This window comes from Rosa chinensis, chromosome 2, assembly GCF_002994745.2.
Source record: "Rosa chinensis cultivar Old Blush chromosome 2, RchiOBHm-V2, whole genome shotgun sequence".
Classification (NCBI taxonomy): domain Eukaryota; kingdom Viridiplantae; phylum Streptophyta; class Magnoliopsida; order Rosales; family Rosaceae; genus Rosa; species Rosa chinensis.
In genome coordinates, this window is record NC_037089.1 from 87,176,576 (window position 1) to 87,315,283 (window position 138,708).

General features: G+C 38.3%; 14 protein-coding genes and 2 long non-coding RNA genes across 23 annotated transcripts; 7 read left to right on the forward strand and 9 right to left on the reverse strand.

The window, feature by feature from the left end:
• Positions 1 to 6,699: 6,699 nt before the first annotated feature.
• Positions 6,700 to 8,597, reverse strand: LOC121051277. The gene is made up of 2 exons (XR_005805442.1): positions 8,424 to 8,597; positions 6,700 to 6,888 (listed from the first exon to the last, which is right to left on the reverse strand). It is a non-coding gene; the product is annotated as an uncharacterized LOC121051277 (long non-coding RNA).
• A 2,172-nt stretch (positions 8,598 to 10,769) lies between these two features.
• Positions 10,770 to 12,066, forward strand: LOC112185324 (DEAD-box ATP-dependent RNA helicase 40-like). The gene is given in 3 exon segments (XM_024323562.1): positions 10,770 to 11,314; positions 11,560 to 11,726; positions 11,729 to 12,066. Coding segments are annotated over 3 exon segments (1,050 nt in total).
• A 10,071-nt stretch (positions 12,067 to 22,137) lies between these two features.
• On the reverse strand, positions 22,138 to 29,121 carry LOC112186947. 3 transcript variants are annotated; one of them, XM_024325525.2, is made up of 2 exons: positions 27,943 to 29,121; positions 22,138 to 22,719 (listed from the first exon to the last, which is right to left on the reverse strand). In XM_024325525.2, exon 1 carries the CDS (start codon positions 28,864 to 28,866, stop codon positions 27,976 to 27,978), a length of 891 nt encoding a protein of 296 aa, XP_024181293.1. In that variant the 5' UTR covers positions 28,867 to 29,121; the 3' UTR covers positions 22,138 to 22,719; positions 27,943 to 27,975. The 3 variants fall into 3 exon arrangements, with proteins under 3 accessions (XP_024181293.1, XP_024181292.1, XP_040370227.1); XM_024325524.2 differs by lacking the exon at positions 27,943 to 29,121 and adding an exon at positions 25,003 to 26,100; XM_040514293.1 differs by lacking the exons at positions 22,138 to 22,719; positions 27,943 to 29,121 and adding exons at positions 24,039 to 24,735; positions 25,003 to 26,102.
• A 3,109-nt stretch (positions 29,122 to 32,230) lies between these two features.
• On the reverse strand, positions 32,231 to 35,165 carry LOC112190128 (cytochrome c1-2, heme protein, mitochondrial). Its single transcript, XM_024329548.2, has 8 exons — positions 35,012 to 35,165; positions 34,496 to 34,566; positions 34,004 to 34,209; positions 33,480 to 33,759; positions 33,325 to 33,396; positions 32,828 to 32,944; positions 32,680 to 32,745; positions 32,231 to 32,596 (listed from the first exon to the last, which is right to left on the reverse strand). The coding sequence occupies exons 2-8, from the start codon at positions 34,550 to 34,552 to the stop codon at positions 32,480 to 32,482; spliced, it is 915 nt and encodes a 304-aa protein (XP_024185316.1). The 5' UTR covers positions 34,553 to 34,566; positions 35,012 to 35,165; the 3' UTR covers positions 32,231 to 32,479.
• An 818-nt stretch (positions 35,166 to 35,983) lies between these two features.
• Positions 35,984 to 39,263, forward strand: LOC112190708 (kelch repeat-containing protein At3g27220). 2 transcript variants are annotated; one of them, XM_024330177.2, is made up of 7 exons: positions 35,988 to 36,345; positions 36,929 to 37,117; positions 37,306 to 37,535; positions 38,001 to 38,171; positions 38,276 to 38,381; positions 38,572 to 38,778; positions 38,927 to 39,263. In XM_024330177.2, exons 1-7 carry the CDS (start codon positions 36,115 to 36,117, stop codon positions 39,089 to 39,091), a joined length of 1,299 nt encoding a protein of 432 aa, XP_024185945.2. In that variant the 5' UTR covers positions 35,988 to 36,114; the 3' UTR covers positions 39,092 to 39,263. The 2 variants fall into 2 exon arrangements, with proteins under 2 accessions (XP_040369831.1, XP_024185945.2); XM_040513897.1 differs by lacking the exon at positions 38,927 to 39,263 and having other exon boundaries at positions 35,984 to 36,345; positions 38,489 to 38,630.
• A 268-nt stretch (positions 39,264 to 39,531) lies between these two features.
• On the forward strand, positions 39,532 to 40,755 carry LOC121051370 (F-box protein At5g07610-like). The gene is made up of 2 exons (XM_040513655.1): positions 39,532 to 39,859; positions 40,232 to 40,755. Exons 1-2 carry the CDS (start codon positions 39,532 to 39,534, stop codon positions 40,753 to 40,755), a joined length of 852 nt encoding a protein of 283 aa, XP_040369589.1.
• A 6,843-nt stretch (positions 40,756 to 47,598) lies between these two features.
• Positions 47,599 to 51,372, forward strand: LOC112187120 (actin-histidine N-methyltransferase). The gene is made up of 12 exons (XM_024325779.2): positions 47,599 to 48,061; positions 48,157 to 48,232; positions 48,369 to 48,574; positions 48,700 to 48,786; positions 48,872 to 48,964; positions 49,116 to 49,270; positions 49,417 to 49,501; positions 49,590 to 49,676; positions 49,751 to 49,870; positions 49,984 to 50,085; positions 50,168 to 50,338; positions 50,890 to 51,372. Exons 1-11 carry the CDS (start codon positions 47,726 to 47,728, stop codon positions 50,333 to 50,335), a joined length of 1,515 nt encoding a protein of 504 aa, XP_024181547.1. The 5' UTR covers positions 47,599 to 47,725; the 3' UTR covers positions 50,336 to 50,338; positions 50,890 to 51,372.
• A 180-nt stretch (positions 51,373 to 51,552) lies between these two features.
• On the reverse strand, positions 51,553 to 56,273 carry LOC112187121 (COP9 signalosome complex subunit 3). 2 transcript variants are annotated; one of them, XM_024325780.2, is made up of 11 exons: positions 55,984 to 56,273; positions 55,427 to 55,542; positions 55,077 to 55,323; positions 54,213 to 54,270; positions 54,035 to 54,124; positions 53,687 to 53,752; positions 53,007 to 53,096; positions 52,701 to 52,859; positions 52,483 to 52,604; positions 52,016 to 52,088; positions 51,553 to 51,939 (listed from the first exon to the last, which is right to left on the reverse strand). In XM_024325780.2, the coding sequence occupies exons 1-11, from the start codon at positions 56,157 to 56,159 to the stop codon at positions 51,871 to 51,873; spliced, it is 1,266 nt and encodes a 421-aa protein (XP_024181548.1). In that variant the 5' UTR covers positions 56,160 to 56,273; the 3' UTR covers positions 51,553 to 51,870. The 2 variants fall into 2 exon arrangements, with proteins under 2 accessions (XP_024181548.1, XP_040370561.1); XM_040514627.1 differs by having other exon boundaries at positions 52,013 to 52,088.
• A 624-nt stretch (positions 56,274 to 56,897) lies between these two features.
• Positions 56,898 to 59,240, forward strand: LOC112186264 (phosducin-like protein 3). Its single transcript, XM_024324617.1, is given in 7 exon segments — positions 56,898 to 57,067; positions 57,069 to 57,159; positions 57,574 to 57,792; positions 57,795 to 57,921; positions 58,312 to 58,337; position 58,670; positions 59,107 to 59,240. Coding segments are annotated over 7 exon segments (768 nt in total).
• A 4,349-nt stretch (positions 59,241 to 63,589) lies between these two features.
• On the forward strand, positions 63,590 to 69,797 carry LOC112187826 (beta-glucosidase 13). The gene is made up of 14 exons (XM_024326776.2): positions 63,590 to 63,914; positions 65,231 to 65,258; positions 65,440 to 65,591; positions 65,695 to 65,805; positions 65,899 to 65,974; positions 66,054 to 66,131; positions 66,301 to 66,388; positions 66,484 to 66,697; positions 66,932 to 67,047; positions 67,630 to 67,850; positions 67,949 to 67,983; positions 68,120 to 68,222; positions 68,962 to 69,070; positions 69,187 to 69,797. The coding sequence occupies exons 1-14, from the start codon at positions 63,696 to 63,698 to the stop codon at positions 69,356 to 69,358; spliced, it is 1,722 nt and encodes a 573-aa protein (XP_024182544.1). The 5' UTR covers positions 63,590 to 63,695; the 3' UTR covers positions 69,359 to 69,797.
• A 391-nt stretch (positions 69,798 to 70,188) lies between these two features.
• LOC112187827 (50S ribosomal protein L13) lies at positions 70,189 to 72,356 on the reverse strand. Its single transcript, XM_024326779.2, has 6 exons — positions 72,198 to 72,356; positions 72,022 to 72,117; positions 71,651 to 71,722; positions 71,224 to 71,390; positions 70,793 to 70,904; positions 70,189 to 70,695 (listed from the first exon to the last, which is right to left on the reverse strand). Exons 2-6 carry the CDS (start codon positions 72,061 to 72,063, stop codon positions 70,477 to 70,479), a joined length of 612 nt encoding a protein of 203 aa, XP_024182547.1. The 5' UTR covers positions 72,064 to 72,117; positions 72,198 to 72,356; the 3' UTR covers positions 70,189 to 70,476.
• Positions 72,357 to 91,121: 18,765 nt separating this feature from the next.
• LOC121051643 lies at positions 91,122 to 92,287 on the reverse strand. Its single transcript, XR_005806325.1, has 2 exons — positions 91,768 to 92,287; positions 91,122 to 91,299 (listed from the first exon to the last, which is right to left on the reverse strand). It is a non-coding gene; the product is annotated as an uncharacterized LOC121051643 (long non-coding RNA).
• Positions 92,288 to 102,529: 10,242 nt separating this feature from the next.
• Positions 102,530 to 122,664, forward strand: LOC112187043 (beta-glucosidase 24). Of its 2 annotated transcripts, XM_024325669.2 has the most exons (13): positions 102,530 to 102,930; positions 103,050 to 103,163; positions 103,250 to 103,325; positions 103,431 to 103,508; positions 103,598 to 103,685; positions 103,764 to 103,977; positions 104,200 to 104,315; positions 104,570 to 104,790; positions 105,323 to 105,357; positions 105,452 to 105,554; positions 105,647 to 105,755; positions 105,875 to 105,929; positions 122,320 to 122,664. In XM_024325669.2, exons 1-13 carry the CDS (start codon positions 102,616 to 102,618, stop codon positions 122,461 to 122,463), a joined length of 1,668 nt encoding a protein of 555 aa, XP_024181437.1. In that variant the 5' UTR covers positions 102,530 to 102,615; the 3' UTR covers positions 122,464 to 122,664. The 2 variants fall into 2 exon arrangements, with proteins under 2 accessions (XP_024181437.1, XP_024181433.1); XM_024325665.2 differs by lacking the exons at positions 102,530 to 102,930; positions 103,050 to 103,163; positions 103,250 to 103,325; ... (7 more) ...; positions 105,647 to 105,755; positions 105,875 to 105,929 and adding exons at positions 119,377 to 119,831; positions 119,958 to 120,071; positions 120,158 to 120,233; ... (6 more) ...; positions 121,821 to 121,926; positions 122,036 to 122,144 and having other exon boundaries at positions 122,265 to 122,664.
• A 43-nt stretch (positions 122,665 to 122,707) lies between these two features.
• LOC112187041 (sister chromatid cohesion 1 protein 2) lies at positions 122,708 to 127,847 on the reverse strand. Of its 3 annotated transcripts, none has more exons than XM_040514368.1 (13): positions 127,556 to 127,847; positions 126,419 to 126,683; positions 126,294 to 126,331; positions 126,170 to 126,210; positions 125,836 to 125,927; positions 125,047 to 125,753; positions 124,711 to 124,831; positions 124,361 to 124,497; positions 123,878 to 124,293; positions 123,673 to 123,709; positions 123,550 to 123,571; positions 123,326 to 123,455; positions 122,708 to 123,084 (listed from the first exon to the last, which is right to left on the reverse strand). In XM_040514368.1, the coding sequence occupies exons 1-13, from the start codon at positions 127,596 to 127,598 to the stop codon at positions 122,938 to 122,940; spliced, it is 2,196 nt and encodes a 731-aa protein (XP_040370302.1). In that variant the 5' UTR covers positions 127,599 to 127,847; the 3' UTR covers positions 122,708 to 122,937. The 3 variants fall into 3 exon arrangements, with proteins under 3 accessions (XP_040370302.1, XP_024181431.1, XP_024181430.1); XM_024325663.2 differs by having other exon boundaries at positions 125,863 to 125,927; positions 127,525 to 127,845; XM_024325662.2 differs by having other exon boundaries at positions 127,525 to 127,845.
• Positions 127,848 to 128,694: 847 nt separating this feature from the next.
• On the reverse strand, positions 128,695 to 133,795 carry LOC112188203 (sister chromatid cohesion 1 protein 2). The gene is made up of 13 exons (XM_024327278.2): positions 133,499 to 133,795; positions 132,426 to 132,690; positions 132,303 to 132,340; positions 132,176 to 132,219; positions 131,870 to 131,934; positions 131,072 to 131,757; positions 130,829 to 130,940; positions 130,515 to 130,651; positions 129,999 to 130,435; positions 129,771 to 129,807; positions 129,648 to 129,669; positions 129,426 to 129,546; positions 128,695 to 129,110 (listed from the first exon to the last, which is right to left on the reverse strand). Exons 1-13 carry the CDS (start codon positions 133,620 to 133,622, stop codon positions 128,964 to 128,966), a joined length of 2,235 nt encoding a protein of 744 aa, XP_024183046.1. The 5' UTR covers positions 133,623 to 133,795; the 3' UTR covers positions 128,695 to 128,963.
• A 1,911-nt stretch (positions 133,796 to 135,706) lies between these two features.
• LOC112190277 (transcription termination factor MTERF5, chloroplastic) lies at positions 135,707 to 138,635 on the reverse strand. Its single transcript, XM_024329705.2, has 5 exons — positions 138,456 to 138,635; positions 138,298 to 138,360; positions 137,790 to 137,839; positions 137,454 to 137,669; positions 135,707 to 137,363 (listed from the first exon to the last, which is right to left on the reverse strand). The coding sequence occupies exons 1-5, from the start codon at positions 138,524 to 138,526 to the stop codon at positions 136,249 to 136,251; spliced, it is 1,515 nt and encodes a 504-aa protein (XP_024185473.1). The 5' UTR covers positions 138,527 to 138,635; the 3' UTR covers positions 135,707 to 136,248.
• Between the last annotated feature and the right edge of the window lie 73 nt (positions 138,636 to 138,708).

Here is a 138,708-nt window from a genome sequence, read left to right on the forward strand (position 1 = left end):
TTGTAATTTTCGTTTGTTTATGTATTTTTCATTTATTTTGTAACACTTATGTTTGACATTTTTTACAGGAAGTTACCCCAATCCCCGCTTAAAATGATCCCTACTTATTCTAACTATATTTTGATGCAGGGTTAATTTTAAAGCACTCACTTTGAGCGTATCAGGCTTCTCAATTCTTCTTTCTACATGAAAGAACATATCATGTACAAACGGGTGTCTACTGCAACAGCACAATTCAATGGGTAGACATATATTGTGAGATGTCATACTATCACATTGATATAGAATGTGTTAAGTTTTTTTAGAGTCATCAGTCAGAAAGAACAAGGGTGAGAGAATAAATTTCAGATAGATTTTATCACACCCATTCTGTGGTGTATATAAACATATTACAATCGTACTACAATCGTACTACACAACATATACAAGGTAAGTAATTACAACAATATATTCTCTTATAGACTATTCCTAATAGAGAACGATGACTCACACTAACACTCCCCCTCAAGTTGGCGCATATACATCAACCATGCCCAACTTGCTAAGTGAGTCATAAAACGCCTTCCTGGAAACTCCTTTGGTAAGTACGTCTGCAAGTTGCTCTTCAGTTGGAACAAAAGGAAAGCTAATAATTTTGGCATCTAGCTTCTCCTTTATAAAGTGACGATCAACCTCCACATGTTTAGTACGATCATGCTGTACTGGATTCTGTGATATGTCAATAGCTGCCTTGTTATCACAATACAATTGCATGGAATTTTTGAGTTTGAAACCCAGATCACGTAACAGATTTCTCAGCCACAACAATTCACACACTCCGTGAGCCATACCTCTATACTCGGCCTCAGCACTAGAACGTGCCACAACTTTCTGTTTCTTACTCTTCCATGTAACCAGATTACCTCCCACAAAGGTAAAGTAACCTGATGTCGACCTCCTATCTGTGATATTTCCAGCCCAATCTGCATCTGTGAAGCCACAAACCTCAAGAATGTTGTTATGTTTAGAAAAAAATACTCCCCTTCCTGGAGCTGACTTCAAGTACTTCAGAATCCGCATAACCGCATCCATGTGACTCTCACTCGGATTATGCATGAACTGACTCACCACACTCACTGCATATGCAACGTCTGGTCTAGTATGAGCCAAATAAATCAAGCGCCCAACTAACCTCTGATAGCGAGCTCGATCAGTAGGTACCTGATCTGGATACTCAGCTAAACAATGGTTCTGCTCAATAGGAGTGTCAATAGGTCTGCAATCCAACAAACCTGTCTCTGTCAGCAAATCAAGAACATACTTCCTCTGACACAGATAGATTCCTTCTCTCCCCCTGGCTACCTCAATTCCTAAGAAGTACTTAAGTTCACCCAAGTCCTTCATCTCAAACTCAGAGGCTAGCTGTCTCTGCAGTCTATCCATCTCAACAGTATCATTACCAGTGATTACCATATCATCCACATAAATAATTAGAGCTGTTACCTTCCCTTGTTGATGCTTGAGAAACAAGGTATGGTCTGAGTTGCTCTGCCTGTAACCAACCTTCCGCATAAACTGTGAAAATCTTCCAAACCAAGCACGTGGTGACTGTTTGAGACCATACAAATATTTTCTCAATCTACAGACAAAATCACCAGGAGAAGCAACTACATACCCAGGTGGAAGGCTCATGTACACTTCCTCGGCTAACTCTCCATGAAGAAATGCATTCTTGACATCAAACTGTCGGAGTGGCCAGTTTAAACTAGCAGCAAATGAGAGCAGAACCCGAATAGTGTTCATCTTGGCGACAGGGGCAAATGTTTCATCATAGTCTATACCATATGTCTGAGTAAACCCCTTTGCTACAAGGCGTGCTTTGTACCGATTCACTGATCCATCTGCATTATGTTTCACAGTAAACACCCAACGACAACCTACAGCCTTCTTGCCTTGTGGTGGAGGCACAAGTTGCCAAGTATTGTTCTTCTGCAACACCTCCATCTCTTCCTCCATTGCCTTCCTCCACTTTGGATCCCCCAACGCATCCTGCACTTTGTTAGGTACTGATACAGCAAATATTTGATTCACAAATGATTCATATGACTTAGACAATCTCCTAGTGGACATATAATTAGCTATTGGGTATTTTGATTTGGCAGTAAGAGTAGGTTCATATCTTTTGACTGATTGACCCCGAGTGGTCCTATTTGGTAACACATATTGCTCAACACTAGACTCACTACTACTAGTACTAGTGGGTGGACATACCTCAAATGAGTGATCTTCCGGACCAGGAAGCTGTGGGTCAGGGGTAGAAGCGGTGGCAGGAGGGGCAGTCGTGTCTTCAACTTCATTTTCAGCCATAGGAACTGGTGCCTGGATGCTTGGAGCTACTGCTTCAAGAGGTGGCGGGCTGATGGTCTCAACTGGATCCGTCAAAATACCTCCTGCCTGTGTGACTTCTTCCTCTCCTCCTTCTGTTTCCTCCCCCTCTCCATGATACAGCTCTTCAAAATATGAATTCTCCCCCTGAAGAGCTGTATCTGAAGTGGAAAAATAACTCATGTCTTCAAAGAAGGTAACGTCCATAGTGACATAGTACTTCCTGGTAGGTGGATGATAGCACTTGTAGCCCTTCTGATTCCCTCCATAACCAACAAAGACACACTTCAACGCCCGGGCATCCAACTTAGACCTCTGGTTTTTAGGAACATGGACAAAGGCAACACAACCAAAGACACGAGCTGGAAGATTATGAAAGGAAGGTAAGGAGACATGAGATGCAAGAACCTCAAATGATATTTTTCCCTGAAGGACGCTAGATGGAAGACGATTAATAAGATGGCAGGAAGCCTGTACAGCATCTCCCCAAAGATACTTAGGCATATGAGCACTAAAGAGAATGGCACGAGCCATATCAAGTAAATGACGGTTTTTCCTTTCAGACACTCCATTTTGTTCTGGTGTTTGTGGACATGTAGTTTGCTGAACAATCCCATTGGTTGTAAAAAACTTTTGGAAAACATGATTAACATATTCCCCCCCCCATTGTCAGAACGAAGGACTTTAATGGTGCTATGGTATTGTGTTTGAACAAGAGTACGAAAAGTTTGAAAAGCTGGAAAGACTTCATCTTTGGTTTTTAGCAGAGCAACCCACGACAATCTTGTACAATCATCAATAAACAACACAAAGTATCTCATACCCGACACAGTGGGTTCTCTAGATGGCCCCCAAACATCAGAATGAATCAACTCAAAAGGAGCAACACTTTTATTAGAAATACTAGGAGAATAAGTAGTACGATGACTCTTGGCCAAAACACATGTTTCACAATGTAAACTAGACTCATCCACACCAATAAACAAAGTAGGCATGGTTTTTCTCATAAGACTAAAAGAGGGATGCCCTAAGCGGCGATGCCACAACCAAATTTCACTTAGCTTATCAGAACTCGAAGTCAAAGCGGCACGGGACTGTGCTCCTGGTTTCTCTCCTGCGTATGTCTGATCCAGATGGAACAACTTGCCCCTCAGATACCCCCGACCAATCATCTCCCTGGTAAGAAGATCCTGAAAAATCACATACATAGGAAAAAAGGTTACGGAGCATTTAGACTCAGTATTCAACTGGGGAACAGATATCAAATGGTGGGACAAGTCAGACACAAATAACACATTATGAAGTTCTAAGGGAGGAGTAATACGAACTGATCCTGACCCTAACACAGGAAATGCCTCACCATTAGCATTGGTTACATAGGACACTGGTGGGGAAGACAATTCAGTAAAATATGATTTGTCATAAGTCATATGATCGGAGGCACCAGAATCAATAATCCATGGATCAGAACCAACAAAATTAGAAACCTTTAACGCCATACCAATTTTACCTCGACCAGCTATAGAGGCTGTAGGAGTAACTCCACCTGCTGTATGATGATCTTGGCCAACTACTCCATAGAAATCCGATTCTTGGACCAATTGAACAGCAGCTGCTTTCGCCTTAGGACGATAACCTTGCTTTTTAGGTTTAAGATGTGGGTTCAACTTCCAACAAGTCTCCCGAACATGCCCAAGGTCATTGCAATAAGAACATTGAGGACGAGGGCGGTTGGTGAAGCCTTGTGGGAAACCTTGCTGATGAAGTGGGGCTGAACTCTGCTGCTGGAGAAAAGGTGCCGGTGACTTGGCCTGAATGGCTAGGCTAGATACTTCAACCTGTGCATGTTTGACACTTTCCTGTTGGGACTCATCCTTGCGGATGTATGTAAAGGCTGTGGTCAAACTAGGAGGGTCTGTCATTCTGAGCAATTCTCCCTTGGCACTGCTATGCTTCTCATCAAGCCCTCTCAGGAATACATGAACCCTTTCTAGCTCCTTCTCCTTCTGGTACCACACCAGATCTTCTTGATTCTTGATCTTGCAAGGACGCTTCTGATCAATTTCAGCCCATACATTCTTCAGCTTGGTGAAATACACAGCTATTGGTTGCCCATTCTGTTGCATACTAGCAGCTTTACACATCAATTCATGAACCTGTATAAAATCAGACTCGTTGGTATACAAATCCCCCAATGTCTTCCATAACGCCTCAGCAGTTTCACATTCCTCCACCATCTGTAGTACATCATCAGTCATGGCTCGAAATAGAATTGACATTACCAGCCCATCATCATCTGCCCATTTAGCATAGGCATCCACATCATCTTCACTGGGAGCCTTGATTGTTCCAGTCACATACCCCATTTTGTGTATTCCACGGAGATAAACTGACATAATCTTTTTCCATGTTCGGAAATTAGTACCAGTGAGTTTGGTACCCCCAAAAGAACCACCTTCTGAGCTCTTGACATAGACCTCAACCTTCTGTACCTCATTGGCTTTAGAACCCTGACTTTCACTGTCATCACCACCCATTGCAGTAATACAATAGAAAATATACGAATCCCAAAGTACGCAGCGGAAATAAACAAATAGTAACAGTTTAGATTTTTTTTTTTTTTTTTTTTTTTTGGAACCTGGTTGACTGTGGAACGAGTTGGGACGAGGGGACTCACTGATGTAGGTGGGTTGACTCACTGAAGGATGCGGGTTAACTCACTGAAGGAGGCGGGTTGAGACAGATGCTGGAGAGATCGAGAGCGATCGATCTGGAGGTGAGGATCGATCGTCGGTTTGGGCTGGAGGGCCAAGTCGGTTTGGGCTGGAGGGCCGAACCGGCTGGATGACGCACCGGGAAAGGACGAACCTCGAAGGAGATCGGAGTCGTCTGAATCGAACCGGAACGGAGTCGTCTGGATCTGTCGGAGTGCTGCCGTGAACTGGGCAGCGACGCCGGAACGAAGAACCTGATGTGATGCAGCCGTGAACTGGGCAGCGACGCCGGATCTGGAAAAACAACAGGTCTGATTCGAAAAACGATCTGGGAACCAGCGGGTCTTTGTCTGGTGTAGACGATCTGGTGTAGACGATGGGGCCGGTCTGGTGCAGACGATCTGGTGCAGACGATGGGGCCCAAACTGGAGGAGAGGGTGTCGCCGAAGTCAAAGAAGAAGAAACCGGTCGTTCTTTGACGGGCGCCTAGGGTGCAGACAAACGATGATGATAGTCTGAAATTTAAGACAAAGAGCCAAAGTCCTCTCGGATCTTTGCTCTGATACCAAGTCAGAAAGAACAAGGGTGAGAGAATAAATTTCAGATAGATTTTATCACACCCATTCTGTGGTGTATATAAACAGATTACAATCGTACTACAATCGTACTACACAACATATACAAGGTAAGTAATTACAACAATATATTCTCTTATAGACTATTCCTAATAGAGAACGACGACTCACACTAACATCATCCTCACTGTCAATAGAAGAAATGGCATGAAAGGGAGTAAAGATATTTTAAAGAGTCCAGTGGCGGTCATTTACATTTATTGGCTTTTCAGCAACCTTGTCTTGGTTTTTCAAAGAAAGTGGCATATGAGTTTAGCCACACAGCCACCGGCTTCTTCAAAATTGTCTGATTTCCGTTTCTCTCACTGAAAATTCCAGAAAGTGATGTTGAGAATTGCCTCCCCTACGTTGATCTATACCATAGCTGAACCCACACATGGTACCATGTGGAATATCCATTAGAGTCCCTCCATGATCCATTGGCAAAGCTTGCTTTTCTTTCCCCAACACGTGCCATGCTCTTCTAGAAAGTCAGTGTTATCAGTAAAACTCTTCTTCTAGACTATAATCTAAACACTGATAGACTGTCCACTATTGTTAGCACCACCGATTTTATGGATACCGCAATGATTCCTAGCCAAGATGATGATTTCATCTGGCACTACAGCAAAATTAGTCTTTTACGACACACAATGTGCGCCGTAAAAAACAACTTTAAGGCACAAATAAGCGTGTCGTAAAAGACCATGTCGTAAAAGATAAATTTATCTTGTGACACAAAAAATGTGAGCCGTAAAAAATATTTTTGCGTGTCATAAAACACTCTTTTGCGCGCCTTGAAAGATATTTTACGACTTTAATTGTGTGCCGTAAAACACTATTTTGCTTGTCGTAAAAGACCATCTTGTGTGTCTTAAAAGACCATTTTGTGTGTCGTAAAAGACCCTTGTGCGTGTCGTAAAAGATGTCTTCATTTACTCTTCTAATAGACAATACTTTCAATTAAACCCTTTTATTCAAGCATATAGTAAACAAAAGCCTTGATGTAGTAAATTATATCAATTAAGTAACTTCATATTACAAAATCATAATATAATTAAACTGGTTTTCAAATATAGAAAATGCTAGCTAGATTAAAATTATCTTCCGATTGATTACATGAGTACTTGAAGGGGCTGATGATAGCTTGATATGATGACATGTGCCAACAATTTCCCATAAAGAAGTCATAGAGCCTACAAAGATAAGCAACGACAAACATTAGTGAAGTTGGCTCTTCAATCAGTCCGTCTCTATGCTAAAATTAATGAAAGCACATCAACGTAAAGCCTCATCAAACCAAATTCATTTATTAGATTCTCCATCTATGTCACATTTGGCAATTGACCAGAACATGCCATCAAAAGTAACACAAAATTCCACCAACAATCCCTCATGAAAAGACATCAAACAACACCAAAAGACTCACACAATTCAGCACAAACTGCTTAGCTTGGCCTACTTTTTTCAGTGAAAAGCTTATGCATGCATAGCCATTTATTCACAGAGAAGATGAAAGGCATGCAAAAACCAGGTAAAGCACAAAACAAAAACTTCAAAGCTTCAAGTAGCTACCATTGTTTCCGCAGATTGGAAGCATGCATTTTCCTTACTCTTAAGTTAGTAATTTGTGCATTGCACTTGTGTGAATAGCCAAGTTTCTCAGATTTTTTTTCAAATAATAAGAATGATCAATCAAATGTTGCAGTTTAAAAACTTTATATTCTTTGTATGTCAATGGAGATTTCAGATAACTCTCTATTAGAAAATAATGTGTGCATTCAATGTAGCTTTTTCACATTTTGAGTCAGATTTAGCAGTCTCTTGTTTAGTTTGATTGTTGTTTACTCTCTACTACTTGTTGAGCTATGGATCACTTTCTCAAGTTGGGCACCAGATAGTTATCAGCTATGCAGATTGCATGGGAGTGCCATTGTTCAGAAGGCGAATACAAGGATCCACAAGGCAAGCCTTCTGAGAAGGGTATTTCGGTATATCTTATGTTGGCGAAATTGAAATCTCTTTTCTTGTTGGTCACTGATTCTTAACTGCAAAATTTTTTTATACCTGGTTTATCCACTTGATTACTTGTTCATGTTTAATTTTCCAATGGCTTGTGTATATTGTATTATTGTATAGGCATCAAAAGCTTAGCTATAGAATGACTCCTGGTGATGAAGTCGAAGATATGTTTAAATGAAGTGAAACGATAGATTCCTTCTGTCACTGTTGTATCTTCTGGTGCTATTGCATCAGACTACCAAAGGCTGGGGTGGAAAGTGTCTGTTCAAGGTTAGGTCTTGTTTCTCTAGCATCCTTGTGGAAACAAGGTCAGTCATTGCTCCTTCAAGAAATGGTACGTAATTTGTTTTAGCAAATTAGCAATATACGTATATTTGTTTTAGCAAATTAGCAATATATGTTTGTTTTAGCAAATTAGCAAATTAGCAATTAATCATATGTCTGTTTTAACTTCGTAACCTTTCTGCCATCCAGATAACTAGTGGGATTGTGGCGATAACAGTGAAGGTAAAGTATTCTATTTAACTTTCCATAACGCATCCCTTTTATAGCTTCTCATTTCTCTCAATCTCCTAGTTTTGTGTATGATTTGTTAATGATCACTATTAAGTTTTAACATACATACATACATACAGAACTTAACTCTTTTGCTTTTGAAAGAAGAAACATTCAAATAAGGTGAAATATAGAAAAGAGGAAGGAGACTTACAGTTTGATACATGTAACTATCAAGCTCGTCCACCGAATCATTAGCTGGCGTCAAATTTGCCACAGCAACAATCTGCGTAATATCACACACGTCAATCTTCAAGCGTTGATATATAAATTACAAAGAGTTCCTTTTCATCTTCTGCAGAAAAAAAAATGAAGAAACAAACGCAGAAAAGGAACAAACTTTATGCTCATTTCCTTCAAGTCTCCTAAATTTCCCAGGAACCAAATAAACCACACAGAATGACAGTAACTCCCAACAAAGAAAAACATAGCCCCATTCCTCAAATTCCAATGCCATCATCAGACTTAATTAGCTCAAATTGAGTTGGGCTTCGTGATTATGATACCATCAATTCGCCAGAAATACCACCTTAATTTTGAACTGATTAGTAATCAAATCTTCAAGAAAACAACTAGTAGAAGTGATAACATGGCAGTCATGATTGAGAAATCAAGCTCTGTAACTATGGCTTCAATGAATAAGAACAGAGACTTTGAGAGGAAATTTTAGCAGGGTTTCGCTATTGTTATTACCAGCCTTAGTAAAGCATTACAACCTGATGCTATTTATAGCAAAACCAAATCCTTTATCACTAAGCAAACTCTAACAAACTATTACAGCCTGTCATTGTAACAACCAGGCCACATCACCTTGAACACCTGGAAGGCTAGAAGCAGCATACTCGTTAACATCTCCCCTCAATATCAGTGGGGGTTAGCACACTAAGATTGCTGCAATGCTCAATAGTTGCCTGAGCATTCATGGCAGTAAATGTAGGTGGACGGCTAGCACAGTGAAAAGAGTTATTGAATCTCTGATGACAATCAGAAGCAATGTGCCCTCTTTTCCCACAAATTTGACAATCAACTATAGAGGGTGAAGCATTATTGTCAAACCTCCAGTAGCAAATGACTGCCGTATGCCCTCTCTTGCGACAAATCTGGCACTCTGGTATAACCTTGTTTCCAATCCTGTAACCACTAGAAACATTGTTGCCATAGTTCCTTCCTCTTTCTTCATTATCTCTCCTCTTACTATCACCAAAGCTCCTGTTGCCTTTGTTACCAAAGTTCCTGCCTTGAGAGAACGAAGTATTTGGTGCCTGTGAGAAAGAACCTTGTTGCATTGGTGCATTACTGTATGTGCCACTGTTATTAGAGAATCCTTGCTTTTGAGAATAATTGTGCTGAGGAACATAACCATAGCCACCATTTTGAGCCATGAACCCACCATTTTTAATCATATAATTACCACTCTGTGTTGCATAACCATAAGGTGGAACAGATTCTGAAAATAAATTTCCATTTCCAACATTATTGCTCAACAAATATCCAGAATTAGGTGCAGATTGTGGAACACCAATATTTTGGGTGAATGGAACCATTTCTGGACAGTTTGGGGCAGCAGTAGGAACATTAAGAATTGAACTTGAAATCATGTTGTTCTGTGGTGTCCCAAAATGTGTAGTGGAAACAGGTGATGGCGCATAATAATGACGAACATTGGAATCAGAAGATGATACGGTGATATGATTATAAGTAGGTATACCCGATAGCACACTAGTATTGGCAACATTAGGCAAGGAACCAGCATTTGATGTAGCATTGTGTAAAATAGGTGTTATAGAACAATTTCCAGTATACTGAGATGACAAGATTGCAGCAGTACTTGACATTCCATATTGCACACTTTGAGAGAAATTGTTACTGTAATTGCCAGCATTGAAAGAGCACTTATTTAACCTTTGAGTAGACTGCACAGTATGAGCAACCATAGCAAAAATGGTATTTTGAGTTTGAAGCACTATTGTTTTCTCAAAATCTCTCTCAACAGCCAACAATTGAGAACGAAACTCTTCCATAGAGATAAATCTGTCCATGGCTTTAATAACTACTTTGATGTTGTTATACTCGGGAGGCAAACCTTTGAGAGCTAAGATGATAATGTCTTCATCAGCAAAGTGCACACCTACAAAAGCCAACTCGTCTCTAGTATATTTGACATGTTGAAATGCCACAAGCACAAGTGCATCAATATTCACACCAGCAACAACTGCAGTATATGGCTTATCAGCAAAGCAGTCTTCCCCAGGGCCAGCAAAGTTCCCAACAATAGACTCCTCATAGTTCGCATAGGCGGGCAAATCAACAATATGCATACCCACCAAGAGAGGAACATGATTTTCAACACATAAATCAAAGGGGTTCTTCTCCATCTCAGTTTCAACAAGTGGGTGCATCATCTGTGCAGAATCTCCCTACCGGGACTTCTTCAGTACAAATGCCATCGAGAGCTGTTCATCCTTCCCAACCCTAACAATTTGGCGGCTCTTTGGGAAATATGCAACAACCTTCTTCTTTTGGCCACCATCAACAATCAGGAACTGACTTGGTGTACCATCAATACGGTTCTAGGTTTCAAAATCAAATGGACCCAGCAATCATTCATAGCCAGCAGCCTAATATGCCTCCTATTGGTTTAAGGAGGAGTCATGAAAATAATTTCCAGGGTAGAGTTGGAAATGAATATTACTTAAATGGTAACAATGAAGGGCCAACAGCTACTCAGCAGCCTAAGCTTGCAGCTATCCCAATGACAATCGCAAGAAGTCAGCAGGAGATGGGAATCAGTGGTGTCCCATTTCAAAATGCTGCACCTAGTCAGAGCATGCATAACATGTACAGTCATGCAATAGGTGGTCCACCATTCTCAAACAATGCTCTGGTGAAGCCTTCATACGTAGGACCAACAAGTGTTCCTAGCCTCTCACCAGTTCAAGCTTATCTTCAACAACATGAAGTTACTGCAACGGGTGGTAATGTTCCTGCACCGTTCATGACATTTGAAGATACTGGATTTCCGCCAGAGATATTGAGAGACGTGCGATATCTGCTCCGGAGGTGGAGCATATGTCGTACGCTGCACTGCTATTGGCACACTTACACATGCAACAACTATTCTCATTTTTGGAGGCTGCAAAATGAACTGTTGGAGCCTTTCTTGTGCATCTTCTAAAGGGTGGTTGGCCCTTCATCCAAATCACACCTGATATGACTGGGATTTCTTGATTAATGGCTCCACCTCTTATGTCTTTATGCCCTCTTTTGTTGCCACAAGTTGCTTCTATATATTCTGCTGGCTTTGCATCTCCTACACCAATTCAAGCACAAACATGGCCTATTGCTCTTCAGAGTAGAGATATAGTAGCTATTGTGAAAACCGGATCTGGAAAAATATTGGGTTATTTGATGCCTGCCTTCATTCTTCTTAGACAGTGCCGTAATAATTCTCAGAATGGGCAACATTGTTGGTTCTAGCTTCAACAATGGAGCTTGCAACACAAATACAAGAGGAGGTTTTGAAATTTGGCAGAGCTTCCAGGGTATCCTACACGTGCTTGTATGGTGGAGCTCCAAAGGGTCCTCAGCTAAAAGAACTAGATCGTGGAGCATATATAGTTGTTGCAACTCCTGGTCGGCTCAATGACATACTGGAAATGAAGAAAATTAATTTTGGCCAAGTATCCCTTCTTATACTTAATGAGGCAGATCGAATGCTTGACATGGGGTTTGAACCTCAAAAAATTGTGAACGAAATACCCCCACGCAGACAAACTCTTATGTACACAGCAACCTGACTCTGATACCATGATAACATGGCAGTCATGACTGAGAAATCAAGCTCTGTAGCTATGGCTTCAATGAATAAGAACAGAGAATTTGAGAGGAAATTTTAGCAAGGTTTCGCTATTGTTATTACCAGCCTTATTAAAGCATTACAACCTGATGCTATTTATAGCAAAATCAAATCCTTTATCACTAAGCAAACTCTAACAAACTATTACACCCTGTCATTGTAACAACCATGCCACATCACCTTGAACACCTGAAAGGCTAGAAGCAGCATACTCGTTAACAAGAAGAACATTGCGGCCTTACTTTCTAGTCTATAGTTCCAATTCAGTTTCAACACAATTAACATGCCAATGTAATAACAATTCCTTGCATTAATATTCTTTGTACAAAACCAAGAACTGCATTTAGTCTGATTCCATTTTGTTAGTTTCATTTCACTGAAAGCTGATGTGCTCATATTATTCTATATTTCTATGTCTCTTAATCTTGGTTTTTATGTTTAGTTCTCCGAGACAAGCTATGGTACTTGTGGGTATCTCATACATGTTAGATTCATAAGTGTGTTACTTGTCAGCTCAGTAATTAGGGTTAATTAGTTAATTTAGCAATTAGCTGTGTTGCTAATTAGTCACATTCTCTGTTGTCTGTTTGCATGAGTTGTCCTAATGAGAGCGCTAGATAATGTACACGTGTCTCTCATCTGTGCTTTCTCTGCTACTATATAAGGATGTACTGTACCTACTTTTTGAGTTAGTTGAAATGAAATCTTCTTCTTCGTCTCAAATTCTCTCTAGCTTTCAATACACTCATTGACAACTATTTGAACAAAGAATTACAATTATTTGAACCAAAATTACAACATTGAGAACAAAAGTTATCATATTCATTTACACTATTTACATATAGTTAAACAAAAATTACAACATTGACAACGAATTTGTTCAAAAGCTTGTAACAATGTCGTAAGAGGTGTAATTACCATTATTAGAACTAAGATTACACAAAATAAGGCTCAACATTACAACTCTGACAACAAATTTGTTGTCACTTTTGTAAATGTGGGTATGAGATACCCACAAGTACACTAGAATTTTCCTTAGTTCTCCTTATTTATGATTCATTTGTAAAATATTATTTGGACCTAATATTATCTACATTAAGTAAATAAAAAACTGATTAAACTTGTTACAATAAATAGGAAATATATGAATTATCTATCTAGTTACAAATGAGTTTAGGTATGTCACTCTTTGGTTAATAATCCATTTTGATAAAGATAAACATCTATTGTTTATGATATGATAACTATAGCATCTCTACAGATAACTCATTGGCTTGAATAGGATTCTTTTATGGGAAGACCTATCTAGCTTTTATATATATATATATATATATATATATATATATATAGGTGCTTGAAGTCACTATTCACTGTGTGACAAATACATTCAGTATGCCCACTACAAAAAAGAGAGTTTTTTGCGACATAAGGAAAACGTCGTAAAAAGAACAAAAAGCGTCGTAAATAACCTTTTGCGACGGTTTTGCGACGCTTGGTGAACCGTCGCCATAAATCGCGTAGCAAATACTTTTTCTCTTTTTACGACACATAAAGAGGCGTCGCAAAAGCCTTTTGTGACAGTCTTGCGACGTTTTTTCAAGTGTCGCAAGTACTTATGTCATAAATAATTATCATTAAATGCGACGCTTAATCAAACGTCGCAAAAACTTTTGCGACAAGGTTACGACGTTTTTTATCCGTCGCAAATACATTGTGAGGTAAATAAAAAAAAAATCGCAACAACCAAGATGACTGTCGCAGTGAGAGGTAAATTGAAAATATACACTATTTGCATTTGAATTATAAATACCTTTCACTTATAACAAGTTTATATATCATATATATCATATAGATCATGAACATATATGATCTAATTGTTTATACAAAAAATATTCTAATGTCATATACAAATGTTACTATTAAAAATACTCATATGGGGATGTAAGGTCTGGTATGTAATCTCGATTGAAACCCTGCACATATACAATTAGATTTAATTAGCATGGTCATGAAAAAAAATAGTGTGTCACTTACTGTAAACAAAATTCCAGACCTCCCATTTTCATTCACTTACTGTAATTTATATGCACTCTTACGATCTACCAAGTTATTTTATAATGATATTTATATGGACTTATCAATCTATAATTGTGCTTCAACAAGAGAATCAAAGCAAAGATGTAAATGTTTGAAAAAGAAAAAACAGAAAAAAAAAAAAAAAAGAGGCAAAGCTGTAACAAAACTCATCTCTCCAATCCCCACGGTGATTTGTATTAACTGGAACTCCAGAAATCAACATCCTAAGACAGAACAATATGCAGCAGCAAGATTAACAAATAATCAAACCACCCAAGTAAAGAAAAAAGTCAAAACTCCCAGAACTATGAATAGTAGCCAAAATAAAAATTATATAATCATAACTAAGTTAAGGTCAAGTATTTGTCATAAGTTAATCATACATTCCAAAAACTAAATCCTTATCTCAAGAGAGAGTATGTGCTTGTCATAAATAGAAGTTTAAAACCCTGCAAAAATAAAAGAAAAACCTAAAAATTAGACAACTATCCAAATCAGAGGAGGAAACATAGATAAAAAATAGGGTCAAGAGATTTCGCTAAATAAAGCAAAACTACCCAACTAAATGATTTAAACAATCTTGCAAAGGAAAACACCAAACCAGTTATTAATAAGTTTGATTAGATGCAGACTTACAGAGCTACTTATAGAGACATGGGTTAGTATTTGGATGAACTAAATAGAGAAATCAAGTGGACGCACACATATAATATATATAATTAATCAAATTCAAGAAACAAAATTCCAATCTATAAAAGCTTCACTCAATAAGTAGCTAGACTCATGATCTGTATATAGGCATCCAAGGTCAGGAAACATCACACTTCTCAAACTTTATACTTCTCATCTTTTAAAATCTACGTTTCTGCTAAAACTCTTAAAAATCAATATACGTACCTAAAATTCATCATGAATAGAAAAGATCAAGAAATCTATAGAGAGATATACCTTTGCTTTTTAGATCAAATTAGGGTAGACTCAACAAATAAGAATTAGGGTTTTTGCCTGTTGACATTCAAATATTAGACTTTGATAACTAATATACAAATATCACATGAAAGAAACTATATACTTTACCCGTCAATCACATGAAGAACAAGGACGCCCAAGCTAGAAGGCCTTGATTTGTTTTGGGTTTCTCCTGCACTATAAGAAGAAAACAAAACTTGATCACATCAATTAAATGTATGCACAATTTGAAAAGTAAGGCAAACCAAAGATTGATGGGAGGAACCCTAAGACGACTTCAAAGGTGAAGGACGGACAACATTCTTCGACTTAAAACTGCAATAACCACCAACAATCAGATATGAATCTAATTAAGGATAAGAAGATGTGGCCGTAGTGACTTACAGGAACTTCGTGATGGGTATCGATTTGAGGCTTCAATCACTAATTCTAGGTGAGAGTGAAAGAGGGGAAACTAAGAGCAGTTAACTCTTGGCAGAGGCGCTATCAATAACCTACAAAGAAAAAAAGTTATCTAAAAAAGATCTCAAATACGAGATGTGTATGTGTAGCGAATAGCAGATACCATTGAACCTATTTGCTACAGCTTTTGCGACATTACTTAAATCAGTGTGGCAAATAGTTTGGCTCCGAGCAAAAAAAAAAAAATTGGTCAATTATCTATCCCATTAATGAGTAATTACGACGGCTGCGCTTATGTGTCGCAAAAAATATGTCGCAAAAGGCTTGGTTTTTTGTAGTGTATAGAGAGGAGTAAAACACATAGTTGAGTAGAAGATTTCTTGCGTGTGGCTGCTTGAAGTTTTGAAGCTCGGATTACTCGTGTTAAATAGCTGTGTTGCTACTTCTTCTTTTGAAGAAATGGCTGTTGTGCATGAAGCAGATGATGCATCTCCTCTTGTTGTGTTCTAGTTCATATTGTATTGATCATTTGGTTGTGTTTATAAATTTTGTGAAACGATCTTGGTTTGCTCATTAAGTTAACATCATTTACATGTTTTAGTGTTTTTGTAGGTTTGTTTTGTAGAAAGAAGAAAAGAAGCTAGAATGAGCTAAGTAGGATTGAAAGGCGGTTGCAATATCACGTTCCAAAATCTGTCTGTGCAGAACACCCAACTTCGCCGAATTACAGGGAAATGCACGGATCTAATCAGACAATGATCCTTATATGCATGGAAATCTACGGATGTCTACTTTCTGTAGAATTTTACGGATCTTGATTTCGATACTTTTGGAGAAAGTTATGATTATTTGAGTGAAGATAGGTCGGACAGGAAATCTGCTCGGGAATTTACAACCATTCGTGTATATTCACAATAGATTTGCCAGCTTTGCTGTAATATCGTATCAATATAAAGCACATAGAGGGGGGTGGAGAGAGAGAGAGAGAGAGAGAGAGGAAAATTTGTGATCCTTCAAATGCTTTTGAGCTTGTAGCAATGAGATCCAAGGAGCATAACTGCGTTGCCTCTATTTCTTTTGCATTCTGGCATGTTGTGTTAGTCCAACAACAAATTGTTAGCTAGCTAGAGATTCAACAACAAATTGTTAGCTAGAGATATTTTAGTCTCCCTTGTGGTCCAGCTATCTATTTTGTTTGCTAGCTATTCCAAATAGCTTATTTACTGAAACGAGGCCATTATCCAGGCATCAAACAAATGAAGTTAATTTTCCCCAATGTTGGATTTCATTCTTTTGGGAATGGTCTGGAGAAGATGATGGGAGAGTTGGGAGGAAGAAGAAGACGAAGAGAGCGTGAGGAAGAAGAAGAGATTGAGTGATGGGACGATAATACCCCTCAAAGTTTACCACATGGCAAACGCCGTAAAGGCCAACAGTGTTTTAAGTACTAATGTTGGGTCGTGGTCCGAACTTGAGGTATCAAAGTAATATTTTTTTTTGTCAGGTACTGAAGTTACTAATTGGACAAATGTCAGGTACTGTTTGCATTTTTTTCCCATTAAAAAATGAAACATAGAATGTGGATTGTAAAATAGAGAGTGTGAATTTTACTTCCCTTTTTTTACTGTTGCTATTTAAAATGTTAAATCATTTCTATCTTCCATGTACTCAACAATTCAGGTATTTGAACGAAAGCAGTTAAGTCTCATTTAGGATGTGCCTTTACTGTTTATGACTCCCTCTCCCTCTATATATGTAAATTGTTCTGCCCTTAGCCTTGTAATAACTTTTTTTCCTACTTATCATCCAATTCACCCGGGAATTATAGTACTCCAAGATCGCGAATACCAAATTCATCTGACCTATCATTCTATTAAAGTTATGAAATTCATTTATCTATGTGACTATGTTTACTCTTATAATTTTTGCTGCCATTTTATCGATTTATAGCAATTAGGATGATATTAATTCTGAGTTTTTAATTTTAATTTATAACATTTAACGTACATTAAAAATTTCAACCATCAAAACTTGACAATCTAAATACTAGTGATCTATTTATTTTTGTTACTGTACTTAAATTGTTAAATTACATCTAGCTCTTCATTTAATCGGAAGGGTAAAAATTCTAAATAGTCCCTGTGATTTGGGGAGATGCTCAAAGTTAACATTCAAAATATTTAATTTACCCCTTGTGATTTGCGAAATTGATCAAAGTTGGTCCAAAAATTAATTTAGACAAAAACGTTATCATGCGTAAGTCATGTGTAAGGATAAATTTGTCATCTCAACCAAAAAATAAAAGGAATAAAATTAATTTAAAATTTTTATAGGAAATGAAATCAAGAAAAAATAAAAACCGGAATTCTGCAACGGGATAATGACCATTTACACAATTTTGGCCTAAAATTGCCCACTTACTCCACTAAGAGTTTTTTACTCTCATTTACCTAATCTAACATCTATTGACAGTATTGCCATCATTTTAATTAATAAATTACACTCCTCTCTCTCTCTCTCTCTCTCTCTCTCTCTCTCTCTCTCTCTCTCTCTCTCTCTCTCTCTCTCTCTCTCATCCTCCTCCTCACCCAGACCATCGTCGTCTAGCGACTTCTCGGCCATCACCGCCGGCTACTCCATCGTCGAGCCCAGGCAGCCATCCCTGCCCCCATCAGAAGCAGCACCGCACCACCGTGTCAACGCCAAGTCCAACCACAAATCTGGAGATCAACGTCGACCTCAAACACGAAAGCTCGACCTTGACCCGATTCCAAATCTGATTAGACAGCCCGAGACGCCGACACCACCTTAAAGGGGAGCCAATCCAAGGTCCACCAAGCATATCCTCGATCACTGGTTGACCGATGAGAACGCCGATCACCCCCTTACTTCGGGATAGAAACAAACCTGTGCTTGAAAACCACAACTTTTCTCACTGATCTCCATGCCTAGGAAGAAACTGAGGAGAGAAACTGACAGCCTGGCTGAGACAACGCTGGAAAAAGGTTTCCCGCCGTCTGCTTGAACACGGTCAGGGACTATGCCGCCGTCTGCGCTCGAACCCTAGGACTTGGGTCATTTTGGTATATTAATTGTCTTAGTTTCGAATAACCCAAGGCCTGCAATCCATTGATGATGAAGATCGAAAAGATCAAATCAGATATTGTTGAAGATCATATCCAATTTTCCTTTTTACTCTTTGCTACCCACGGCATTTTCTGGGTGGTTATATTTTATTTTATTTTATTTTTTGTGGTAAATTGTGAACTCTGAGAATGGAAGGGAATTTTGCCAGTAGTGATTGTTTTTTTTTTATTATGATTTGGTTAGGCAATAATAAGATTATTGGGAGGCAATAATAAGATTATAGGTGTTTGATTGTGTTAGATTTTTGATGATTAATACGGGAATTGAAGGAACTTATTTCAGGGAAGCTGAGGCTGGAGCAGGAGGAGCATAAGCTGTTGTTCAGGGGCAATAATAATATTAATGGGAGGTAATAATAATATTATTGAGGGGCAATAATGTTTCTACTAGGGGCAATAATGATATTATTGTAGGGCAATAATGATATTATTGTAGGGCAATAATGTTTTTCTTAGAGGGCAATAATGTTTTTATTGGGGGCAATAATAATACTATTGGAGAGCTATAATTTTTTTGTTAGGGGCTATTGGGGGGTAATAATAATATTATTGATTCTCCCGTGATGTATGAGATCTCCGACGAGCGTTTTGAAGAATTCCGGTGACCGGATTCCGGCGATCGGTGATGGACTTCGGCAAGGTCTCTGATGGCTTCTCTCTCTAAGTGACAATGGGAGGGAGGGCAAAATTGTCCTAAAAATAAATAAAAAGTAATAAAAAAATACTTAATTGGGTATTAGGGCAAAATATATATAAAATATTGTGTAAGTGGGCAATCTTTTAGAGTGTTTCGGTAAGTGGGGTTAATTAACCTCAAAATTGTGTAAATGGTTATTATCCCTTCTACAACATCCTATTTTTTTTAGTAGGAATTTTTTTTTTAAGTTTCATTTTTTAGATGCTATTTAATTAAATTTCTTTTACTTTTTGAAATTGAAATGATAAATTTATCCTTGCACATGAGGGAGTTTTTGCCAAAAATAACATTTGAACCAATATTGATTAGTTTCGCGAATCACATGAGTAAAATAAAATATTTTTACCTATAAGGATTATTTATAACTTTTACTCTTATAATGTTGTAGTATATGAGTTGAAAGCTGTTTTCTCTAAGTTGTATACTTTTGCAACATCAAGAAGACCATATTCTTCATCAGGACTGATCTTCAAATCCATTTGTGAATTAAATCTAATTTTCTTCAAATTCGGGGAAATCTCGAGTGGATATTGACATTGTTGATTGTTTATGACCCAAACACACAGATAGATCATGCAAGCTTTCCACCTTCTCCCACTTTTTATGAGTGATGGTCCACTGATCCACTTATAAAACTTCACCGAATCACTCTATCAACAATGCGCCAATGAGAGTTTACACTTCCGTCGTAGTTGAGTACCTCATTTGAAGGTTGAAATTCCTTTGTTTAATTTGATGGGATAGGTATCCCCAAAGTTCCGAGCTTCCATTTTAATTACCAGACAATGCTAATACAAATAAATGGAATACGATATCACGATACAATTTATGTTGCGAGCCTATGTGAATCCATGTGTGCTGTCTCGATGCATGCTTACAAAATGCTAGACTGCTAGTCTTTCAGTCTTTCTTCTTGTACATCTGAAATTAATTGGTACATCATCACAGTGAAAAATTTATTGTTGTGACACGGGTTAGCTGAGATATGATGAGACCTTTAACAAACAGACGTCTCTGGAAATAATACATATAAAACGAACCTAGAAACCAATCGTCGGTGATCTGCCGGGGTTCAGAAACCTAAGATCGTGTTCTTGTTGCAAATCACCAGCCACCCACGTGACGAACCTAGAAACCAACAGGGGTTCGATCAGAAACCCCCCCTCCCTCCCTCAATCAACCAGATTTAGGTAATTAATGGATACTTTGTGTAAAACTATCTGTAAATTACAGACTCTCAGCTAATTACACCCCCACCCCCCAAGATTGCGCAGTAACTAATGCAGTCTTAAATAATGTATTTAATATATAAAAATTCAAAAGTTTGATAAAGAAAAAAATCAAAATTAATAAAAACAAACCAAGACTAAGTCGTAGAAAATAGTAATTAACTCTCATGGTTATGTACTCACCTAAGAAACCTATCATTAAGTATTTACTCAAATTGAAAAGAATTTATTTAATGAAATTCAATAATATATAGAAAATCGGAGATGTATGGAATTGGCGTTACATTATGTTTATGTTTAGTATTGGCCAAAAAATTCCTATATCACTCATTGGTAAGAGCTTTAAAGTATTCCATCTTTTGAGCTTCATCAACTCATGATAAACGTTGAAAAATAACTTAACAAAATGAGTTGCCAATCGTTGTTCTAAAAAAAAAAAAGTTGTACATTGGTAGTAAGCCTATATATTTCTCGACCCCCCAAGTTACAGATTTTGATTCCGCACCTGCCAATGGTCATGATCAAAATCTTTAAACACGCCCTTAATTATGTAAACCTTTTTCTCTGCAGGGTGATGGAAGCAGGGAGCTATCATCATCATCATTTAATTGCTCATGCACAAGGGAGTTCAGCCGTGGATGCAACGATGTGCGGTAGGGATACAAGATTTTTCCGTGTAATTCCAAGAAGGAGATCGAAAAGGCTTTAAAGCGAAAAATGTCAACAAACTTAGGAAGCTTTTGCAAGATCAACTCTAACAGTTCGGGGTGGAGCTCAGACCAGTTTGGTGTTGTTGGGCACTGGTTGCCTGAATGGCTGAATCCCTCCACCTTTTGGTGCAACAATTTGAAGTTCTTTATCAGCCATTTCAGACTTCAGACAATGCACAAAGCCAACTGGGACTTCCAAGTATTTATATAAAGATGCTAGCAGTAGTAAGGATCCTATTAGAATTAGGGAGAGTAGCTTTATAGAATATGAACTTGCATGCATACTCTCTGGAGAGTACGTTATCGCCACTATAATAAAACTTACTCTCAAATCTTATAAATACAGATGTATGTGCATTCACGCACTGTCTAGATTTGGGTCGGGGATTTTATTCTACTACACCATCTCAACAACATACAGATCAGATATTTAATACAGCAATAAAGCAAACTAAATCCTAATTTACAGCATACAATAAATGGAAACTTATATAATATATAATATATAATATATAATATATAATATATAATATATATGCAATCTTTAATTACACAAGAATTCATAGCTGAAATCAACTTAACGCCAATTTCGCTAGGAGTGATGTCTGATATTAATCCTAATCGATTCTGCTATATTTAACAGTTTATATTCGACTGGTACCATCAGTCCTAGACCGAACCAGGCCCATTACCTTTAGCTAGAGGAGCAAAGGTCATAGAATTGCAAGTGAACTGACGATGACTCATGCAATCTATAGAACTACCCACGTACCAAATAGGCCATGAAGTGAATAAAAGGACAATTTAATTAGAGAAACTACTTCTTAATTACATCTTAGAGAGACAAACAAATGAATTAATAATCAAGATGCTCATACTGCATAAGAAAACCAAGAACGTACTTGATTACATACCAGACTCGAAATAGTACATGCATGGTGTTCAAAACGTTGCCGATCACCGGGTTATATATATATATATATTGCTTAATCTTTGCATATTCCTGATCCCTCGCGTTAATTGATCACCACGCACTGGAATGAAGTTCAACACACAGTAGCACCACTCTCAAACCCTAGTTAACTTGGTCTACGTACATGTCCACCCTTGCAGCCAATGTGCTTAATCTGTTCTGTACATCTCCAGCTAGCAGAAACTTGGGTACTACTTCAGCACTCCACTTCTAGCTAATATGTATCTTGATCAGTTTCATTGCTTGCTTGCCTTAGAAACTTTTCAATATATTGATACTTACCATGCATTCATACATATATACACTTAAACTCCATCCATCATTACTCATCAACTGTTCAATTATCTCTTCAAATCCTCAGAAGCCGCCTCTTCCGTCCAAATGAAATTAACCTGTTACATATATCAATATTGGATATCGTTAATTGAGGAAACAACATTGCAAAGGACAATTGTTAATATGTAATGAAGAAAAAAAATTAAATGTCTAGTTTATGTAGAACTCTGGAAAATAGTAGAGATAACTATCCATGAAATATATAAGAGGCACTAATTAAAACTCTAATACAATATTAACCCATGGCAGGGTAACTGTAGTGGTTAATCCTCCCTCAATCCAATCAAAAGTAAAATAAAAAATAAAAAACAAAAAAACGAAGCAGATGATTTTGCTAGGAGAGTGATTTGTTAAACTATTCCTATCATCAGATTGCAAACGCCATTTAATTACCTAGGCCAGGAACAAATGATTTTAATCAAACTTAGATGATAAGCACGGCGGCTGAGCTGAATCTTATTGGCTATATATTGATCAACACTATTCAATATGTATATGTATGTGATTGAGATAACGTGTCTGCATACTCTATTATTCCAGCTGAGCTGGAACCATGAACACAGGAGTATGTATGCATGAATTAAATATAATTAGAACGAGATGGAAGATTATCATGATCATGACGTGACCTGTATTGATAAAACTGAAAACAGCAGGAAAAGAGAGGCACGTACAAATAAGTGACACAACAGTGTCGAATAATGCAACTTAAATGAAGGACCAAGTTGCTAGGTTGGAGGATTCGAAATTAATCCACATTATCGTATCCTTAGTAAAGCCATTTATATATAGGCTGGGCAACCAATACTAATTTGGGATCAGGAACCTGAAGCTAAATGAAAGGCAGCATATATAATTATATATATATATATATATATTACTTTAGTCCCGTTTTGGTAGTCATTAATGTTGTACTCAATTAGTTGTGTTAAACTATTATTGGATCAAATCCAAATGTGGAAAATAATAAAGCAAACAAACTTACTACCTCATTGTATACCATTATTGTATTTAAGTTAAACTGTTTAATTCTCAAAAAAAAAAAAAAGTTAAACAACAATTTAGCACAACTTAGTGAGTACCTACTTGAACATTCATGAATGTATGTTAATCAGTTAATTGGAGTTTAAGTACGTAAATTGTTACTTTATTGTATCTTAACAAAAAACAAGTATCAACAATTGTTCTAGTGGCATATGTCTTAACGAATTATTTTTATAATAATAATAATAGAATATGATGGTTATGAAAGGATCACATTGCAAATTTTCTTCTACTATTTATTTACTATTTTTATCAAGGATAAAGGTGGGCTAAGGGTTCTTTTTTTAAAAAAAAATTATAGATGATAAAAAACTTACACCCATTTTTGTTATATATTCATCCTATATATTTCTCATCAATGTGACACCTTACAACTATCTCCCTTATAATTCTACTAGTGCTCCTTAAATTACATAGTACATTTTCATTTTAGAGCTCAATCACCACCAATTACCGAGTCTGTACACAATTATCCTGCCGTACATATAACTACTGCTGTTCTAGGTAGGCATTATATGTTACCCTCCCATAAGTAATGAAACATATAATGCAATCTTTATCCTCCCATAAGTAATGAAACATTCTAGAAGAGCATTATATGTTACCCTCCCATAAGTAATGAAACATAGTATGCAATCTCACTTTTGTACTCTAAAACATATTTTACTATAAGAGTATAGTTTAACTATGTGTACCTACTTTGACCTTCCATCTTGGAATTACTCCCACATCTACAAGACTACAAGTCTTATATATGAACCATTTCCATATAATTTTTTGTTCCGTATATTTGGAATGAAGCTAGCAGCTAGGATCAGTTTAATTTTCTCTGTATGTGATACTTCAGTTTGCTCAGTTACCCTCGGCCAGGCTTTAAATCAGTTCATGATGGTGATGGACCCAAATTAAAAGAGGCCAGGCAAGGGAGCACAGTAAAAATAATAATGGGGTCACATTACTGACAAGATTAATGACTAGACTCAAACCAATAGGCCAGTCGGATTTCGTCTTTTATCATTTTACCTTACCTGTCAACAACATCACAAAAGGAAGAGGGTATTAGATCTATTGCTTAATTATCTCATATGCAACGAGAGGCATCAAATTTAGAGCATTCTTAATATAGCTAGATTCATAATTCTACCTACCTAAGACCTTATCGTATATGTTTGAGCTAGCTTAATGCTCGTTTAATTTGCCTTAATCCATAGTGTTTATCCAAAATCCAAAAAGCAAGATTTGATTAAAGTTTCTTGTTAGTGTAAGCCTTTGTGATTAGAAGAAGCATTATATACCTTATCATCTCGACCTATAATTCCTGGCTCAGTCTTTAACCTCTTAGATATGTAGTGGAGCTGCATCAACGGCCAGAGTGAGCGCAGCTTTAACGTCGAGCCTCCATGCAAATCCTCCTCCGTCCATTCTCCACAAATCACAAGGCACCATTTGCGAGTGGTAGTACTTCTCCTTCTCCTTGTTGCCCACAGTGTATCTCAGCTTCACCTGGCACGTAAACGCCGAGTGGGTATACGGCAGCTCCTCGTTCATCGCTAACCACACGGCTATCTCCGGCAACTGTTGCTGCCACGCCATCATCACCATCCTCCTGAACGCTCCGTTCAGCCACCAAACCCTGTTCCAACCGTCGGAGACGAACCCCGGACACGTGTCAACATCCAGACTCCTCATTCTCTCCTCGTCCGTAGTGATGATTCCCAACCCTTGAGGAGGTGGAGCCTTCATGCATGTGCCTGTCACGCACTCCACTGTCACCCACGACTCCACTCCTCCCATCTGGTCCATCAACGCCGCCGGATCCGCCGCCGAATCCGCTCTCATGTAATTCTCTCTTCCGATCTTACTAAGACTCAACCACTGATGATTTGTGCCGATACTAGAATCAAACTCACAACTAGATCCGCCGTCCGTCGATTGGTCACTGCTGTAGTCGCCGCTCTTCTCGATCTCCGGCAACAGCTGCAGTGTCACCACTCGTTTACTGTCCACCCTCTCTCTCCCACTCTCCTCCTCGCCGTTAACATTCTTACGAACCCTAACGTACTTCCTCTTGGTTCTCCCCCTGGAAGCGAGCGCGTTACTCCTACCCGTCGGCGGCTCACCCGAATCTGACCCTCCGGTGACTGGCTTCGGCGCAATCGGCCGGAATCTCAGCATTATCTGATTCAACACATACTTATCCTCCGCACCGCTTATCATACGGCGCCACCCTTCTCCACCTCCTTCCATTGATGGCTTGGCTTGGCTTGGCTACGCCTCCTCAACTAACATCCATATCTCCTTTCACTTGAATTTTCAATCCACAATTTATTTTTCCAATTATGGGCCAAGTCCCAGTGAAGAAACAAACATGTACAATTCCCACCTGGCTAGGGCTACAACTACGCATTCTTATTGGTCAGCTTCCTGGGGAGTGGGGTCCGCAGTGAAAGTTGCATATCCGGGGCGTAATTGAGTAGATGGTCCCACACGAGATACCAATCAGAGGGAAGCAGGTGTCAGCACTGGCCGAAAGGAAAGGGACACGTGGGACTGCCTCGGGCTTAGCGTTCAGTGATGCTGGCCCCGTTGGGTAGGTTCGAGAAGGCACAATACGTGGTCGTTTTTTATTAGGAAAGAACATCAAAATTCTTGTTTTAAAAACGACCCCGAAAAAGTTTCCACGCGACAAGGGCCGCGTGAGTCACACTGCGTGATAGAAGGGTAGCCGGGGAGGGAGGCACGTGAGGGGCGTGAGAGTGGAGCAGGGTTGGGTTTGGTTGTGATTGGTCACTTTTTGACCAGGACGCGTGGTTGGTCCGATGGGCTTGTGAATCTTTTGGGTTTGATTTTTTACGTCATCCGGGAAACCCGACAAAATTTTTGTTTAATTTATTTTTCCAGAAAAGGAAGGGAAATTTTTCCATTAGTAGGCCGTACCTTTCATCTCTAATCTCTAAGAATCAAGTTCCACGTGGTTTATACTTGCTGGTTACGACCACGAAAGACGAATATATATAATCTGCGTCACTTACCCCACTAGCCTCGGAATTTTATATCACAACATTAACAGTTAACACTTAACAAGGAAAGTTTGTTAGTATTTACCGTACTCTGTGAGTAACTTTTATATGAATAGTAATATTTATTACAAAAGTTTTATGAAAAAAAGAAGAAAGAATATAGCATTATGTGTGGGACATATCCCTTCATACTATATATGGACATTATTCACATGTTACAGGTATAGGAACTTTCCACTTCCAAAGATATTTCAAATCCTTTCGAATTAGTAATTGGTGTAAACAAACATTAGCAAAATGAGTGGTTATATACTAGAATTAATAAAAGCCTTGCTTGATGTTGTCAGCTGTTATTCTAGAAGTTCAGGCATACTCAAAATTCTGTTGGAAGATAATGATATTCTGTCCGACAAACTGATGCGCTGTGAATGTAAGGAGGTGTATCGCTCATTTAGTTTTAAATTAATCTTAATAAGATAAAATCCGTACACTTCGTTGAATTATATATTTCGTTGTTTTCAACAAACTGAGTATCTTTTAAAAAAAAAAAATTAACAACATGCATTTTCCTATAAAAGAAAAATAAACAAACTAGAAATTTATATCATAAACTGAAAGAGAAATATCACTGAACTGAATGCTTACTGATCTATATGAAAAGTTAAGATGTTTATCTAAATAACGTCGATGCCCTTCTTGACTTTTCAAAATTTATACCCATATACAAGTTCTAGGGACAATGTCTCACCATAATATATAAAAATGCACGAGATATAGGGATGATCTTTCACCCAAAAGATATTAAAAAAAAAAAACAGAATAATGCCAGTAATTTCCCCAGGGTCTCTATATATATAAAAGGCTATAGGTAGCTAAATGGGCACCGGTATTTGTGTTTTGCTTCTCATACACTATCAACCTTTTGTGGTTTAGCTAGTGCTAGATAGCTGGAATGATGCTGTTCTTTTCTGGGTTTACTACTATCGTTTCAAAATTACTACCAAATCCAATAAGAAAAGCCAATAAAGGTCACCAGCTCCCTTACGTAATTCTGGTTCAATCTTAAATACTTGGGTATATCTACTGATTCTACTCCCTATATATACCACTATACCTTTTGCTTGATTGACCTTTCTTCTCTGTGTTTGGTTTTGTTTACTACTGATCGATCAAAGCTTAGATTGTAGAAGCAAGAATAATATGCATATATTATACCTGATAATAGCAAGCACCAGCTGGTCTTTAATTTTAAAGACCCAAACTGAGCGCAGCCTTCATGTCCAGCCTCCAAGCCAACCCAGCACCCTCCTGCATCCTCCACACATCACAGGGGACCATTTTCGAACACTTCTCCTTCTGCCACATGTACTGCAGCCTCACCCTACAACTGAACGCCGAGTGCCCATTTGCCGGCAACTCCGCCTTCGTGACCAGCGAAACCCTCACCTCCGGTGACTGCCCGTCACAGTAGTAATTCCCCCCTTGCCTCACCATGTCCTTATAGGCGTCGTTCACCCACTGAACTCTGTTAAAACCGTCTGATATAAACCCAGGACACGTGTCCTTCTCCAAACTACCTGCTTTCTCCCTGTCCGTACAACCTAAGCCTCGAACATCCATGCACGTGTCTGTCACGCTTTCCACCGTCACCCACGACTCCACAGCCAGCACCGGAGCCGCTGCCACCAACCTCCGGTCAGATCCAGCCACCGCATCCGTTATCTCCGGCCAGCTATTCAAAGTTCGCGTGTTCACCCATAGGTGGTCCTGAATATGCGGGTTTTTCTCAGCCGCCTGGTCAATACTCAACCAAGATCTACCACCTGAAGTATCTCCGGAGCCTCTTTCTCCGGGCAACAGCTGAAGCGTGATGGTGGTCGAGTCCATGACACCGCCTTGTAGATCTCCAGTTGAAGATCTGCTACCTTTCTTGGTCCGAATGTACTTCCTCTTAACTCTCTTACTCGGAGAATACAAGCTTTTGTTCTTCCCCTCCGGGACAATCTGACCTGAACAGGATGCTCCGAGGACCGGTCTGGGTGCGATTGGACGGAATCTGAGCATTATCCGGTTAATAACCGTTTTTTCTTTTCCACCTCCACCGCCAGCTGCCGCGTGCCATCCATCTCCGCCGTCCATCACTCTCTTTAGAGGATCTAGCTACCTGATCTCTGGCTCTTTCACTCCCTCTCTCTCTCTCTCTCTCTCTCTGGCTCTCTCTAGTTTCCGGTAGCTGAAGCGAAAATCATAGAAGGCCAGCGTGGTGGCTGGAAGAGGAAGCACCACCTGTCCTGTCTAGGGCACCCCCCTCTCTCCAACAGTGCTCGCACGCCATTGGCTGATTCGTTTAAGGAGCGGGTCCCACTCTAAATTGAGTTCTGTGTTTGGGGGCCCCACGTACTGGCCAATGAGGTGTGGGAGGGTGTGAAGCACTCTGGATAAAGGAGGGACACGTGGGCTTTGGTTTAGGCAGAGCATCATTTTCCAATTGAAATGGAAACGGGTTTCTATTTTTTTTTTTTTTTTTTAACCAGAAATGTTCGAGAATCGGCACACGTGGTTTGACGAGATTAGCCAAAGTAAGTAAAATCTCCTCGTACCAAAACAATTGAGGCGCGTGGGCGCGTGGCTCTAACAGTTCTGATTGATTGGACCACTTTCCTTTTACTTGGTTCAATGAAAACGGTGACGCGTGGCTGGCCCCCCCACTCTTCCAGCTCAAACTTACCGAATAAAGTTACCTTTTTTTTTTTAATTATTAATTTTTTTTAAGGAGAGAAGCACCAACAAAACTGAATTAGGGTTTTAAATATCTGCGATATTTCTTATATCTTTTTTTTTTTTCGATAGATTGATATATCTAAAAGGATAAATATCTTATCTTTTACCGTTTCTGTGAAATTTCTCTGACATCATCAAATATCCCTGATATATTAGATATTTGCGATATATCCCCGATAAAGTGAAGAAATATCCGTAAAATTTGAGGTAAAAATTAAAAAAAAAACTCAGTAATTCTCTAAATGAAAATCTGTGTGAATAGTGATTTCCTAAAGACAAATCTGAGTGAGGAGAAATCCCCTCAAGGTGAATCTAGGTGAGCAAAAAATCCTCTCAAGGCGAATCTAGGTAAGGAGAAATACCTTCAAGGCTATTTTAGGTGAGAAGTAATTCTGTAAAAGTCCAAATACAAATCTGTGTGAAGAGAGATTTGGGACTGTGTAGTCTGTGACTATGTCTGTAACTCTGTATGTAGTTTGTAACTCTGTAGTTGAATAATAGAAAGAATATAAAGCCATAAAAGTTCAATTATTCAAATGAGGCCAAATGACATTGCAGAAGGAAGTCAAGAAACAATATATGGATGACATGATGAGAAGAGTGTGTAGAGTATGGATTATTAATTTTTGGCTATACATCTTGAAAAAGTGAGGAATTCAGATAGTGATGATGTGTAGAGTGGTACAACAACTCCAGATAGTTCTGATGATGGTGGAGAGGGTGGAAGCGGAACAGGTGGTGGAGGTGAAAGATATGAATATGGACAATCTTCTGTGGATGGAGGATTCCAATTTACATGTGAAGGTAATTTTGATCATACCACCCAAGATGAAGACCACAGAGTGAGAACAGTTGGTCATGGTGCTCAAGATAAGACCCGATATGGGAGGAGGACTAGAGGTGCAACTGATGATCAAAGTACCCCATATGATGTTTCTTCAATTGCCTTAAGTTTTAACTCTATCAGTTTATGCACAGAGCGTAGTGGGATCTCAAATGAATCTCATGAAGACAACAATCAATTTGGTTATGATGCTTATGGATATAATCAATATGGAGAAGTATATGATCAATCATCCAGTTGAGTTCATCCTTATTATCCCCTTATAGGGGAAACAGTTGGTAACTCTAAAGAGATCTATAACTATCATGTTCATCACTACAATTCGCACTGTATGAGTCATATGTCTTGGTCTGATTATTGCACTTTCATAGACCAGCGAGCGGCTTTCAATCGCCTAGAGTCTCTTTTTGGATGTAGATGAAGTTGACATTTATATGTATTTATATGTAGTTCTAAATTTCTAATAAATTGACTTTTTTCAAAAATGACATTTGTTACCCTGTATCCCCGATATTTCTGATATCTCCCTTTTTTTAAGTACTGATACATATGAAGATACCGATATTTAAAACCTTGAACTGGAGACCAGATAACATAAAGCATATTTTTTTATTAGTAAAAAACATATTGTTTGTAAACATTAACGGTTGAGGTCCGTTGATTTGCTGATTCACTTACATTACCGGTGCACAGAAGAATTCTTCGAGAATAAGTACACATGGTTTGACTAGATTACCCAAAATGAGTAAAATCTCGTTCAGAAAACAGTTGAGGTTAGTGGATGCGTGGCGGAAATAGTTCGGATTGATTGGACCACTTACCTTTTTCTTAGATCAATGAAAATGGGGATGCGTGGTCGGGCCTCTCAAACGTACCTTTTTCTCAAACAAATAAAATAAAGTTAACTTTTTTTCTTTCTAAAAGACAATATTTAGTGCACTGACAAACACTTGCACTAACAAATATGAATAATTAGATAACATAAGTTTTTTTTTTCTTACTAAAAAACAAATTGTCTATAAATATCAACGGTTGAGATCCGCGTATTTGCTGATTCACTTGTACTGGCGGTGCATAGTAACATTTTTTTTTCTAGGGCTGCATAATAAGCTCGATGGAGTACTACTACGACTCGTGTTCAATTTGTTTTTAACTCGTTTGAGTTGAGTTCGTAAGAGAAACGAGTTGGTCCTAAATTCAGTGTTAAATTTAATTACAACATAACAAGGTTAAATTTTGTTATATTTAATATATTGTAACCGCATAATTACTTTAATTTGTTTCGTTTCTTAATGGCACGATGTGACGTTTAATACATTCAAGGACCATCCTGGGAGAGCGATTTGTTGGTCGGGAAAAGGAAATCGAAACATGATTTCCATAGTTTGGATTGGTCGATATTTTAAGGTGCATGATCGCTGAACTACTGTTACCTTTCTCAACATCTAACGTTTACTGATGAAGCCACCAAATTCGATTCCCTCTAAGCGAAAGTCATAGATTGCACTTAATAGTAACAACAAGCCGGCGGAACCAATCTCTGTTAAATTGGACTCTAGACTTTCGGGCCCTTTCATCTTCAGGTAACTAGACAATTACACAAGCACCGTACGCTGCTTTGTATAATAGTACAGCACTTGATCTAACTCGAACTAGGACTCCGTCCATGATATAGATATAGATTCTGCTTGTTCGCTCGTACTCCCCAACCACCAAAAGGATCCTAAACACCCACACACGTAGAATCCTTTTCTTGAATTTCATACTGAAATAGAATTATCTTCAAGGAAAATTGGAAAAGGCTTGCGGTATGTACTCTTATTTTTCAACTGCCATTACATAACCTAATGTAAGTACAAAGATAGTAATCCAATCATGAGAATCTGGCACTTTGAAATTTAACCAAAACTCACATGCCCAAGAAAAAATATATATAAATATTCCATGTGTGTGTATGGAGTAGCTTATTCCATCTCTTAAAATGACACTCCTATGGTCACTCCATTACGAATTACTGTTTCGAGCCAATTTGACATGGAAACAAAACTTTGATTACAATGTGAAAAAAAAAATTATTTCCAGACTGTCTTCTCAGAAGCAAAACATTGAATGAAACCAGAGTGGCGGCTAGTTCACAACATCCAGAACCAGCTTGCGAGACTTCAGAACTGACCACTTCAATCGTCGGTAATAAGCAGCTTGAAGTAGTGCCAATGAGAGAACAAAAATCCATTTGAATCCCATCTGCATTTTAGGATACCTAATGTCAGAATCTACATAGTGAGATGATGTGTCAATCTGCAAAAATGGCTAAAATGCAAACATACCAGTTTCCTCTCTTCCATTTCTGGTTCTGCAGCCCACGACAAGAATGACACTATATCTTTTCCCATCTGCAACATATTAACAACTAGTTTCAGCTACCCTCTAGATATAACAAACCTGCACATAGTATATGCATAGAGATATACAAACCTGAGCCTCAGTAGCAGGAGTACCATCTTCATACTCAACAGCACCATCATTAAGCATTTTAGGCATGGCAATTGCTCCCCCAGGAAAGTAAGGATTGTAGTGCAGACCATCTCTGATCTACAATAGCAGTTAATTAATTACAGCACACTCATAGGGTCATAAGCAATGTGAAAACGAGAGCCAATTCTAAGTTTTGCGTTTCCATTTATTGATGCCCAGAGACTATTTGGAATTAAATTGTCTGTGTTTCCCTATTAAAAAGGATTGGATTAACTCAACACTTCACAAAGCACAACTATGCGGCAGAATAGATCAGAGGTTGTTGCAGTGTTTGACCAATCACAATTCACAAAATTTCATAAAAGGATAACTATATATTTTGTGGAAGGCTGCCTCGTGTGAAATCATGAAGTGCAATTTTGTATAACATGCAAGCTTCTTCTACATTTTTTTTTATCTTTCTGATCAGTCTTTCATATTAAATTATGAATGGATACCTGAACACCAGCTGGAGGATCACGGTAACCTGTGAGAAGGGCAAATACATAATTCTGACCATTGTGACGAGCCTGAAAAGGACATGGGTGAGATAATGCCAGGGGTATTCATAATGTGAATCATTAAAAATTCATTAGCTGAAGACTGGAAGTACCTTTGTGATAAGACTTAGATCGGGAGGATATGCCCCACCATTGGCAAACCTAGCTGCCTGCTCATTTGCATACGGCTCAGGGAATCGATCACTGAGTTTACCGGGGCGAGTGAACATCTCACCCTCATCATTAGGGCCATCAGTTACCTCAATCTCAGCGGCCATAGCCTTTGTCTCCTCTTCGGTATATGCAACGCCCACCAAGTCACGGTAAGATACTAAAGACATGGAATGGCAGGATGCACAGACTTGTGTGTAAACCTGATGACCACGGCGAATCCTGCTCAAGTAAAATAGAACTTATATCAGCAACCAATTGTATCATGATATAGCATTTCAGTCACAAAATGTAATTGGAAATCTCGTTTGGGGGCCACCATGGGGAGAAAACGAAAAAGTAAAGAGATGAAAATGTAACCCAAACCATTTGAAAAGAATAAATTGAAAGAGTAAAAAGTTATTTATTTATTTATTTTACCAGAAACTAACTTTTTAGTAAATGAATAGGTTCAGTTTGAACTCACGAAGCATGATCATATGAGCTAAGGATTCCCTGGTGAGGCCATGGGTAGTTTGGGCACTCTAATCCATGCTCAGCCTCATCAGCAGATGCTACAGTTGCAAAACCTAATAGTCCTGAAACACCTGCTCCAAGCAGTGCAAATGCTCTGAGGGACTTTGTCCCAGCATCATCTTTCTTAGATGCTAGGGAAGACAAAAAGGACGGGGCCTGCAATTTAATTCGGAACAATAGTTATTAAGATACAAAGCAGTATAAAAACTAGCACAGTACTAGAAAAGAAAAAGGTAAAGGGAGTGGTGCTAGTATGAAATCAAACTTCTAATTTCTTATAATAGAGTATCAATGCTGGTTCCCATTCTCATTCATGAATCAAATCACACTTACTCCAAGAAGCAAACACATACTAAACCAAACTCTCCATTATTTAATCAGTTCCAACAAGGAAAAAGAAAAGGGGGGGGGGGGGGGGGATAGAGGATTCTTAGTTTCTTACGGTAGATTGAAACCGAAGTTTCCTCCTCAATAACTGGTGGATCGCTCCTCCAGCCATTTCAGTCAATACTCCTGTCAATTCATCAAAAGCATATATCAGTAATCAAAATTTAACTAAAACACCTCAAAATCATCAATTTTCTCCTATCATTCTGCTTAACATCCCCAAAATTTACATTCCTTGTGCTGCTAATGCTCAAAAATAGAAAAGCAATAACAGAGTATACTTGCAAACACACACACACGCATATATATATTGAAAGGCATCACTGTAATGATTACAGTACTGCAAACCACAATACATCAAAGACTCACTAACAATCACACTTTCAATTAAACTATAAGCTCGGTGTTATTGAGATTGGAACAGATGAAATTTTAACTAACGCAATTGATTGGCAGAGCCAAAATTAGATGCAGATATCAAACCCTAAGCCAAAAGGAGAGCCTCAGATCTGTGAGGGTCGAGCGGATTAAGAAAATGAGAGTGAAAAAGAGAGGGAGAGAATGGACTCACAGTCGGACGGCGACGAGCCTCTGGTGTCGGAGAATCAAAGGAGCTGCCGGAGCTCGGAGATCCAAATGAAGACGAAGGAGGAGGAGGTCTGAGGACCAAAACAGTTCGTTGTATGCGAGAGAAAATGGGGTGCTCTACGCCTTTAATCTATTGGTACAGGTTTTGGGCTGATTAGTGGGCTTTGATTTGGGCTAGGCTTTCTCAGTTTCGACTGGGTTAGTGTGAGGTTAGTACTAAGCCACGCTTTTATTTTTGAGACATATGTGGTCCTTTTCGAATGGTTGATGAGGTCGTGTGGAAGATAAGTAGGGCTTCTAGCAAATTAAAAGAATTTTATTGCCATTACTTGTTACATTTTCGTGCGACATTGGCATGGTTGAAAAACAAAGACTCGGTGCATTTGGTTTTGTGATTTGGCTAGAAACTAGCAACCAAACTAACGATTTTGTTTCTCTCTGGACGAAAGACCAACTTAAGTCTAAGAATCTAAACTTTGTCTGGCTTTAATTCATACTAACTCGGTACAAATTCGGCCGCATTTGGAAAAATTCGCGTTGGAAAAGAACGAGATATGGTGAAGTATCTTTATATTAGTTACATAGACACCATCACACATAATTATCGACTTAACCAAATTAAAACTGATTGTGCGGTTCCTAATTTAGGTTCTCTAATATCGAAAAGTCCCCGTGTGACCTCATTTGAAATTATGGTAAAATATTTGCTTATAATATTATTGACTTAGCTAGTTAGCTTTATGCTCATTTATTTTGAGCAATCTATAAATGCTGATTAATGGAGTCCATTAGCCCAACGCGGGTTCACCAAAACCACCAAATCACCAATACGGCTGCCGTCGGTATGCCAAGAAAAACGACTGCCGCAGATTTATAAAATCATACTTACATTGGAAAGAAATAAGCAAACGAAATAGTTTTGTAAATTTAATTTGGAAAAGGCAAAGGCACATGTAAAAGCAGCGAATAATTAAAACCGTTGGCGCCCAACTCTTTTTTGGCTCTGCTCAACAATCTTTCTTCTCTTACAATGTCTCTCTTTTATCTATTTATGGGTGTTTCTGGTTATGGGTTTTGGGATGAAAGATGGCCAGGCTTACCCAAAATCACACCACTTCTTCTTCTTCTTCTTCAAAATTGAAATGGGTGTTTCTGACATGTTGCATGGCTCTGCTTGGAGCGGCTCTAATTGTAGATTTCTTCTGGGCTTCATCTTCTTATTCTTCCTCTGCGTATTCGATTATTGGTTCTGGTTTGGAGCTCCAGAAAACTCCGACCCTTGTGGTACCAAATGCCACAGTCAGCAATGCTGGCCAGGTGAGACACCTTTGCGTCAAATCCCATTTTGCATTTTATCTATTTTATCTATCTTGCTGCAATTTTAGAGGAAAAGGTAGAAACTTTACTGTTAATATGGATTTTAAACTTTAGGCTGTGATACCCATTTGCACTCATCTGTTGTATTTCTTTGTAATCTGAAATGAGGTAGAAATTTGGAGGAAAAGGTAGAAACTTTACTGTTCTTTGGGGTTTTAGGACTTTAAGGATCTTAAATATGGAGATTCTTTGTTTCTGACCTAAAGTGTTGGAAATGAGGATTCATATGCACTTGGACTTTGTCATTTACCATATTAATGGGAGTTTCTTGTTCTGCATTCTGATTTTTCTGGTTGGTTATAAGGGGTCTTCTTAAATATGTTTGTGATTTGATTTGAGGTATTTCGCCGGAAATTTAGTGTGGAAAAGAAAGAAACTTTACAGTTATTTGGACTTCTTTCTTGTTTCTCAGCCCAAAGTGTTTGAAATAGATGCATTTGAACTTTGTTGTTTGCCATATTAATGGGATTTTGGCATTTGGATGATTTATGGTTGGTTATGAGATTTGTTTTTATACATGTAGAAAGAAGTTTTGGGAGACAAAAATGAACGTGTTCCTGAGAGATTACTGTCTGGGACGTTTGCTGATATAGCTGCACCTGAGCTACCATGGGAGGAGATGCCACAAGCACCTGTACCTCGTCTCGATGGAGCTGCAATACAGATCAAGAATCTATTTTATGTGTTTGCAGGATATGGCACTCTTGACTATGTGAGTATCTTATCTATCTCTGAGTTTTTTGCTTGTATGATATTTATCTTTGACACTAGATTGCATTGATCTATTTTGCCAAATTTGTTACCATAGGTCTTAAGATGTTGGATGCTAATGGAATTAAACCAAATCATTAGTTGATGGTTCTTGACGTTCATTGGTTTATGCAAATATTGGTGTTACAGGTGCATTCTCATGTTGATGTATTCAATTTCTCCGACAATACCTGGGGAGGAAGGTTTGATATGCCAAAAGAGATGGGACATTCACATTTAGGAGTGGCCTCTGATGGGAGATACATATATGTGATATCAGGACAGTATGGTCCCCAATGCAGAGGGCCTACAGCTCGTTCATTTGTGTTGGACACCGAGACAAAGAAATGGAGTAGTATACCGCCATTACCTTCTCCTAGGTTTGTAATCTGATCAGGCTTTACATCGATGCTGTGCATGGATTTTTAGAAGTACAATTTGGATGTTGCTTCATGTTCTTTTGATTTAATCTGCTGTGATAGTCACATGCTAGTCCTTAACTTAGTCTTCTGAATAAGATGATATCTTCTTTTACGTGTTATCCATAATCAAAAAACTTTTTATATCATTAAGCTCCAGATTTTGGGAAACTTATTGATGCGCTTTCTTAGTGTTTAGTGCTCTACTGTTCTTAGTAGAAACAGTTGGAAAGGAAAATTTTGTTCCTTTACATGGGCTTGCAACAGTTAGAGCAGATGCAGTGCTCTAACAAAAGATGCTGTTTCTCATTTGAGACTTAAGACTGCTGATCCAATGAAGCTTTATTGCCATTAGATTTCTATGAATAGATAGACCTTTTGTAGCATAAATCATCTAGTTGACACCAAAATGATAACTTTTGGCAGGTATGCTCCAGCAACTCAATTATGGAGAGGCAGGCTCCATGTGATGGGTGGTAGCAAAGAAAACCGCCATACGCCTGGTGTGGAGCACTGGAGTATTGCTGTGAAAGGTGGTAAAGCATTGGAGGAAAAGTGGCGGGAAGAAGTACCTATTCCACGTGGAGGGCCACATAGGTTTGTGAACTATCATTACAACCATCAATTTTATTAATTAAAAAATTTTCCTTACTTGAAGTTTCTGTAACATTTTCTGATTGAGGGTGTCACTGTTCTAACAGGGCTTGTGTTGTAATCAATGATCGCCTCTTTGTTATTGGCGGTCAAGAGGGTGATTTTATGGCCAAGCCTGGTTCTCCAATTTTCAAATGCTCGCGCAGGCATGAGGTACTGTTTTGTTCTAATTAGATATTGTCCTTGGATTGGTTTCAGTTGGCTGCATTGTTCTGACTTATGCTACTTCCTTATTTTACTTTATCTAATGGTTAGCACAGTTATGTTGACATGGTGAACTGAAGAGTCAGCATTTACTCGGTTGATGTCTTGAGCACTCAAACATCTTCACTCACTGTTTCAGGTGGTCTATGCTGATGTTTATATGCTTGATGATGAAATGAAATGGAAAGTGTTACCTCCTATGCCGAAACCAAACTCTCACGTAGAGTGTGCTTGGGTAGTTCTCAACAATTCAATTATCATCACTGGCGGTACAACAGAAAAGAACCCAATCACCAAAAGGATGATCCTCGTCGGGGAGATCTTCCAATTTCATTTGGACTCGATGGTATTAATCTTCTCCTATCATCATTAAGACCAAAAACCAGCATATATGCATCACGTTGATAATGAATCATTCCTATGCTATCACTTGCACCACTTTAGTCTTACTTGTGGTACAAATTTGAAAGTTTATGCTTGCTCTTTTGTTACAGACATGGTCAGTGATTGGGAGGCTTCCATACCGAGTAAAAACCACATTAACTGCTTTTTGGGATGGCTACTTGTATTTTACATCCGGGCAGCGAGACAGAGGACCAGATAATCCACAGCCAAGACAGGTGGTTAAAGATATGTTTAGGACCAAATTGAGCTTGTAGAGTTGTAGTCCAATTGCTTTCTAACAGTATTTGTGATCTTCTTTTTCACCTTCTTAGTTAAGAAGGGGCAATTTTATCGATTCTTTTTACCTTTACCTATATAGTTATTTAATGATTTTACATGTACATCGTGTAAAGCAATCAAATTCGCTAATCAGTTTAGTTTCTGTTAGAACCTTGGCAACTGTACTGATACATATGTTTGGTATTCCAAGCTATTTCTCACGGAAATCTCTTGGCCAGTAGCTGTAACTATTATACTTTACAATTTCTTTACTCAGATTGTTCACTTTTCCAGTTTCATTTTGGTTTTGGTTTCCTATTTGGGTTGGGATCGTTTTCCAAATAATTCAAGGTTTGATGCTGAAGCCTAAGTCCGCCCACTTGGAGAAGGCAAGTTCGAATAAGTCAAGCAAGACCATTAGTGAAGAGAAAGCAATATGGAGCAGAGACTTGACCTAAAACGCTGCAGCTACAGCAGCAGCTTACCACAAACCATAGCCAACACGGAAGATATCCTTACAGAAATCCTTGTGCGTTTGCCTGATCGACCTCTGGTTCGATTCAAATGCGTCTCCAAGCATTGGCTCTCTCTTATCTCTGACCCTAACTTCTGTCATCGCCACACCCTTAGGAACCCCCACTCCATCTCCGCCGTCTTTACTAAATCATCCACTGGCTTGTATTTCGTCCCTCTTGATCTTGATCATGATGTTAGTAGTACTAGTAACCACGGAAACCAAAAGCTATCTGGTTCTGCAGGGTCTGGTAAACCCACCTGCAATCCTCTTAACTTCGTTCCAACCCTATATGACACCGTGATTATCCAGTCCTGCAATGGCCTTTTCTTGTGCTGTCCCAATCCTCCAATAATTAACAGTCCATATTATGTTCTCAATCCCACAACCAACTAGTTCTCCACACTTATTCCTCCAGCTGCTGCTGCCGCTACTACACATCAACGCCGTGTCTTCGGTTAGGCTTTGGCTTTTGACCCTTCCAAATCACCTCATTACAATGTGGTATTGCTTTGGAGCGTTAATGAACCAGAAGATGACTATTGCCCTTATTTTCACATAGAGATATATTCTTTTGAGACTCAAAGTTGGAGACTTCTAGATTCCTCTTTCATTAGGGCAGGTAATGTCAGCTATGATGAAGGGGTATACTGCAATGGCGCTGTTCATTGGGTAGGCATGGATAGTGAGATGTCGTACTATCACCTAGATGAAGAGCGTGTTGGATTTGTTAATGGTTCTCCTACGCCTTCGGAGAAGAATTTATTTTGGAGGTATTTTTGGGAGTCTCATGGTGGTGGCCATTTGCATCTTATTGATATGTATCGGCCTAATCTTACTGCATTTGAAGTGTTGGAGATGGGGAGAGACTACTCTGGTTGGTTTGTCAAGTACCGTGTTGATCTGGATCCCATATTCTCTACTTACCCGCAGCTTCCATGGTATTTTATTGTTGCTCTCTTTATTGCTCGAGAGGAAACTGAAGGAGAGGAAAGTTCATCTTTGTTGCTGCATATTCCTGGTAAAGTCATCTCTTATAATCTTAGGAGCAATACTTTCAAATCTTTTGAGTTACCTCCTGAGGCCGGCGGTAATGATCCTTGTAACAGAGTTGGCCATCAAAATTTTTGGCTTGTGTTTGATTGAAGCTTGTGTGTGGTGGAAGTTGTTTATTTGCTTTTGGTCGTAACATTAAGAATTGTTAATTTGGGTTAATTTGGTGTCAGAAAAATTATATTTACTCATGTGAAGCACAGTTGTCATCATTCTAATAACTATGAATTTAGTTTCATTTCCATTGCTTATTTCAGTATGGATCAATTGCTACTTTTGTTCTACCTACCTAGGCTATTGTCGATGTCATGCAATAGAATGATGTAAATAAATACAAATTTGAACACCAAAGGACTGCACATATATCTATTAAAGTTCAGCATATCTGTCAAAGTTAACTGTGGGGAAATTGCACTTCGTTTGAAGCTTTTAGCTAATCTGTTCACCTATCAAATCCAAACCTACAACAAGCTAGATATGACAGCCTTGGAAAAGCAAGAAATATAAGTAAACTCCTTGTGCTGAGAGGAATCTTCTTGCTGATGCAGTGAGTAGGAGCAAAGCAAGAGCAAGCTCCTTCCTGTAGATCCCATTTTTCTTCTTGTTCTTCTTCTTGGGAGGTGCTGCAACTTCTTTTGGCATGGTGAACTGAAGAGTTGTCATTTACTTATTTAGTTGATGTCTTAAGCACTCGCACATCTTATAGCCTCAGTTCTCTCACTGTTTCAGGTGGTTTATGCTCTGATATTACTTGTAATGTATGCATGCTCCGCGCAATCAAATTTGATAAACAGTTTAGTCTCTGGTGGCATGTTGGTAACTACTAATTATACATATATCCGTATAGTTCTTTCTCATGGAAGTCCTCTTGGCCAGTAGCTGTATCTTTTTATTTACAATATTGTTAATCAGATTGTTCACTTTTCCAGTTTCAGTTATAAACAGGACTCACCTGAACTCTCGGTCCTCTTCGTCTAATTGCTCTGCCTATTAATAACCTTGACCGACTAATGAACTATCAAGAAATGTCGTCTGGAGTTTTTATTTAAAATTGAAAATTCAATTTTACAGATAGTCTTATTCCTAAGGTCGTATGAGTTATATTCATACGTCTTTTATCAACTGATTGTAACAGTACTTGAGATCTTCATTTTCACCTTCTCAGTTAAGGGTCAATTCTGTCGATTGATCTTTTACCTTTACCTAGATAGTTCAGTGGTTTTACATGTACATAGTGTATCAATACTGCGAGCAATCAAATTCACTAATCGGTTTAGTTTCTGATAGCAAGTTCGTAACTGTACTGATACACATGTTTGGTGTTCAAAGCTATTTCTCACATCTCTTGGCCAGTAGCTGTAACTATTGTACTTTACAATATCGTTACTCAGATTGTTCACTTTTCCAATTTCAGTTGTAAACAGTACTCACCCAAACATGGGTTGTGAACTATTGATGTTTTTGTGAATTCCTTTTTGGATATCAGGTTTTAGAGCAAGCACCAACAGACACCAGCAAACTAGGTTTGTGGTAATTTCCTGTCTTTAATTTGGATTTGGTTTTTGTTTTCAGTTTGGGTTGGGATTGTTCTCCTTTGTTAATTAGGAGTCGAGGTTTGATGGCATTATATAAAGCCTAGTCCGCCCCGCCCTCTTGAAGAAGCTAAGTTTGAAGCAAAAAGAACAAGAGAGCAAATAAGTCCTTAAAGAGAACTGAGAGAAATCAAAAGTTGCTTCTGGCTGACTAGGCGCAAAAAGAACAAGAGAGCAAATAAGTCCTTAAAGAGAACGGAGAGAAATCAAAAGTTGCTTCTGGCTGCCCAGAGCCGTCTCAAACTTTTCTGAGGCCCTGTGCGAAAGTTTAAAATGCGGCCCTCCAAGCTTCAGTCTTATATGAAATTTATACTGGAATAAACTCAAAAAATAAAATCAAATAACCAACATGTATCATCAATATCATTAGATGAGCCTACAAAAAATGCTAAATATTCAATACAAACATAAAGTTTGCAACAAAAGATAATTACAAAAATATGCTTGATCTGGAACCCTCAAAATAACACATTCTAGCAGTGTTGATTGATATTCATTTCAAAATCCATCTCCTTGCCTTCTTACCTGCAAACTGATCAATTAGCTGATCACAATTGATTTTTCCAAGATATTCGTTCTCAATCGAAATCAAAGCAAGTCCATTTAGTCTTTCTTGTAACATAGTTGATCGCAAATAAGACTTCAATAACTTTAACTTGGAAAAACTCGTCTCAGCTGAAGCAATAGTAACAGGCACAGTTAACAATATTCGCTATGCAAGTCTAACAACTGGGCAAGTATTCCTTTCCTGTAAGAAATTCAATATATCACTAGCTGTCTCTTAGCAAATCAAGGTGAATGAGAGAACCTGATTCCCTGAACTCAAAGTATAGTCTGAGACTCTGAGTTTGTTCACTGCTCAACTTCTCCAATTTTCTCAATTCCAGAATCCCACAAAATTGCTAGACGGCCTACTGGCCTAGACCTTTGCAATATGGAAATCAAATCAAACCATTAGAAATAACACATCAAATAATCATTATGGGGCAGAGTAAATAACACAGTAAATATTGGTTCAATCATACCTGAGTGGTTGAGTAGAGAGGTACTGAGGTCAATGAGAATTGAGGAGAGGAGTCGAGGAAAGACAGAATGCAGAAAAAAGAGGAGGATAAGGTTTGGTTGTGTAGCTCCTAATTTCATATGATCATCAGTTTTTAATATTTATTTATATAAATATAAAACCATTAAAAGGAAAAATGGGCCCTCTAAATTAAAGGACCTCTCAAAGTCAAAGTATGCGGAGTTGTGAACGCAACAAAGTGGATTCGGGGGCCTTTTTTATATTTTTTTACACTTTTTAATATATACATAAAACTCAAAAAAAAAAAAAATTGAGGCCCTCTTAAATGAGGGGCCCTGTGCTGTCGCACTCGTTGCACATGCTGAGAGCCGGCCCTGAGTCAGCCAAGACTAGGCAGTCCTGGCTGACTCCTAATTAACAAAGACATACAATTCCCTAGGTAAAAAAGGAAAAAGATTCCCAAGCCAAAGTGGAAAACAAAGAAACTGAACAGTGTGTTCTCATAATGAAAAAAAAAAAAACAAGAACAAAGTATTAGATTTTCCATCTAGAACCTCAGGCCTCTATTCTTCGAACCTTTGCATGTATGCTTCATTTTTCTTCTTCTTCCTTTGCTCCTCATCCTCCAGCTGTCTCCTGTGTCTATTCCCCATCGGCACAGAGTTAGTTATCTTTGCATACGTATAAGCCTCGGATCCTATAGTGGATGGAAGGAATGGGGGTGGATCAGAAAAATGCCCGGTAAACATAGAATGTGTCATGTAACCTCCTCCTCCAGGTGGTTCTGTGCTGCTCGTGACAACAATCTCATCCCCATCCTTAGCAAAGACCAACTTCAGTAATCTATCATCCCTCTCCTGAAAGAAAAACAATGGGACTAGAGGCTGCATCCTTCTTGGTATAGTGTTCGGTCAGAGGACTCGAATCGGCTTCCACACTCCTCCTTAGAGTAACCATAGTCGCATCTGCCCATTTGGATTTCAGCACTAGCATGAGCATACAAACATGTAGACAACTCTCTTACCCAACCATGGCCCAGAGCTAAGTCACCAAGATACTGCATTTCCTCTTCGTCCACCACAGTCAGTGATTAAGCAAATCTTGGTTTTCGTTTTCCTTGTGATGGACCTAGAGGGGGGTGGGGGGGGACATGCCAAGTATCTGCTTGGGATCATGTCTTCTTAGGGCTATTCTGGATGTATAATGCAATTTCGGTATGTAGTAATATTTCATTTCAGTTGGAAAATGCAATCAAATGTTTGGGGTAGTATAAGTGATCAAGGAGTGGTAACTCGTATCACCGAAGGAAACTTTGCGCAGAGTTCCATTACTATTAGTGAGTGGCTCCGCAATTTCTTATGGGCACAGGCATCCCAAGTAATTCAGTCATACGGTTCTTCATTATCTGCATATGGCCTTTTTTTTTCCTAGGCGCTCATTTTGTATGGGCTTTTAGTTTAATGTTTCTTACGTTGTAATCCCTCATAACTACATTTTTGGAACATTTACCCTTCCAGTAAAGGTGACCACCTACAAATCGGGCTAATTCTCCAGTGGCCAAAATAAAAGGCATCACAGTATCACTCTCCTTGCGCCCAGTTCACCCATTACCATGAAAAGTGGAAGAAATTTTCTTGAACTGCCCTCCTCCTTCTCCTCTGGGAGTAAGCCTTGGACACCATATCCGTACTATCTTGACCTCCCCGTCCCTGCTTCGAGTGAATCCAAATGAGCACGCCAGGTCATTTTCTACATAAACAATCTTCTGAATGGTTCTCTTGCGGCTCACGCTCCAGACATAGAGTTGGTGATGCTTGGAATCCCTGAAATAGACCTTATCGTCCTTAAAGATATGACCAATCAGTTCAAGCTTTACGCTTGAAGTTGGCCCAAATGGACAAGTGGTACTCTATTGCCGTATGGTGCCATCGTCCCTTAAGAAAAGGATGACGAGCTCGAAGCCATCGGCGTTCTGGTACATGTAGATGCTGCGCTCCATCGCCATCACAAAGTGTGTATCTTGGGGGATTCGAAGATAGAAAGAAAGGGAAAGAACTGGGTTTTGGGACGATCAGGTAAAGATTGAAATGGGGTCTTGGCAATTGCAAAGAGAATTGGGGTTTTAGACGATTACAGAGAGAAATCGGGGTTTCAGTTTCAAGAAATTTAGGGTTCTGTGGAGATTTGGGGCTTGGTCGGAGAGAGATGTGGCGAAGATGATCTGTGTTTGCGAAACTGGGATTTCGAGAAGTTGAGCGCACAAAGAGGAATTGGGGTTTGGTTTCAAGAATTAGACTTTTTCACTTTTCAGATTGTAGAGAAATGTGGCGCAGACAAATCGAGAATTGGGGTTTCGGTTTTTAAAAAAATTATGGTTTTGTGGAGATTTTTGGGCTGGTAGAAGAGAGTTGTGGCGGAGATGATTTGGGTTTGTGAAACAGGGTTTTCGAGAATTTGAACACACAGAGAGGAATTGGAGTTTGGTTGTAAGAATTAGGGGTTTTTCACTTTTCAGTCTCAAAGAAACGTGGCGGAGAAAAACGGATTTTGAGAATTTGAATTTGAGGGATGGGATGAGAAGCTTAATTGTTTACGTAACAAGGAAGAGACCATTATTGCAACGGGTCGGATGAGTCAAAATCAAGTCTTCCTGGTTTGACCAGGAGAGTTTCAGCATATTATAGTTTTTGTGAAATTTTCTACATAATAAATTCCAAGGAAACATTCTCAAAAAAAAAAATTCTAAAGGAATGACAATATTTGTTACTTTTTCTTTTTTCTCTCTGAAAATTCATTTTTGAGTCTGTTGACTCCCAAAATTTCACGAGTTCAAATTTTATGAGTGACATGTGAAAAAGGCGAGTCATCAACCTCGTAACCTAGTTGGGATCCCCTAGGGTAGCAAGAAAAAAATAAATCAAAGTGTCAAATCATCCTTAGGGTAAACATGGCAATTTGTTAGGATCCTCTAGGATCCAATCCCATAAATGACATCGTAAGGGGAAGGAAATAAGTGAAAGCTAAAAGGAACTAAATAAGAAAAGTAAACTTCAATATTCTTCGATGGTCTCTTACAGCGACGGATATCTACTGTTTAAGTAAATGGATGATGAAACTATCTAGAACTCTCCATCTGGGCCACTGCCCAAAATAATAAACAGGTAACACGGCCCAATAGAGCCCACAACACAAAATAGCCCATAACAATGATAAGAATCCTAACACAGTTCAAGATTACAAAATCGCAAACTGTAAAAAGCCCATAGAATAGAATTCCCAAATTTCTTCTTCTTCTACTTGTAGCAACTATCCTCCACACCCTTCTCGACTGCGATAACTCAACTGCACCCTAAAGCCCAGGTAAGCCAAATTTCTTGGTGTCACATGTCGTTTAGTTTTGAAACAACATATCTATTTATTCAGGTCACCCAAGTATCCGATCTGATTGAAGAACACCCAAACCCCGACGTAGATTATACAACTCACTCCAGAAGGTAAGTAATTTAGTTCTTCCGGATTAGATAGATGATTAATTCCATCTTCATCACGTATTCTAGTGTAGTCGGTATGGAAATGTATCGTGTCTTATTTAGCTGACTTTTTTATTTTTCATTTTTATAGAGGATTAGCCGAAAATTGAACATTCAGTGGTGGCACTCTACGATCTGATGTGTTGATGAATATAAGAAACCCAGGACTTAAGATGTGTCCCAGCTAGTCCTCCTTAAATTTGGATTTGTTTTGGTTTCGGTTTCCAATTTGGGTTGGGATCGTTTTCCTAAGAGTAAGTTCACCCGTTAGGATTATTTTGGGCTTCAAAACTGCATTTTACTATTTTTCTGATTTGGTGGACAAATTCTGAGATACCTACATTTACTGACAATTTTTATTGAAATAAGTGAAGCAACCATTGACAATTTTTTTTAAAATATTGAAATAACCACCGACAACTTTGACCGAACTAGATCATTTGCATACTATTCAATCTAACGATTATTGTCGATGTAATAGATAAGATTTTGGCAGAAAAAATTAATAAAGTCTGAAACGCTAATTAAATGTAAAAAACCAAAATTAAGATGAATATAAAATCAAGTTCGTTTCAGTTTGATTTCGTGAAATATCATAACTGGACTCTCACCCCTGTAATCACAAGTGAGGTGTACGACACACATGATCTAACGGCACACATTACATCTGACTCCTCATGAGAGAAAATCTGGTGACAGCGAATCAATTTCAAAGTTCAGTCTCTAAAACCAGGGACAGATATTATTTGCAAAAAACGACAAGTCGCATTCTGAGAAAAACAATAGCGACAATTCCCTTTGGCGCGCCTCATCCAAATCTCAACCTAACACTCTCCTCTCTCTCTCTCTCTCTCTCTCTCTCTTCATTCTTCAACCTCAAGCAAAATCTCAGAGGGCGAAACCCTAACTCCACTGCCATGGAGGTCATTCCTCTACACCACAGCTGCACCTGGCTCCCGATTCTCTCCCGCGGCTCATCGATTTCGCGGCGGAGGAGTTATCCCAGGGTTTCGCCTGGATCCATTCGCCGGAGAAATGTGTGCCTGGCCTCCGGCTCCGAGACCTTGATCGGGTCACGTAAGGAGGAAGGAAAGCGTCGCAAGGCCGTGAACGAGAGAGACGAGGCCGAGGACTTGAAATCGTGGATGCACAAGAATGGGCTGCCGCCGTGCAAGGTTGTGCTCAAGGAACGACCGTCGTATGATGAGAAGCACAGCGCTATTCACTACGTAGCTGCTAGTGAAGATCTTGAGGTGAAATTTTTGGAGCTTTGTGGCTGTTTGATTCGGTGGTTTTGAGTTGATTGGCTCTGATTTTGTTTGTGTTTTTTTTTTTTTTGAATTTCAAGGTTGGTGATGTTGCATTTGCGGTGCCGAATTCGCTAGTTGTGACTCTGAAGAGAGTGTTGGGGAACGAAACTATAGGTGAGGTGCTTATTGTTTCTTTTGCTTTTGCTCTTGAAATGTGTGTATTGATGGTGTATTCTATGGCTCTATTAATGTTAATGAGCATGTAGGACTAGCCGAGTAACTGCTATTTGGTGCTTGATTCTTTGTGTAGCGGAATTGTTAACTACAAACAAGTTATCCGAATTGGCATGCTTGGCACTCTATTTGATGTATGAGAAGAAACAAGGGAAGAAGTCATTTTGGTATCCGTACATCAGAGAACTTGATCGTCAGCGAGGGAGAGGTCAGTTAGCGGTGGAGTCTCCCCTCTTATGGTCGGAGACCGAGCTGGCTTATCTTACCGGCAGCCCCACAAAGGTATCATTTGCTAGTTTATCCTTAACATTTGCAAAATGCCTTCTTACTCTTTTTCTGTCAAGTAAGTTTGTGGAATACTTGAGAATTCAATATATTAACCCAACATTATGGTTGTGATGAATCAGGCTGAAGTTCAAGAAAGGGCTGAAGGAATTAAAAGGGAATATAATGAGCTTGACACTGTCTGGTTTATGGCTGGGTCCCTATTTCAGGTCAATCTCGAGTATATTTGGAGTTGAATTAGAATTGTTGCCAATAATATGACTTAACATTGTTTTATTTATTCGCACTTTGCAGCAATACCCATACGATATTCCTACTGAAGCCTTCCCGTTTGAGATATTCAAACAAGCTTTTGTTGCAGTTCAGTCTTGTGTAGTGCATCTGCAGGCAAGTTTTCTTTCAATCTCGTGATGTACTTTCTCGTTACATATATTGTCTGTGAGATAGGGAAGAACGTAAATAGTGCTGTAAGGCCTCAGCTCTCATGCACCTTTCTTTCTAGACAACGTTATCCAACTTTTTCTTCCTTTGAATGCAGAAAGTTAGTCTGGCTCAGAGGTTTGCTTTGGTACCTCTTGGACCCCCATTGTTAGCTTACAAAAGCAACTGCAAGGCAATGTTGACAGCTACTGATGATGCGGTTCAACTAGTGGTTGATCGGCCATATAAGGCAGGGGAATCTATTGCTGTTTGGTATGTTGTTTACATTATATTAAGATTATGTAGCTAACTAATTACAAACTGATCTTTTAAATTCTGCTTGTTAGTGTTACCTTATCATGTGATAGCCCAGAAATAATACTTCTCATCATAAAATTACAATTTGTTATATTCTACAGGTGTGGGCCACAGCCTAATTCAAAATTGCTTATAAATTACGGTTTTGTTGACGAAGATAATTCTTATGACCGTTTGATGGTTGAGGTAAAATCTGGATGTTTTCTCTTACAAGCTTGCACTTTTCTGGTTATGTCAAGTGCGTTTAATATGCCACATTTTCTATGTGTTCCAGGCAGCTTTGAATACTGAGGATCCACAATATCAAGATAAAAGAATGGTTGCTCAGAGAAATGGAAAATTATCAGTACAAGCTTTTCAGGTGTGCACTATTTCAGTGTTGAAAGTTATTGCATGATGGTTTGCATTAGTTCTTTACATCCTCCCCTGCTTCAGGTATATGTCGGCAAGGAAAAGGAAACTCTCTCGGATATGCTTCCCTATCTGCGACTAGGCTATGTTTCAGATCCTTCGGAGATGCAGTCTGTTATCTCTTCTCAAGGTCCAATTTGTCCAGTAAGTTCAACTTTTAGGATAAGAACACATGCTTATTATTAAACGAAGTTGATGACACTACTCTAGAAGATTATAAGCCTGAATATCTATGCCGACTATACTGGATGTTGTAGGTTAGTCCCTGCATGGAAAGTGCAGTTTTGGACCAACTTGCTCAATATTTTAGAAGTCGGCTGGCTGGCTATCCAACTACTCTGAGTGAAGATGAGTCTATGGTAAGTCTGGTAATTTTCACTTTTTCCAATTAGGATTGATTCTGTTTTCCTGCTGACTGAGTTTCAATTAATTTCTACGTAGTTGGCGGATCCTAATTTGAATCCAAAGAAGCGAGTTGCTACACAGCTTGTTAGGTCAGAAAAGAAAATACTACATGCATGCCTGCAGGTGACTCTTGATTTTATAAATCAGTTACCCGATCTCAGTGTAACTCCATGCCCTGCCCCTTACGCCCCTTCGTTGAGATAAAAGGTATCTCCTCTCTCCCTCGTATTTGTGATCTCCTTTCATGTGCATGTTACTTTAGTACATTTGAAATCATGCTGGACACCTGCTTTTTTTTTTTTGAGGAATTACTAAAAATGACATCCAAACACATTACGAAATGGCTGTTAACACAAGCATAACAGAAAGAGTTATGAAAGTATCCTATTTGATGATGGAAGTGGACTATTTATTTACAAAAAAAGTGCTATTTCTAGAAATTTTGAAGAAAGTTCATTTTTGGTCTTGGAAAATTTTAGGGCCCCAGCTATTTATAGAACTGGTTAACTGCTGGCAAAGGCTATCTACTTGATTTCATTATGTTTTGTTTCAAACAAAAAATGCAATTCTATTTTAATATTTTCATGACTGGCTTTATATATTTGCACTTTGGAACAATAACCAGTTTGGTTTAAAAGGATAAAATCTGTGTGTTGAAGTACAATCGTGATCATTCAGAAAAGAGTTTATAGTTGATCAGATGCAGGTAGATAAATATGTCCCATATTCGAATGATCTTCAAATATTTATCCTCGCAGGTAGATCTGAGAAATGGAAAATGCATAGGCAATTGAGGATTACGGAAAGATTTGTCACTGGCTCTAGTTGCATCAGAGAGAGGACAATAAGGCATTTTCAGTTCAATAACCTATGAATCCCTTTCTACTGGGTTATCAGCGTGTGATATGACCCCTCACTCCCCTATTTTCCCCCATTTTTTTTCCCTTTCTACTGGGTGCGGCTCTGTTCCATGGGGGGCCAATGGTAGTTATGGCGTTATGCTTTGTAAAGTTCAAAAGAAAAAAAAAATGAAGAATCAGTATGAAGGAAGAATGTTGTGCAATTTTGGTAGCGGATGGAATTGTGGTCTTTCTTTGTAAATGAAAATTAGATTGGCCATTCTAGGTTCTAGATCAAATTGTTCACTGTTGAATTTACTCTACTTAGCTAGTGGGTTCCTGCTCTTTTTGTTGGGTACTGATTTTTAAAATTATAATATCATTATACGAAGATAACCATCATACACCGCCACTTTACCAGCAAATCGGTGTATGGAAAGCGTATCACATTACAAACTCATACCAGGGATTTCAAAAATTCTAAAATCTGTTTGTTTATTATTTTTTTTTATTGAAGGTAAAATCAGTTTGCTTCGATTTGGAAGGTAGTTTTGTTGCCTGCACCTTGAAGAGAAAGAAGTCTTCATTTAAACGCATGGACCCTGACTTCTAAAAGTTGAGCCTAAAAGCATAACTGATAACCTTGAGTAACACATTTTGTTTCATTTTTCTCATCGGCTGCTGGAATTGTGGTCTTCCTATCATAACAAAAAAAAAAAAGGAAAACTGTCGAGAACAGTAAATACAAACTAGTTTCATAACTGGACAGGATTTGGGAGAAAATGACAGAATGTTGACCATCTCTTTGCACGGTAAGAAGCTGGAAAACAGATTCAAATGATCCACCATCTTTGTCCTAACCACTCGTCAATGCCGATAGAATGGGTGAAAATGATTGAATCATATATTAAACCTCTGTGGAACAGGATCAAAATCATCAAAGTCAAATCGTTGCCGCTCTCTCCCAACCTGAAAATGAGCAGTGAGTTGTGTAAGACTGTACGCAAAATTACAACTTGTTCAGCCAGTAATGGAAGTATACTACCTTTGCTAGGAACATAGGATCACAAGAGATGTTCTCGTTCATAGTAGTCAGCTTCCTCGAAAGCGCCATTATCCTGAGACAGAAAAGTAGGAAAAAGAATAAATATTTGTTCTTCAACTGTAATCATCTCAATGACCAAAATGCAGACATTTACATTCAACAAGAGAAAATGATATGGCTGCAGCCACATCATTACTAATAAGACAGTAAATTGTACAACATCTGTGAAAGAACTCCAATATTTACTGATATTGTTCATCAACTGTAATTACCATACTGATGATGTATCTCAATGAAGAAATGCAGACATTAACATTCAACGAACAACACCATCATTCGATCATCTATCTCACAGAGAAAATGATATGGCAGCAGCAGCTGAAGCCACATCATTACTAATAAGATGGTGTATTGTACAACTGCATATGTGAAAGAACTCCAATATTCACTGATATCCAACAATTTACCTTTGTATTGATGAGTCAATATGTTCAATCATCTGACAGGTTTTATACTGTTCAGGATCCTCAAGAAAGCTAACCATTCCATCCTTCTGGTTAATTGTTGCAAATATCTCACCATCTTGGATCTATAGGTCAACAGAAACAAAACCAATATTAAATTAGGGTGCACTATTAAAAATTTGTAGCAACAATAATCCCCATCACAAGCAATATCAATTTACCATTTGTAGCACATGCATTTCAGCTTCCTTAGCACTGTTTAACTGAACACTGTTGGCTATATCTTGGAGGGAGAGAGTCAAGTATGTCTGAGTCAGTCTCTGAATGTTGCGCTTATACATGGAAGATATAGCCTGCTTCACCAGTCCAAGATTGTTGTCCTAGGGAAAAAGCACAATTCAAAAGCCTCATTAAGATGATACACAGGAAATCCATTTGTTTGCGCAAACATCCAAAGCTTTGATTTGGAGAACACAATATAAGAAGTCTTAGAAGTTAAAAAGAACAGGATGATACATACGACTCACATTATCAAATTTCTCCCTGTGTTTCTGGGCCACTGTCTCAAACTCAGCAATTTTACCAGTGCTATAGCTGGTTGCCAATTCTATGTAGGGCTGCTCAAAAAATAAAGTTCACAACAAATTAGAAGTACCAAAACTAGTAGCGCAGCACCAGATAAAAACACCAACAAGTATTGGCAGAAATTACAGAGGAAAGTCTAAAAAAAAAAAAGGTAAAAAACAAGTTTTAAAAGCAATATGAGAAGTTTCCAAATATTTGTGCGGCCTTTCAAGTCATGGAAACAAAGAATTACTAAAACAAGTAAGCAAACAGAGGCATTACTTTCAATTAGTGTTCCTAGATGTAGGTTTTAGTTTTTAAAAATCAACCCAGGCCACTGGGTAACCAAGAAACAAAGAAAAAATAAAAAAAATCAGGTAAACAGTCCACTTGGAAGTGTACGCCCTTCAGCCGATCACCTCGCCTGGAGGAGAGCCTCAGTAACACCTCCTTAAACACTACTTTCACTAGCTTAACTTTTACTAAAGGTTCAACCAAACAGATTTCAATAGTTAAAGTTCAGTCAAAGGTTCAACCAAACAGCAACTAGTGGAGCAGAATCAACAACGTAAGACTTCTAAACACAGATTTATCATAATATAATATACTTGTATAAAAGACACATTGTGAAATTTGGTTCTACCTGACAAAAGTTCTTCAGATTCCTCTGAGCTACAGATGAGGTGTATTTAGGGAGACTGGTAGAGAACTACAAGAAGAATAAAACAATGATCAGATTCAGAGTATCAATGAAATTGATAGCATAAACTGATAAAATTATCAAGTCAAAACCATTTCTATGCACATTATTTACACATACACTAAATTTCACAATTTAATTAATCATACCAGTTCAGGTACCAAGTGGGTTTTAACATATAAAGATTATGTATATTAAGTAACCTAATCCCTGTTATTATATAGCTTCTCCTGTCTTTCATTGTTGAATTAAATTTCGCAGTAGATGAATATATCAGAAGATGATGCATACCTGTCCATTGTGAATTAGTGAAACCAATATATACTTTTTGTATGCTTCAACAGCTATTGCATTAATGACTGACATTGGAGCTGTTACAACCTGGAAAATATGAAGTAAGACTACAATCAACAGATATAGTAGATAACTTGGTAAGGATGAGGATGTTAGCTGAATAGAGATAACGTACATTGTGTAAAAGCTCCAACGCTTTGCGAAAACTCTTTTGTCCTATACATATCATGCCCCTACAATCATGTCAAAAATTAAATTCGTCAGCACATTTCCTTTCAAGCCCTCTATCAAACAATGAATGATCAATTTATTAAGAGGATTCTACCTCCCAGCAAACAATGATTAGAACCAATTTCCTTTACGAGATGAATTGAAGTAGTTATCAAGTTAAGTATAGGGCACCAAAAGATTTATATAAATTTGCACATGTTCAAATAGCAGCATATACTAGGCCCTCTTTCCACGAGATGTGGTGTCCACAGAAAATAATAAATAAAATTTATGGTAATGCAAGAATCAGTTCCAATTCCAACTTGTGATTGATATCATAAAATTAAAATTAATGCACTACAGTCAAATTGCCATGTTTGACACAACCAAAAATTGCAGAGATGTCACATTTTCACACTCTTAACATATATACCTATCATTTGCCTCTCACTAAAAGCTCGATAGCAAATAAACTATAACTTATGCCTAAAAAACCAGACAGTGATGAAACATTGAAACCTTAATCTAATATCTTCCATATCAGTTAGGTAGAACCAGAGAAAAAATCTAAATAATACTAAACACTGCTATTGCATATAGCATTATTAAGAACAATAAAAGGGAGTTTCTCAGATGCAATAGCATACAACCGTAGTAAAAGTAAGAAATGTCAAAGGAAGCAAGGAACACAGCCTAGAAGCAAAAGCCTACATACTAACAAAGTAACAGTGAGAAAGTATCCCAATAATGAGCAGCTAACTAAAAGTATGTCAAACTGTAACAAAAATCAAATAACAATGAAGTAGTGTTACTGCCATGAACAACTCACCCGTAATAGCAATAGAGAAAAAGATCTTTTGGCTGATCAACCTCAAAAATGTCTTCATCCAAAATTGACAATCCAGCTTTATAGCTTTTTGACAACAAACAGAGAACAAGAAACTCTGGATGCAAGGAAGTCAAATGTTCCGAGGAGCTCTGAATTTTCCGAATTGCTGTCAACATTGGTGCCACTCCTCTCAATGGGGCTTCAAGCTGCATAACAAAATCTTTGAACCTCCTGCAAACACTTACGACTGCATATCGACCAAATCAACAAAAAAAGGAATGAGAAAACTCCATTCAGCAATGTTATTGTCCAAATGCAAAAATTAACCAAAAAAGAGGAAAAACTAATACATTTCTCAGGTGCCAATTGAATTTGCTCCTTATCACATGAATTGATAAATCTGGCAGTGGGCAACAGCACCGCACTAGCTTGCTCCTTTGACAATGCAGCAGAAGTGCATGCTTCCCTGTCAACATGTACATACACACCCCTTGTAAGTAGTCAATTTCAACCGATTTTCCAAAGGCAGCAACTAGGTTAAGTCTTAAACCAATGAACCAGACACAACAAACATTATTCACAATCATTACTCAATTTCCATGCATTCCGAGAATTCTTACATCACAAGTTGATCAAAAAAGTGCTCAAAACTATCATCATATGCCTCGTTTTGGTGTCAAAACAAATGAAACAAAACGCAATTCAACTGTTAATTCCATTCAAAAACTACATAACCATTTGAACAAAGCGCAATCGAAACACAATTTCTGTTACCACAGCACTCACGCCTGATAATCAAACCCTAACACATTGTTTACAGTGCCATCAAACTTAACCCTAGCACATCAAACACCGAAACCATACATAAAACAAATCGTAAAGCTAGCAGAGTGAACAAGAGCCTCACAGGATGTAGAGGTATCCAAGCGAATGCAGGGAGGGATCGAGCTGGTCCAAAAGAGGAAGCAACCGAATCGACTCCGCTTGGAGCGACTCATGCGCCTGCTTCAGAATGATGTGAAGGTTCGAGAGGTCTGCGGCATTCGTCGACAGCCCCTGGATGTTCACCACCAGAGCTTCCATGGCGATTTAGGGTTTGATTTTTCCGATTCTGAAGCACAGAGAAAGAGAGAGAGAGAGAGACGAGAAGCCTCAAGGGTCTCTGAGCTTGGTTTTTTGGGTCCGAGTGACTGTGTACCCGCGTCGCTTAATAAACTGTGCGGACTCGTCGCTTTAACTCGGTTTTTGGGCTATTAGGTGGGCTTATAAATTAATAACGTCGTGGTCAGCTCAATATACGGTTGGCCCAAAGTGAATCTGAGGAGAAATTTGAATGACATGCACTGATCTCGGTTTGGGCTGTTTAATGGGCTTATGAATAGAGACGCTGTGCAACGAGGGTTGACAGGGATGGCAATTGGCAAGGCGCTCGCTTGAGTGAAACTCGCACACAAGTTTGAGCCCCAACATTAACAAGTCCCTTGGTCGTAGCCTGGTAGGTTACTGAGTATCAGCGTCCTGCAGGTTTTATGTAACGTTGGTGAATGTGTCAGCTTCTGGAGAGTTTGGGTCATCACGAGACCCTAAATGTTGAATTTTTGCGGGTTTTTAAGGTGGAACGCCTTGGGCCTGCAGGGCCTCACTGCTCTCATCAGACATCAGACGTGAGTTGGGTTCCTACGAGTCACAATAGTTCATTCCTCGTCTAAATAAAATGGGCTGATGAATAAGTGGGTTCAGATTAGCGGTGGGCCCAAAACGGAGAAGTACTGGAGTACTAGAGTTACTACGTCGTCTTCACCAAATTCTGAAACAGCCAAAATGATGGAACATCACTTTGTGTACAAAGACTTGGACGGAGCGTCGACGCAGTGGGACGATATACAGGCAAAGCTAGAGAATATTCGGAAGAAGCCACCGGTGTTCTATCAGCCAGCTTTCACTCCTTCGGAGGACGAAGCCTCTCTTCCTGAAGACAAGAAGTGGATCGAGCGAGCAGGACCTCGAAGATCTCGAAGACGATCCCGATCTCGACGACGATCGATTCCTCGAGGAATACAGGTAAGGAACGTAGAAAGTTCGAGTTTTCTTCATGCATTTTCTACGTAATTCTGAAGTTGAAAAATTAGAATAGTTATTCAGTGAATTTCAATCACTGGCTATAAATCTATCACTCCTATAAATCATAACTAAATCTCTTTGGTTTAAGCATGGATCTCATCAAGTTTAAAGTAATGCACTTATGTATTGATGTAGTAGTTCATAGAACCACATTGGCGATCAGTACGTTGTTGATAGTTGGCTCTACGAAGTCATTAATCAAAACCCTAGGTTCTCGCACCATCAACCCTAGGCTCTAAGAGGTCATTAGGTTCTTTGTTCAGGGCAGAACAAAATTGAGATATTATTACAAATTCCCAAAGTTCTGCTTTATTTATCTCAAATTCTATATGGAAGAGTAAAAATTGGTGTGGTTTGGATAGGAGGAAGAGGCTAGCTCTCTGAATTGAGAGAAGCAGCTAAGGTTGCGAGGTTTGGATCGGTGGTTCGTATTTCACGATCAGATTTTGTGCGTGAGGTTTCGCAGGCTCCGCCTGAAGTTTGGGTGGTTGTGATTCTCTACAAAGAAGGAATTGCAGAGTGCGGGTTGTTGAAGCAGTGTTTGGAAGATCTGGCAACCAAGTACCCCGCAACAAAATTTGTCAAAATAATATCCACAGAGGCACAGACTGCATTCCTAACTACCTGGATTGTAACCTTCCCAGTCTTATAGTGTACAACAGTGGCGCTGTGAAAGCCAATCACGTTGGGTTGCGCAGCTTTGGTCGGAAATGCACTTCTGAAGGTATCTATCTACTTGTGAACGTCCATTGGCATGGATGCACTGAATTTCATTTTTCATTTGCTTCTTCATCACACACACACAGATATTTTATGCACCATCAAATTGAAAGTGAAAGAATGTTGTCGTAGGTGGCCGGTGGCAAGTCTTTTCTGATGAAGAAAAAATTAAAGAAAATAGTGCGGAGTTGTTGTAGTATATGGCTTTCCTGCAAGTCTGCAACTCATCATCTATTGTTTATTAGTGTCTGATTCCTGAAGCTGGCAAGCTGGCAAGCGTGATTAGCATTATCGATCTTTGGACTTGACTTTTTTTTATTGTGAGCAAGTGTTCTATCGAAATTATTGAACATATATAATGGATTTTCTGTGTTCTCTTGAAATTCCATTCCAGGTGTTGCATTACTTCTCTGCCAATCAGTGTAAGACCTTATCGAACTAGACATCAGCATTTTCACTTAAGCTAACATTGTGAGGATTATTAGAGTTTAATTTGTAACATCAGAGTATTAAATAAAACTTGTATTTGAAAATAGTTTTATTAATGCAATCTGTTTTGAATTTGAATTCAAATAGTATGGTTATTTTGAGTAATCCATCAGACAAAGATAAAGAAGTTATAAAACATTTTCTTGATGGAAGTAACTGCCTGAACTGCTTTTCTGATATAAAGTGGATTACAACGCCTTCGTTGATCCCTGCTAGAGCACCACACCTCAATCAAATTGTCTCATTAACAATCTGAGGTTAAGGGTGAATCTAGGAGAAGAACAATGGATTGAGTCAATCGATTTTGTCAGTTTCATAAACCCCTTTTAATCTGGTTTCAGACTCGATCACATTGTTTCACTCAGTATCTCTACAATCCATTTATCTTTTATTTCAATTCATATTGCTTGCTGCGATATATATATCTGTGTGTGCGCGCACGCGCGCGCGCATGTTATAAGATTGCAACATCATACGCATCCTAACTCAGGATCAAAATAACATATCAATCCTATATTTGTCATAGTTGATCTTCTGTTCATGTAAATATGCAGATATTATGATAGACATACTGTTGCAATCCTAAAATAGGATGCGACTACTACAACACTCCTAATATGCAAATTACAGTATATGTGTTTACATATGCTTATTCTGAGATAGTTTATAGTACTCATTTTGTGTAAACTCTAACAATCAGATCCCGTACTTGGTAATAGGCAAAGTAGTCATGGTCGATCAAGGGAAGCTGTGATCGAATGAGTTCGCAAGAGATTCATGGAGAAAGTTGTGATACAACACGAAGATCACGATGATGGCTACTCAAGTGATTAGGACTTTAGTAACGTTGTTTTGGCTTTTGTAGGAGCTACTGTATGTTTTCATATCAGAGTTTGTGAATCATACTTGCTGCTTGTAAAACATTTTTAGTTTTCTTATCGTTTATGAAATATTATGATTCAATTTTGTTGCCGGAGTGGCTGAATGTGGAGAACGCCTCATTAACCCCTGATACACTTCACCCTAAAAATGTTTAAAGTCTCCCTCGAATCCATTTGGATCTAGGTTTGGTACTGAAATGTACTATCCAACCAACTCCAGCTAAAGTACTGCTCAGTTGCTTGAAGTACGTGAACGTAAGCAAAGAAAATTCTGGTCTTTTGCGGGAACCAGTGATGAAAGCTAGGTTGGACTTTACGAACGGTGGTTACAAAAACCTAAAACCTAAACAGCAAAAAAAAAAAAAAAAAAAGGAAAATAATTGAAACGTTTGGACCTAAACCCTAGGTTCTCTATTAATAAAAAACCAGCGATGATAATGCGAGGGCCGTCGACGGCGATAGGCTCGTATGGATGGCGGCGAAGGGCGTCAACTGCAGCTACTTTGACTTGGTCGGAGATGACATCATCCAACATCTTTCGTTGGACTCGGGAAAGGCTACGTAGGCGGCCTTTCCCGGTATGACGTCAGCCACCCGGAACTATCATGGAAGAGTTAAACTGTGTTGTTGTAAACTGTTTCGGTGATCTAGGCAATGTGCTCTAGTACTACAACCGCGAGTTTTCTTTTCTTTGATTTATTTCCCTGAAATTTATTGATGTTTATATTTTATATACCATATATGTACATATTCATCACCTGATATTTGAATACATGATGCTCTCTGCTTAATGCTACTGTATTTCAAATTCCCATATCACACCATTCACGGCTCCCTCTAATTGTAGTTGGAAGAATCAAATGCTTAGTGTCCAAAAGGCAGGAAAATGTGGCACCGCATATCGGGGCGTGTAGTTTGTATGAAAGAATTATGAATCTATTAATGTGCTGACCTCCACCCCGGCCTAAAACACTTTACTCTTCGGATGTTTAAGTCTCTCTAACTCTCTTGAATCAATTTGCATCAAGTTCACCCGTCGGATTTTGAAGCTGTGAGAGGTTTATATGCAAGAGTTATGCTGTTTTTATATCAGGGCTTCTGTAAGAACTTGAGTCCATAAAAATCCAATATTCAATGGTGTTGAACTAAGAGGGTGACTGTGCATTAACCCCTGAAGCACTTCACCCTTCGGATGTTTGAAATCTCCCTTGAATCAATCGATGTGCATCTAGTTTGGTACTGAAACAAACTACTTAATTAGTTGCTTGAAGTGGTTGGACGTCGAAAAAGTGTTTTTTTTTTTTTTTTTTGTCGTTAGTAGCTCTAAATTACTATTCCTGGTTACTTGAACAATACTCTTGATGTCATTGTGCATTTATAATGGTGTTTGTAATTTTGATTGCAGCACGGGAACAAATTAACGTGAAGGCTCACCTGATGTGGGCAGTGCTGGACTGCCTGGAGATGGGGATTGGATTACCAATTTCGATTTGGTCTAAGTTGACGGATTACCTTAACAACTTGAACCGAACTGCCAATAAGGCCGCCGGCTGGCTCAAAACTTTCTTGGCTGAAGCTCTATCTGAGCCTTCTTTTCCTGGAAGGCCGGAAAGAGGGACTTGAGCATCTGTAAATTCAATATCTGGGTACAATATAAAATGGGTACGATGTTTCTTGTACGTAAGCCCATCATATTATATGAATTACACAAGCACAAGGTGTCGTATAAAGCATATCCATATTCAGCTCAGTCATAGATGCATCCGATATCTCCCGTTGTTTTTTTTCTTTCCTAGACGTCTTTTTTGACGTTTTATTCTTTCCTAGACGTCTTTTTGGACATTTTATAATTTTTCCTAGACGTCTTTTTGGACGACCATACTTTTAACGAAGGGTAATCACTAATCTTTTTTTTTTTTAGAGAGGGTAATTAGTAATCTTAGGGGGTGTATTGTATATAGAATTAGTGGAACTTTTAAAGAAATCTATGGAATTTAAAAATCTGGGTGTATTCAATATAGACTTTTAATTGTCCATGAAAGTCTTGAGGTATTCAATTAGGATTTTTAAAGACTTCATGAATTCCACCAAAATCTAGGGGCATTCAATTAGGACTTTTAAAAATGAATAAAAGTACATAGGTATTCAAAATATCATTCATACTTATGGAATTAGAAAATCATGGATAATCATGGACTTTGTAGTGTTAACTATGCATATCAAACTCCAATAATTTTCCAGCCTCAAGACCAAAGATTTCAAAAAGTCTATCAAAGTTTCCTCTTCAAAAAAAAAAAAACAGGTCTATCAAAGTTCTTCTCTCTACGCATGAAGAAGTTTGTCCTTCATCATCTCTCTTTCTTTTAATTTTTTGTCTTTTATCTAATCTTTTATGATATCAACCTTTTTTGATACCTAACATGTTCATTGTAGTTGTTGAATGTGATTTTTTTTTTCAATTGTGATACTTCGAACCCTAATAGCAATAAAAATGATTTATGAAATCCTAAAACTCAAATATTGTGGTCTAACCCTAAAACCTTGAACCATACTAAATTTTATCTTATTAATTAATTATTCTCATTAATTTGAATTTATATTATGGTTCAAAAAAGGTTGAACAATTGAATTTCAATTGATTGATTATAGATCAAGACATTGACCAATATTGCTACAATATATGTTAATCGGCGAAAACAAAATTGATGAGAATAATTAACCATAAACATCAAGTGATCTATATTGTATATGTTGTTGGGAGATTAGGAATGAGAATAAACTCACTAGACAGACTAACAATCATTTATCTGAGTCAATTTCTATTAGAAGATACTGGAGCATTAAAAAGACAACAAGTTATTATTTTGTTTTGTATTTGGGATGCATTTGTTTTATTTTATTTTTATTTTTTTATATTTTGTACATCTTAGGAAATCTGTAGAAGTCATTCATAATAAAGTATATAGATTTTCGTGAATCAATAAAAGTCTGTTGCTAAAATCAATGGTTTTAAGAAATCCATAACAGTCTATCAACTTTTTAAAGAGTCTGTGGACTTTTAAAAAAGTATGTCATTTAAAAAAAGTCTGCACAAATCCAAATACAATACACCCCCCTTAACTGATAACACTTTTGTCTTTTGGAATATAAGAGCAAGTCCACCGGTTACTCTTTAACTGGGCAAAGAATGGATTTGCTGAGGTGGTGACCGGGCAAGAAAAAAAACCAGCTTCCACCAACAGAAGCTTGACCAGGCAAAGTCAGAAATTTCTTGACTTCAGTCAAGAAAAAAGGCAAGAGGATGACATTTTCCTTGCCCAGCCAAGGCTTGTGCCAGCTCGGCCCACACCCAAACGTGGGTGACGTCTGCGGAGAGAGAAGAGGTGAGGCGAGGGGAGGCGACCTCGGGGGCAGCAACATCGTGGAACTGAAGCAGCAACAGCAACAAGCAGACCCGCCTGGGTTGCTTCGATCTTGGCCTGGGGCAGCATCTAGGCGGGCTGACGCCACGGAGCAGCCGGCCGAGGTGAGGCGACTTCGGGGGGGGGTCAGGTCCTTGGCCGGAGGACGCCGGAGGACGGAGAAAAATCCGGGTCGGGTCGGACGAAACCCGACAGCTCTGGTGCAGCTGCGAGAGAGAGAACCGGAGGGGGGAAAATGCAATAAAGAAAAAATTTCGTCCTTTGAAACAAAATATAATTTTTTTTTTTGCTATTTATAGAAAATTTTCAGATTTCAAAAATTCATAATAAATTCATACGAACTCCGAATATTGCGTTTCATATATGTACGAGATCGTATCGACGAGCTCTACAACTTTTATGAAGGAAGGTTTCCCAAATTCCTAACATATAAAAAGTCATTTTTCACGACCCCCAAAATAACGTAAAATGGATGAACAGTAAAAGTGGATGAACAGTTTTGACCGGTCAAGAAAAAAACGGGTGCAAACTCATGTCCAGTGGCAGTGAACAGTATCTTGACCGGTCAAATTCTTGACTTATCGACCATGACATTTCTTGACTACGGGTGAACTTGCTCTAACGGGCCAATGCGTCAAACCATACTTTCGGGGGTTTCAGAAATGATAAAGTCATAGCCACCGCTATTATGATTATTAAAAAATATTATATATGTTGGACCAATCTGCACATTCTATTGGACCATAAGATACATATTAAAGTAGACCATGTAGGAGTCAAAAGTGTAGGTAAATGGATTTGGATCAAATCTGTTATATGTCGATCTCTTGGCTTAAAGTATATTAATTGGGTTGGAGTTCGTGGTTTGGTCTTCCCACTGTTTGGGACTCTGGGTTGAGCTCTCTAGCCTTCATTAACTCTTTATATATAGCCTTCATTAACTCTTTATATATATCTTTCCTCTTTCTGGTTAAATTCGAGGAAGCATGAGGCCGTCGATTTGCTCAATGGAACAGTACTGTTGGTTCTGTGTTCTTCTTGGTTTAGAAACCAGTGACTACTTACCCTTATCTCATACTCTCAGAGATTTCAAAGATTCCAGCAAAACCCAGGTTTCTGTGCAGTTCGGTAGGGGGTGCTGGTTCTGCAGATTTTATATGATGATGTCCTGTTTGACAGCAAGAACAATGGAGGCTTGTTTCCGGGTGAGCACTACTCAGCCTCGCTGTTTTTGCTTCTTTTTTTTTTTTTTCCATTACAATTGTTTCCTTCCATTTTATCCCCCTTTACTTTTTACACAACTCTGCATTAGCTTAATTGTTAATGTTACTAGTTTAATTGTATACCCAAGTAATGTTCTTTTTTTTCTTCGATTGAACAAAGACTACATTCAAAAAGAAACTACGAGCACAACCACCCCCAAAATTGATCATATTGTATACACAACTAGTTGGAATCTTTTGTTTGGAAAATTGGCATGGTAAAGGAAGACTTAAGTTTTCTTATTAAATTAATTATGACGTTTCTAATTTTTTTTTTTTCGTTTGGCCAAGAAAGTATGAGGTTGGAGGGATCGATGGGCCGTCAGCATTGAGTTGTTTACGTATATTTTTGCAGCATGGTATTATCATGCATGGATGCCCGGGATTTACTATTAACCGATAATTACGTAAAATTTCTAATGTTACTAGCTAATTTAATTACATTACACAAGTCAGCATTAGCTTAATTTTTAATGTTACTAGCTAGTTTAATTGTATACGCAAGTAACTGGCTAGTTGAAATATTCAGTTTGGAAAAATTGGCATGATCATGGAACACTCAACTTTAAGTTTGTGCATGGCTGCTATTTTTTTTTATTGGTCAAGAACTGCTTGCGTATACGGTTAAAACTAGCTAATAACATTAAAAATTAATTGAGGTGAAGAGCCTTTGGCCTAATAAACAATTCAGAGTTAGTTTAGGTATTTGCAGCATGATATTATTATGGATGGCCTGGGATTCAGGCCATTTACTATTAACATATAATTACAGTAAAATTTTTATATAAGAGTATCATATAATCATTAAAAAATGTCGGTCAACTCAGATCTTTACTACTATAAATGGAGGCCCTCTTTTGGTGTCAAAGGGTTTTACCAAATTTTGAAATACCTATAATACCATTTAATAACATAATTATCAAATTAAGTTAATAAAATATAAATAGATAAAAGTGTAAATTGAAAAAATAGTCAAACCACCACTTTTTTATGTCCAAAAAATAAATAACCACTATTATTTTTAGTCGATCTATTTTCCATTATATCACCCGCGAGAAACGTGGCACACCTTCATCATTGTAATTATTAGTTATATATATATATATATATATATATTTTATGTCTCATCTTAATAACCTTGTTTTTACATAGTATTTTAATTGACAATAAGACCAATAATATACATTGTCATAATAAATATTCATAATGAAATAAAATATTTTCCTAAAGTTGTCTTAACAATTTTTTTTTTTTTTCAGGGATGCAGCCACGTCTTTGAGCTTGTGGGTACGTAATAACTTGTCAACATGGACAGTTTCTTGTTAAAGCCAGAATGTTTCTAATTTATTAAGCATGTTTACAACTTTTTGGCATTGACTTTTTGGTATATCCATACTATTAATTCTCAACTTTAATAATGTAGAGAAGTTCTAGTACGTACTATAATCTAAAATTAGGACTAAATTAGGTCAATTTTCACCAGCGGGTACAGGTGCTCTCGATGACGCAAAACTTCCTAACCTCAATAAGGCTCAGTCGACTAGTACTGGAAGCGAAACTATTAGCAGGAAAGACTTCCCCGCTGATTTCAAATTTGGTTGCGCCACTTCTGCTTTGCAGGTTGAGATATATATCGATCATCATTATATCTTGTACTGTCTTTTTGACTTCTAACTTGTTTCGTTGCTGATATGATGCAAAAGTTTTGTTTAACGTATTGTAGACGGAAGGATCCGGAACTGAAGGAGGGAGAGGACCAGCGATATGGGATAAATACATACAAGATGGCACTCCAGGCATAAAAATTGCCGTTGATTCCTACCACCGGTATAAGGTATATATGCGTGTGCCAAGAAACTAGTCTTTTGACTCTTATCTATGCATATGCTCACGTACATGCTAGCCTCATCATTGTGTTTCGTACTAGGAGGACGTGCAACTGCTCAAGGCAATAGGAGTGGATACTTACAGATTCTCCATGTCTTGGTCAAGAATTCTCCCTGGTATATATATTTCGAGCTCATTACAAGTTAAGTTAGATCAAATTACCTTCATGTGTTGATGGGATCGATCATTTTGCAGGGGGAACCATAGACGCTGGAATAAACCAGGAGGGTATCGATTTCTATAACAACTTTATCAACGAACTAATTTCCAATGGTATGATATATATATATATATATATATATATATATATATGAACTATATAGCAATCAATTCATATGATGTATCTCTATGCATGGGATTTATCAATTTTCATCCCCATAATTGTAGTCCTGTTATGTTTTTCTTCTTTAATTTTGTATATATATGATGTACGTACGTGCAGGGATAACTCCATTTGTGACACTGTTCCACTTCGACTTGCCCACAGCACTGAGTACTAAATACAACGGTTTTTTAAGCATTGATATCGTGTAGGTGTCAAATTTCTTAGTAATCTAATTAATTAATTTTGTGTAAGAAATGATGAGGTCTAATTCACTTGGTTGATCAATTATGAACTTATCAGGGATGATTTTAAAGCGTATGCGGATTTATGTTTCAAAACTTTTGGCGATCGAGTGAAGTATTGGGCTACTATCAACGAGCCACAAGTGTGGGGGGAATACGGCTTCACTAACACAGATCCAAACGCAAACGCTGCCACTGATCCTTTCCTCTCTACACATCACGTTTTATTGGCTCACGCGGCTGCCGCCAAACTCTACAAAAACACATACCAGGTGATCATGCATGACTCAAGACTCGAGAATTAATTAAGCATATGGAATAAAGTTGCCCTAGCAACCATGCATATGGGACAAAAGATGCCATCAAGGAATTGATCGAATTTCAATCATTTTCATTCCTTGAACCAAATAGAGCATCAGTTTTTGTTTTGTTAAACTTGTAGGTTGCAAACCTTAGTAGTACTTGTCTTGGCTTGTAATGACCATTTGCTTAAATTTCATGCTTAGGCTTCACAAGGAGGAGAGATTGGAATTCCCCTGGTTGTTGAATGGTTTGAGCCATTTGAGGACACCATGCCAGATAAAGCTGCGGCCCGTAGAGCATTTGATTTCTTAGTCGGATGGTACGTAAGTACTTAACCTAAACTGGGAAAAAAAATTATATATATATATATATATATACAGGCCCATTCTGAAGCGGAAGCAAAGTGCGGACGTCGATGCAGCTGAGGCGTTCCAGGCGGTGACGGAGGCTTGCAGCTTGCAGGAGGGAGGCCGGAGGCATCCCGGACAGTTATGGGTAGCGTTCAAGGTCAAGGTTGCAGGTTCTGGGCAGCAACCCGACCTGCAACTGCAGTTTTTCTGTAGCGAACTGCAACACAGTCGCCAGTGACTCCACCTACTACAGACTGCTCCATCCGATCCCTGGCGTCCGTCCTGCAAGCCCCGCTGCTCCGTCGCTTCCCGAGCCAAGCTGCAGCGTCGACGTCCGCACTTTAACAAAAGTGCAGACATCCTCTTTGGAACGGCTCCGTGTGTGTGTATATATATATATATATATATAATTACACGCACACACACTATGGAGTCTTCAAAAATAAATGCTAAATGACTTTCTTCGAGTGCACGAATACATAGCATTTGTCATAACTGTGCTTAATATATCCTCACCCAACTTGTTCTATGATTTTTTATTTCTTTTGTAGGCTTGTGGAGCCACTTGTATATGGTGATTACCCGTTCATTATGAAAGCTCTAGTAAAGGATGGACTTCCAGAATTCACTGATGAGCAGAAAGAGTTGGTGAAAGGGTCATTCGATTATATTGGGGTGAACTACTATACTTCCCGATTCGCGGCTCCAATAGCAATAGTCGACGGTGAAGAAATTACCAGCTTTGATCAGTACCAGCACGTTAACATCACAGGTAATTGATACTTGAGTAGGTAATTAAGAAACAAGAATTAAGATTAAGATGATCAAATAGATGAACTAAACGGATTTTTGTGTGCTTAAATTTTACAGTGGATGGACCAGATGGTGAACCCATAGGCCCTGCAGTAAGAACTAAGAACGATCCTATTATTGCGTCCTAATTAATTTGTGTTTTAACCAATTAATTAATTGGAAAGTGCATGCATGCATGCTCTGATCAATCACTTTTATCTAATTATTTGTTAATAATACATATACTAGACACCAGGGAGCAGTGAGATCTACGTTTACCCAGAAGGTCTGAAAAAGGCATTGATTTTACTGAAGGAATACGGCAATCCCAAATTCTACATTACTGAGAATGGTAAGTCCATCATATATTCGATCAACCATATGTAGTCCAAGACAGTTTATTGTTTTCTTTATTTATCAAGATCATGGAAATAGATAAGCTTCTATCACACTCCCGAGTATCGTGTGTGTGTGTCTATATATATATATATATATATATATATATATATATATATATGATTTTATTTAGGTAAGGATATCCTTACCTAACCTTATGAAACTGATTTTCAGTTTTTGTCACTTTTCGATCACAAATTCATATCTTAACCGTTCAGTTTTTAGGTCATAATGTATAGATCATCTCTGCAAAACTTCAGCGAAATTGATGATCATTAAGGCTTCCAAATCTGCAATTTACAAGAACAAACCGAATCTGTCGAACCGGAATCGTTCATGTATATTGTTGTAAATTGTAGTTTTGAATATCTTAACGATCATCAATTTGGCTGAAATTTTGCAGTGATGATCTATACATTATGACCTAAAAACTGAACGGTTAAGATGTGAATATGAAATCAAAAAGTGGCCAATATATATATATATATATATATATATATATATATATATAGACACACACACATACTTTTCATTGAATTAACATTTAGGAGGTACATACGTTGTAGAGTTTTTGAACAACAAATCGATAGGGGAGTCCTTTTCATCAATCTTAATAGAACCGATAGAGAAGCATCTCAATAGAATCATCTTCGGAAAATGACCAATAATCGATCACTTGCGCTTGCATGCAACAGGGTATCCAGATAAACGAGATGACACCATTCCACTTTCAACTGCGTTGATTGACGATGCTCGAATTCATCATATAAGGGATCATCTCACCGCCATTAAAGAGGCCATGAAGTAAATGCATATATTATACACATATATTCACACTCAAAACCTTATGAATTTGACCGGTTAATTATAAACTTGTAATACTGTCACATGTGTAATTGTGTTTGTAATTGTGAGTGCAGCACCGGAACAAATGTGAAGGGTTACCTGATGTGGGCGCTGTTGGACTGCATGGAGCTGGGATCGGGCTACCAAGTTCGATTTGGTCTGAATTACACAGATTACCTTAACAACTTGAACCGAACTGCCAAGAAATCTGCCGGCTGGCTCAAAACTTTCTTGGCTTCCAAGTAAAGAACTGATTGAAGCTCTATCTGAGCAAACATTTCTCGCCAAAAGGAAAGGAAGCATCTGTATTCAAATTGTACGTTGTCAGTAACTAAGTTAATCATATATCTAAGTATAGTTAAAATGTCTATTTGTTTATTAGATAAAATAAACCTGCAGTTAGGTATCATTAGGCAGCATTATATACGTACAGAGATATAGTAATATATAAAACCTTCGTTCATTATTTCCCATGTTGAGTTTTCCTAATGAGTCATTACCAACTTGATGACGGTTTCTGTAAGAGTTGTGGTGATGGATCATTTGTGAATCATCTTGATGCTTGTAAAACCTTTATTTGCTCTGTAATTGTTTGTGAAAGATCATGATTCGATTGCATTAACCTGAGTGGCTGAATGTGTGAACCCGGCACTTCGGGGCACCTCACCTTCTGGATGTTAGAAAATCCCCTTTGAATCGATTTACCAGTTTGGTACTGAAAGAACCCAACCAACTCCAGCTAAGTTCTTACTTCTTAGTTGCTTGAAGTAGTTGAACATCAAGCAAGGAATGCATGGTTTTCAAAGTTGATCTCGATACCTAGTCAGCTATGAAGTTTTCTTCAATGTGTCATTGAGGACAGTTTAGTATAGCATGTCTCTTGGACCATTGACTTGTTCGAATATCTCATGAGGGGCTGTGAACTTTCTGGTGTCAAACATTGCTACTCTTATATCATACTTAACTTTGTCATGCGAGACCAAACCAATTCAACAGGAAGTGTACAAATTTTCACTTTTGATAGAGAACTGAGGAACATGATACTACTCCGGCGGCATCGGAGCATAGAAGACATAAAATTCCAACTGGAAAATAGCAATTCAATCCTTCTGTCTACTGAACACCAATTTTGAAGCACCACTGAAATGGAAGTGATGCAGAATCACAGACACACGAGATCTGCCAGACAATTTATTGCTGGAAAATACATCAGCATAACATAACATTTTCCTCAATACAGTTAAACCTTCGACAGTTCTAAGCAAAATTTCAAATTCTGACGAGGTAATCGAGATCATAAAACATTGGTACAGTAAGTAATACTCCACATAAGTGATGAATCTAGCTCCATTCAAGGTAATCCTTCATACGCTCACTTCGACTCTATCCTTCTTCCTGCCCTTCCGTGGATCATTAATATCCTGTTGTTGCTGTTCAGCCTTTATCTGAGCTCTGACCAAGGCTCGTCTTGTACGGGGTCGCATTTCCCTTACTTTTCGCGGGGGCATCAGATATGGTTCAAGGGGCCTATCACCAAATGGGTGTTCACCGCCAGCAAAAATTCTCAGCTTTCTATCTCTATCCTGCATCCATTGAAGCAACATTGCAATATACTTTAGTATACAAGGAGCATTTGTGTAAAATATAAAAGACGAGCAAAGCTACTACTATATCACTCACGTCACGCAATTTGTTCTTAGGAAGCATGCGCAATACAGCTTTGCGAATGACTTCTGTAGGGTCTTTCACCATCTGATCCTTCAAAGTCCTTTCCTTGAGGTGCCCAACATACCTACATGCCATAAGGTTCTACATCATGACCAAAGGGAATCATAAGGAGGACTTAATTTAAAGGGTGTTTGCAAACCTCAGCAATCAATTTTATTCATTCCTTTATTTCATTGATAGAGACATCAATAAATTTCACGATTCTCACAACTCGATTAAAAAACTAACTTGTCCATTTCAAAATCTTGCGAGGGTAGGTCTATGACCAAAATGTAAAAACAAACTACTACAGTCAACTAACAGTGACTGAATGATTCTACATCCATTAACTGCATCACTACTGCAGCAATGAAAACTTTTTGTAGTAAGATAATGAAACTTACCCGGTATGCCAATGATAAACTTTATCGGTTAGTTTTCTCCCTGTGACACAAATATCCTTCGCATTCAGCACAATGCACATATCTCCATCATCTCGATTTGGAGCATACGTCGGTTTATCCTTGCCTTGAATAACAGTAGATATTTGAGAAGCTAGCCTTCCAAGAACCTAGAAGTAAGGTTACATTTTAATCAATACTCCACGAATCCATAACCTGACAACTGAATACTACCACCCCAACAAGTTCAAACCACATCAAATAAAAGCATCACGAAGCTACTTGCTTCGGCACCCACCTTGTGTAAATCTTATTTCTACTCCAAAAGTAAACAGAAATTCATACATCACAAGTACTGAAACAACCAACCAAAATGACCTCGAATCCAAATCAATTCAATGCTACTATTATAAAAGCCATAAAATATAACCTGGCCCTTGGCATCAAACACTTTCCACCGCAGCCCATCAAGATTAATCCGTCTCAGGCCGGCAACAGCTTTCTGTATCAACCAAGCAAAACACAAATTCTCAATCCGCACACCCGCCAGCATTACAACATAGATTTCAAATTGATTATTAACAAACAAGCATCTATTGCTATGCTAAAACTTCACAGCTATAGTTAACAGCATATAAGAAGCTCAACATTTCTCTTGGTACTTTTCACAAACACCTGGTGTGCATTTCTTAGTCTACAATGGATGAGCCGAACGAGAATTGGGATTCAAATATGCGATGGAATCAACCATTACAGGGTATAAGAATTCGATTAATCATAAGAATCAGAAGCAAAATTTACCTTCAAATTGCCGTTAAAAGTTGCAGCTGCTTGGGTTGCCATTTCTCTCTGTGCTTTTCAGTGACTTTCAACTATCTCACACGGCGGAGCATCCACCTGCGAAAACCCAATTCCGAGATTAGGCAGAGAACATAAAGCTGGATTGAAAAAAAAAAAATTAAAAAAAAAAAAAGGACCTGTAAACCCTGAAGAAAGAGAGGAGAAGCTAGTAGGGTTTTGGACATGGAACTTCTGCACCGATTGAGAGTTTGGGGTTTGTTGACATGGGGTTGACCATGGGCCGTGGGCCTAATAAACAATTTAGAGTTTTTTTACGTGGTTTTTTCAGTATGGTATTATTATGGACACCCGGGATTTACTTAGTGACACTCAATGTTTCTTGCATAAAATAAACAAGCAAAGGGCTGCAAATTAACTCGTTGAGGCTCGAGTTTGCATTCGAGCTTAGCTCGTCAAGTTTGACTGTTTGAGTTTTTGGGAATGAGAAATCGCAGCAAAAGCCACGCGCGGTTCTTTGACCTCAGTAGTAATATATATTCGTTTCCTCATTATTAAGTGTTGAGCAAATTTAAACATGATCTCGTTAATTAAGCCCGTCATGAAACAAGCCAAGTCAAAACACCATCAAGTTTTGAAAAGAACTTGCAAATCAAGCTCAAACGCAAAAGTTAATCAACTCGTGAGTTATATACAGATGCCTTAGCTAGCGAAGCTAGACTGCCTGAGTTTGTTAGAAATTTAGTTAATGAATGCTACTTTTGTCACCATATTTTGATTCTCTTACAAAATCACACAAATACGTACAATATATATTAATAACAAACAATAATCATAAGATTATTGTCATAATAAATTAAATAACCAGGTTTATAGAACTTATCTCTTGAATTTATAGGCCTCCCAAAGACACATTACTCGAAAAGAGTTTAAGGTTGAGGAATGTAAACACTGCCCTTGAGAGTAGATTTCACCCCTCGGAGACAATGTCTCGATGTAGCAGGTTTGTGGTGCCCTACTGTAAGGGTTCTTTTTGAATTAAGCAAGACCAGGCCAAAATTAACTCAATAACTTGATGTTAGTGAGAGAATTTTGTGCGTGATTCAGATACCGAATGAGGCTTGACAGCATGAGGATGGTGTGGGAGCTAGAAACATACTGTGGTGAGAGAATTTGGGGATTGCATCAAATTTAGGTTTCTGGAAGATGAGTTTGGCAGGGAGGCTTGGGAGAAAAGTGCTAGGAACTGGGTTTTGTGTTTAGAGGCCTGGAAGCTTGAAGAATTAGAGGCTTTTTGATGTTTCTAAGTTTTCTGGGTTGTTGCCTCCTCTTCCTTTCAGTTTCAAATATCTCATTTTATAGGCTCAATCGGAGGGGTGTTATGGTGGCTCAAACCCTTTGGTTTTCTGGGTAAGACGTTCCTCCTTTAGCTCATGCAGGATTTCTGCCTTAAGATTTGGGATATCAGAGCTTACTTGGGATATGGAGTCTTGGAAACAGGGGAGGATTGTTGCAGCCGTGCGCAAAAACTGCAGCAGAAACAGCTGCGGTGACAGAAAATCTGGAACGAGGTTGAAGGGGCAGCTAGGGAGCTGTGAACTCATCATTCAAGAGGAAAGGGGATATCTGCTTACCAGTTAGAAAGTTTCCTCCTTGCCAACTGACGGAGGGAATCGATATTTCTCCTGGGTATTTGGGTTGAGTTGCAGTGTATTTAGCAGCTGCGGGGAAAGAGAAGGGAGATAGAAGAAAACGATGTAAGTTGAGCTACCCTATGTCTTTTGGTTTGGGCTTTTTCCTTGGGCTTTGGATTTTGAGTAAAAAAAAGGGTTGACCCAAACCTCATTTTCACCAATTCGCTATAAGTTTAAATTATCGGGCTTGGATCTCGAGCCCAAGATCGAGACCACCGATGACGTTAAACTAATAGGCGAGCATCATATGTTTCCGTAACCTTCCACACCATACCCACTTCTGCAAGCCCCAGAAATGCGTGGATATGGCTTGGGTCCACATCTAGGGCATGTTTTCTTGGCGGGTTAAAGCCGAGAGATGGATATAAAATTCCATAGTTTACGGAATTTTATACAAATTGCGTGTTTATGCTAAAACATGTCGTGACGACATATTTATTTTGCCCCGTGATTTTTCGGGTACCAACATTAGCCCCCTTGATTATGTGGGCTGCTTGAAGCATGAAATGGGTCGCATAACCAAAATGAGGAAAAATCAGCCCAAGCTACAATTCCCAACGTGAGTCAGCTTGAGAGGTCCATTTTATCTTTTTTCTTTTCTTTCTTTTTCTTTTGAACAATAACGTCTTAAGACTCCACAGTTTCACCTCCTCTTCCCGCTTAAGGAGTGTTGGACTCTTCGTGCTCTGTCTGAAACTTTGAGCTCGCGTCCCTTGAAGATTCCAGAGATCCCTGAACCTACTGGGCCTTCGGATTCGAGGTATTCCTTTCCCCTCTTTTGAAACCCTAAAATTCTTCTCTTTGTCTTCTTTTCCATCCTTCAGCGTGTAACCATTGCATTCCTCCTCCTACTGCGGGGAATCGTGATTCTTTTTCTGTTGTAGGGATCCATCTTACACTTCTTCCAATTCGTGGATTTGATTGCATGATCCTTTTCATCTAAGGTAATCTCGAATCCTTGGGACTGTTGAACTGGGTAAAATTTTTGTTGAATGGCTTTTGCATGCAGATGGGTTATGGATGTCTTGTGATGGCTTGAATTAATTTTGGTATTGAATAGATCTTTACTCTTGCTGCAGCTTTTGTTCAATTCCTCCTTGCGGTGATTGGCTCTTTTTTTTTTTTGTTTTTTTTTTTTGTTTTGTGATTGCTACTTGTTTGTGCCCAGCCTTCCTCTAACGTGACCTTGGATTGACTTGAGCTTTTTTATTTTGCCATCTGATCCTATCAACTTGATGAGCTGCGATTTTGTTTCATGGGTAGTGATGCAACGCAGCAGAAGGCTTCACAATTGACTTAAAACAGCAATTTATCTTTCCCCCTTTTTTGTGTGTGTTGCGATTGGTTGCATAGCGTCTCACCTTTATCGGAATTACCGCAGCTGAATATCTCATAGGAAGGTTTATGGTCCGCCTGCATTACGAACCCTCTTATTTTCTTTCTTGGATTTAGTTTCCTTAAGATCACCGCAGCTAACTCTTTCTGTAAATACACATGTATAAGTATATTGTGCATGTGGAGCATGTATAAGTATTATACAGAGGTGTGCAGTTTTGGCTTTAGCGTTTATGTGTGTCAAATATTGCTTGAGATTGCTAGATAGGTGCATGTGCGCTTGGAGTTTTCTTGAAAACACAGTTCCTCTGTCATTCATCTTTCCCTTTCTTTTTGTGTTGCTTGCGTATATATGTATGTGCCCATTGTGCATGTGTCTGAGGTTGATACTATGAAGGGGAAAAGGCATTTGCGGCTTTACCTTAGAATAGGCATGTGTATGCTTGGAGTTGATCAAGGATAGCACTATGTTGTACGTTCGTTTCGTATTATATATATATATATATATATATATATATTTTCGTGCATGGACTGACTTATCAGTATTTTGAGCAAGGCATGAATATGTCACATCTTGGCTTGGCTTGTGCATTGCTTGACTGCCATAGGTTTTTTTTTGTCTTATTTCGATTTGTTTTCTGCTTCAGATGTTCCTGTTCTTTTTTTTTTTCGTTGGGGGAATAGTTGCATGCATCGGTGTGCAGGGCTGTGTTTGCTTGGTTGTTATATTTTGGTTGAAAGCGATGCACCGATGATGAATTTATCACAATATATCATAGGGATGTGACATATTTCGGCATGGCGTTGCATGCTTTGTTAATTGTGTGATTATGCTTGGCATTCTGCCTGCTTGTTGGTGTCAGATAGGGATTACCATGTATTATTGAACCAATTGCTATTGCTCACAGGTAGTACATCTCCCTTTTTTTTTTTGCAGGAGGGCTTCCTTTTTGTTTGCAATGGCACAAGCATCTGAGTCTTCTCAGCCTACTGAACTTCATAACCACCACTTCTCACTGGAAGATGGTCTCATTGCTGCTTCCACCGCGGGGGACTGTGAAGGTAGCTCAGAGGAGGCATCTCATGAGTATTCTGGGTGCTTTGTTTCTCCCAAGTTCATATCCAGGTAGCTTGAGCAGGGAGAGTACCCTGCAGTGCCTATATGTTTCCGGTATCCTGCGAGGACCCCTGTGGGTTGACCTGAATGGGTCATCTTTGAGGCACAACAGGAAAAGCTTGAAGAGGCCCTTATTGGAGCTGGAGTGAAGATTTCACTGTTTATTTCCGTCTTTTGTGAGGTTTACAAAGATGACATTTGCCTTCGCCATGTGGTACGAAGATGGAGCCCTGAGACTCACACGTTCATCTGTTCCTGGGGGGAATTTACTCATTCTCTGGAAGATGTCTGCAATATTATAAGAATCCTGATCGTTGGAGATGGTAATCCCTTCAGGATAGAGCTGAATAAGGCGCAGAGAAGAAGTTGCAGATTCTGGAAAAGGGTGCTCATGACTTTAAAGAAGTGTTCCATTTTTGTAACTGGGTGAGACACTTTTGGGGCTCGACGGATGGAGGCAAGTTTAGGCATGGTGCAGGCTTTGAATCTGGCTGCCTGGTGGAGGCCATGTTTGCTTATTGGTTGAGCAAGTTCATCTTTGCGGATTTTCCCTATGAGAACGTGCAGCAGCGAGTCTTCCCATTGGCCATTATGCTAGCAGCCGGTACTTGTTTCCCTCGTGCTCCTCTCTTCCTTGGTCATCTATATAGGAAGCTTGATCAGATTTCAAAGGGTGACAAAGAAGGTGCGGGGCAGTATGGCATTGACTCTTTAGTATCTAGCTTCTTCCTTCAAGTGTTTGTATGGGAGAGATTCGAAGGTTCGGCTGTGGAACCTGTAACTCCTGAGTCCCTTCATCAACTTGAGGGAGGTAAAAGAGACTTTAATCTAGTAGGATTCCCGTTATGTTGTAGATGGTTCAGAAGGAAGGCCAAGAATGGTGCATTTAGGCCTGTTGTTTTGGATGACATCGGGAAATTCAATTTCAGACCATATTTCGCTGCTCATGGCTTCCAGACATTTCCCTTCTTTTACCCAGAGGGTAACTCATCACCGTTCCTAGAACCGGTTGAGCTGCTTCTAACCACTAGTGCGCAGTCCTTAATAGCATGTGGTGATTTCTTTGACCCCGTGATGGAGAAGTACTCTCCTTATAGAGTTGAAAGGCAATTTGGCATCGACCAGGATTGTGCCATCGCATCTATCCTATGGTGGACATCTTGGGGATTGCATCATGGGTTTCACTCGGACAGATGGTATTTCCTGCAGGGGTATGCTCTCTGATAGTCTCGGGAAGAAAGGCTGTGTTGGGTCCCCTACATCCACGTTCTTGAGGTTCTAGGAGTTGCGGCGGTGCGAATTTAGGAGGTTTATTCAAACTGGTGGGACTAGGTTGCGTCCGAAGGCCACTAGTGAGAACAAGAGACTACTCCACAGTAGCACTGTCATGGGTGTCATGTATAGACTTAACCTTCCCTATACTGAGGTATACTCGAATGGTATAAAGAGTGTGGTTGGCCACCTCAAGGGTGGTAAAAGTGGAGATGATCCTGAAGTAAAGTTGCCAGCTGCCGGAGTGGAGAAAGGTAGCAAGAGCACTACAAAGGGTAAAGTCAGGGCTTCCGAGGATGGAGGGGAAGGCAGAAGGAAGGTTCGTCTCTTCAAACCTAAGGTAGCCAAAGATCGTATACCTCCTCCAGTAGTCAAGAGTGCCTTTGGTGTTAAAGTGATACTGCCATCGAGTTTGGCTTGTGAAAAGGGGAAGAAGAGGGAAGCTGCCTCTACCCTGAGACCAAGTGGGGTTATTAAGAGGAAGGTTGCAGATGATGCCTCACCTGTCGTCCTTAGGCGGAGTTCTCGTGTGGCCAACATGAATTTTTGTAAACGTAAGCCGTCTTCCAAGGGTGATGTTTATGTTAATCTTAGTGATGGGCCAAGTGTCGACGGGGATAGTAGCCCCTTGAGTGATGAGGAGAATGAGTCTGATACTTATGAGGGAAAGACCTGCGATGGTGGTAGCCAGGTATCCTTTTCTGGCCCGACATCCTTTCCCTTTTTTTTTGGTTGCATGGCGTGCGATTTACTTGTTATTTTCTTTCCTCATAGGTGGAGTCTTTTGAAGATGAGGATGGTCAGGTGAGTTGTATATGCTTGAGAATTTTGTGTGAGGATACTTACTTCTTCGCATGTTGCACCTCGTTATATGACCTTGGCGTTTGCTTTTGGTATAGTGCCTATGCTTAGATGATAATTTGTTACTTTGCAGGGTAATCCAACTGTAGCTTCGATAGGGGAGGATAGTTGCGGTGATAACCAAGTATGCAATTAAACTTGGGAATCTATATTCTTGCATGAGTTATTATTTTTTGCTTGTGTAGTGGTTGATTCGTTGCTTCGCAGGGTGCTCATGTTGGTGTCTTGGTGGGGGATTACGAACATAATGTTAGTGGAATACACGACCGAGGCCTACTGCATGTTTTTTTTTTTTTTTTGACTATCTCCTTTGCATGTGACTTGCTAGGTAGCTGGTGCTCTAATGCAGGAATCTGCTGTAAATGTTGGCCCTTGTGTAGATAATTGTAATATGCAGGTGCGTAGTGCGTAGAGTTGTGAGTTGGTATAACATTATTTGGTGTTGACTGCAGTGAGTTTCGTATTGCATTTTTTTTTATACTCTGCTTGTATGCGATGTGTTAGGACATTGCCATTAGTGACTTGGCGAAAGAATCTACTGCGGACGATAGTCTTTGTGAGGATGACCATAATGAGCGGGTACGTAGTGTTCGAAGTTGTTATTGCATGACTTGACTCTGACTGCGGTGTGTTTTGGACATGACTTTTAGCCCCCATGATTATGTGGAGTATGGGAAGAGAAAAACAGAGTCCACATAATCAAGTTTTGCTGCGCATTTCTTATGAATCTTTCACTCTTTTTTCTTTTTGTAGGGTGGATTATTTTTATTGACAGTTGGAGGGACATCATTTGAGCCCCATCTCCCTGAGACAACATTGGGGGACGAAGGCGTTACTGTTGCAATCTTGGTCAGTATAGGGGTTCCGCTGTGCGTTGCCTCCGCTTGTTCTCTTGCTCTTTGACACTGAGGATCGCTTGAGTATCACTATTGATGATATTGCGCGCCCATTGAGCGGTATCCGATCTTCATTTGAGGGTGGGAAAGTTCCTTCAGTTCGTGGTTCCACTCACTAAGTTTGCTGAAAGGTATGGTGGAGGCAACTTCTCTAGCTTGTTTTAGAAGGAAAGAGCGCCCGTCAGGAACAAAAATTGATTGAGGAGTTTGGTTATGTATTGCATAGCATGGAGATTGAGGAGCAACTCGAACAGAAGATCAGACTATGCTTTGGTGTTTTCAAATCAATCCCTTGCTTGAGATTCATCGTTCGACTAAAACTTCTGGGTAGCCTCTGTAAGTACACTTTCTTGTATCCATCGATTGCATTGAATAATTAGGATTCTTTTTGTTAATTGCATATGGCATGACTCATGAGGTGGTCTCAATATTTCTCCATGAGCTGGTTTGTGACTAGTTGCTTGACTTCGTTCCACTCATGACTTGATTGCAAGAACCATGATATTTTGCAATAGTATGCAGTTCTAACAATGACTTGTAGACGTGAATTCTAGGATCGTATAAATGAATGTTTAGAGTATGAAAATGCCTTTTGCTTAATATTTAGCATATGAGCGCATAGATCCTTATTTGACTGATTTACTGCATAGACACTTGGTTCGAGGGCAGTGAGCATGACAATATCTATAATTTGCTGGTGGTGGTAGTTGACTACAAAAAAGTGGTATAAGATGATAGTTGTGAGAAGTTATGGAAAAAGGATATGAGATAGAGTTAAAACTCTTGAATTCTAGAGTTTGGTCATGGATTTAGGAAAAGTAAAGTTTATGAACCTGGGTTCTGATGATAAATATATGTGTGTTCACCACCGCAGTAAACATAGTAAAAAGTCTTGGTTCAAGGAAAGGTTTAAATGTCGATTTTGGGTTTGAGTTGACATGGTATGCTGTTGAAAACTGCTGTGTCTAAATGATTGAATTTGTGGATCTCATATTTTGTTACTTGAAGTTGTGACTTCTCCATGGTAGAGAACAAGTTATTGAAAATGGCATGTGCCATGCATGAAATGGATATTGGTAAGTGTACTAGCATGACTACAAGGATAAGACTATAGTGTAATATAGAATTTGTGATTACTGCATAGGGGGTTTTGCTTGCTGCAGTAGTAAAACTTTGGATATGGGACTAATCATTTTGGTTTGACATTGGGCCTAGTTTGGTATAGAGTTGAGTGTTGTGATCAATGTTGATGTTTAGGTTCTGGAGTAGAATAGTTACTGCAGTGGGAATTTTGGCTATGGCAAGAAGCTTTATATTGTGGCAATGAAAGTGTGACACATGACTGGGAGCTGCGAGGAGAAAGAACAATCTAGAACACAAATCATAGTATTAAGACTATCATTGGTTCTTTGGCTTGGAGAAAGACTTGGAATACAAATGCCATCTTGACATTTGAATCACATGGCTATGGTGGAAAATACTTGACCATGACATGTCTATGATTATGGCTAACACAAAGGCTTGGGAGAGATATTGGCTTGTTGACATGCAAGGGAAGTGCATTATATGCTTGAATTACAATATAGGAGTGATGACATGAATGAGTTGGTGACTACAACTTCATACTTACCTTGAACAAGACCATCGTCACTCGGCCCACAAGTGTCATAGCATATCATTTGAGATACTGGTTGCTTTCGAGAGTGATGATGAATACTTTTTTTTTTTTTGGCTTGGAATTGGCTTGATTGAGTATTGATTTCTTGCTGTAATTAATGGTTTTCGCTTGATTGAGTATTGCTTGCTGCTTGATTGAGTATTGCTTGCTGCTTAATTGAGTATTGCTTTTTGCATATCCTAATGGTTTTGGTTTAACTGAGTATTCTTTGCATGCTTTAGTCGTTTCCTTCGAAATGTGTTTAGTATTTGAAATTAGCATGGTCGAGCCAGTGAGCTTTGGAAATAGCATGAATGGTTCAGCTGGCTCTTTATCCTTTGCATTTTTTTTTCTATTTGAGTATACTGCTGCATCAGTATGAGAACCTTTCCCTCATGAACTCCTTTCTTTTGGTTCAGATCTCGAAGAATAACAAAGTGATGAGGGGGAGATTCATTTTGCTTGATTATAGATACAACATAATTTAGCGTATGATTGGCTTGATTGAATCCACAATATGCATTTTCTTGGTGCTAAAATATGAGGATAATGAAGATCTTTTATCAGAGAGATGGTATTTTGCTACAATACTAGTAGAATGGACAATATGGTTTGAAAATGAATTATGGTGTAGAGTGAATAATGGAAAACAAAAAAATATCTATAGCAATAGGGATTTGGTCGTAAGACAAACTTTAGACATGGAGTTCATCCTGACATAAGGTTATTTGACTATGGCAGGTGAGGCGTTCTGAAGCTTTTGGCTAGCAAAGAAGGAATGGAGTTTAGCTTGTTGAAATTTGGTTGGAGATTTTCTGAAGCCGAGAACATTGCTGGAGTGCTTGGGGAGTAGAAATTAAGGATCTAAATGAATAACCTGCAGAAACTTCTTATCCGGAAAATCCCTCACACTCAAATGGATGGATAAAATCAGTGAAAATTTTGGCTTTAGCAGCAGATGCATGGGCTTGAGAAAGGCTTGTAATAAGAACTTTGGTTTGACTTCAAACATATCTCTATTTTGTTACTGTAGTGAAAATTGTACTATGCAGGGAAAAGTTGGTTTAATAAGGGCTTGAAATAGTTGGTTTGATTTGATATCAAGCTTATTTGATCTTGAATAGTTGGTTATTGCAAGTGAGGTTTTGGTTACTGCGTTGAGGGCTTTGACTCTGATGGTTGATGTTTTGGTTTGAGCTTTGACAGCAGGCTTATTTAGGTACAAAAGGAGGAGAATTTGGAAACTGCAATAGTAGTTTTAGCTGTGACATAATCTACTTTGGTTTGAAGAGGCTTGTAATAAGAATTTTGCAAACTATAGCGGAGATTGTTGCTATGGCCTGATTTTGGCAATGGGAATGAAATATTTCACCATAGCTGTGAATACTTCCTTTTGGGAATGCTAGAATCCAGTAAAGCATGAATGGATTAAGTCTTCATTTTGGCATGAATATAAGTGAATGATCCTGACCATGATTTGAACCTTCACCCTTCAGCCCCCAAGTTCATTAGCATGAATACAGATGTAGTTTTAGGTATACTTAAATACAATTCAACATTGTACATCACAAGGATTGCAACCCCTAATCAAGCTTGTTTGCATGGCTTGAGTTGCTATTGTGAACTATAGCTGCAGGTGTTTTACTGCAGCAATACAAATGCTTCTCTTCTGAGAGTCATCGAGCAGAAACAATATTTGCTCGTCTGCACTGAGTATAATAGATTAACTAACAAGAAGATCTTGTTTGTTGCACATTGCTTGTGTGTTAAGCTAGTCTGTATTTTGAAATACAATCTACTGTAGTGCAATGCTATCACAGTAAAAATACAATATGCATGCTATGACAAGAGAGATTTCATCCAGATTTTGGTGTACTGGTTTTTATTGCGGTAGGGGATTTGGCTAAGAGGGTAAAAACTTTGGATAGGCATTGAAAGTTTTAGATATGAGAAAAGTTTGTAACAAAGATTTTTGGTTTGAAACATTTTCGAATATGGTAATAAATTTTTTTGTTATTTCTGTGAAGACTCATGCTTTGGCAGGGAAGGGCTGAATATTGCGACTGCTACAAATGAGATCTTAACTATTGCAGTGGAAACCTTGGCTCTATAATGAATGTTTTAGTTTGTGAAACATTTGCGGTAATGATTTTGGTATTGCACAACCTTATTTGGCTAAGATGACAACCTTTTCGTCTAGAAATATACATTGGTTTAAAGAAGGCTTGGAGTAAATGGTCTTAACTGCAATGAGGTATGGTTACTGCAGTAGAAGTTTTAGCAATGCTTGCAATGGACATTTTGTGTTAACTGCAGTAAATGAGGGCTTGAATACGAGTGTGAATTGATGGTTACTTTAGCTTTGGCTATGGTTGTGAATGCTTCTTCTAAAGAGGGCTTGAATGTGGTGACCATGAATAGAAGAAAAACTCATTCTGGCATGAACATAAATTGATGGTTGTAGTGGTCAATAATTGAACCTCTATCTAGATTCATTAAGAAAAGGCATGTATTCATAGACCACAAGTATGTTTGTTTGTCTGTATACATTGAGTATAGCAGATTAACAAGATGCCTTACAAACTGCATAGAACGTGATGTCAAGCATGGTTGCGTCGCTCTAATTTTAGAAACGAAAGACTACTTGCTGCGGTGCTTTGCCACCGCTATAAATTCTTGTCTCCAGCTTTCATAGTTGAATTCCCCAGTCTTCAGTTGAATATGAAATTGTATTGAGTAAACCATATTAACAGGGGAGCCTCTGCTAATTGCATCCAACAATAATTGTGAATAACACAAGCATGCTTCAATTGAAGAGTTGCAGCACAAACATATTATCTGAATCACAACCTAGTCCCCAGCGGAGTCGCCAAAATGTAAGGGTTCTTTTTGAATTAAGCAAGACCAGGCCAAAATTAACTCAATAACTTGATGTTAGTGAGAGAATTTTGTGCGTGATTCAGATACCGAATGAGGCTTGACAGCATGAGGATGGTGTGGGAGCTAGAAACATACTGTGGTGAGAGAATTTGGGGATTGCATCAAATTTAGGTTTCTGGAAGATGAGTTTGGCAGGGAGGCTTGGGAGAAAAGTGCTAGGAACTGGGTTTTGTGTTTAGAGGCCTGGAAGCTTGAAGAATTAGAGGCTTTTTGATGTTTCTAAGTTTTCTGGGTTGTTGCCTCCTCTTCCTTTCAGTTTCAAATATCTCATTTTATAGGCTCAATCGGAGGGGTGTTATGGTGGCTCAAACCCTTTGGTTTTCTGGGTAAGACGTTCCTCCTTTAGCTCATGTAGGATTTCTGCCTTAAGATTTGGGATATCAGAGCTTACTTGGGATATGGAGTCTTGGAAACAGGGGAGGATTGTTGCAGCCGTGCGCAAAAACTGCAGCAGAAACAGCTGCGGTGACAGAAAATATGGAACGATGTTGAAGGGGCAGCTAGGGAGCTGTGAACTCATCATTCAAGAGGAAAGGGGATATCTGCTTACCAGTTAGAAAGTTTCCTCCTTGCCAACTGACGGAGGGAATCGATATTTCTCCTGGGTATTTGGGTTGAGTTGCAGTGTATTTAGCAGCTGCGGGGAAAGAAAAGGGAGATAGAAGAAAACGATGTAAGTTGAGCTACCCTATGTCTTTTGGTTTGGGCTTTTTCCTTGGGCTTTGGATTTTGAGTAAAAAAAAGGGTTGACCCAAACCTCATTTTCACCAATTCGCTATAAGTTTAAATTATCGGGCTTGGATCTCGAGCCCAAGATCGAGACCACCGATGACGTTAAACTAATAGGCGAGCATCATATGTTTCCGTAACCTTCCACACCATACCCACTTCTGCAAGCCCCAGAAATGCGTGGATATGGCTTGGGTCCACATCTAGGGCATGTTTGCTTGGCGGGTTAAAGCCGAGAGATGGATATAAAATTCCATAGTTTACGGAATTTTATACAAATTGCGTGTTTATGCTAAAACATGTCGTGACGACATATTTATTTTGCCGCGTGATTTTTCGGGTACCAACACCTACCCTCCAGGGTACAACAACCTTGATCCTTGTCACAATACTCGGATCGTATCAAACAGCTTGAAGCTTTCTTTTGGTGAAATAGATAAATTAAAGGAAACATATGAATACTTTGAACTCGGAAAGGAAACAAATGAGATTGAATTTCTTGTTGTTTTGATTTGGAAAGCTAGAGATTATATAGGGCAAAAATGATTAATGCAATAATCATTTGTTAATAGCAATTAAGCTTTGTAACTTATGTAACATAAATGAATATAATAACATTGATTAGGAATAATCAAAACGGAAGTGTATCAAATAAGGAATAAACCAATATAATTACAGAGTTAACGAAATTAATTATCCAAACTGATGAAATCTTTGGAATAATCACAATAAAAGGGAGTTAATGACATAAAAAAAAATTAATGACTATTACTATATACAAATAACGGTTTAAAAGAAGTTTAAAAAATAGTAGGTATTTTAAAATATTCTAATTAAATTCCAACATTCAATCGCTGAATCATCAGGGTTTTCATACTATTGCCATAGATGTTTGCTTCCATATTTAACACATGCATGCATGATAGATCAAGTGATAAGACCGCATATTCGTACTACTGTGATTGACGGTCAAAATTTTCAACTTGAGAATTTTGGCAGAAAAAAGCTAAAGAATAAGCCGAATGGGACGAAACGATATTGAAGAAATTTGTATTTATGTAATTACGTTCATTGGAAGTTTGTAATTATGTGCGACAAGAAAACTACGTAAATACATCAATCAGAGTCATTAATTTTGTCATGAGTTTTACACCTTTTATTGTTTACATTGCATTTTGAAATTTCAAAAAGTCTTATTTGTTTAAGGAAAACTGAAATTGAAAGAGAATTGAGTTGTGCTTTCATTGATAATAGAGGTTTATTTATATAGAGGATTACAAACATAGAGATAAAGTTGTACAATGAAACATAATCGTACATTGATTGGATATTTACTAAGATTCTCTGAGATTATCTCTAACTCAAACCCTATTTCAACTAAAGCAAGTAACCTCGAATTTGAGCCAAAGACATATTTTGAATTTGGTTGAACATTACTTTCATTATCAAGTTAAAGTGATAATTTTAAAAGTTAATTAGATTAAGGTCCAAAAACTAGACTCCATATTGGTTGTAGTCTGCATCAATTTTTCTTGTTAATTGGGGTCCAATGACTTAGTTGCCACCTCAAATTTATTTCATTTTCCATCGTGTTGACTCAATCGTTATTGATTTTTCTTTTTTACATGAATAATATGTCCTTATTGAATGTCTTTGCACATAAAAAGCAAGAATTAATATGATTAAAATTAGTAATCTGATTAGTAATTTAATATCATATTTGATGCATATTTTTCTTAAATTATTCTTATTGATTTGGTATAAAATAATGGAATTGGTATGAAATTGAATAAGATATTTAATGTAAATCATTCCTAAAATTGTTCTAACTTAAAAGATGTCTTCTATAAGTTAAGAATCTTTCTAAAGCAATATTTTGATAATGTTTTTCTTCAACACCAATGGTTCCATGGTCATGGCTCTTATATGTAATGTCAAGTATTTTATGAATGTGGTTCTCCTTTTTTAGCATTAAGCTTTCTATGGTCAAGGTATTTTCTTGTAAATCATTCCATCGATGGTCAACGATTGTGGTCATTTTGGTGTAAATCATTCCATCAATGGTAGCTATTCTTCTTCTTCTTCTTCATTTTTTTTTTCACATTTCCTTCTTAACTTACCTTTAACTTGGAAAAGAACATGCGTGTGTGTGCGTATATTGTTGGTTGACAAACCACTATTGATTCTTATTCTAAGGTAAACATTACGTAATTTTTGTAGTATATGTATTATGAGCTCAAAATTTCAGTATTCCTTATATTAGGTATCTGCATATTAGGTATAGTATGTGGCTAAATTTTTACCTTTGTTTTAGACATATATAGTGAAAAACATACCTCTTTATGAGGTGAAAATAATTATACCTCTATATGAGGTCTAGATTTGCATATTATTTTTTTATGTTGATTTCATGTTCTATAATTATATGTACCTTATAGGTAGGTTTATTTAATATTCTTCACTTTCCACCTTTTAGTTAGGTTTATACTAGAATACCATATTTTCTCTTTGTGAGGTAAAAATATATGCCTTTCTATGAGGTAAAACACTCATGCTTGCATACTTTTTGGTTAAATTGATTTCAAGTTCTTTAATTATACCTCGTAGTTAGGTTGACTAGCTTGACGTTTTAAGTTTTATATTGTTTAGTTATATTTATTTTATATTTATTCATGTTTTTTGGAATGATTATGTATAATTAATAATTTAAATTTCAATCTTTGAAAAATTAAAAATAATAATAATGAAAATTTCGCAAAATTAGGTAATTTAAAATTGTTTCCTTTCTTGACTTGAAGGGGCAAATTTGACAGAACAAATAGTCAATGGACCGCAATTAACAAAGAAAAAGTGACCAGACTGCATCTACTATTGAACTACGAAATTAGACCTTGATTGAAATATCTCTTAATTTTAATCCAATTTGCTAGATGTTTGATATGGCTTGAGATTGTTTTTCTTTTTTTATGAGGTATCAATTTGCAAGATCCCCTGTAATGTTAAGATTGTTAGAATATTTGTAATGATACTACCTAAAGTCTTTTTATCTACTCATTGTAATCGTCTATTGAAACTGACTTTCACTATTGCAACAGGGTATCTAGACAAATGAGATGACACCATTCCATTGGCAATTGCTTTGATTGATTATGCTCGAATGCAGCACATAAAGGATCATCTCTCTGCCATCAAAGAGGCCATGAAGTAATTGCATTCCAACATATATATAAGGGCTAAATATTGTTTAGTACCTTGTGGTTTGTGTCCAATATCAATTCAGTCTCTCACTTTTCAATTTCATCAAAAACACCCCTGCATTATCAAATCTCGTCAAATTGATCCTTCCGTCATTTCTCCTTCAACTGCAGCCATTAACTTGCTGACGTGGCGTGCCATGTCAGCAAAAGTAGGGCCCACATAAAAATCAAGTTTCCAAAATGACCCTTGCTCTTTAATGTCTTATTCTGACTCCCTCGCCATTCTCTCCATTCTTTTCTTCTCTTCTTCTTCATTTCTGCTCAAGCTCAGAGATGGCTGTTCAGCCCACCTCCGCCTCTCCCCACCGACATTATGCGGCGCGACCTCGTTTGCAAAGCCATCCAAATCATCCTCGTCTTCTCTGCCTCCGATCCTCAAATCACTAAACGCCGACGCAGACCTCGCCCTCCCAATTTTCGAAACGACTCTGCTCCGTCAAGGACATCTCGCAGATTTCTGGGACCAAGTCGAAGTTGCACCTCCACCATTAGCTTCCTCACTGCGAAGTGAAGCGGAGCCCGGTCCTCCCTTCTTCGAACTAGCAGCGATGACGGCTGGAAGAAACCCAAAAGCTTCTCGGGGTTTCCGGTATATTTTTCAACTCCAGCCGTAGCTTCAAGCTAGACCGATGGCTCTAGCTTCGTCTTGGTGAGGTGAAGAAGTTATGGTACCTTCTTTTCCATCTGTCAATTTGGGAGAGAGAATCGAAGAGGAGAAGATGGTTGAGTTTTCCGGCAAATTTCCATGTTTTCTAGCAACGTTTGGTTTCAACTCAGGTTCAAACTTGTTTCCCTTGCCGAGCTCTACCTCGCTATATACTTGAATTAAGTTAGGAGGAGATTAGCAAAAATCAAATTTTTGGAGTTACTGAACCACCGTGGTTCACTGTTCACGGTGGTGGTTTTGGCTTCCTTGACCAATTTTCCACCATGACATGATACAGTGAGGAGAAATTGATGATTTGATGTTTATGGAATCGTTGAAGTTGTAGAATTGGATATGCAAAGTTAGGCTGCAAACGTTTTGGGTTTTCTGGATATTACTAAGTCATTTGGTTTGATTTTTGAGATATTACGGAGACAGTGGAGCTCGCAGCCACCAGCAGTTGGCGAGGGAGCTTCTTGAACTTATCGGAGATTGACCGTCCATATTTGCATAACTTGGATTGCTGAATTGAGAACTGAATCCCAAAATCTTGTCGAGACTTTGTTAATTGAGAGCGTATGGAAGGAGAGAAGAAACCGGAGTGTGGTGATGATGATGGATAATGAAATTAACTTATTTTAATACCAGGGTCATTTTGGTAACTTGATTTTTATGTGGGCCCCACTTTTGCTGACATGGCACTCCACGTCAGGGAGTTAACGGCTGCAGTTGATGGAGGAATGACGGAATGATCTATTTGACGAGATTTGATAATGCATGGGTGTTTTTGATGAAATTAAAAAGCGAGGGACTGAATTGATGTTGGACACACACTCTCAAAACCTTATGGTCCAATTATGTTTGATTGTGAGTGCAGCACGGGAACAAATGTGAAGGGTCACTTGATGTGGGCACTGCTGGACTACCTGGAGATGGGATCGAGCTACCAAGTTCGATTCAGTCTCAATTTCACAGATTACCTTAACAATTTGAGCCGAACTGCCAAGAAGTCCGCCGGCTGGCTCAAAACTTCCTTGCTTTCCTAGTAAAGTATTTACGGAAGCTCTGAGCATTTTCGAATTCCCTGGCCAAAAGAAAAGAGAGAATTAATTAAGCATCTCTGTATAAAAGTTAAAAGCAAATTTAATAAGTGAAGCCATTTAATTAAGGGTACATTGGAAATTATCATACAATAATGCCTCTTTGTTTTCAATAATGGGTAAAATGTATCCATCATGTATGTCAACTATGAGAGATAATGGCTATGTTTGGTATGGCTGTTCCTTGAGAAAAAGCTGGCTTCTGCTTATTTCTGAGAATAAGTGGCTGAAAAGCAAAGCTGCTGAGTGTTTGGTAAACTGGCTTTTTATAAGGGTTGTCAGTGGCAGAAGCAGTGGCAAAGTGTTTGGTAAATCAAACTGGCTTGTGCTTTTTATTTGTGGAATGACCGAATTGGACATGAGAGATTATTTTGTTTAATTAATTGTATATAAAACAATATTGTTCAAATGATCTTGTTATTATTTTTAATCTTTATTATGTCCGTATTAATTTTTGTTAACTTTGAATTTTTATAAAGCATGGTGACTATTTGATTAATATTGGACAATATGATTATAAATCATGGTGACTATATTATTATAAATCATAGTTTCTAGTTCACATCAAATGTTCACGTTATTACGCGCATTCATCAAACTTTGAGTAATGTTATTTCTTATTGCTTCCATTTCTTGTGCACCGTGACCATGATATTCTTCTTGTACATCATCATCTATTTCTATCTCACCACTTGACCCATAACCTGTAAAATAAAGAAATGTCAAATTTTAACAAAACTTCATTCAAAGCATCATAAAATTTGATCTAAAAATAAATATAGTTACCTAGTGGAGGTTTAGGAAAATTCATTTCGGGATCTCGAAGTACCGATAGAAACTACATGATAAAGGATAGGAATAAATCCTAAGATGATTACTTGATTTGCCAAGATAATTATAAACCAACAAATGGCCGTTTTCATGAGAAAGTTATTTTCATTTAACTAGAGAAGTTGATAAGCAAACAACACAGTAAATGCATTTAATCGGTAACAATAAAATTATCTGCACTACAATTAAAAAAAATGACAGCAAGGAAACAACTGAAATGATCATATATAAACAAAAAATAAAAACTAAAAATTAGATCAAACAGTAACAAATTGATAATCATGTGATTAGTCTCTCCATTCAAGACATAAGCTTGGCAACAAATCATACCTATCTACTAAGAGCAGAGACAATGATAATAAGTTTATGGAACAATTACATCCTCGAATAATCATAACGCCGTTCCAAAGACCTGCAGATTGTAAAAAAGAATGATAGTTAAATTCTCAGGCTCATAACAAAGAGAAACAAAACTACCAAACAAAGCTGGAACAATATAGAAAAGAGGGTGGAGGAGGTACAACAAGAGGCTTCTAGACCTGAAAGACAACCTTCTGGACAGAGGATGCTTGAGGGACAAGAATTACAAATTTGGAGACAAATGAGGGACATAAATGCAGCATTTGGAAACCGGCGAACTAATGGAAATTTAACTGCATCAAGGCAAGCCAATGTTCCAAAAATCTGCCTCTCCTGGAGCTCGGCATATGAATAATTTCCCCATTCAGAAAAAGACGAAGGTAATGCCTAATCTGGGCAAGTTTTTTGGGGGGTAAGAGAATTGCAAAAGATGTGTGAGCTGTTTCAAGTTTATGCGAAGCCTAGTCCACTTTAGTAAGTGCTCCTCAATAAAGCTTTTGGTTTCCAAAAATATGTACTCTGAATGATCTAGTAGTGTGAGAGAGTATCCATGTACAATAATGACATAGCTGTGAAGGTTTCATGTCTGTAATACAAGAGATTAGAGTTGTAAGCATGCGAGTCATAATCATACAGCAAGCACGCGTTCTTCAACCTCTAATTATCCGCTTGTGTAAGCATGCGAGTCATAATCATACAGAAGCAATCAAACCCGAGATGCAAGATTATAATGTATCATACACGAAAACCAGATCAACTTGCATACCAAAAGCTTGAATACTAAATACAAGAGCTTGAATACCAAAACCATAGAAGAGGAATTAAACCCATCAAACAAAATCACAAGCACATGAAGTCTGAAAAACAAATTCAACCAAATCGTACGTTTTGCTGCCCAGAAATCAAACCCAAGTTTGTAAATCACACACATAATCTTGAAATTGAAATGAATACTAGAGCCCAAACAGGTTTTTGAAATTTTATTCAACCAAGCTGAAAGAAAAATTGATTTGGGAGATCGAAAATCAAGAGAGACAAACTAGCTTTTCCTCACCAGGATGCATTCTGTAGTAAAGAGAGGATGAAGAAATCTGGCTTCCCGATCTGAAATTGGGGGAGGATGTGGGTTCAGGTCATGAAGTGATTGTGTTTGGTTCGATTTCTCTGTGCTTGGGGTTTTCGTGATGAGAGGCTGAGGCGGCGTCAGAGGGAGAGGGAGGCGGCGTTAAAGGAAGAGTGAGGCGGCGTCTGTGATGAGAGCCCGGCGGCGTCAGAGGGAGAGTGGAGATGGGATAGAGATGAAAATGCTATGCAGCCTCTGACCTCATCTCGAAGGGGCTTGATGGCAATCCGTAATTGCCTCTCCCAAGGAAGGATAGAATCTGTCATTTTGAAACATTCATTTAGCTACAGTAAGTACCGCTACAGTAGCTGCTGGCTTCTGGCTTCTGAAAGCTGGGGTCAGGCAGCTTCTCCTTTTGGAGAGAAGCTGCAGTGGCTTTTCGAATAAGCTGAGCATAAGTCAGCTAACCAAACGCATAGTCCTCTTGTGCTTATAAGCAGGGGAGCTAAAAAGCCCCCCCAAACATAGCCAATATAAGGTGAGAACTAAGATCAAATAACCTATTTCTTGCTCAACTTATAATCATTAATAGTAACATGTTTTTTTTTTTTTTTAAAGGAGGTACTGGGAAGGACCACAAGGAGGCACGCAATGGCCTTTTTTACCCGAAGTCCAGCACAGTGCCGCGCCAAAGACGCAGCGACACCCCCCCCTCCGGGCATCGAGTACACCAAATAGGTGGGCTTGCCCTCCCCGCATAGTCTTTTCCATACACAAGGCTCGAACTTGAGACCTCTGTCTCAAGTCCCTCAACTTGTTTAAGGAGCACAGTCAACTTGCCAACTGAACTGGACCATGTGGGTCATTAATAGTAACATGTTTGAAACCACACTGTTCCATTACAGATTTCTACACTAAATTTGCAAATCATGCGCACTCATTTCAGAAGGCCCCAAGGCCCATGATGCATGTTCTTTTCCTGCAATGGCTGGTGCGGGAATGACCCCACCGAGTAGGCGAAACACACAGTACAGATTGTGGGATTCAGCTCCTCTGCGGTGAGAAACCATGCAGTTAGCTAGGTGAATTTCATTTAATTTGGACCATCACTATGATCCAACGGTTTTGGGAGCAGCCACATCATCCAACATAACTTATTGCGTTTTTAGTCGCTAGTTAACGTTCTCTTACCCCGTCCTCTCTCTATTGAGTCTATTCTATTCCCATCTTCATAATCATTTCTTTCATGAGATCAATGATTTTCTTGCACAAGGTTGGATTTTAATGGGTTCTTCCTTGACCCGTATTTATTTGGCTTCTGATGGTCGTAATGATATATGCATAGGGGGAATGGGGGATAGTTATCCCAACGTAGACTTGAAAAAATCGAAATTCTAGTTGATGAACTGAACTATAGAGAAAGGCGCGCACAAAGGGGTCGATGTCGTCAATTCTATCAGATATTCTCTTAGAGATGTTTGTATTCATTTTGGTTCCCATTTAATCTCAATTGCAGAAACAAAGAAAATAACATACAGAAAAGGAGAAGAACGAGGCGGTGAATTAATCGAGCAAAATGAGGAATTCGAGAAGTAAAAGTGGAAAATTAACGGTGGAGTACTCAAAAGAGTCATATAATAATAATATTTTGAAATAGAAAAAATAAAATTATTTAACATGGCCTAATAAGGAGCATTGGATTTTATTTATGGTTTAAATTGGACAAAATTCACATAAATTCATGATTTTATTAACTTTAGAGGACCCAAATTCTAGATTATAATTCTTATGCAGGGTATGTTCTAGGAAAAACATGACAGTAGTTACTCTTGCCCCTCAATTTTTCATGGACACCCTATAGGCTTAATTCACTTGTGTAAACCGTAATCACGTGCACGTAGATTAATCTGGTTCATTTTATGTAATGGTATTTTTTTTTTTTTTGGAAAACAATTTATGTAATGTTTTTGGCAAGGTAAATTTTGCGTCTTCAAAACTAGAGGCTGGGGTCATTATTTTTTCGGATCAATTGGAGATGAAATCATTCATTTTTACGATCAATAGGAAAATGAACTTGTTCCATCTAGAAACCATGCTTTAACAAAATTTTGATGTCAACACTTCTAGAAAAGTGAAGATAAAAGTGACGGCGATCATATTTTCAATGAAAATTGTTTAATTAACTTTGTATATAGAAGTACTTTATCGAATAATAGAGCAGCTATGCACGATAGAATAAACGGTGCATGTTTCACGTTTACCCAATCATGGGGGTGGAGGCACTGGAGTTGTTATAAGATAGATGATCGGGAAGTTCAAGTGGTTAGAATTATTTCTCTGCCCAACTATTCCTATCACTATATGCAGTAGTTGTTTTTAGTAGTAGAGTTTGATGCAACTACTACAAAAACAATGCTCATGGTGGAAAATAATAGAGCAGCTATGCACGACAGAATAAACGGTGCATGTTTCACGTTTACCCAATCATGGGGGTGGAGGCACTGGAGTTGTTATAAGATAGATGATCGGGAAGTTCAAGTGGTTAGAATTATTTCTCTGCCCAACTATTCCTATCACTATATGCAGTAGTTGTTTTTAGTATTAGAGTTTGATGCAACTAGTACAAAAACAATGCTCATGGTGGAAAATAATAGAGCAGCTATGCACGACAGAATAAACGGTATAAAAAAACTATGCTCATGGTGGACCTGGACTAGAGGTAGATCTAATATAGAGTTCACATTTAAAACCAATTGACAATGGATAAAATGGCCCGAACCCTTATAAACTAACAAGCAATATCCTATTTTTTCCATGTGGGATATATATACTCTCAACAAAGCGTACATATCTAGGACATAGATAGAGATTTCATCGTGTTATAACTTTTCTATTTTCGGAGATATAGTAATAACTCTTCCTTAATTATTTCTATATGTTCAACGTGTGATCATTTTGTGTTTTCCTTCTGGACCTTTCGATCTCTTATAGTTTCGTTTCGTTTCGTTCAAATTATTCTTTTCTTCCGAATTTGAAATCTCTTTCACTATCACACAGAGAAAGACTATTGCTGCAGGAACCAGGCTAGATCTGACCCCTTATATGATACATTGATACATAACATGACGTACATCTTTGGTCCATAATCAACAATCACTTGCTAGCACCGAACAAATGATCGTTTTTAACATCATCGTTCGATATTGTTGATTTTCTTCTATTTAGTGCGGCCCGACCTCATTGCAGACGAAAACGAACCGACTTGTGATTCCAAGCAGTTTCAATTTCTCAATACGGTCCACCTCAAACACCACTACGTCAAGTTGATCACAGTACACACCTACCCTTGTTTTATTGGGATAATTATCGTCTGCATATTATATTGGACCAGATGATAAAAATAAATACCTACAGAGGGCCAATACACATCCTAGGACCATGTGGTGAAAATAAAAAAAGATAACTGGTACGTATTATATTTGACCATGCGTGAAATGGACAAAACAAAAGATAAGAAACTAGACAGCTAATCTTTTCTTTTTTTTTGAGAAAAAGGAAATTCATTAAAAAACAAGTATGTTACATTGAACGGGAGTACCCATCTGTGGACTCAAACCACAGCACCCCTCCCAAACCAGAACAAACTGGAACCATAGTGGCGGAACTGCCAAAAAACCGGCCTCTGTGAGCCAAACAAGCCCAACATCCAACCACCTACAACACCCAAACCTGCGGACTACTAAGGGTAGCATCCAACCTCTAGTGTAGAGATACAGCCCTACCACCAATATAATGATAAATCGCAACTCCCTCTCAAGCACCGTGATCCAAAACCGCCGGACCCCGTGCGAGGGTAATTCATCATCACATCGATAAATAGGCGGCACGGCCACCAGACCGAGCCATAGAGATAGCACTACCGACCAACCAAGATACCAAAACAATGGCATCGAACAACCTAAGAACACCCAAACCCCCGCTCAACAGAGGGGGACATATTCTGAACCAAACAACAACAGAAACAAATAACAACAAACCAAAAAGAAAACAAAAATAAACTCCAAAGAGGACCAAGAAACAGTGGCCCGGCCCAAGACCCCCATCCCCCCGCACAGGCCCAATATTGCAGCCACCCACACCCGCCGCCAGCAAGCCCCATCGCCACCAGATCGCCGCCCTACCGCAACAAGCCGCCGCTCCGACTCCGCCATTGCAGCACAGAAATGTCGCTCCAGACCCAGCCCCAACACCAGGCAGCCCACCTCAGTACGAATCGAGACCAGATCGGAGCCCGAACCCTTTCGAGATCACCTCTGCCCCGATCCGAACTGAAACTCCACGATCCGATCGATGACGCCAGAGACCGCCATCGGATAGCCGAAGATGACGCTGCAGTACCAAACCTTCGCCCCGGATCCGAGAATGCCAGATCGAAATCGATCCGTGCCGCCCGAAAACGGAGAATCACCCCTCTCCCAGAACCACACCACTGCCCCACCAGCCCCCAACACCTTCAAACCATCAGTCCTCTCCCGGGCCAGAACGCAGAGGCCAGAAGGCCTGCCGTGTTCGGCCGGGAGAGACGCTCCCACCCTCCGGTTTTTCCCTTTTTTTTTTCCTAGGCGCGTGAAGCGCGTTCTATAAAGACCCCCCCCCTCTACTTGTCACCCACGTAAATATTCGACAGCTAATCTTTTCAACAACAAAAAATGAAGGAAAAAAAAAAGGAACAACTAGTAAAATCATGCGACACATTCATCTCTCTTTTGTAGTTTTGTGAATAGTTTACTCATGCCTTGATTAAACTGGCCGAGTCTCTAGATTAAAATAATACCACGTGTGTAGTTTTGTTAATATTTTACTCACGTCTTAATTAAACTTAGATAGTCCCTTGATTAAAATAATATCATGTATCCTAAACATATGTATGACATCATCAAAATCTGGATCATCAAAATTACCCTTTAATCTAAAAAATAAAAAATTCATAATGCATTATTTAAATAATTTATTTTTTGAAAAGTTTAAATAATTTATTTTATTACAATAAAAAAAAACATAAGAACATAAATGAAAAAAAGAATTAAGGAAGTGATAATTGAACAATAAACACATGTGCATTACATGGATGAGAGGCTAGTTGTAATAACAAGCTCGATCACGATCTCCTTAAATGTCAAGCAATTTGACCAAAAAGAATTCATATATCATGAAACAAATGCATGTGACAAGCTTATAAAATGGTGTTAAAGTAATTTTTAGGGCAAAAAGTACCAAGTTTGGCCAATTTTTTCCCCAATCAATTGATGAATGAATGATATTTACACACGTTTGCCAAAACTATTGTCAATTTAATAGTGTTAACAAATAATAATATATTAATTAAACTCTTAGTTTTAAAGGTCACATTATTGATGAAGTTTCAGTAATTTAATATTTTTAGTGGGTATTTTGTGAGGCCGGATGACAATAAAGTTGAACATTACGTAGCAATAGAAGCTTAAAAATTAGTCAGTTTTTTCTTTGTTAACAGTCAGTCGAGGCCTCCTTGACTTCATCAGTATGTCAGTATGGACTTTCAAAGTGAAGTCTAGTGTAGACAAGGATCTAGGTACCTCTACATTCTTGATGAGTGATTGTAGTTATTTGACTCCATAACTCGTTGTAATCATTTCATTATTAACAAAGTTATCTTTTGATTTAAAAAAATAAATAATAAATAAGAAATACAAAAATAAAAAAAATTTCTTAATTCATGGATATTGAATAGTAAACTAATCTTGTTTAAAAGATGATTAGGTACAATTTTTTATGCTAAGATTCTTCAAAATAGATATAACTTGCACCAAATTAAGCAGTTTCATAGTTTAAATGTAGCTATCCATCCATATACAGTAAGACGGAACTTATGCTCATAATTTTACCATTTTTTTTTGTTTGTACGTCACTTAATGTAACAATTTCCTCGTTGAAGGACCATGAACTTTTACCTAATTGTTTGGCCGGATTCATCATTCAAGAAACACATGATGGTGACTGGTGAGAGAGAACCTTCTCCACATTATGATAATGATTAGCCATTACAGCAAGATAAATTATTGGATCGAGTTTTGAAATTATTGTCCTTTGACTGATTCCACGTTTAGCACACCGTGAATTGAAATGATCGAGATTCGAGATAGACTATTCTGTTTCAAAAAAGTGCTCGGACGGGTCTCACACTCTCAATTAATGTCTAGTAGAATAAATAATTCAATATCACAACATACACGTTGCCATAAGTCTATCAACTCCACGCAGCCACGCTAATAATCCAGGGAGAGGTCCCATTAACCCTGTGCCAATAAAAATTTGCCATCTGTCCTCCCACTTAATGAAGTTAACTCCTTAAATTTGTGTTTAACATAACTGTGCTTTTAAGAAAAGTTAATTTTTGTTTATATCTTATAATAAGTGGCTGAAAAGTAGTTATTGAGCCATGAGCCATTGAGCCCATGACATATTGAAAAATTATAATTACTGGAAAATTTGATTAAAGATTTAAAGGTGGAGATGCAGGGTTAATGAGTAATAGTTAATTTAAGGAGGATTTCCATAGATGATAACGATTGCCCTTCCAATTAACAAAGTAGCTTCAGAAGATGAATGAATCGATAGAAACAAAAATATGTTAAGGTAAATTTGGAAATTCAAAGAAGAATTATTATAATATTATGAAGGGAGTGTGGTTTGTAATTTACGGAGTGTAAATTTCCTTCCCCTTATAGAATGACTAATTTGAACATGAGAAAATTTCAGCCTAAGTTCTCAAACTATGCTGCCAAGGCCAATTTGATATCTAAACTCTCAAAAGTATCAATGTGATACCTAAAGACTTAAATTAGCATCAACGTGATACTTCCGTCTAAAATGTCTAACGGCGTCGTCTGTTTGCTGATGTGGCAAACATGTGGGAAAAAAAAAGGGGCAAAAATGACTTTTTACCCTTTTTTGTTAATTCTTTTTTTTTCTTTTCTCTTCTTCTTCTTCTTCGTCTGGGATTTTCTTCTAGCCCAAGACCAGTCCGACGACGACAATGACTCTCTCCCAAGAAATTTTTTAAAAAAAGGCTTCTTCTTCTTCTTCTTCAACCTCACTCTTCTTCTTATTTTCTGTCCTCTCCTTCTCCTCTGCCCAAACCATCACTAACGCCACCGTGATCCTCTCCAATTCTTGCTACAAATCCATCTCCCTCGCACTCCTCTGGATTAACCACGATGTTACATGATAGGAACAACAACCAAAAGAAATGAAAAAGGGCTGAGTAGCAATTAAGTGAGAGAACATTTTGGAAGAAATTGCAAAATGATTCACGAATCAATCTTGAGTCCAAATCAAGAGTTTAAAAATCATAATCTTGATCATCTTCACCCTTCTCCAGTTCATCATCTTCACCCCTACTCAATCCCGAAGCTTTGTCTTCATTCCTATGATCAAATTTAACCATCTTTAATCCACCATCTTCAACCATGTTGTCAACTCTAACATCTTCAACCATCTGATTTTAAATAGAGACAAATCACAAATTAACATGCCCAAAATTGCAGAGAGAGAGAGAGAGAGAGAGACGTTGTACCAAGACCCAAATTAGTAGGCTACGCTTGCAATTTGAGGAAAAATCAAACAGCCCAACAAAACCCAAGCTGAAGAAAAGAAACTGATTAAAGAGAAGGCACCAGTTCGCTGCACACCAAATTCCGGCGAACCCAGCTCCACCAACCACCTCCTCCCATCGCTTTCCCTATTCGATCACTCAAGTCCCTCCCGTTCGGCGCCAAAATCGCTACCTTGCTCGACGGCCTTTCTCTCACGGTACCTTCCGGCTGACCACCTCGTCTTGCTCAACAACTTGGCAGCCCCAATTTACGTCGATGGGTCGTTGATCATCTCGGCACCAGCAGGTTCTTCGACCGGTATCGGGTTCGATTGGGAGCTTTAGCCCCAATGCCCAAGCTGCTTGGCGGCACGAAACCCTAAGAAGAAGAAGAAGAAGAAAATCCCAGAAGAAGAAGAAGGAAGAAAAAGAAATGAAAAGAAAAGGAAGAAAAAAAAAGAATTTAAAAAAGGGTAAATTGGTCATTTCACTTTTTTGGGCTCACGTGCTTGCCACGTCAGCAAACAAACGGTATCGTCAGATATTTTGGACAGAAGTATCACATTGATGCCAATTTAAGTATTTGGGTATCACATTGATACTTTTGAAAATTCGGATATCAAATTGGCTTTGACAGCATAATTTAGGAACGGTAGCTGAATTTTTCTCTTTGAACATAATGTTAAAGTACTTCTGGCTTTAACTATTTGGTAATCCCTTCATTCTTTGGGTATATTGTTAATGAAAGAACCAAAGTATTCCCAATGAAATTCCAGCAAGAGTCATGAAGCAGCATCCTTAAGCTTACAAAAGATATATTTAATACACATTTCAAAAAAAGAAGAAGAAAGAGAGAGAGACACACACACACATATATATATATATATATATATATATATATATATATTTCCAAACACATGATAAATTGCTCTCATCTTGCATAGTTCATACGTTACCAATAATATGTGTTTTCATATTTATCAATTGAAATAATAACAAATAAAAGAAAAAAAAATCTAAGCACCGTCTACAGAGGTGCTTTCTTTTAGAAATTGTAATATTGATATTTTTTAATATTTATGACTATATGTCTTCTTTAAGAACAAAATTTACGTTTGTTATATGCCTATGTCTAAATAATTATTGTGTGGTCTTGAACTACCACGTGTATATAATTAATAGCAAAAGTTAGTGAGGTCTAGCTCTTCATTTGGGTGGAGAATAAGCAAAAATAACAAAAAGATAAAAAAAAAAAACAAAAAAGTACAATGATTTTGATAATTGAATTACTTGCTGCAAAAATTTCTTGATTCTAGAAGACTAAGATTGAAATCGATTATATGTATAGAGACAAGCAGCAGCACCAAGACAAACTATGATGTTTATATTGATTTAAAAAAAAAAAAACAACCTGTTTGGAATTCGGGAAATGATCCTCTCCTAAGCTATTATAATACCTGAGCTACCTAAGCTTTCAAGTAGATTGAAACACGTGTCTTTGGTTAGATCTAATGGTTTACAATTAATTTGATTTTCATTTTTCTTCTAAAGTTCAGTTTTCCGTTGCCAATACTCTTTTTACTTCTCTCTCTCTCTGTCTCTCCGGCGCACTCTTCCAATTTGAAGACCAAGAGCGTCAGTCTGAGCCACCGCGAACTCCAATCCGCATGTAGCATCAGTGGCGGCTGCTCGAGGAAGACGAAGAAGCCGAAGAACAAGAAGAAGTGCGCCGCCGCCGGAGTTTCCGAGAGCGGCGGAGGTGGTTTGGTTTCGTCTGGGATGACTGCGTTTGGGATTGCGATGAAGACGACGAGTGACAAGAATACCCAAATCAAAAGACAAATGAAATTTAGCAAAAGCCAAAGATTCACGTATTCACGTCCAAAAAAAAAAGAAGGTTCACATATTTATAAAATAAGATAGGAAAATAACCGAAAATTTGTCCATTTCCATAAGCCTTAGGAGATTGGAAGGAGAAGGCAAGAATGGAGTCATTGACCAGAGACTTTGAAAGGGAACTCTGAAACACCCTACTGTAACTACTACATGCTTATTATTTCATCTTCATTATTAATTAATTGAAACCCAAATCAACTTCTTCATCATCATCATCGCTTGGATTTCTGAACCTTCCCCCAACTTTGAGCGAGACCCATATATATCAGTTTTGCAGCCAAGTAAGAAAACCCAGGTAAGTTTTAGTGTTGGCCGGTTTTCTTTTGCTTTGGATGAGAAAGTCATCGTCTTTCTTGGATTCTAGCAACACCCGTTTCGTCTAGCATGGATTTGTAGTGAGGAGGTCGGGATTTAAGAGAGATTATTCAGAGCACCGCCGTGCACTTGCACCAGCATAAATGAATGGTTAGATTGCATTAAATACACTTTTTGTTTATTAAAAATAAAGTTGATAATAAATATCAAGGGTTGAGATTATTTTATAAGAGTTGGGTCACTTACACCGTCGGTGCATAGAATAATTTCCAGGGATTTAATTGTTAGCAGCAGATATGTGTATTTGATTTGATGAAGAAGAGAGAGTAAGAGACTCGGAGCTGACGAGTGGAAGAGTGAGGAAGACAATCAGAAAGAATAGAGGAAGACAAAAACTGAATGGGTATTATTGTAAAATCGACAACCCGAAGAGTTATAGACCATTAGATATGCCACTGGCCATGTGTCTTCATCTGCTTGAAAGCTTCGATAGCTCAGGTAAAATAGTAGATTAGGAGAGGATCTTTTCCATTGGAACTCAACCTAATGGAAAGACAATTACGTGTGATGGAAATTATTCTATGCACCGATGGTGTAAGTGACTCAACCCTTATAAAATAATCTCAACTCTTGATATTTATTATCAACTTTATTTTTAATAAACAAAAAGTGTATTTAATGCAATCTAACCATTCATTTATGTTGGTGCAAGTACACGGCGGTGCTCTGAATAATTTCTCTTACGTGTGATATTTATTTATGTAGTTTTGTTTGATCACTTATCCATATATTGGTATAATCAGAGATTTGATGAGTTATGTCATCATATTTACGCAAGTAGAAGTTCAGAAAAGAGATTCTCTGGATCGAATAGTGACTTCCAATAACTCTATAAATACTTGCTTTATGTAAAAGCATTCTCCATCCCGCTAAACACTCTTGCCCCCTTCTAAGTAGCTACTCGATCTCACTCACAAACACACCCAGAAACCACCATGGCTCTCTCTCTAAGCTTTTCGTTGCCAACGTCGGCAACAAGAGCGCCGGTGAGCTCCTTCAGGAGACTACCGAGCCGTTTTCCAACGGTGAAAGCCGTAGGAGTGTTCCCATCTAGGAGAATTGATCATAAGAGGGCCATCAGAATTAGACCATGCTCGGCATTGGGAGATTCAGTAGTAACAAGTGCAGTTACTGACACTGTGGCCGCGGTTGCTGATACCACAACCACAACCACAACTGCAACCACAGAAGTAACCAGGGATGATTTCCCTACTGATTTCAAGTTTGGTTGCGCCACTTCTGCTTTCCAGGTTGAGATATATCCATGTTCTAATTTTTCTCATTTCCAACTTTTGTTTCGCTTCAATTTTAACCAATAGTACAGTGAACTTTGCAAAAGAAGTTTTATTTACGTATTTGCATAACGCAGACAGAAGGATCTGGAACTGAAGGAGGGAGAGGACCCGCCACGTGGGATAGTTACATACAAGATGACACCGTTGCAGGCACAGAAATAGCCGTTGATTCCTACAACCGCTACAAGGTACTATATGCGGGTGCTGATAAGCTAATATATCCATGACGGTGACCAAATATTAATGTCACGTGCCTTTTTGTTGCATTTCTTAGGACGACGTGCAACTGCTGAAAAATATGGGAGTGGATACATACAGATTCTCCATGTCTTGGTCAAGAATCCTGCCTGGTATGCTTCATTTCCCGGCTTGTTTTTTTAGCTAATTACAAGCTAAGTTATATATATAGGTAGATCGATCAACTAGCTTTATGTGTTTCGGGAATCAATTTTCAGACGGAACCATAGACGGTGGAATAAACCAGGAGGGTATCGATTTTTACAACAACTTCATCGACGAACTGATCGCAAATGGTATGTATGAACCATGAAGCAATAAGTTCACGTGATATAGTTCAAGTATGGGATCAAGTAGTGATTTGTTTTTGTATATAAATGTGCAGGGATAACTCCATTTGTGACACTGTTCCACTTCGACTTGCCCACAGCACTGGACACCAAGTACAGCGGTTTCTTAAGCAGTGACATTGTGTAGGTGTCAAATTTCTTAGTAATCTAATCAGTTAACTAACTGTAAAGTTACGCGTTCTAATTCACTATGTTTATCAGGGAGGATTTCAAAGCATATGCGGATTTATGTTTCAAAACTTTTGGCGATCGAGTGAAGTACTGGGCTACTATCAATGAGCCACAAGTGTGGGGGCAATACGGCTTCACTAACACCGCCGCAGATGCAAACGCTGCCACCGATCCTTATAAATCTTCGCATAATGTCATATTAGCCCATGCTACCGCAGCCAAACTCTACAAGAATACATACCAGGTGATCAGTCATTACTTACCAATAAAGATCTCATTTGGTTTGCAGATTAGAAGCTTAAGAATAGGAAAACTTCTCAGCTCCTTTTGGGTTGCTTTAAAATTCTCCTGCGAATTTGATGATTTCATTTCTGCAAACCAAACAAGCCTTACTTCTCAGTTCCTTAGATTTTATATATACTGCATAAATACAATTACCACTTACCTAAGTTGTATGCATGCGTAGCCAACACAAGGAGGAGAGATTGGAATTCCGATGGTGGTTGAATGGTTTGAGCCATACCAAGACACCCCGCAAGATACATTTGCAGCCAAAAGAGCATTCGATTTTTTGACAGGATGGTTAGCTACTAAACTACAGCTCAATACGTACCATGATTTCTTTCGAGTAGCTGCTATTCATCCCTCTCCTCAAGTCATACTGCACTCAAAATAACTGTCACACGCAGGGACAATTAATGTGGAGTGTAGGATGACTTGCTCTCTGAGAGTGCGAATAACACTGCTACCTTATATCGATCTGTCTCAGTCTTGGCGCAACTCTATCTTGATCTGTTTTTATTTCCCTACTAAAATGAACTACTACCACTTACTAGGTTTCTGGAGCCCCTAGTATATGGTGATTACCCATTTGTTATGAAAGCTTTGGTGAGGGATGGCCTACCAGAATTCACAGATGAGCAGAAAGAGTTGGTAAAGGGCTCATATGATTACATTGGGGTGAACTACTACACCTCCAGATACGCCGCTTCAGTACCAATAACAAGCAACGATGTCTACACCAGTATGGATCAGTTCCAGCATGCTACCATCACAGGTACTATACTCATTTAGTTACTCCCTTGTACTACTTTCTTAAAGATATATATGACGTCCGCAGTTTTTCATTGGTGCGGATTTCCAGTTTTGACCCACTTTCCGATCATATTTTCACATCTTAACCGTTCAGTTTTTAGGTTCTAATGTATAGATCACCTCTGCAAATTTTCAGCCAAATTGGTGATCGTTAAGGCATCCAAAACTGCAATTTACAACAATGTACACGAACGGTTCCAGTTCGGCAGATTCGGTCCGTTCGTGTAAATTGCAGTTTTGGATGCCTTAACGATGACCAATTTGGCTGAAATTTTGTAGAGATGATCTATACATTAGGACCTAAAAACTGAACAGCGAAGATGTGAAAATGTGATCGGAAAGTGGGGAAAAAATGGAAATCCGCACCTTTTTTCTTAGGTGCGGATATCCGCACTTGAGAATGATTTTATATATATATATATATATATATGATTGAGATAATTAACAATTACTGAAAACTCATGGAGAACGATTCCTATTTGTGTTTGTCACAGTGGACGGATCAGATGGGGAGCCCATAGGCGCTGCAGTAAGATCATTTCTGGTGTAATTAATTTGTTAATTATTACACTAATTATAATCCCAAACATGTTTTACTTACTTTAGTCTTATTTGGTAATCAGACACCAGGGAGCTCTGAGATCTACGTGTATCCAGAAGGGCTGAGAAAAGCATTGATTTTGCTGAAGCAATACAGCAATCCCAAAATCTACATTACTGAGAATGGTTAGTCATTTAATTTGTTAATTACTACCAAAGAAAAATGTAGGACTAGAATTACTTGCGTCGGAATCTTAATTACCTTGCACTTTTAACAGGATATCCGGCAGCACGAGATGACACCCTTTCAGTAGAAGAGGCTTCGATTGACGATGTTCGAATTCAGCACATCAAGGATCATCTCGCCGCTGTCAAAGATGCCAGAGCGTAATTGCATAACAACACATCTTGCAAATTAAACTCAAAGATTATTAATCTGCTAGTTATTATAACAAGTATAGTCCGGACTTGGAGTAATAGACGTGTGCTTGACATTGTGATTGCAGTGCTGGAACAGATGTGCAGGGCTACCTGATGTGGGCACTGATGGACTGCCTGGAGATGGGATCCGGCTACCAAGTTCGATTTGGTCTCAACTACACTGATTATCTCAATGACTTGGCCAGAACTCCAAAGAAGTCCGCCGCCTGGCTCAAAGATTTCTTGGCTTCAACCACTACAACCACTTCAACTTGATGTCAGTACGTAGCTTTGGATTAGAAGAATAAGACAGAGCTTATGGCAAGAACTTCCTTTCCTTGTGAAATGCGGAATAAAAGTAGCTATAAGTTAAGAGTGGCACACCATGCGCATGTGATGCCTTGCCTTGCCACTTGAACCCATGAATTTGTCGATTTTCAAGCAGGCCTTGCTTCTATTTCAGGATATTTTTCTTGTGTTTCTTGGTGTGATTTTTGCACTTAATTACTGGATATTTCAAATGACATGGCCTAAATATTGTCATTTTCATTCATATAATAAAATATCAGCTCTGCAAGCATGATTAAAGCTGTAGCCGTACCTACTTCTTAGAGCCAATAATGGGTTCAACCCTGTCCATTCCTTATTCCTTTAACGTGTCGGGCCTTGTTTGTGTCGAACCCATAAGCGGGTCGTGCTGTGTTCATTTCGGGCCAAAAATTAGAATCAATTAAGAGCAAATTTATAAATATAAGTTGCGACTCATATACCACTGGTTCCACTCTCAAAGTCACAGGTCTCAACTATACACAATCCAATCACAAACCAAAATAATAAGTGACAAATTCTTTTGTTTAAAAAGCAGTTGACTTCATCATCAAAGTAATAAATTTTGAACAAAAATGTCTAAAGAGGAATCCAAATTCACACTCAAATATATATTATCTTTATATGTAAATTTGTCGTTTACACTCAAATATAAGTTTATTGTCTATAAATATATATTATCTTTATATTATAAAGAAAAAAAATTAAATTATAGAAACGGGTCGGATCGCAGGCGGAAATATGTTGTGCTCGGGCGTGCCTATTGTGAACCCTGAAAAATTTATTGAGTTTAATTGAGATCGTCTGTAGTTATTTATTTACGATCTCGGTAATTATCAAAGGTGCTCGAGAATATTTTTCAGAAATTCTCAATGGGCAATCCTCGATTTAAGAGTTGGATAATAAAGTACAAGACATGACGATTTTGTGGAAATTTTCGATACCCGAGATAATTACTATGAGTTTTCAAAGTTTTGGAGTTTGGAAATTAATTAAAAAGAAAAGGAATTATCTCGGGGCGATATGGGCTGTCCATTTTCTCCACTGGTTGGTTTGGGCAGTTCATTTCATTTTAAAGGGAGGGGGACCAGATCATATCTATCAGAAGGCTCAAAGAGAAGCATCAGAGCTTCTGACCCGGAACGCTGACCCGACTACCCGCGAGGAAACCCGGCCACAACTCCAGCGTCCGGCCACCCCACGAAGGCGAAATGGCACTGTTCTCTTCGTCTTGCTATTGCCGACAAGCATGTGGTGGTGGATCTTCCATGCACGGATGGTGAAGGGAGATTCGAAGCTCGAAAGGTTTGAAGATTTCCGGTGAAGTCTTCTGCAAATTCCGGCAACCGATTTACTTGCATGTGGTATGAAAGTCAATCATCTCGTCAAGTTCTACACTCTAGTGTAATTGGTTTTGGAAATCGATTAAGTTTGAATGATTGAGTTTATGGGGTTCGACGGAGCTACTGACGATGGCTACTTTTCGGCCATGTTTGTTTCACAGAATCTGGACATTGGGAAATGAAAGTCTTTCCTTTCCTGCGTTTGGGATGGCCAACGAAGGGAAAATGATTCCCAAAGGAAAGGAAAAAGAGGAGGAAACTGGTTCCCCCCCACCCACCTCAGGAAATTGATTTCCCCCCCCCCCCACGGCCTCACCCACTTGCAAAATTATATGACTAAATTGTTCCTGCTCAAAATCCTTATTTGCTAATGTACAGTTGTTTGTATGATTTTTGCATTACCCCTGCAATGAAAACTAAAATGTGTATTCTGACTACATTCCTAGTCTTTCCAAACACGGGAAATGAAACTTGTTGGGAAATGGGAAATTGCAGGGGTAAGGAATTGATTTCCTTTCCTTTCCTTTCCTCGAACCAAACGCGGCCTTCGGGTTTTCTAGGTTCGTTTCCAACAGCCTTGAAGCATGAATTGAGGTATGCTAGAGCTTAGTTTCTTGAGAAGGTTGAAATGGTGAGTGGGTATGTTCTGCCACCGCAGCACCACCACTTGTGGTGGCTACCTTGGTTTATTCCTTCTCTTAATTTGCGTTATCAATTACACGTTGACGTTCGATTATGGTTAAAATTTCCAGAATTTGCGAAATGGAGGGATGCTTGGTTGTGCACAATTGAAGGAATTGAGAAATTGTGTGAAGGGTGAGCTCGACAAGGAGTTTTCCGGTGGCCATGCGATAATTTACTGATTTGGGATACCTCCTGGCTCTTGTTTAATAGTTAATACAAAGGTCAGTCAAGGTTCTCCTTGAAAGTTCTGGAAATCGCATTGTTGATGTTCTGAAATTGTGATTTGCTCGGGTTTGCATGTTCCACGTGAATTTATGTTACATGGTATGGTTTACACTTTACTAGAATATATCTCAAGATGGTTTGGTATTCGTGGAAATTGGATATCAAATTGACTTGGTGTTTGGTTTGCGTTATGTTGAGAGCATAGTGAATATATATTGAAATGATTGTGAAAAATTGGATATTTGGTGTTCTGTCAGATTCCGGAATGGTATTGATAGGTGTAAATCGAGTAAATGGTATAAGAAGTCTAGTAATTGAGACTTTATGAGATTAGTCGTGATTGGTCAACTTCATTCTGTCAAACTTTGGTCAAATCAGGAAAAGTTGGTCAAACGATTAGTTATTCGTCCAAAATTTAAATATTTATTCGACAAATCATTAACGTTAATTATGTTGGAATCTAGGACTCCAGTTACCCGAGGAATCACCTCGGACAACGTTAAAGGTTAAAATATCTGAATCCTGGTAGGGGACTCAGGACTCACTCGGTTAGTTGTTTTCCGTTTGTAATCAAATGTTAATGCATATTTGAGTTGCATGGTTTGGTAATTGATGGTCTAAGAGTGAGTGAAACATAACGATTCCTTGGGCTTCGATCCCCTAAACCTCTGGAGGGGCCGTATGGACGGAATGGTTTCTGACATCCTATGAGGTGTGGCACTATTTTTAGGTGATATGGCGTAATTGGACACTCTCGCTACAATTACCTAGTGATGACTTTATTTGAGGTAAGGTCGTGTAATTGGTCCATGGGACCAGCCATCAGGTAATTATATATTCGTTTGAGTTCCATGCATTGGATTTTGAGTCTGAAAATTATTTGAAGTTTGTCGTTTTTTGAAATATTTGGTTTAAGCATGTTTTCATACTGGGCAGCCCAAAAATTGAATCATTTGTCGCTTTTCAAACCTAGACGGGTGAAACTCCTATTGAGCTGTGAGGACGAAACCTCTCCCTTACAATATTGTGGATTCAGGTACTGTGCACTGGTAACGAGATTAGAGCGGACGGAGCTGGGTGTGCCGATTTTGATAGTATATCTGAATGGAAATCAGATTCCGGGTTCCAATGTTATTCTTGTTCCTTTAAGTTGTGTTTTCAGAACTTGTCGAAATCTGGTTGTTTTATGCTAAGTCTATCATATCTTGATTGTTTGCAACGTTAAGTCCTGGACGAACATTTGAATTTAAGGTTTTAGAACGGTTTTCACCTCAAAAGAATTTAAAAGCTTCCATTGTGCGTTTTGTGAAAAATTTATTTTAAACAATTTGCCTAGTGGATTTCTAGAATGTAGATCATATCTTCGATTTATGTTCTAGAGACTCACAGCACTATAACGTACTTAAGTTGGTGAGGTGCAGTTTGGGGTGTTACACCTATAACGGGCTCGGGCCAAGTTGGGTTAATGGGCTCATATAACTCGGCTTAGCCTGACCCGTTAGAATAATGTGGTTGATAGGAGCATTTTAATGCGGTATTTTAATAGTTAATTCCTCACATTTTGCTTAGTTAATTCCTTAACGAATCGATTTTTAACTCAATTTCTATTTTCTTAGGTACATTGGAGTAAATGATGGTGAAATGAGCATTATGTCCACACTTACCTACAAATGGTGGAGATAAAATTGAAGTAAATGAGTAGGAAATCCATCATCATCATCACCCAAAAACATTCCATGTTTTAGGATGTAATCATCATGTTTTCTCCATCATTTCTCACACTAATCCACCATCATCATCACCCAAAAACATTCCATGTTTTAGGGTGTAATCATCATGTTTTCTCCATCATTTCTCACACTAATCCACCATCATCATCACCCAAAAACATTCCATGTTTTAGGGTGTAATCATCATGTTTTCTCCATCATTACTCACACTAATTTACTCCATCTTTTCCAATTTCACTCTTCTTTCTCTTCCCTATATAAACACATTGTCCTCTCATTCTAAAAAATATTCCTTCATCCATTTCATCTCCTTGTCTCTCCATTTCCTTTCCATTTTCCTTAGTCACCAATTCTTTCATCCATTCCATCTTCTTTGTCTCTCCATTTCCTTTCCATTTTCTCTCCATCCTCTAGTGCATTCAACATTTCAAGCAAGGCCAAGGGAGAAGAAGAATTGCCGTGAGCATCATCCTCCATCACCATCCTTGAAGCTTGCTTTCGAGATTCAAGAGACCACATCCATCTCACGGTGTAATCCGATTCTCCTTTGTAACCTTTGCTTTGATTTCGTTGGTTTTGTTCTAGTTGACATATGTGTTTGAATGAATATTAATTTCTGGAATTTTATGATTAATTGAGAATTTTCAGATTCATATTATTGTGATTCGAAGGTTGCTTATGTGGGTTTGTTTAATTAAATTTGCGTTATAGATAACTTTTGTATTTTAATCTTATGTGGTTGCAAACACTTAGGGTTTTGATATGAATGGTGCTAGGTTTAAGAACATGAAATCGACTTTTCGTTTTGTGTAAACTTGAATCAAAGTAGTAAAGGTTTTGTGCAAAGACCGAATTTAATTAAAGAGAATTGCAATTAGGTGGACTTTTCCATACTAAGTTGTACACTTGAGTTGATAGCCTTTCACTATGTGTAATGCGTTAAACATGACATGATTGACTAGCTTTCTAGGGTTTGATTGCATGTTTGATAGGATTAATCTAGGTGCTTTCGCTTAGGTTAATTAGCATTGAAAAGTAAAAAATGGGAATTCATTTGCTTTCGAATGTTTCACATGATCAACTCCTCTCTCATGACATTTAAAATCAACTATAGGAATTGTAATTGGATTTCTTGCATATGGATGTGGTTTTGATCTTTGTTCCTTGCGATCCACCCTTGTATATATGTTTTTACATTTTCTTTATTTTATTTATCTTAATTTTCAATTCTATAATTCTTAAACCCCCCTCCCTTTTTATTTTGTTACTTGTATATATTTCTATTCTTTTATTTTATTTTTGTAAATAATACTTTTCTTTATTTGTTTCACAATTACAAGTGTACCCTCAATCCCCGGATAGAACGATCCCTACTTACTTATACTACTAACGACATTTCAGGGTTAAATTATGCGCTTGCTTTGAGCGCATCAATTTTTGGCGCCGTTGCCGGGGATTGAAAAATCACTTGCTAAATTGTGTCATTTATTGTATATATTTGTTGTTTAAAAATTGTTTGAAACTTAGTTTAAATTAACTAGAATATTATTTATATTATTGAACACGAATTTTAATTGTAGGTTGTAAATTGAGAGGAATAGGTGAAGTCTCTTTTATTAATATTGGCCTAAACCCCTTATTGGTACCTAGCTCAGGTCCCTTAAGGTTGAGGGCGGCCTTTATTAACACTTGTTGAACTGTCTTCACACTTATGAACTTTTTCATCTTAGTAAGTATAGCCTATGTGGAATGGTGTCTAGGAAGGGGACAACGTTCATGACGGGTTTTTGAATCCAGAAGTGCTTGCAAATGGGCCTAAACCACAATGTGGGAGTAGCTCATGCCAAAATGGATTTTTCCTCTCGTGTTCGCCCTCCCCCACCTGGCCATTTCAGTAAGGTTGCCCAAACGATTTGAAAGGGAGTTTGTGTCTAGGCGACTATACTTGGGCCGCACGTCCACTTGATTTACCGCTTGGAATTTGATTCGATATCAATAATGTTTATAATAAAAGAAATACTTGTGAATACTCTATACGTGTAAATTATTTTGTTGTTTCACACTTTAAACTTGTAAAAATACTTTTCACGTTTTATACTCACTTGAGTACTTAACTTGTGTCTTATGTACATTATACTTGTTAATACTTGTAGTTTGTAATTAATAGTTATACTTGTTTTTATTTTGTATTTCTTTGTTAATTATAGTTACTAACTTTATTTAATGTAGGTACCGTCTGGCTGCAAGACGTAAAATACAAGCGCTACTTGGGAGGCAACTCAATTCAGAATATAATCAGATTTGCTTTCTCTTTCCCTATTTCTTTTTATTTTTCATTTTTTCTCTATTGTTTTTATTTTAGGATTTGTTTTCGTAAATGTCTTCTATCTATGCTTACTTATTTCATTGCATGTTTTTAATTGATTACATTGAGGATAATGCAATATTTAAGTGTGGGGGAAGGGATTTATATTTTTGTCTTTCATTTTGAGTCCTACATATTTTATATATATATATATATATATTTTTTTTTTTGTCTTTTATTTTTGAGTCCTATATTTAAAAAAAAAATTAAAAAAAAAAAAAAAACTGCATTCATTCAGTCTTATTAAATTCAGCTATTTACAAAAAAAAAAAACAAAAAAAACAAAAACAAAAAAACAAAAAAAATAATAATAATAATACTCTAAACTAAGCCATGTCTGCATCTTTGTAGGAGTTGAGGCTGAGCTCAAGGGAAATGCGAGAGTCATCGCCATAGCCGCTACCTCCCTCGGAAGTAGTCTTCATGTTGCCAAAGATGTCCTCACCATGCATGGGGAATAGTGGAAGGGTTTCAATCTCCTGGTGATCTCCTCCTCGTTGTTCCATGAAAGATTGTCCTCCTGTTGTGCCAAAGGAGGTAGTACTGGTATTAGTGTTGAAGGGTGAGGAGGAATATGGGTCAACACCATAGCCGACACGTGACCCAAAGTTTAGATCAATGGATCTACCATCATCAGTAGAACTAGTGGATCCAAAATTGAGATCGAGAGATCCACCAACCGGAACGTTCCGAAATTCCTTCAACTTCTGCCTCTCACGAGCCTTGAGGTTCTGGAACCAAAAGAAGACGTTTTTGTCCTCGATCTGCCCATACTGTTTTAGATGAAGGCAGATCTCTTGAATCTGCTCTGGAGTTGGGTACTTAAAACCCTTATCATAGTAAAGGCCCTTGAGGATTCTTAGTTGAGGCGGTGTGGGAGCCCACCGGTTATTAGTCCCGGCTGCTTGGTTGTTTCCTCCATCCTCGATTTGTTGCTGGGTCTGTTGCTCCATTAGTTGCAGAGTTCGTGGTTCCATGTTGATGAAGAAAGGATTTGAGTTTCGAAAGAAAGGCTGAAGGGTTGAGAGAGAAAGGCTGGAACTCGGAAGAATTTTCTTTTGGAGTGAACAGTCGCTCAGAATGCACCTATTTATAGAACGAGTGAGCAGATCTCCACCGTTGGATCGACGACCTCTGAGATTAAATCTACGCGTTGGATTAAAGTCACCCGCAAACACGGAAAAGCTGTTGCCGCGTGGAAGACACGTGAGGGAACCAAACGAATCTCGAGGAGCTGTGACAGACAAGCTACAGCAGAAAGCAGGTTTAATTGCCGTGAATCAAGGAAAAGAAAGGACGCGTGGGGGAATCAAACGAATCTCGAGGATCCGTGACAGACAAGCTATAGCCGAAAGCATGCCATAAATCCAGGAAAAGAAAGGAATATTTACACGTGGGGGAGTTTCTTGGGCCGTGAACTATCATAACTCTTCTCCTTCCCGGAGAAGCTTTGTTCAAACCGTGTGTTTGTTGAGATTTCTACCCTATTTTGTGCTTCATATATACATCCTTTTTTGTCTCCTCCAGATTTTACTAAGGTTTGTCTAAGCGTGCAGTTTCAAATTCCTTCTACTTCCTCATGGCTCAAACCAAGGTAACCCCTCGCAGGGGCGTCAATCAACGCCGTGTTCTCTCTTTGGAAGAAGAAGGTCGTCAAGCGGCCACTAGAGCTGGGCTTACTCGTCCATGGGACCATCGTCCTATCCGTGAGCGTACCCGTAGTCCCCCTCCTCTGCCTCGTCGCTCTCCCAGACTGCATCCCGGAGAGTCTTCTTCCTCACCAGCTGCTCGTGCTCCTCGGCCTATGGCCACCCTGGAAAGCTTGTCGGATTCGATTGATGATTTGCGTTCCTCTCTCCGCGATGGTATTATGGTGACAGATTGGAGAGTCAATTGCATGATCGATTACATCTCTGAGATGAACTGCTCTTTGATCCGCTGTCACACTGCAATAAACAAGCTTGCTCAGGAAGTCAATAACTTGCAGAGTTATCCTCCTGGGTTTCCTCGCAAGGACGCTACTGCATCACACCATGAGGACCCTCCTCAGGAAGCTGAAACCAGCAAGAGGGCTGCCACTCGCCCGCATACCGCTCCTCCAAAGGAGTAAATGGAGGTACAAGTCTAGGCTGAAAGACTTTAAACATTAAGCGCTGCATGGGAGGCAACCCATTTCAACAGTATCTGTGGAGGAGCCATCAAACGCAGATTTGCTTTCTTGAACTCTTCCTTCTATTTTATTTTCATGAATTTTAGGTTGTTTTAGGTTTTGTTGTGTTAACTCTCTTCTATGCTTGATTTATGCTTTGCATGCTTTATATTTGTTTATACATTGAGGACAATGCATGAATTAAGTATGGGGGAAGGATTATTGCTTTATTGTGTTTTTAGTAGTTAGTATATATATAAAAAAAAAAAAATAGTTGATGTTGGATTGTGTTTTTAATTGATGTTGTGATACACTAAGGTATATTGGATTAAACATAGTCTTGAAAAAGGGTAGCTGTTTCAGTCCCATTGCACATCGAGACTCCCTGTTCCCGTACCTAAGTGTTGAAATTAAATTAATTTAAAAAAAAAAATGTTGGTTTTAGAGTGTTTTTGTGTGTTTGAGTCTTAGGATACTCCTAACGTCTAGGATGAACATGTCTCTGAATTCATGGCTGAAGGTTTTCACAATCGAAATAGGACTTAATTGAATTCTGTGGTTAATCGACATTGTGATGCTTGTATGAAGATTTGAGATAGGATTGTAACTTGGTTCATTAAGCATGCTAGGATTAAGTCTAATTCATTTGACCCTAAGTGAGTTGTTGAGCTAAAATACTTTCTTTTCGAGTGCTTATTGATAAATTCAGAATTTCATGGCTGTATATGCAAAACCTCATCTTTCTTTGAAAATCCAATGATCATGTGCCATAGATTTTAATGGACTAGAGAGTACTAGAACTCGGCTGTTGTGACTGTCAAAACTTGTATGCCATAATATGCACTGATCCTGGATAGGATAGAAGGCATTAGGGTAACCACCAAAGCCAAACAAGCTTGTGTCCCCAATTGTGCCCGTCGTGGGACTCCTTAGAATGAACCCCTTTGAGCCTACGTTGAAAACCTTTGTTTCATCACCCTCACTACCCTACCATGAGCTTAGTACAGGATATCTCTACCCTTGTCTTAAGGACTTAGTAGAGCATGACATAGTATGTAGGGGTGACGATGAAAGACAAGTGTGGGGTGGGGAAAATCCAAGAAGAAAAAAAAAAAATTTGCCTTGAAAAAAAAAAAAAGAAAGAAAGAAAGAAAAGCGGCAAAAGAGAAAAATTGAAAAGAAAACTCTTGGGAAAATGTTGAAGCGTGGTTTTGGACTTGCAAATTTGTAGAAGGCTCAAAGTTGAAAATTATGCCTTTGTCCATTCCCATGTTGGTTAGAGTGAAGGTTTGGCCCAAAACAATGATATTTGGTCTACAAAAATGATGACATAAGGTGGTCCTTATATGCTCTGCTAGGTCCTTAGGATTTTTTTGTATCCTTAATCTTCATTTCGAAAACCCTAGCTTAGCCCCATTACAACCTGTTTTAAGTGCTAACTTGATCCTTGAGATGGGCAATCTTTGGTTAGTGGAGTCAGTTACACAGTCGAGCTTATGGTTTAGGTCCATTTGTGCACTTAGTCATTTCATGAGGTCTTTAAAAATTTCTTCACAAAATGTGTTTATTGATGAAATATGCAAGCTGTTTGTCGCCTTACAATTTGTTCTCTTGCATATACTTGAGTGTGAAGCTTTTAAGCATAGCCATTTCTGAGAGAAAAATCGAGAGTATGCCCTGTGAGTTTGGATTGGACTTGTTCGAAACATGCTATCATTCACTGTATAACTTAAGTTCTCCATATCTTGCTTAGTCATATGAATGTCACAGGTTTATTAACCATGGAATTATCTTTGTGATTTTGATTAAGTGTTTAACGTGAAAGCCATGAGTTTGGAGTCTCTGAGACAACAGTTAGGAGCAATAGAGTCATTTACTTGCTTTTTGTCAAGTCTTTGTTCTGTTTTGGATTTTTTTTTGTTTTGTTTTGCTAAGGGACTAGCAAAAGCTAAGTGTGGGGGAATTTGATAGGAGCATTTTAATGCGGTATTTTAATAGTTAATTCCTCACATTTTGCTTAGTTAATTCCTTAACGAATCGATTTTTAACTCAATTTCTATTTTCTTAGGTACATTGGAGTAAATGATGGTGAAATGAGCATTATGTCCACACTTACCTACAAATGGTGGAGATAAAATTGAAGTAAATGAGTAGGAAATCCATCATCATCATCACCCAAAAACATTCCATGTTTTAGGATGTAATCATCATGTTTTCTCCATCATTTCTCACACTAATCCACCATCATCATCACCCAAAAACATTCCATGTTTTAGGGTGTAATCATCATGTTTTCTCCATCATTTCTCACACTAATCCACCATCATCATCACCCAAAAACATTCCATGTTTTAGGGTGTAATCATCATGTTTTCTCCATCATTACTCACACTAATTTACTCCATCTTTTCCAATTTCACTCTTCTTTCTCTTCCCTATATAAACACATTGTCCTCTCATTCTAAAAATATTCCTTCATCCATTTCATCTCCTTGTCTCTCCATTTCCTTTCCATTTTCCTTAGTCACCAATTCTTTCATCCATTCCATCTTCTTTGTCTCTCCATTTCCTTTCCATTTTCTCTCCATCCTCTAGTGCATTCAACATTTCAAGCAAGGCCAAGGGAGAAGAAGAATTGCCGTGAGCATCATCCTCCATCACCATCCTTGAAGCTTGCTTTCGAGATTCAAGAGACCACATCCTCAATTCGTTCATCTCATGTCCATCTCACGGTGTAATCCGATTCTCCTTTGTAACCTTTGCTTTGATTTCGTTGGTTTTGTTCTAGTTGACATATGTGTTTGAATGAATATTAATTTCTGGAATTTTATGATTAATTGAGAATTTTCAGATTCATATTATTGTGATTCGAAGGTTGCTTATGTGGGTTTGTTTAATTAAATTTGCGTTATAGATAACTTTTGTATTTTAATCTTATGTGGTTGCAAACACTTAGGGTTTTGATATGAATGGTGCTAGGTTTAAGAACATGAAATCGACTTTTCGTTTTGTGTAAACTTGAATCAAAGTAGTAAAGGTTTTGTGCAAAGACCGAATTTAATTAAAGAGAATTGCAATTAGGTGGACTTTTCCATACTAAGTTGTACACTTGAGTTGATAGCCTTTCACTATGTGTAATGCGTTAAACATGACATGATTGACTAGCTTTCTAGGGTTTGATTGCATGTTTGATAGGATTAATCTAGGTGCTTTCGCTTAGGTTAATTAGCATTGAAAAGTAAAAAATGGGAATTCATTTGCTTTCGAATGTTTCACATGATCAACTCCTCTCTCATGACATTTAAAATCAACTATAGGAATTGTAATTGGATTTCTTGCATATGGATGTGGTTTTGATCTTTGTTCCTTGCGATCCACCCTTGTATATATGTTTTTACATTTTCTTTATTTTATTTATCTTAATTTTCAATTCTATAATTCTTAAACCCCCCTCCCTTTTTATTTTGTTACTTGTATATATTTCTATTCTTTTATTTTATTTTTGTAAATAATACTTTTCTTTATTTGTTTCACAATTACAAGTGTACCCTCAATCCCCGGATAGAACGATCCCTACTTACTTATACTACTAACGACATTTCAGGGTTAAATTATGCGCTTCCCAAAGGCGCGTCAGTGGTCGGGTCATGTCGGGCTTCTAACCGGCTTGACTCAGGTCGGGCAGCTTTTAAACGTGCCGGACTAGTGTCGTGCTCTGGCCTAGCGGCTCGTTTGCCACCGTTATTTTGGAGTAGAATGTCATGCACCAAAGGCTTCATCTTTACATCCACCTACCCATTAGTTTTCAACACCTGATCGACATATATAAACAAAAGATATAAATACACAACTGCCAAGTTTTACACCTATTTTTTATTTTTTTTAATCAAACAGTTTATTATATTAATGAAACCAACCAAATCATTAGAATAGTAGAACTCATTACAAATTTAAGCTTGACTGAGTCTAATGCAGAGCAAAAACAACTTTGCCCTCGGAGAAAAATTGATTAATAATCATCCCCCGCTAAGCACCCCATTGTGGTAAAAATAACTAATATTTATAAGAATGCTCATAAAAGAGCTTCTGCTAGCAACAAAGAACAGAATCTTAGGACCTTAGCAATGAACATCTCCTTCCTTCTCGAGGAGGAGGAACTTGATTTTCTTGAGAAAATGGAGACACAACGGCGTTGTGAAAACATAGCTAATTATCATGGGGCCCCACATGTAGAGGACTGAAGCCCATAAATGAATTGTCGGGATTACGAACCCAATCCAAGACTACTGGATAATTTTTCCTATACCATGGCCGGTAGTTAATGATGAAATTGGACTGTCTTGAAGTAGTTGTGATTTATCCTATGCTCAAAGTCTTTCTTGCTTCAAGGCTGGTGCCTGGTGGGCACTGGGTACTACGTTAACGTGGTTAGAGAACTTCCAACTCCCTTTTTTTATTCTTCAGCCATGCAAAAGACAAGGTCGCTCAAAATATCGCTCATATTTTTTAATCATCAGCCACGCAGTACACGTTAGAATGTTAGATAAACTATGACGTTGATACAGTGTTGTTTAATTATGTGTAATATTTATATAGTTTTCTTTGATCACGTATCCATAATATTAATGTTATTATAGACACGAGGTGTTCATGTTAAAAAAAAATTAAGAAATATGAGGAGTTATATCATCAGATCTACACAAGTAGAAATATAGAACAGATTTTCTGGATCGAACAGTAGTGATTAGTGACTTCCAATAACTCTATAAATACTTGCTTAATGTAAAAGCAATCTCATCCTGCTAAGCTCTCTTGGTCCCTTCTAATTAAGCAGCTACTCAGTAAAAACACCCAGAAACCACCATGGCTCTCAGTCTAAGCTTTTCGTTGCCAGCGTCGGCAACAAGAGCACCGGTCAGCTCCTTCAGGAGACTACCGAGCCGTACTCCAACGGTGAAAGCCGTAGGAGTGTTCCCATCTAAGAGAATTGATCATAAGAGGGCCATTAGAATTAGACCATGCTCTGCATTGGGAGATCTTACTTCAGCATTAACAAGTGCAGTTACTGATACTGCCGCCGCTGTTGTTGACGCTGCGACCACGATTGTTGATACCGTGACTGCGGTTGCTGATACCACAACCACAACTGCAACCACAGAAGTAACCAGGGCTGATTTCCCCACTGAATTCAAGTTTGGTTGCGCCACTTCCGCTTTCCAGGTTGAGATCGATATATCCATGATCTTTCTAATTTTTCTCATGTCCAACTAGCTTGTCTCGTTTTAATTTTACAAATAAAGTCAACTTTGCAAAAGAAGTTTTATTTACGTGTTTTTCGTAATGCAGACAGAAGGATCTGGAACTGAAGGAGGGAGAGGACCAGCCACGTGGGATACTTACATACAAGATAACGCACTAGATGGCACAGAAATAGCCGTTGATTCCTACAACCGCTACAAGGTAATATATGCGCGTGACAAGAAGCTAGTATGTCCATTTATGTGACCAAAAATTAATGTCGCAGGCATTTTTATTGTATCCCTTAGGACGACGTGCAACTGCTGAAGAACATGGGAGTGGATACATACAGATTCTCTATTTCCTGGTCAAGAATCCTACCTGGTATACTTCATTTCCCGGCATTATTTTCAATATTACAAGTTTAGTTATATAGTTAGATCAACAAGATTTACGTGTTGCTGGGATCAATTTGTAGATGGAACCCTTGACAATATAAACCAGGCTGGTATCGATTTCTACAACAACTTCATCGACGAACTGGTAGCAAATGGTATGCATGAAATATGAAACAATATGTTCACATGATAGCTTAAGTATGGGATCAAGTAGTGATTTGTTTTTGTATATAAATGTGCAGGGATAAGTCCATTTGTGACACTGTTCCACTTCGACTTGCCCACAGCTCTGAATACTAAGTACAACGGCTTCTTAAGCATTGACATTGTGTAGGTCTCAAATTTCTTAGTAATCAAATCCGTTAATTATCTTTAGAGTGATGAGTTCTAATTCATTATGTTTATTAGGGAGGATTTCAAAGCATATGCTGATTTATGTTTCAAAACTTTTGGCGATCGAGTGAAGTACTGGGCTACTATCAATGAGCCACAAGTGTGGGGGCAATACGGCTTCACTAACCCCGCCGCAGATGCAAATGCTGCCACCGATCCTTTTGTCTCTGCGCATAACGTCATATTAGCCCATGCTGCAGCAGCCAAACTCTACAAGACTACATACCAGGTTATAAGTCATTACTTAACAATCAGGATCTCATTTGGTTTGCAGATCAGAAGCTTCAGAATGGGAAAGTTTTCAGCTCCTTTTGGGTTGCTTTCCCATTCTCCTGCGAAATTCATTTCATTCCACAAACCAAACAAGCCTCATTTTTCGGTTCCTTAGATTATACTGCATACATTCACCACTTACCTAATTTGTATGCCTGCGTAGCCAACACAAGGAGGAGTGATCGGAATCCCGTCAGTGGTTGAATGGTTTGAGCCATACGAAGACACCGCGCAAGATAGAGATGCGGCCCGTAGAGCATTTGACTTTAAGACAGGATGGTAATTAGCACTACTAAACTAAAACTAAATATTGATCCAAGTAGCTGCCATTCTGAGTGTGTGAATACCATTACTATGTATATCGATCTGTCTCAGTCTTGGCGCAGCTCTATATTGATCTGTTTTTGTTTCCCTACTAAAATGAACTATTACTTACTAGGTTTGTGGAGCCCCTAGTATATGGTGATTACCCATTTATCATGAGAGCTTTGGTGGGGGATGCACTTCCAGAATTCACAGATGAGCAGAAAGAGTTGGTAAAGGGCTCATATGATTACATTGGGGTGAACTACTACACTGCCAGATTCACGATTTCTGTACCAATAACAAGCGATGATGTCTACGATGCGATGGATGATTACAAGCACGCTACCGAGTCAAGTACTATACTCATTTTGTTAATCCCTAGCTAGTACTACTTTCTTAAGAAGTAACAGATTGATCATAATTAATGATTATTGAAAACTCATAATGAACGATTTCTATTTGTGTTTGTCACAGAGGTAGGACCAGATGGGGAGTACATAGGCGATGCGGTAAGTTCATTTCCTCCGCTAATTAATTTGTTAATTACAGTAATTAGAATCCCAAACATGCTTTACTTACTTTAGTCTTATTTGGTAATTAGACACCAGGGAGCACCGAGATCTTCGTCTATCCAGATGGGCTAAGGAAGGGATTGATTTTAATGAAGGAACTTTACAACAATCCCAAAATCTACGTTACTGAGAATGGTTAGTCATTTTGTTACTTGTTAATAATAGTCTTAACAAAAGCAAAATGTAGTACTAGAATTACTTCGCAGTTTACACTGGAATCTTTATTACCTTGCTCTTTCAACAGGATATCCGGGCGCACGAGATGACACCATTCCAATAGAAGAGGCTTTGATTGACGATGTTCGAATTCAGCACATCAAGGATCATCTCGCCGCTATCAAAGATGCCAGAGCGTAATTACATAACAATACATCTTGCAAATTAAACTCCAAGATTATTAATCTGCTAATTATTTTAACAAGTATACACTGGAACCTGGACTAATGGACGTGTGCTTGACATTGTGATTGCAGTGCGGGAGTAGATGTCAACAGTTACATAATGTGGGCACTGATGGACTGCCTGGAGATGGGATCCCTATACGCAGTTCGATTCGGTCTCAACTACACTGATTATCTCAATGAATTGGCCAGAACTCCAAAGAAGTCCGCCGCCTGGCTCAAAGATTTCTTGGCTTCAACCACTTCAACCACTACAACCACTTCCACTTGATGTGGGCGGCTTTGGATTCGAATAACAAGACTCGCATAAGATCTGAACTTCCTTTCCTGGTGAAATGGGGAATAATAAGTAGCTATAAGTTAAAGAGTCCTTGCGTACATGCCATGCATGTGATGCCTTGCCTTGCAACTTTGAATGCATAAATTTGTCGATTTTCAGCACGCCTTGCTCTTCTATTTCAGATTTTTTTTTTCCGTGGTGTGAAATATGCAATTACTGGAAATTTCACATGACATGGCCTAAATATTGTCATCTTCGTTCATATAATAAAATACCAGTTCTGGAAACATGATCAAAGCTGTAGCAGTACCGCTTCTCAGAGCCAACCATGGTCTCTCATCATCTTTCCCTTCGATCTCATCCTATACTACAACCAGAACTGTATCATTCCTAAACCGAAAGCTACTACAGTATGATGGCATTCTGGCATACAAAATGTATACAGGATTCCTGATTTCCTGTTAGCTATGCACATGAATCCATAGGTTCGAAGCTGTCTCTGTTGACCGTATCGTCTTCCCATGTTTGATCCCATTTGTGGAGCTTACGGAGTAGAATGTCACCATAGGCTTCATCTTGCTTCACATCCACATACCCATTAGTTCTCAACACCTGACATATAAACAAGAAAAACAAATAAATGTGTTATAACACAACAGTCAAAGTTTACACCCATTATGCTTTAAGGTTAAATACCATTCACAACAGGGGAAAGAGGATGCCAACGTAAAGTTTCCGTTACATACTAAAATAACTAAGAGGCAGCTCGTGCAAATTATGCACAAGCAACTCAATCTAAACTCTGAGAAAAAAAGTCAACTATATAGAAGAGATTGGTTCAGATATATCATACCAGTGTCTCATAGAACAACCTTGCACTTTCTTTCTTGGTTTTTCCTTCTGAAACCTGCAACAAGTTCACTTCCTCCTCTCCTCGATTTTTACAATTTGTGAATTCTCTATGCAAGTACCTTGCAACCACTCTGTAACCAACAAGTCGAAAGATGAATAAAATTCTTAGAAGAAAAAATTAACCCTGAAGATTACCAAAAGATTTCAGAAGCCAATCCACAATACCTGGTTCTCTTTGACCACCCATCTACAACAGAGAAAAGGTTTGAAGTCAAACATGAGTGACACATTAATAGAGTAAACAAGTCAAACAAAAGTAAGCTTAATGAAATCAATTTAGATTCTTACCCAGTTCAGGGTTAACTCCCTCACATAAATCAGGTTCCTGAGGCAAAAAAAAAAAATGAACATAATCAAATAAAAGAGAGGGATGAAGAATAACTTATTCATTCCAGAAGCAAAAGAGAAACAGATGGTGTCATCTACATGTCAATCAATAACTTATCTTTTATTCTTTCCTTTACAGACGAACTCCAAAGTAATCAGTACTTACCTCATTCAATAAATTGAAATCATGCTCTTGAACCTTGTCCAAAGATGGTACTTCTACACTTTCAGATGGGTAAGCTTGTTCATTTCCCATAGATGGCTCTTCCTCTATCCTTCCGGATGGCTCAGGTATCACCATATCCATATCACGAGCTTCGGGGCTCTTTGGACTATTGAATGATTTCATTGATGTTGAGTGAAGGACAGGCGTTCCTGGTGCAATTTCTATTTTCTCAAGGATAGGGGTTCCAGGCTCAATTTCTATTTGCTCAAGGACAGGTGGCCCTGGTGAAGTTTCTACTTGCTCTGGTCTACCAGTACTTGGAGGTTCTAACACATCTAGCTTTTCTGGAGGTTCAACAGTTTCAGCAGATTCTATTATGCTTTTGTGGAAGAGCGACCTAAGCTCCTCTGAAACACCTGATGAAGATATGGTCAGAAATAGTTTCAAAACTAGTGAAGAAGCAAATAATGACAGCAAACTTACTAGGTATCAATGGTTCCAAGAAATTCCGGGATAGGTTTCTAAGCTGACAGGTTTTCCAGGCAGCAAGGGCAGTTTCAGGAACCTTTCTTCTTTTTGAAACCAAGTCACTCGCATCATTTATGCTTCGCTTGATTACCCTGTAACATTTAAGTGTTGTTTCTCATGCCTTGCTCAACTGATAATCCATTATGCAATCATTAAAATCCGACGTTCCATCAGAACTATAATGATGGATGCACCAAACATCATTATACTTGCTAAAAAAAGGAATGTAGAAAATCACTAGCGTCTAAATGGGTAAAACAGGAAGACTTCAACTAAACGTAAAGGAGAAGTAAACCATGACGTACGTATTAGGCAGCACTACCATTTCATCAAAGGTACATTTCTTTTTCCTTTTCCTGGAGATTTGAGTAGCCTTCCTCATAGCTGGTGTGGGAATAACCCTCCTTAACTTTGGTGTAGTAACAACTGCACATCAGGAGAAACTATTTAGAACAAAATTGTCACACAAGTTAAAGTTTCAGTTCAGATATATATTAAAAGCATATGATAAAACACAAAAGAGTGTTACTAAGCAGAAAATAGTAACAACTCTGAATATTAGAGTGCTAAAGCAACGCCATGGGTTGAACAATTATACCAATTGAATATGTAAGATCATATAGGAAATGAGATATTTTCACCTAAAGCCTCTGAATCTTTTCCAGCAGTAATTTGACAATTCACATTATCTGGTGGAATCGTGTCCTGTAACTTTGTCGGCTCTCCATCCTTATGATTCTCTTCCCCATATGAACAAACAGGTTTTTCAGGTTTCTTTAAGTCACAAGACTTATCAAGGTCCATGTTCTCTTCTAGAGCAGGTGTACAACTTTTCAGGTTTCCCCTGTCAGCTTCCAAGTTGCTTAGATTGTGGTCTTCTCTTGTAACTGGACACATTTGATTTTCTGATTGCATGATAATCTCCTCTCGAATAATGTGGTGATCTTCACCAGATGATGTAACATGACAGGAAGGTTCCAGGCTTGCCTCTTCTTGAATTCCATCAACAGACTGGACTACAGCAGGAGCCTTTATTTGCTCCCCATTAATTTCGTGATCTTCACCAAATGGTTCAACTTGGTTTAGGGGCTCTTCTTCAATGCCAAAAAATGTTTCATGGTTCAGACCTTTTTCCTCAGACCTAAGGTCTGGAAGCTTTTCCTGCCTTGCTTCTCCTAGAGTCCCACCTTCAGACAATGCTATATCCGGAACCTTTATCTGTTCTCCATTAGTTTCTACTTGAGAGAACCTACTCTCTTGAGGATTCTCCATGTTTACTTCTGGGTTAGCTCCACTCCTCGACGTCCTTAACTCCATATCCAATTCCATCCCGTCATATGAAAGTACACTGAAGACAAAAATACTTTGTTAAATTACATTAATGGAAAATACAGAAATACTGAAAAGAAGATTGGATGTAGAGAATTTACAAGTTTTCAGGATCCACAGAAACATACTCTCTGCCTGGAATGTAATTGGCAGAAAAGATACCACGGCAGGGACCAAATTCCTCGTAATCATACTGCACATACACAAAATGACATGTTAGGGGAATAAATGTGATGAAACTTGATTAAACCAATAAACATGCCAATAAGGAACTTGGAAACCATAAAGAACTGTTTGTAATGAGAAAATGCAAGACTTGAAAAGAGATGCTGCTTAGGACTGAAAAGGAGAAAAGAGACCCTGATGACAAGTTAAAGAGGACAAGATATTATGCTAAAGGAAGATGACAAAATAGTCAATGAGCATTGGATTTACCATATCTGATGAAAATTGTCCTACATTTCCCTTTGGACAATCTGTTTCACATCATGCTGAACTGTTAAGATTATATTCAAATAGAATAATATAAAAAGAACATTCAAGACCACAAATCAAATACCTTTAAGTGTGATAGCTTCGTAGGATACTTCATTTCCTCTGAAAAGCAAGGGAAAATTACATGTTAATTACAATGACTAGACACAGAATATCACTGATTACATGGTTTTAAGTTACATATCTTACCCACTGACATCTTCAGGAAGTCCCAAATCAAATGCATCAAGTTCAAACCTCTCTGGTAGGGTAACAGAGTCATAAGGCGCACAAAATGTATCTGTGTCTCCCTTCTCTTTTGTGCTAACAACAAACTTGTTGATTTCAGTTAGCACTTCGTGGCAGTCATCAAAAAGGTATTCAACTTTTTTTGAGTATATTCGAACAACACCAAGAAGAAGGTAGGCTAGTACCCTATATGCGATGACATCCCAATCATCCTTCAAAATTTTATCTGCACAACAGAATATGAATATCGGATGCTTAAGGTTAGCCAGTACTAAATAGCATGAAGTGTTACTTTCAATATCAAAGCCAATAGAAACAAAGTAAATGTCACGTCACGTTGACGATACAGACACCATTAACGACAGCATTCCAAAAGCGCCACTCTAAATATAAAAGCAAAAACAAAATCCTATCAAGTTGACAGAGTATATCAAAACATTCTTACTGTTGAATTTTAATAGTCTTCAAAGTTTTCTTTCCCATTTTCCTACTTCCCAGCAAAGCAAGAGCATATGCTACCTAAGCAATTTAAATTTTTCAAAGTCCAATGAGTGAACCATCTTCAGTATAAGTGAAAACATTAAACGGTCATAAGTGAAAAGTTATAAGAATCAAATAAATTCTCCACAAGCACCAAAAGAACATAATTTCCCCTCAATTTCTGTCGTCTTCCTAAATCTTCATATGAAAGAAACTCTTAATAACACAACTAAACACACCTCTAGATTCTGCAAACAACCAATTATTTCCCCTAAGCTTTCCAAGTCTACCATTCACAGAATACACAAGAAACCAGCCAAATGATTGATCACAGTAGCAAATGACAAACCCAGAAACAAGGTGACAAAACTGAGATGACTACAAATGAAACATGAAGTGATCACCAAATATGGAACATCTAAGCAAGTGATAGTAAATGAAACACACAGAGTAATCCAAACAGATTATGGAGAACAAGTTAACAAGAACTAGGCTCTCAAATTATCTAAACAGAAAACCCATGTAAAAATCTATGCTTTTGTTGAGAAAAGATGAAAAAGGTTTCATCTTTGAGAGAAAAAACGAACCAACAGAGGCTGAAATGTCAGTTTCAGCGACCTGGGCCTTCTTGAGCTTTTTGAAACAATAGGCAGCAACCCATATGGAGCCTAAACGCCCTTTTCTTGATAAGAGACACTGTGAGTAAAACATGCTTTGGTTTTTTCACTTCAACCTTTCAAAGTTTGAAACTTTGAGTCTGCTTGTGTTTCATAGAAGCAAATGCAAATTTGGAGAATTGCAGGAAATGAAAAACGGAGTTGGGGGAGGAGAAGAAACGGTCGAGTGGGTTTTAGTGTGCCCTGTAAGTTTCAGGAACTCCATAGGAGACAAAAGACATAAATAGACAAACCCAAAATTGGAAAAGTCAAGAGGCCAAGGATGGATTATATACCTATTTATGGTTTCATTTTGGAATTTGGAATGTGATTTTGAATTCAAATTCTACCTTTCCAAATATTGAAGGATACTATATGATCGTGATTTGAAACATACCCTATGTATTTTATTTTTTGTAGACAAGCCACTTCGATTATGTTAGTGAGTTAGAGTTCGTAATACACTCACGTAATTATTCGGATCAAGGTCTACGAGAATATCCTAGTATAACCAGACTGATTTTCTACACTAATTTTCCACAACAGGCGCGCGAACTTGAATGTCCCTCAAACGTGCCGGTTACAAACTAGTGAGATTTGAGACTCGTACGCTAGACAATGAAATTTTATGTTAAGTTAGTTGATCAATCTTATCAGACAAATTTTTTTTTTTTTTTTATGTATTTAGTAGTTTTCATTATGTCTTGTTTAATTTTAACTCTTTTTCCATAACTCTAATTTGGCTTTTATTGCATTAAGAACATTGTGTAAATTTACGCCAAGTTCTTTTGGTATATTTGTGGGTTGTCTTGCCAGTTTTTTTCTTTGGTAAGGAAAAGGGCCATTAATGTAATTCAAGATGACAAAAGGAAAGTATTTGAATTTGAAATGACTAATTAAACGCATGTAAAAAATGCCACCTCAAAATTGTTGTTGTGCTGGATGTTAATCATCATGGACGCGTGTAAGGACAACAAATTGACTGCGTGTCACTTACCAGGTGTTTTCAATGAGATAAATTGTCTAGAATACCCAACAGACCATTTTGATTCCCATGCATCCCAGTAATCCTACAAGGCTACAATGAAAATAGCAGAGCCCTAATTAATGTTGTCATCTTCATAACTTCAATCACATGATAACACCGTTTCTGGTAACAAGAGAAGCAGTACTAACATTTTCAGACCTAACCTACCGTATATTTCCATTCCGTCTCAACCTATAGCTACCATACAACCAGAGCTAGTTAAGTCGAAGCTGGGCATGAACGATCTGTTATAGCCCCTGTAGCTCTCTTTACATTGCTCTAATGCGATCTAGTCTACGATGGTGGCAATGTGGAATATCAGTCGCGCAGTTCCTAATTCTAGCTATCGACATAGAGACATAGTTTCAGAAGTGACTCTATGGGAGGTATCATCTCCCCACATTTGATCCCATTTGGGAAGTTTCCAGATTAGAATGTCGCCATAGGGATCAGCTTGCTTCACATCCACAAACCCTCTAGTTTTCATCACCTGCAAACCAAAGAAGAAAAAAAAGTATTATTGTGAAGACACTCAAAACTTTGCGGTTAACATGTTTGAACTGCAAGGTTAGATAAAAGTTGCTAGATGCGTCTCTGCTTGACAATATTGAAATAACTAAGAAGCATGAATATGCATAAGCATGGTTATGGTATCGAAAGTCAAGTACTACAAAATGGCTTAAACAAATCCAACTAAGTTTATACGTTACAAAGATACACTACAGGTGATGGGAATATAAAAGAAGAGACGAGAGCGAATGTTTTCTCCCTATGCAAAAGGTACAGAGAGATTCACAGATCCTACCAGTGTCTCATAGAATAGCCTTGCACTTTCTTTCTTGGTTCTTCGTTCTGCAACCTCCAACAAGTTCACGTGGAGACTGTTGCAAATTGTAAAGTGCCTGTGCAAGTATCTCGCCACCTTTCTGTATGCACAAAAGTTTAACAAGATGAAGATCGGGCTTACAAGAAAAAAATTACCAATGTACATATGCCAAAAGAATCTCAGGAGGCGAATCCACCGTACCTGGTTCTCACCGAACACCCATCTACAACAAAGACAAGTTCCAGAGTTCACACATTAGTGCCGCATAAAGAAAAATACAAAAATCAAACAAAAGTCAGCTAATAAAGACCCTTGAGTTCGTACCGAGTTCAGGATTAACTCCTTCGCAAAATTCAGCTTCCTGAAACATATGAAAGATTCTTTTTAAAAAAAAAAAATATGTTAACTATTTGATTCCAGAAGTAAATGAGCCTTAAGCAGCATAACATATAGCAGCATCTATATTATTCATATTAGCACACCCTCACTTGTTCACCCATAAGGCCAAGTCATCTTAGTTTTCAAATGAGGAAACTCTATTCAGTACTTTACCTCACTCAAAAAATTGAAGTCATGCTCGTCATCCCTATCTAGAGATGGTGGTACTTCTTCTACACTTCCAGAAGGGAAAGTTTGCTCTGCTCCCATAGACGGTTCTTTTTCTATCCTTCCAGATGTCTCAGGTCTTACTAGATCCATATCAGGAACTTCAGGAACTTCAGGACTCCTGGGACTATGAAATGATTTGATTGATTTTGAGCGAAGGACAGGTGTGTCTGGTGCAATTTCTGCTTGTTCTAATCCAACAGTACATGGATATTCTAACACATCCAAGTCTTCTGCAGGTTCAACGGTTTCTGTATGTACAACCTCCATTTGCTCTGATATACCAGTCCTTTGACAGTCCAACAAATCTAACTTCTCTGGAGTGATCTTTAATTTCCTCAGTTTCCTTTTGCATAAGAGGGATCTAAGCTCTTGCGAAATGTCTGATATAATCATAGAAATAGGGTCATGAATGATTTCACAACTAATGAACCAGAAAGGAAATAATGACGGTAAACTCACTAGATATCAATGGCTCCAAGAAATTCTGGGCAAGATTTCCAATTTGACAAGTTTTCCAAACAGCATGGGCATTTTTGGGAACTTTTTTTCTTTTAGCAACCAAATCACTAGCATCATGTATGCTTTGCCTGATTACCCTGAAACAAATATACAGTTTTTAATTTCTTGCTCAACTAATAATCCATTGTAATTCTAAAATTTTGAAGTGTTCCATTAACTACAATGGTGGATGCACCAAATATTATTTGAATTTTCAGGCAAAACAGGAACACTTCAACTTAATATATCTAAAGGAGCAGTAAACCATCACTTACTCATTAGGCAGCACTACTATATCATCAAAGACACATTTTCTTTTCCTAGAAAACCGATCCGATTTCTTGGAAACTGGTCTGGGAACAGCCGTCAATTTTGGTGTAGTAATACCTGCATTAGAGAGAAAATTTAGGAAAAATTACAAATGAAAGCTGCAATCAGAGATGTATTGAGAAGCATAACACAGAAATAATCATAGGAATTGAAAGACTAATACGTTAAATAAAATTGAGAATATTCACCTAGAGCATCTGGCTGCTTGGTGTCAGGACTGCCATCATATGCAACTGAAAGGGGATCTGGATCTTCTTGTGGAATATTTTTCATGGTATCTGGTGTTATGTCCTGTAACTTAGTCGGCTCTTCATCATTATGATTCTCTTCTCCATATGAACAAACAAGTTCTTGAGGTTTCTTGGCCCCAGAAAGCACATCAAGGTCCAGGGATTCTTCTTGAGAAAATGTAGCATTTTTCCTATTCTCCATGTCAGCTTCTAAGTTTCTTAGACTATGCTCTTCTTTTGTAATCTGAAAACTCTGATTTTCTGGTTGCACCAAGTCTATTTCCATCATCTCCTCTCGTTCACTTTGATGATCCTCACCAGTTATCACATGGCGGGAAGGTTCTATATTATTCCCATAAATGATCTCATGCTTCTGAGTCTTCTGACCATCTTCCTGAATTCCATCTTCAGGCACTGCTATATCTGGAGTCTTTATCTGCTCTCCATTGGTTTCATTATCTTCACCATGTTGCTTAACTTGGTTTTGAGGCTCTTTCTCAATGCCAATAAATGTATCAATGTCGGCACATTCTTCTTGAGAGAACCTATGCCATTGAAGCTGCTCTATGATTTCTTCCGCATTAGCTCCACTACTCGATGTTATTAACTCCATACCAAAGTTCATCAGGTGAGATGAAAGTACACTGGAGATAAAAATTACTTGTCAAAAAAAAGACTAAAGGAAGATATTGCAAACAGAATACATGATGTCAAAAATTTATTAAACTTTAAGCATAATCAAATGGTTTTACATACCTTCTGACTGGGGTGTAATAAGTTGAGAAAATACTGTGGCAGGCACCAAATTCCATATGATCATACTGCATAAACACAAACTGACATCTCAGGCATATCACTGATAAAGCTTAATCATAACAATGAAAATGCTAATAAGGAACTCTGGATATTATTAACAACTAGTGTCTCTTCAGTTCTTGAAAGGAGAAAAGTAAATTATATGAAAAAGATTTCATGACAAATGAAATAGAAGTAGAATGGATGTATATTAGGCTTAAAGGAGCTGACAGTATAGTTGAGCATGAACATGAGTATGTGACTTACCATTTCTGATGAAAGTCGTCCTATTCCATTCCACTCTGCACATTCTGTTCCATATCATGCTGAAATTGTGTGAAATTGTACAAGCTAAAATGAAGTAATGAAACATCGAGGACCACAAATTTAATACCTTTAAGCGTGATTTCTTTGTGAGACGCCAAATGTTCACTGAAATGTAATGAAACATATATGTTAAGTATGATTACAACATACAGGGAAATTGCTGATTACACATGCAAGATATGTAACTTACCCACTGACATCTTCAAGGCTCCCCATATCAAAGGCATCAAGCTCAAACCTATCCGGTATGATAACAGAGTGATCAGCCGCACACAGCATTTCTGCAGGTGCATTGTCTTTTGTGCTAAACACAAATTTCTTGATGTCTAGTAGCACTTCATTGCAGTCATCAAAAAGATATTCAACTTTCCTCAAGTATATTCGAACAACACCCAGAAGTAGGTAGGCTAGTACTCTATATGCGACACCATCCCATTCATCCTTTAAAATTTTATCTGCACAACAGAATAAGAATTTAGGATATCCAAGGTTAAGTCAGTGTCATCAAACATCCCACTTGCCAACCCCAATTGCTTTCACTTTCAATAAGATACAAACATCATCGAGGACCACATCCATAAAAAAAATTTGATTTCACTTCTTCTAGTCTTCAAAGTTTTGGTTCCCATTTTCAAATATGACATCCACTTCCCAGCCATATAGCACTTCGTCATAGCAAACAACCAATGATACTAAGTAATCATTACCAGTCTACCTCATAATAGCAAAAGTCATTTACAGAGCAACTAAGAAACACAGCTAAATGATGGATAGCATTAGCTAATGCCAAACACAGAAAAAAGGTCTCCATTTAATGTACTTTTTTGTTACACTAAACCAATCTATTTAAATATTAAAAAAAAAAGGAAAAGGATTAAGCCACCAAATCTGGAATATCCATGAAGACAAAATACTAAGTCCGGAAATTTTCCTCTTCCTAACATTACAATCATTACACCACCCTAAAATCAAGAAATTGTCTACAAGAAAATGACAACAAAACCACATACCCACATTACAAATTTCAATTAAAAAAACAAAATAGCAGAGCCCCAAATAAAAAAGGCGCACACACAGTAACCTTCTGTTTGGTGATTGAGGAAACAAGTACAACCGGAGAACAATTAACACCAACTAAGTTCTCAAACACGTTCTCAGAACCAAACCCATTTCAAAGATTTATGCTTTCTCTGTGATTTTTCCCTCTTCTTTTTCAAAACCCAAATCAAAAACATTGAAATGTGAAGAGAAAGCAAAGTATACCAATAGCGGCCAAAATGTCAGTCTCTGTGATCTGGGTCTTCTTGAGCTTCTTGAAACAGTAAGCAGCGACCCATATGGCGCCCAAAGGCCCTCTTCTTGCTAACAAGCTCTGTGAATAGACCATTGTAAGTAAAAAGCTTTGAACTTTACTCTTTTCTGGGTTTCACTTTCTGTCTCTGATTTGGGTTCTCAGAGATAAAATTCAAAACTTGAGGAAAAGAATGAAAGAATGAAATGGGAAGCAGTTTTGATGAAACGGTCGACTGGTTTGGTGTGCTAACTGCTAAGTCTCAGACCCCAAAATATACAAAATATAATAGGCCATGGATTATAGCTATTTTTTCTTTTTAAAGGGTACCCAAAAAAAGAAAGAAATTTCTTTTGGGTAAATTCAAATTTTGCTTCTTTAGGCAATTATGTAAGAAAACTGAAAAAGGGGAAGTGTTTAAATTTATATAGTAAAATAATTTCTACCGAATTTGTGAATTAACTGAGTGTTAAAAAAATTGGCCAGCTGAGGCACTATTGTCACACTGTACGGTATGTAGAAGGATTCGCATGTTCAGGTGAAGTTCAAATTTTACCGCCTGTCGGTCAACGGTACTTTTAAGTTTTTAACCCAGAGGGACCATAACTAGATCTCCAAACCTAGGATGAACAGCACATGACTGGATCTTCCAAATGAGGAAACCTAGGATGAACAGCACATGACTGGATCTTCCAAATAAGATGAACAACACGACTTTAAGTTGGGAAAGAGATGAAGTAAAAACCATAAAGTTATATAAACTTGGCTTTTCCTAATTAGACAATGCTTAGGGCGAGTTTGGCCCCGAGGTGATTAATTTAAAATCAGCTTTAGCTGTGCTGTGAGAATAATCAGCTGTGCAATTAAGTAGCTGGGTGTTTGGTAAACTGTGCTTTTAAAAGTGCTGTGAGTACAAAAGCAGTGTTTAAGTGTTTGGTAAACTTTAGTATAAAAGTGCTGTGAGTTTAGAAAATGACCAAAAAGGACATAATGTTAAAATGGTGTTACTTATATATATTTTTAGAAATAATAACATTTATTGTCTTTATAATTTATACTCTATTCATTCATTTATCGTGACTTTATGAAGTTCTGGGAAATTTTCGGAGAATTTTTCTAATACCCGGACCATTTATCTTGACTTTCCGAAGTTCTGGAGTTTTGAAAATTTATTTAAGGAAATAGAAATCAAGTGGCGCGATCTCAGCCGTCAATTTCCTCCACCATCTAATCTGGTCCGTTGATTTGGATTTAAAAGGAAAGGAAACAGACAGATTGGGCCACAAAGCTCGAGAGAGGGAGCTTGTTCTGACCCGAATGGAGGCCGTCGACCCCGAAGAGAAGCCAGACCGGAACTTTCACCTCCGCCCACCCCACGACGGCGCACGGGCACCATCTTCTTCGTCTCCTTGTACCCATCACGCCTATGGTCTTTGATCGTCCATGCACCGGACGACGAAGAAGAATCGATGGTGAGAAGGTCCGACTGCTCCGGTGAGTGTCAGCGAATTCCGGCGACTCCAGCCACCGATTGGCTTGCATGTGGTATGAAACCTCATCTTCTCGTCATGGTCTACATGCCTGTGTGATTAGTTTCATAATTCGATTAGGTTATGATGATTTTCGTTGTTGGGAATTCTCGGCTCCGTCGCGGTTCCTCGACTCCGGCGACTTTTCCGGTTCTTCTCAGCTTAGTCCTGGCTTCGTTGCCTCTGTAGAAGAAAGCTGACCATGATTGGAGTTGGAAGTCACGAACTTGCTGGGTTGTAGGCATTGAATCCTCTGTCCATCTTCAACCAGTTTCGGCAGTGTTGGGAAACTGAGTTCGGGGCTGGAAAATGGATGAGGGCAATATAGGTAAATGATCTCAACTTTTGAAATCTCTTAATCTAAAGCATCACTTTTGCAACTTGTGGATTATAACATTGGGAAGTGGGAGATTGAATTATAATCCATAATCTCTTGTTTTACCAAACACCTCATCCAGCTTAAATTACTGAATAAGCAGCTTAAGCTGCTTAGACCTCGGGGCCAAACTGGGCCTTAGAAAAAGATTGACATTATTATATTCTTAGAAAGACTTTGTTTTATTTATAAAACAAAAAGACTTCGTTTTAGTCAAGGTTGAGCTTAATATTTTACATCATTGTATAATCCATCTCACGAAGCAGCCCTTTACATTTAACAAAAAGAAAGTACATCATTTAGATCACAGGAGAATACAAGTAAATGGTTAGGGAAATGAAGTGGACTCATTTCAATTACAATGTACAACAAAATGTGATCCACCAAGTTCCCTAAATCACACTATCAACAGCAGTGCAGAATAGGAAACCTGAAAACTCCACAGGGCCATGTAAGTTCCCCTTAAAAATTCCCACTTACAAAAGTATATCCTAAGTGCATCATGTGGAAAAAAAGGTTATATATATAACCAGCACATACAATAAGTTTTCGAGGTAGCCTTACGAACAAGGCAGATGTTTCATCATTCATTTTCGAGGATGTCATTCTGCAGCATATTTCTCTTCTGAAGCTTCAAAAGTATAAGACTATTCCAATGCCTCTTGTCTGCAGCTACTGCTCAGAAGAATCATATACAGTATCCAAGTTCCGAAGCAATAAGTCATCCCATTGCCAAAAAGCATCTAGTTTTAGTTTCAATGTGGCAATTGTACCGGAAATGTGCTTCCCGAATCGTTATAATACTTGCACACAGGTTTCATATTTCAACGTCTGTGTCAGGATCGTCACCATTGGCAGCAGCCACTTTCTCAATTTTCTTTTTAAGAGCCTTATCAAAGTTAGCAGCCGATAGTGATAACAACTGGTTCAATAGTAACATCACTCCACATTCCTTCATAAGTGCATATCTTGGTTTAATCCTTTCTACCAAACTATAACCAAAGTATTGAGGGAATTTAACCAGCTCTGATTTTGAATAATCCATGGTCAAAAAGAACTCCCATTTCGGCATCAAGTTCTCTGTCAAGCTGAAAGTATATAAAGCTCCATACCTTGAAATCATGGTTCCAATTTCCTCCATAGTATATCCCCTTCCATAGAAAAACTCTGTCACAGGCTTCAAGTTGGCCTCAATACTAAGGCCAAAAACTGTGGGAGATCGACTTAGAAGAACACCAACATCCACCCCCAGTGAGCAAAAGTACTCAGCTGTGGGCCGTAACTTCTCCTCGACACTGTAACTTATAATGTTCGGGCACCTCGTCAAAACCTTACCTATGATCTCTTCTGAAAGGCCCATTTCATAGAGGAAATCCACTGTTGTTTTCACCTTCTGCCTACTATATGTGAGGAGGGCTGGAAAGCGGTATATCACTTTTGCCCACTGTTTCTTGTCCACACCTAGGTTTTCTAAGAATCTCATGGTGGGCATAATATTTTCATAAAGACTGATTCCGCACAGCTGAGGCCTCTTAAAGAGGATTGTAGGAATATCAGATTTTGGGACCCCAAGATCAAGGAGAAACTCGACAGTTGGTTTTATTTTTCCCTCCAAACTGTAGTAGGCAAAAGATGGAAATCTGCGTGCAATACCCTTTATTTGATCAAGATCCATTCCAAGCTCTAAAAGGTATAGGATGTGAGGTGGGAGCTTCCCAGCTGGGCCTATCTCACTTACTCTAGATATGGCTCTCAACTTCTTTAAGTCAACAGATGACTGAGATTTAATAACTGGTGCAGCTGGCTTTGCTTTAACTGGTGCATCTGGAAAGCTTTCCACCACATCTACCATATAAATTCCATGCTCCTCTAGAAGGGATTCAAGGTAAGGGATCAGAGCCTCCCTTATCTCAAGCGTGGTTAGCTCCCGTCCTGCAAGAGAATTTGATTAATCAGATTTCAAACATTTAATACCTATGTCAGATGGATCCATGAAGAAGCAGTAATATGGTGAATTCGAACCTACTAGATACCGGGATTTATGAACAGAATGAAGCCTAGCGACAAGGTGATCAATGAAAAGCTCCGACTTGTTTATGGTTCTCGCAGCAATTGTATGGCTGAGACCTTGTTTCTTCAAGAACAAGGTTAGGACAGCTTTGGCTTCTTCTTTCTCAGCCGCCAAAAGAGCGGGAGATACCAGCTTTAAGCTAAATGACCCTTCCACCCCAGAGTCCGCTGCATAAATGGTAACATATATTGGTTAAGTTTTCATGAAAATAGACACATTGGTTTATACGGATGTTGCCATTTAAAGTTCAAAAGCCGTATCACAGGAATGTGTAACTAATTGCTTACCAAACCTCGCCCGACAGATAAATAGCTTTTGAGGGAAAGCAACTCTCGTCCTGGAGAAAACCAACCCAAATCAGTTTCGGTCTCATAACAAGTACACAAAAGAGAAAACACAGACAAATATGCATATTCAGTCTCAGAATGCCTTGGAGTTTGCCAGAAACTAGCTAACAAATAACACCATAACTCCAGCCTATCAAAATCTAATCACTCTTAACAGATAACCACATCATTTTATCCTATTAAAATCCACTCGATCACTAAGGACAGTTCAAGTTGGCCATCCCAAAATACCAAAATCACAACAATGAAACGATTTTGCTCCCTAGTCTCCTTTCCACCATTAACAAATTATTCCACAAAACCAATATATCAATAATTTCTTCTTTCTCTTCTATATATTCATTTCTACTGGTGCCAATTTATCAACAATACTCATTATTTATCACAATCCCCAATCTATAATCCATTTGAAAAACCAAGAACTATGAAGAAAGATTAAAGCTTTAACCTCACAAACTTCAGTGGGTAGTGATACGTCAACTTGAAGCTTGAATCATTCACATTGCAACACCTACAGATGCCAATAACGATTATGAGATAAAATTTCAACTATGTTCTTCCCCAAATTAGGGCCAAAACCATAAACCCAGAAATGAGAGAGTGTACCTTCCGGTGCTGAATAAGACTTGTAGAGGAGAAGCAAAGTCGGCGACCCGTATGGCGCAGAATGCTTTCATTTTTCAGCTCAGAATTTATTTATTTTTGAGGCTCCAGCTGAAACGAAGAAGAAGAAGAAGAAGAAAGCGTCTTTGGAGTTTGGACTATTAGAGGGTTTTGGATATATGCTACTTTCCCCCAAATATCTGCAAATAAAGCTTAACAATTCCCCCAATTTAAATTAACCATGCGACGCCGTTTC

What these genes read in the sequence shown, in the direction of transcription:
- LOC112186947 (XM_024325524.2), bottom strand. Translation starts at nt 25,954, where the DNA reads ATGGAAGGAGGTGGAGAAGGGTGGCGCCGTATGATAAGCGGTGCGGAG.
- LOC112190128 (XM_024329548.2), bottom strand. Translation starts at nt 34,552, where the DNA reads ATGGCTGGAGGAGCGATCCACCAGTTATTGAGGAGGAAACTTCGGTTT. An exon ending in CTCCTGCTACTGAGGCTCAG is followed by an intron (nt 32,746 to 32,827) that starts GTTTGTATATCT and finishes AATATGTTGCAG; the next exon opens with ATGGGAAAAGATATAGTGTC. An exon ending in AAATGGAAGAGAGGAAACTG is followed by an intron (nt 32,597 to 32,679) that starts GTATGTTTGCAT and finishes CCTAAAATGCAG; the next exon opens with ATGGGATTCAAATGGATTTT.
- LOC112190708 (XM_024330177.2), top strand. Translation starts at nt 36,115, where the DNA reads ATGGCCAGGCTTACCCAAAATCACACCACTTCTTCTTCTTCTTCTTCA. An exon ending in GATATGGCACTCTTGACTAT is followed by an intron (nt 37,118 to 37,305) that starts GTGAGTATCTTA and finishes TTGGTGTTACAG; the next exon opens with GTGCATTCTCATGTTGATGT. An exon ending in CCGCCATTACCTTCTCCTAG is followed by an intron (nt 37,536 to 38,000) that starts GTTTGTAATCTG and finishes AACTTTTGGCAG; the next exon opens with GTATGCTCCAGCAACTCAAT.
- LOC121051370 (XM_040513655.1), top strand. Translation starts at nt 39,532, where the DNA reads ATGGAGCAGAGACTTGACCTAAAACGCTGCAGCTACAGCAGCAGCTTA. An exon ending in ATCTGGTTCTGCAGGGTCTG is followed by an intron (nt 39,860 to 40,231) that starts GTAAACCCACCT and finishes TCATTAGGGCAG; the next exon opens with GTAATGTCAGCTATGATGAA.
- LOC112187120 (XM_024325779.2), top strand. Translation starts at nt 47,726, where the DNA reads ATGGAGGTCATTCCTCTACACCACAGCTGCACCTGGCTCCCGATTCTC. An exon ending in CTGCTAGTGAAGATCTTGAG is followed by an intron (nt 48,062 to 48,156) that starts GTGAAATTTTTG and finishes TTGAATTTCAAG; the next exon opens with GTTGGTGATGTTGCATTTGC. An exon ending in CTTGTGTAGTGCATCTGCAG is followed by an intron (nt 48,965 to 49,115) that starts GCAAGTTTTCTT and finishes CTTTGAATGCAG; the next exon opens with AAAGTTAGTCTGGCTCAGAG.
- LOC112187121 (XM_040514627.1), bottom strand. Translation starts at nt 56,159, where the DNA reads ATGGAAGCTCTGGTGGTGAACATCCAGGGGCTGTCGACGAATGCCGCA. An exon ending in CTTGGATACCTCTACATCCT is followed by an intron (nt 55,543 to 55,983) that starts GTGAGGCTCTTG and finishes ACATGTTGACAG; the next exon opens with GGAAGCATGCACTTCTGCTG. An exon ending in ACAGGGAGAAATTTGATAAT is followed by an intron (nt 52,860 to 53,006) that starts GTGAGTCGTATG and finishes CTTTTTCCCTAG; the next exon opens with GACAACAATCTTGGACTGGT.
- LOC112187826 (XM_024326776.2), top strand. Translation starts at nt 63,696, where the DNA reads ATGAGGCCGTCGATTTGCTCAATGGAACAGTACTGTTGGTTCTGTGTT. An exon ending in ATTCTACATTACTGAGAATG is followed by an intron (nt 68,223 to 68,961) that starts GTAAGTCCATCA and finishes TGCATGCAACAG; the next exon opens with GGTATCCAGATAAACGAGAT. An exon ending in GCCATTAAAGAGGCCATGAA is followed by an intron (nt 69,071 to 69,186) that starts GTAAATGCATAT and finishes TTGTGAGTGCAG; the next exon opens with CACCGGAACAAATGTGAAGG.
- LOC112187827 (XM_024326779.2), bottom strand. Translation starts at nt 72,063, where the DNA reads ATGGCAACCCAAGCAGCTGCAACTTTTAACGGCAATTTGAAG. An exon ending in TGTTTGATGCCAAGGGCCAG is followed by an intron (nt 71,391 to 71,650) that starts GTTATATTTTAT and finishes CCTTACTTCTAG; the next exon opens with GTTCTTGGAAGGCTAGCTTC. An exon ending in GTTTATCATTGGCATACCGG is followed by an intron (nt 70,905 to 71,223) that starts GTAAGTTTCATT and finishes TATGGCATGTAG; the next exon opens with GTATGTTGGGCACCTCAAGG.
- LOC112187043 (XM_024325665.2), top strand. Translation starts at nt 119,475, where the DNA reads ATGGCTCTCAGTCTAAGCTTTTCGTTGCCAGCGTCGGCAACAAGAGCA. An exon ending in ATTCCTACAACCGCTACAAG is followed by an intron (nt 120,072 to 120,157) that starts GTAATATATGCG and finishes TGTATCCCTTAG; the next exon opens with GACGACGTGCAACTGCTGAA. An exon ending in TTCTTAAGCATTGACATTGT is followed by an intron (nt 120,578 to 120,655) that starts GTAGGTCTCAAA and finishes TATGTTTATTAG; the next exon opens with GGAGGATTTCAAAGCATATG.
- LOC112187041 (XM_024325662.2), bottom strand. Translation starts at nt 127,648, where the DNA reads ATGTTTTACTCACAGTGTCTCTTATCAAGAAAAGGGCGTTTAGGCTCC. An exon ending in GACAATTTTCATCAGATATG is followed by an intron (nt 125,928 to 126,169) that starts GTAAATCCAATG and finishes GTGTATGTGCAG; the next exon opens with TATGATTACGAGGAATTTGG. An exon ending in GGTTGTTCTATGAGACACTG is followed by an intron (nt 123,085 to 123,325) that starts GTATGATATATC and finishes TTTATATGTCAG; the next exon opens with GTGTTGAGAACTAATGGGTA.
- LOC112188203 (XM_024327278.2), bottom strand. Translation starts at nt 133,622, where the DNA reads ATGGTCTATTCACAGAGCTTGTTAGCAAGAAGAGGGCCTTTGGGCGCC. An exon ending in TATTACACCCCAGTCAGAAG is followed by an intron (nt 131,758 to 131,869) that starts GTATGTAAAACC and finishes TTTTATCTCCAG; the next exon opens with TGTACTTTCATCTCACCTGA. An exon ending in AGGAGTTAATCCTGAACTCG is followed by an intron (nt 129,670 to 129,770) that starts GTACGAACTCAA and finishes TCTTTGTTGTAG; the next exon opens with ATGGGTGTTCGGTGAGAACC.
- LOC112190277 (XM_024329705.2), bottom strand. Translation starts at nt 138,526, where the DNA reads ATGAAAGCATTCTGCGCCATACGGGTCGCCGACTTTGCTTCTCCTCTA. An exon ending in GTCTTATTCAGCACCGGAAG is followed by an intron (nt 138,361 to 138,455) that starts GTACACTCTCTC and finishes TGGCATCTGTAG; the next exon opens with GTGTTGCAATGTGAATGATT. An exon ending in TATCTGTCGGGCGAGGTTTG is followed by an intron (nt 137,670 to 137,789) that starts GTAAGCAATTAG and finishes CCATTTATGCAG; the next exon opens with CGGACTCTGGGGTGGAAGGG.